General features: G+C 35.8%; 8 protein-coding genes, 2 long non-coding RNA genes and 1 other non-coding gene across 28 annotated transcripts; 7 read left to right on the plus strand and 4 right to left on the minus strand.

Annotated features, from left to right (window-relative positions):
- Positions 1–1,754: 1,754 nt before the first annotated feature.
- On the minus strand, positions 1,755–97,401 carry numb (NUMB endocytic adaptor protein). Of its 5 annotated transcripts, XM_046614843.1 has the most exons (11): positions 96,867–97,401; positions 96,612–96,805; positions 81,180–81,225; positions 15,968–16,132; positions 15,260–15,331; positions 13,597–13,815; positions 12,628–12,814; positions 12,063–12,320; positions 10,255–10,437; positions 8,708–9,147; positions 1,755–8,341 (listed from the first exon to the last, which is right to left on the minus strand). In XM_046614843.1, the coding sequence occupies exons 4-11, from the start codon at positions 16,103–16,105 to the stop codon at positions 8,051–8,053; spliced, it is 1,788 nt and encodes a 595-aa protein (XP_046470799.1). In that variant the 5' UTR covers positions 16,106–16,132; positions 81,180–81,225; positions 96,612–96,805; positions 96,867–97,401; the 3' UTR covers positions 1,755–8,050. The 5 variants fall into 5 exon arrangements, with proteins under 5 accessions (XP_046470799.1, XP_068989547.1, XP_068989546.1 ...); XM_069133446.1 differs by lacking the exon at positions 96,612–96,805 and having other exon boundaries at positions 97,116–97,401; XM_069133445.1 differs by lacking the exon at positions 96,612–96,805 and having other exon boundaries at positions 97,000–97,401.
- Positions 52,846–55,381, plus strand: LOC124213460 (serine-rich adhesin for platelets-like). The gene is made up of 4 exons (XM_046614853.1): positions 52,846–53,004; positions 53,102–53,284; positions 53,718–53,987; positions 55,092–55,381. The coding sequence occupies exons 1-4, from the start codon at positions 52,960–52,962 to the stop codon at positions 55,284–55,286; spliced, it is 693 nt and encodes a 230-aa protein (XP_046470809.1). The 5' UTR covers positions 52,846–52,959; the 3' UTR covers positions 55,287–55,381.
- On the plus strand, positions 60,594–62,974 carry LOC124213462 (uncharacterized). Its single transcript, XM_046614856.2, has 4 exons — positions 60,594–60,740; positions 61,621–61,680; positions 61,818–62,090; positions 62,671–62,974. The coding sequence occupies exons 1-4, from the start codon at positions 60,696–60,698 to the stop codon at positions 62,869–62,871; spliced, it is 579 nt and encodes a 192-aa protein (XP_046470812.1). The 5' UTR covers positions 60,594–60,695; the 3' UTR covers positions 62,872–62,974.
- On the plus strand, positions 65,174–67,335 carry LOC124213461 (uncharacterized). 2 transcript variants are annotated; one of them, XM_046614854.2, is made up of 5 exons: positions 65,264–65,329; positions 65,666–65,695; positions 66,178–66,237; positions 66,391–66,663; positions 67,045–67,335. In XM_046614854.2, exons 1-5 carry the CDS (start codon positions 65,285–65,287, stop codon positions 67,243–67,245), a joined length of 609 nt encoding a protein of 202 aa, XP_046470810.1. In that variant the 5' UTR covers positions 65,264–65,284; the 3' UTR covers positions 67,246–67,335. The 2 variants fall into 2 exon arrangements, with proteins under 2 accessions (XP_046470811.1, XP_046470810.1); XM_046614855.2 differs by lacking the exon at positions 65,666–65,695 and having other exon boundaries at positions 65,174–65,329.
- Positions 69,391–72,335, plus strand: LOC124213459 (uncharacterized). The gene is made up of 4 exons (XM_046614852.1): positions 69,391–69,512; positions 69,639–69,842; positions 70,842–71,144; positions 72,035–72,335. The coding sequence occupies exons 1-4, from the start codon at positions 69,471–69,473 to the stop codon at positions 72,218–72,220; spliced, it is 735 nt and encodes a 244-aa protein (XP_046470808.1). The 5' UTR covers positions 69,391–69,470; the 3' UTR covers positions 72,221–72,335.
- On the plus strand, positions 72,863–78,420 carry LOC124213458 (uncharacterized). 5 transcript variants are annotated; one of them, XM_046614846.2, is made up of 6 exons: positions 72,864–73,131; positions 73,741–73,965; positions 74,127–74,423; positions 74,475–74,711; positions 75,180–75,227; positions 75,291–75,433. In XM_046614846.2, the coding sequence occupies exons 1-4, from the start codon at positions 73,087–73,089 to the stop codon at positions 74,709–74,711; spliced, it is 804 nt and encodes a 267-aa protein (XP_046470802.1). In that variant the 5' UTR covers positions 72,864–73,086; the 3' UTR covers positions 75,180–75,227; positions 75,291–75,433. The 5 variants fall into 5 exon arrangements, with proteins under 5 accessions (XP_046470806.1, XP_046470804.1, XP_046470802.1 ...); XM_046614851.2 differs by having other exon boundaries at positions 72,869–73,131; positions 74,493–74,711; XM_046614850.2 differs by lacking the exons at positions 75,180–75,227; positions 75,291–75,433 and adding an exon at positions 78,051–78,420 and having other exon boundaries at positions 72,863–73,131.
- LOC124213487 (U1 spliceosomal RNA) lies at positions 82,671–82,834 on the minus strand. Its single transcript, XR_006881893.1, has one exon. It is a non-coding gene; the product is annotated as a U1 spliceosomal RNA (small nuclear RNA).
- A 2,956-nt stretch (positions 97,402–100,357) lies between the features above and the next one.
- LOC124212740 (cytoplasmic dynein 2 light intermediate chain 1) lies at positions 100,358–114,912 on the minus strand. 6 transcript variants are annotated; one of them, XM_046613113.2, is made up of 8 exons: positions 114,312–114,912; positions 113,154–113,271; positions 111,985–112,086; positions 105,057–105,392; positions 104,780–104,937; positions 104,429–104,690; positions 102,155–102,286; positions 100,358–101,843 (listed from the first exon to the last, which is right to left on the minus strand). In XM_046613113.2, exons 1-7 carry the CDS (start codon positions 114,320–114,322, stop codon positions 102,215–102,217), a joined length of 1,059 nt encoding a protein of 352 aa, XP_046469069.1. In that variant the 5' UTR covers positions 114,323–114,912; the 3' UTR covers positions 100,358–101,843; positions 102,155–102,214. The 6 variants fall into 6 exon arrangements, with proteins under 6 accessions (XP_046469069.1, XP_046469074.1, XP_046469070.1 ...); XM_046613118.2 differs by lacking the exons at positions 113,154–113,271; positions 114,312–114,912 and adding an exon at positions 113,321–113,720; XM_046613114.2 differs by lacking the exon at positions 114,312–114,912 and having other exon boundaries at positions 104,441–104,690; positions 113,154–113,720.
- LOC138190428 (uncharacterized) lies at positions 110,228–112,783 on the plus strand. 3 transcript variants are annotated; one of them, XR_011176367.1, is made up of 3 exons: positions 110,228–110,533; positions 110,696–111,335; positions 111,999–112,783. It is a non-coding gene; the product is annotated as an uncharacterized lncRNA (long non-coding RNA). The 3 variants fall into 3 exon arrangements; XR_011176366.1 differs by lacking the exon at positions 111,999–112,783 and having other exon boundaries at positions 110,696–110,857; positions 111,219–111,804; XR_011176365.1 differs by lacking the exon at positions 111,999–112,783 and having other exon boundaries at positions 110,696–111,804.
- LOC124212744 (uncharacterized) lies at positions 113,859–119,801 on the plus strand. Its single transcript, XR_011176369.1, has 4 exons — positions 113,859–115,652; positions 118,095–118,217; positions 119,248–119,423; positions 119,566–119,801. It is a non-coding gene; the product is annotated as an uncharacterized lncRNA (long non-coding RNA).
- scat (VPS54 subunit of GARP complex scat) lies at positions 115,859–131,202 on the minus strand. 2 transcript variants are annotated; one of them, XM_046613060.2, is made up of 13 exons: positions 130,887–131,202; positions 128,914–129,304; positions 128,703–128,805; positions 128,456–128,619; positions 126,707–126,906; positions 126,389–126,574; positions 125,065–125,191; positions 124,729–124,971; positions 123,968–124,390; positions 123,586–123,884; positions 122,001–122,218; positions 121,698–121,914; positions 115,859–120,502 (listed from the first exon to the last, which is right to left on the minus strand). In XM_046613060.2, the coding sequence occupies exons 1-13, from the start codon at positions 130,982–130,984 to the stop codon at positions 120,241–120,243; spliced, it is 2,931 nt and encodes a 976-aa protein (XP_046469016.1). In that variant the 5' UTR covers positions 130,985–131,202; the 3' UTR covers positions 115,859–120,240. The 2 variants fall into 2 exon arrangements, with proteins under 2 accessions (XP_046469016.1, XP_046469015.1); XM_046613059.2 differs by having other exon boundaries at positions 128,435–128,619.
- Positions 131,203–144,179: the final 12,977 nt, after the last annotated feature.

Raw genomic sequence — 144,179 nt, forward strand, 5'->3', positions numbered from 1 at the left:
TGGTAAGTTACTATGCTCATTGGAGAAAATGCCCTGAATCCTTGTCTACTAAAACTCTAAAAAGGATTCTGAAAGACCTTATGCAGCAAAGACTATGCAAGATGGATGAGACAATCAGAAGTTTCCGCAAATTTTTACCGAAACTTGAAATAATATTTCATTACATAATAAATGAGGATTTAACATTCCTCAGGAATAATATTAGATCACTTGTTTGTAATACCAATCTTTTTCTAAATGTCGGAGCATTTCAAAGCATTTTTTACATCCGCAATATTCAATTATTTTATCAACAAGTTATCAGAGAATTTTTATGCACTGTTCTCACAGAGTATGCAATGTTGCACAAATATTACTACAATTTTTTTCTATTGCAGTTGATATGGAGTAGTTGCAGGCATGTTCCAACAATATCGCTGCAATATATCGATACAGCAATTGTAACTGCAAGGCTAAAAAAATATCGAAACAATATTGCCATGATACTTCAAATACGTTGCAGGAATATTGCAGTAATGTTGCTGTAGTAATTCTAGCTTGTAACAATACTGCTAGAGTATTTCTATATTACAGCAGATTCTTGTGCCATTTCTGTATCACAGGAACATACTGTTATATTTTTGTAGTTCAATTGCAGCTACTAAGTTGATAGAGAATTGCCGGATTATTGCTATAATATTTCTACTTTGCAACGGTATCGCTATAATAATCCTATATCTCAGCAATATTGGTCCAATATTTCTGCATCGTGATTTTTCCTGCAACATTGTAGGAATGTAACAATAATATTTCTATATCGTTGCAATATCACAACAACATTTCTTCATACTAATAAAAATATCTAATCTTTCAGGCCGAATTTACCTGTTACACGTGTAGGTGAGCTGATACTTGACTTTTGACTCCCCTGAGCACGGAGTTCCAGACGGTGGACAACGCGGACAGATTAGAGCACTCCGCGGCAATTTTTGCCGACAACGTGACGGCACGCTCGGAGGATACTTATTGAATATTTCCAGTAGCTCAGACATAATATCTTTCTTATTATTAATCAACTGCTTCAATATTAATCAAGAACGGAAAATATTTTACATACTTTTCCTTTTACTCTCTAATAATTTTGTTAAATATCGTATTTCAAAATTTGTGTTGGCCATTAATTTTTTAAGGTTAGTTTTTGGGTTATTCAAATCGAAAATACGTGAATGTCAATTGTGCGATCATAACCGTTTCATAAGTTAATAGTTGAAACTCATTCAAATTCATTATTCTATGCACTAGGTGTTTCAAAACAGTAATATCAAAGTTTACGAAGTTGTAGGGGATGCCAAAACAAAACAAAATTAACGCCCGCAGGCAACTTCCCGTGCACGCCTGCGTGTCGTGTTGTCTACACTTTTGGCTGATATGCCTATGGCTTATACCCCGAATGACCGTCACGTGAGTTGATCGGCGAAAGCAGCAGCATGAGAAGCAGGTATGCGCGAAGAGTTGCCTATCTGCAGGCGTCAATTCGCAACTATTCGGCCTGAATTGACTAAATTGAACCGACAAAGGGCGCTTGCGAAAAATGTCTTGACGCAATGTCCTCTCCAACCTTCTAAGGCTTGATACGACTATTCTGAACTATCCTGTACTGCGGCATTTTTGCGGATACTCCAGTGAATAAAAAAATAAATAAATAGAAGCTTTTGCATTATTTATAATATATTACTTTAATGGATCAGGTAAGGAACACACTGACTCTCATATACTTATATGTAATCACAACAGATATTATTATCGACCGCAGGTATTTTTATACAGAGGCAACTAATACATTGCGATACAAGGTATTTTGAAAAATATTATACACGTTCATTAAATCATACGTCGCTGATTTTAGTAAATCATCTTACTCTCTGTTTTCTTTTTCACTCCTAAAGTCTCTCTCTTTTTCCCTATTTCTTTCTGTCTCGTATTCGTTTCTCCCACGATCTGCCGTATTATTTACACGCACCAGCTATAAAAGCGGGTACAAAATGAATCCAAGATTCAAATTGCCTGCCTAAACAATCGAATCAGATGAAACGACTTCGAGTTAACTATTCATGCGGCATGCGCAAAGCATGCGATATTTTTCCATCGAGTTTTATTAACTTTTCAACACTGCATTATACTTATAAGAGAACAAGTAACACAATTCTGTTTATATCTTTATCTTTTGATTTGTATGTATTGGTCTTTTCGTAGAATATAGCAATTATTAGCATAGTTTGTTGTTTTTTTTTTTCCTGTTTCTGTTCTTAATTCATATTACACCAACTTAATATAAAATCGTCTATAACGAATTCAATTTTAACGATTTCTATAAATCAGAATTTATATTGAAGTAATTATTCGCTCCGTCAAAGTAGACAAATCGAATATCGACCGAACTCTGAATATTATAGTTGCCTATATCGTTTTCCAATCATTATACATAATACATAAGATACAATTCCTAGTTTATATACCATTATATCATACATAATCGAAGAAATAAATTGCATATTTTATATATTATGTATAATAATATTTAAGACATTAACAAATAGCAATCGTAATATATTATATTATCAGTGTTATATCAGGTATATATGTGTATGCAAATACACTTTCTCAGTTACCGTACATCGCACAAGATTTATATATTTATTTATTTATAACCCTAACGTTGATTTGGAAAAAGAAAGACTCATTTCTCCAATGGACGTTTTTCGCTAAATAAGCTATCCTGTATAATATATTATTTAAGTACATATTCTTTCATTTTCGATTAACGTTCGATATGTAGGTAACTTAAGTACCTCAAATAAGTACCACCAACTTCATTTGTGCTAACGACTCTATAAATATTATCGATTGTATTCGTACATCTCCTCAATCGAATATGAATACAGTTATTTGAATTCGATTTAGAAACGAAAATATTGTTGAAATGTTCGAAAAATTGCTTTTTCTTCCATTCGATCAATGTGCAATTATGACTTCATCCCAACACCCATTAGAATTACAGTAGATAGATATTTTTATGTCATCAATAATCATAATAATATTAAGAATAATTATGATAATAATAGTTGAGGCAGATTTTTGCGATGAATAAAAAAGAGTAGTATGTGCAATGATGAAATGAAAACTAGCATCTATTTACAACGATTATCAATTTACAATCAGCTTCCGTTCATTTTACCAAAAATATGGTACTGAGGCAGATTTTTTATTACGTAAAACTTAACGATTAAAATAAAAAATAAATAAAGAAATCGTCGAAATATCGCAATAATGTTAATGATCATGTGTTAGGAATTTGCGCAAAAATGTACCTCGTGAGAATACTATTAGGAATGTAATACTATTATATATATTTTCGTGAGCAGTGGAAAAACTGCTATAAATTAACAATTGCTCTATTTTCAAATCTATTTTTCTGTTAGTTTGTTTCTTTGTGTTTTTGTAACACGAGCAATAATATTGATAATCAGCATCATTATATGTATGTATATTAATTATAAGTTAAATTTGTTCACTTATTTGTTAGTTGCTAATAACATGTATAATACATTAATGTGTTAATTAATTTTAATATTAACTATGTTTGCAATATATTATAAACAAGTATTCTATTTACAATGCATACATCGCTGATATATGTATAATATAATAATGTATAATGTAGATATATATAGTGTATATAATATATATATTTGACTGCCTCAAAAAAAAAACTTTTTTTATTTTCGACCTCCAGCTTCACGAAATCATAGTTCATAACATAATATTGAACGTCGTGAAAGAAAATCGCGGTGTGATTTTTTTAAGAGGTGCCGCATCGAGATTTTGTAATTCCCATTTGATTAACACGTAAGAAATCCAATTCTGACGGTCGGAGAGAGATAATAATTTTTCGAAAAGGCGAAAAACCACGTTTTACGCAATGTTGAATCACTCGAAGATCGTGCGATTAAAAAATTTCTCCGACACGGCGATTCGAAGAAAACATATAAACTGTCAAGCGCTACTATATAGAGTTCCGTTCGTTACATAGAAAAATTATTATCTCCCTCCAACCGTCAGAATTGGATTTCTTACGTGTTAATCAAATGGGAATTACAAAATCTCGATGCGACACCTCGTAAAAAAATCGCACGGCGATTTCCTTTCACGAGGTTCAATATTATGTTACAAACTATGATTTCATGAAGCTGGAGATCGAAAAAAAAAATGGTTTTCTTTTGAAGCAGTCTAATATATGTACCCTAATTCATAAAAAAAAAATCTGATATTCGTAATAATCAATTTAAATTCTTGCCCATTTTCCCTTCAAATGATTTAAGTAATTCGTTTTCCTCTCAACTTAAAAATAAGTTTTAATCATTATTGCGTTCCAACTATTAGTCGGTCACTCAATTGTTATAAATGATATCAAAAATTTTCAATACTATTCACGCCTTTTTCGAAATTGCAGTTAGACAGAGAGAGCAGATTATAACCAACATTTTTACTGTTGTAGTTAATACGGTAATATTGATACGGTGCGGCTATATTGTGCGATCATCATTAATCATCTAGATTCTAACAGGTGTTACATTTATCTTGAGTTAAACATATTTCATACAACTATTTATTACTGAATTTCGAATAACTGCAAGTTTGCAGTAATTATTTTTTATCATAATATGTTATAGCCACAAATTTAGAACTATTACAAACTTTTTTTTATTAGAATTTGAAACAATGCTGAGTGATCACACTACCGATATTCTATATGTCATATTAAGTATATTTTGCTCAAGTTTGAAAAACAATATAACACGGTGATTCACAGAATTCCGAATAAAAATAATCCAACATTTCAATTTTTCGTTTATAAGTACTGGCCTGTTATCATTTTAACTCGTCATAGTTATTACGGCGAATTAATCGACACTCTTTATACTCGACAGAATGTCAAAATGTCTCAGCAGAAAATAGCGTTATTGATTTTTTACTAAGGCACTATAAAAAATATAACGGTACACTACAAATTGTGTATGTTGACTTTACACGTCGGACAAGAAGAAGGTTCCCCTTTTTGTATAACGCATTATTGAGTTTTGAAATCTACAAGAAGCAGATACTTTTTTCAACAACGATAAATTCAAACCACAGCATGGAGACAGTCTGTCAAATCAGTATCTCAATGACCGCTGTATCGATTTCAAGTTTTCCGGTATTATAAAAACAGTGTCTGTTTTGAATTTAGAGAAAATAGATTATTTCACCTTTTGATTGATCTGTAAAAACTTCAGAAGATCAGTTGCGCAGCATTGTATATATATTATTCTTACGACATTTAATTTCGTGCGACATTTATAATATTCTTTACTTGTTCATATCTGGTGATATTATTATGAATGTTTCTATATCGATGCATCGTAGCGATATAATTATTCTTCAATTCGTGATCTAACTGTTATATAAGAATGATCTCTATATAACTAATTGCTATACGGTGCACTTTCTTTAAGTAGGGTACCTAAATTTGACAATTTTCTCGAGCTTTTTTATGATAACAATTATTCAAAGAAAAATACTGCCGTAAAAATTTCATCTTCTGCAATTATTCAAATCCTACATCACCAACAACGATTTTTTAACAACTTTTCACTAAAATTAAACACGTGTTACATATTTACTATATTGCAGTTTTATTCCCTCAATTCTACAACCGCGTCTGCTGCTCTTTACGGTATTATCTTTACGCTTGGATCGGCTATTAAAGCTTCTATCACAGAAATTATATCGGTAACGAGCGTTGCAAGATAAAACCGATATATTCTGAACAATATTCTCTCTTTCTTGGATCTGCAATGTGTGGCATTAGGGATGAATGAGCCGCGCTGTCATAATCAAAAATTAAAAATAGAAAAAACCGTTTAAAAGATTTGCAACCTTATTTGTGCCAAGGATAGTGAACACGAATAAAAAACATATCTTTACTATATAACAGAAACAATTCCACGAAATTTCGATTAACACAGGTTGATGTATCCACATTATGAAAAATGGTTTTTTAGTTAGAACGTTTAAAATGATTAAACCGGTTCTTTTTTCCATTCTAATGTTTCGGGTTTATTGTCTTCCCCACAGGAATCTTTCAAAGATCTCTTGAAACAAATTTTATGAAAAATTGTGTCCATAATGGATAAAAATATATTTGCATAAGCATGGTAAGACAGATTTTCGTTAACAATTACATTGTGCGTTATAACTGTACTATAAGGAACGATTCCTTGAATTTTTCTCGGATAATTTTTGGGGATCTGGTCAGTGATCAAAATGAGCCTGAAAGCGTTAATATCGGATAACAAACTGCAGAATTTAATTATTTTGAACATTCCAACTATAAAAGTATTTCTCAAGTCTTTAATATCTCTGCTTTTTTTATAGGAATCCGCTCAGAACTGTTTCTATTTCATAGCAAGAACACATCACTGGAGACTTATAAAACGATTGTTTCTCATTTATTAAATTCTGAACCAGACGATACGAATCATTCGTCCTGAATAATTGTCACGCTGCTTTTCATTACATCGATATGATAATTAAGACTGGAGAAGCAACTCCCATTGATAATACTAAAACATATCGCAAGCGACGGACGTAAATATCCGCGATGAACTCGAATCAGCCCGCGGAATTACCACCTTGATATACGTTACTAATGATTAATTTTGCTTTGATCCTGCAATGATATAAACATCAACCCTGCAAACCGTGAGATCGATACCTCACATCACGACATTATACCAAAATGAACGAATGGTAATATGTATAAACGAGGTTGAAAATATATAAAATTTAGGCACGTAAAGATTGCGAATGGAAAGTTCGCCATACAAATGGATACAAATGGGTATAAATGAGCTTTAGAAACTCCCAACATCGCATAAACTAAACGGTTCATAGAGAATTTGACACAGACTGGATTGCATCAACCGATTTTCAATAACGAAAAATCTGCAGACTTTTATAACTTGTGGCTCCTACTCTGTTTCCTCGTCTGTTTTCATGATGCACACCTTTTACTTGTGCGTAAACATTTATAAACTTCCCGAAGTTACATGTTACGTTGACATACGTGCATACAGGGAATTCCAGACAATTTTTATCTGACCACGACCCTCATCATTGTCAATTTCATTAAACCCGTTAGTATGTCGTAGGGCGCCATAAAAAACACGATTTGTGAAGCTTTAGATTCTTAAGGAAATCGGCTCTCCAATAATTGCATGTTCAGAAAAATCACTGTGAGCCATAATTCAATCAATGTACTTTACACGGTGAATTCTCCATGGAGAAATAAGATTTTTGTATCTAGAGCAAAAATGGGTGAACACTTAGTTTAGGAAACATGAGCAAATCAATTTCAAATAATAGGTTCGAATAATATTGAAATACTAATAAAAAAGGTGAACGGGAAGAAATAGTTCTGCCAGATTTGAAAAGGAATTGCAAAATCCCAAAACTTCAAATTTTTGTTCAAAATCCTAACGATTTTTTCTGTGCCTCCCGCATTTTGAACTGAACTGACATTTTTAATTGATTTGCTTGTATCTTCAGAACTAAATGCTTGCTCACCTTTACTCTTGACTGAAAATTTTAGTTTATTCACACTGAATGTACCCACGGGAAAAATTTCAAAATCGATCGTGGATAAGATGGATTCGAAAACTGAGTTTTAAAAAATCTAACAGCCTGCAAATTGTGGTTTTTTTGTAACGCTCTGCAACATACCAAGAGCAAAATGAAATTTAAAATAGAGAGAGCCTGTAGGACAACACAAAATTTATGTATGAATTTGAAATTCACAGTTATTCGCAAACTGTGTAGCAACAGCGGCAGAAATCCACTGGTATAAGTACAAGCGATTAATTTACGTGTAATACTTTCTATCGCGCAGCCATTCAGAGTGCGAACGCACAAGAAGCCGTCACTACGTGTTAGTCTGATAGTATTTAGCGACGCTATCAGAGAATTCTCGGCGCTACAATTGGACTTGGAAAGCTTGCGTTGCATTCGACATTATGAACGGATTTGTTGTCGACTGTTGAAGATTCCGCGCTGCGATTTCGGCCCATTCAGCGTCAAACGGATCCGCGGGACCTCCGCGAGACGCGAAGGTCTGACTTCCAGCAGCGGAGCCCAGCGAATGCGCCCTTAAATGAAGTGCTGGTGCTCGTCTAGGACTTGTCGGTACAGGAGATACAGCACCAGTCACACTTCCCAACCACTGTTCAGGCTTGGGAAGATTCGCCGCTGTGGTGACTGGCTGTAACTGCAAAGAAGAAGGATCGTATTTTCAAAGATTCAAAAATCATTTCAATAAGCAATTGAATACACCTCGAGAAGTTGAATTGTTGAATCGAGACAGAGTGCGATTAATGCAAACACATACACAAGTTAGCCTGGGCGGAAATTATTTTTAGAAACTTTCTCACATTCTAATTACTTGTTTTTGCCTGTAGCTTCTAAACCAAAAGCTTGTCCACATCAATCTTGGTCTCAAAATGTTTGATTTTCAACAAAACATTCTTGAAAAAATTTAATACCAATAGATTAGAGCTATTAATTTCTAAATTTGGTTTTTGTATTCTTGGTTGCAGTAAAAATAGAACCTGTCGTCGAATTTGAGTGGATTTACCTGTGAAACTGATTGCATGGTGTTGGTGGCGGCAATCGGAATGCCAGATGTGGGAATTGGGGAAGTAGACGGTAGCCCGGAATTTGGTGACCGATTCAACGGCGTGACCGAGTTTACAGGTACTGGAGATCGGTTCAACGAAGGAGTGGTTGTGTTTCCACCAAGCGACGATGTCGAGGCGGAACTGAACGCAGGGCTGGCGTTGGGTGGAGTGCCGAAGACACCCACAGTAGGCGTCGGTCCCGGAGTGCTCATCATCGCTGGTGTGACGGAAGTCCTTGGAAGAACAGGACTCAGGTTGCAGCTTCTATTGAGAATCGGCGTGAGTCTAGAATTGGCGAGAGTCGGTTCATCCTGCCAACTGGGACCAACATGGTTGATGTTGTTGTTATTTATGTTGTTGTTCAACTTCGTATCTTCGAATGAATTGCTGTTGCTCACTGCACAGAAGAAAGCAGTACAAGGGTAAGAACGATGCGGTATAGAAACAAGATGTGCATAACTCAAAAGGAATGTCGGAATACTGATTAATAATGAGTAGGAAAATCATATTTTGCAATTTTTTTCCTTCCTTCACCATAGAATCGTTCCAAACTGGGGATTGAGTGTTTGCAATTGTGCACGTGTGTTCACTGAAAAGAGTTTTGAAAGTTGTTAGCAATACTCTGAATTTACTGATTGAGGTTATGATACGCTAATACAGCTGTGTCTAATTCGTTTTGTATCTTATCGTCAATTTTCCGAAATTCACTCAGTGACTACACAAACGCAATCTGCATAACCCTCTCATTTCCCAAGGTTTGTGAAGATTTCACCACTTCGGCGAAGAAAAAAGTGTGAGTCGTGATACGATTTACAGAATTTATCGATAAAGCATAAAGGTCGGACATCCTCTCCAATCAAACAGATTCTTTTTCTGATTTTCATAATTGAATCATTGTTTGCAGTCTTATTCGAGAGAATGCTGTATTTGTGTTTAATTGCCTGAATGTAGTGAATTGAGATTTCGGATTATGCCCGAATGGAATGGAATTTTCGTCTAGCATTTGACAATTTACAAACACATGAAATACACTTGCTATAGAAATCGACCAAATTTTGAACAAAAGTTGCTTGCTCTGACGGTAAGGTGGAAAGAAACGAATTATTTCATTCTGTTCTGTTTTCCAAAATTTTGGCAACTGAAAGTACATTATACCGATTATCGTTTGTCTCACGTTCCACGATTAGTCATAAAGTGGGAAATCCACCAATCGTGAACAATGAGACAAGTGACGATCAGTAAAATGTACTCTCAGTTGCCGAAATTCAAGAGGACATCAGCGTACAAACGTGCAGTGAATTACATAAATCCAGGCGGATTTACCGTTTTATATCACCCGTGTAACATTATCCGGAGTAATCCGGATCTCAACAGGCTCCATTTCACAATGTCTAACTTATGAAACTTAAGATAAAGTATATTTCATTGCTCCGCATAAAAGTAATTAACCGAAACCTGCATTTATGGTCATTTACTGGAATATGGCATCGCTTCGACTACCAACCTGGAGGCGTCATTGTACTGAAGAGCTGCTTTGAGACGGAATTTGAACTGATTCGGGACGATATGTGCGTTGACCCGTTGTAATCGTCGTTACTCGAAAGAAGGGAAAGCCCTCGAGAGAGCTGCTGACACATTGCTGAGACGCTATCTTGACCTCCGGGCGATATTTCCGGAATTGGACTCACTGCGAACAAAGATTGTATATTGCGTACAAAAAGTTGACGCAGGTTCAACTGGTCACTAAATATGCAAAGTAGTGGATATTATATCGTACTTAAACTCACTATGTGGTAATTGACATTCTACTGTACAATACTTATCGACTGATCGGAAACATGGGAATGCCTACAAAGTTACAATACAAATCATTACGAAGTACAGAAATTGAAAGAAACTGATAAACTGGAATGAATTGGTGAAGCATTTGAAATTTCAATTACTGGACGTACATGTTTCTGTTCAACCTTTTAAACCAGTTTCTATCAGTTTTCTTCATGGTGGGATAAAATAAACTGATCGATTATACCACTTGAAGGTCATGTTTTTACGGTTACAGGGTTTTTTTCTCGACTACAATTGGTGTGTCGACACGGTCATAATAATTGTATTATGTCTGAACGTTCCAAGAACATGAATTTACAACATTGAATAAACAAGCAATATGCAATAGCTACAACACATGTGTATTAACCTTCATCATATCCCTCGAACTCTGCAGTGGCATAAAATTAAAATAATATTTTATAATATTATTGAAACCAAACAGTTCATATCACCATATAACATGCAAAGTTATGTCTATAACGTAGTTATCTCCAAAAAATTATACATCTTCTGATTATAGACCTCTAGTTTGCTCTTCGGGCTTCAGAAGATGAGCAATTGATTATACGAATTGAATAATATATACGATAAAGCGTCAATTTGTTAATTGAATCGCATGATAATTTATCTGATACGTTATTAGCGATCAATTAAAAGACTCACAATTAAGAGTTTAATGAAATGTTGTCTTCAACGGAATACTTTTGTTACTCTGTATTGATATATACATAAATTATTTCACTGATATAAAAATGATCGATAAATAATTCTATTTTCATGTATTACCAGCTACTTGTTCTCTCAAGGTAGCTGAAGATATTGTATTGATAAAAATTGGGACCGACGATGAATCATCTATCTTCCCTTTATTGACACTTGACGATGATAATCGAAAGATTTGAACAACACTATTTTCGATAGATGTCAAGGAAACGTTCACGTTCCAGCTTTCTCTTGAATCCGTTCGAATCTCGTTCTTCGATGTCGAATTACTTTTCGTTTATTCGGGTTTTTCAACATCTGCTTGGAAAGATCGATTTTCGAAGCCTAAGGAGCGTCCGTCAAGTGCCCTACATTTCCGAACAGTGCAGTAAAACGACGTTGGCGCATGCGCACAACTGAAGTGCTCGATTTCACACACTAGGGTTTTCGTCAGTGTGTGAAATCTGCGCACTTCCGAATAACTCAATTTTACGCACTATTTCATTGTGGATAAGTTACCTAACGTAAACTTTATGCGTCGTCATTGATACATTTGTTGCTTCTCAGAACAAACTTTCCATCGCAAGTGGTGTAAAAAATAAGTAAGTTGTAACACAATATACCCTATACTGGTTTGAACCCCCAACTGCTTTCCAATCGCGTGTATCCCGCCCTTTGGTCTTTGGAGGTAAATTTATGTTATTTGCCGTTTGGACGGCGAAGGCTGACGTAAGAGTACATGATAATAACTGCGATAGAATTTTGAAAACGATTGATATTCACCTGGAGGTTTTTGCGGTATGTTGTGAGGAAGGGTGGGTGGCATTCGAGCGAGATCCGTGGGTTCGAGGCTGTGGCTTCGGGTACGTTCTAGATTGCTGGGAAGATCGTTAACTCGAAGACTGAGCTGCCGCTTGAACGGCGAAGCCTGGTTGAGCTGGGTGAAACCCCTGAACGAACCTTGGCGCTCAAGCATCGAGGGTGTGGCGTGAGGTCGTTCGATCGCAAATGGGTTGAAGACCTGCTTCACCGGAGGAACATCTGCAAAAAAAAAAAAAAATATCTCATATCGGTGTAAAACTCGTCTGGTGCGAGAAATCCAGGCACTGTGATTATTTCAACAACACTCTTCACCCACAGAGAAAGGATTTACCCTGTTCACTAAATAGTGTGAAACAAAATGTGATTCGATTCAACAAAGAAGTTATCAGAACGATATTTTGAGTTGTTGTGATAAACCACGTTTAATCGAATCAACGAAATATTTAATTCGGCATGTTAGATAGATTGGACAATCTTTTATTTTTTTATTCATTTTTTTATCTTGTACACAAGATTATATACTGACCAACTGCTCGTTCATGCGAGTCCTGCAACCGTTCGGTCAAGCTCGATTGTCTGAAACTTCCACTCCTCGTGAACGTCGAATTTTTCGGATCAAACGTCATCGTCACTCCACATTCTTTGTCCCTACGTTGTTTCCGTTCCAAGCAAGCAGCGAAGGCACAACCCACAGCGTGACTCAAACGTTCACCCTGAAATTTAGTTTGAAGCATACAGGAATATTCGATGATTCACAAAGGCTTTAAACTTTTTGTAACGTTTTTCGAAGCAAATCGAGTCAAACAATGGTTTGATGACGAAAAGAAGTGGAATCGTTTCCTGAAACCAGTAAGATTACTGATATAAATATATTTTAATCACGTTTTTTGGAAAACTTGTAGCTTATAATTTGTCAAATTCTGTTACAATACATTTTGTATTTTGTAATGAAACAGCTATGCAAATACGTTTTTTCTAACGGCTGGTGATTCTTGACGAAATATTTGAACAATTCAATTTCGTTACTATCAGGTTGTTGCTGATATATTCCAAAATAAAATTAAGTGACGTTTGAGAGTTTTGCAAATTCGTTTGTCAAAGTAGAATACAGAAATAACCTCGTTGGTCAGAAGTCTTTTAAATTCGGTATCTGTATTCTATAACAAGGAATAATTCTTTAATTTCGGTGCAAACCAACACTGTTCGAAGCATTGAATGTTTAAATACCATTATAATTCACAAGATTCTTGTAATAAAAAAATTATTTCTTCCACGTGAAAAACGTTGAAATATATTTCGTCGACATCGCAATTAGTTACTTGTTTAGGAAACTCATTTAAAAACTATTATAGAACATGAATAACAAATTCCGGTAAATTTTACTTTGTAGTATTGCGTATTGTGACGTATAAAAAACTTAGTCGTTAAAATATTTCATTGCGACGCACTATTCGTTATAAAAAATCATTCTTCTATGGTGAGACAGAAATCTTACCGATTCCTTGAGCGCTAAGAATCCGTGGCACATCCACCGCCTCGTCGTACCATCTCGACAGATGTAACTGAAGCCTTTATCGTGGTTACGATCCGGGGCACAGAAAGACACCTTTTCAATTGTCTGATCAACGATCAATCCCTTCGTTTCATCCTCAACGACGCGCAGTCCATCCCCAGAAACGTGAAGCACTGCTCGAACCGGCCTTCGCCTAGAATTCTGCAAATATTTACGATATGTTATACAGAGTTTGAAAAGCAGCCCTGCTCAAGATCGTTGAATGATTACAAAGTATCAAAAAATCGACTTTAAGGTTATCAAGCAATCGGCAGATGACTGATTAGAGATCAGTACAAGATTTTACAAAATTTAAGATTACGAACAATATAAGTTGACAGGATTACAAGAGTTACAAAGATTACAGAGTGGTTCAATATTGGAGAGATTATGAACAAACTACAAAGATACAAGTCGATTATACAGATTATAAAGATTAAAAAGTTTAGAGGAAGATGATAGCAAGATTGCATAAGGATTACAATCAAGTTATAATGAGATTAGAACTATTACAAGTGGATTAGGCAGGAATAACTACCATCAAAAGTTCAACGGTACAAAAATTATTGGTATAAATTACTAATATATGGATAAGAAGGATGGCAGATTAGACCGATAACAAAAAAATCGCATGATTGCAAGGATTATAATTAGATTGTACAGATTGTTGGAATAAGATAACAAAAATTACAAGCGTACGAAACAAATTACAAAGATTACATAGGGATTGTGCAAATATTACACGTATTGCTACTTCACACGGATTGCTAAGGAATTGCAAAGATTCGGATTATAAAAAAAAAGGTTAGACTGCCAGGCATAGAATAGGATTAAACAGGTTACTACAACAAGAGTACAGGTATTCCTTGATTATAAGAATTACAGGATTACAGGATTGGACGAGGATTGAAACTTGCAAAAGGATTGTAAGATTTTTGCATTGATTGTTTAATGATTGCAAAGATTATTCTACAAATGTAAAATAATATCTAACTTTGTCACTAAAAATTCAACAGCCAATTCCAGAAACGATTCGAACTGAAACAGCAGCTGGAGACTTTTTTATTCCTGCGCCCCCGATTGAAACGAGCAAGTGACGCTTTCCAAAAATAGAATCGCGAACCAGGCTACAGAGTCGATAAAGGTATAAAGTACAATTTTTCCATGGAGCTGAATTCCCTTTAGATTTCTCCTGCGGAGTTCTCGTTCTGAATTATGTAGACATATTAAGCCCGCGAAACTTCCTACCTTATATAATATATATATATATATATATATATATATATATATATATATATATATATATATATATATATATATATATATATAATAGTACCCAGAGACGTAGTTCGATTAAACAACCGTGTCGAATTGTCGGGACGTTTCACCTACTCCGAACACGCTGTTAGCCATTCCCAAAACAATTTCTATCTCTTTGTTAGGTTAAGGTGTTTTCGAAAAATTCATCGTTGTCTTCAGCATGTGATTATTTAACAATAATATTTAGCTACTAATTACATACTTGAACTAAAATTAATTTTTTTAATCATATTTATCGCATCCCACATTTGTTAATCATGTTACACGTTATATTGAAATTACTCACCCTGAGCACTTTGAGAGCCTCTTCGCAGACTTGCATTCCTCTGGATTCAAAAACTTCGACGCATCCGAGATACTGTGAGGACAGAAAACAGAGTTTTACTTTTTATTTCGTCCTGTGTACATGTAAATTGAAGAATACATATAAAATATATTGTAAGCCTTCAATTCAGGTCATACATCGGATTCTAGGTGCAATTTATGAAGAAGCAGAAATGACGCCTCCGATCAACTCGCCAAGATGTGGTTACAACGACAAGATGGCGGTGCATCGGGTAATCAGCTGATCGTCTTTGGTCAATTTTTCGAATATCAAGGTAAAGAGGACACTGCTCAAGCTGTGAGACACTAATTTCGTGTCATTGAGTAAACGCAGAGTAAATACAGAGTAAAATATCGGATAAAAAACTTTTCATTGCGTTTAATTGGCGCATTAAATACGTACGAATCGCTCATATGTGTCAAAACTCTAGAGCACAAAATTCCCCGTGAAACGTGACAGCGACTGACAATTATCAACCGTTACCGTTTGTCGCGGGTGATGTGAAAAAGATGAAAGCTTTTTTAAGGACTGTGTAAAGCGCGAAGCCACTTGTGTAGGGGTGGATAGGAAGAAAAATGGCGTCGTGATGCACGTGGCAGGAAGTGCGTCGAGATGGCGTGCAGCATTTCACCGATCGGTGCTGGGGTTGACAATTTCACAGAAACTAACCTTAACGTGAAATACGCAGGTGGCTGAACGCACTGCGCTTTCATCTGCCTGCCACTGATGCGGTTTGCTCGACTCAGGGACATGAGGGTCCTTTCGCCGCCGGAAGCTGTCCCGGAAACTTCGACGCAGCCGGTCCATTCTCTTCCCTGGCGATCTCTCCCGTTTCTGAAAAACACCGATAACGATTCGTCAGTTAAGGGACAACACCACTGTGACGGTTTCAAAAAATCGATTTTTTGAAAACAATTTTAAAAAAAATCTAAAATACTTTCAAGATTAAGATGCCGTTGGACCCAGGTCGAAAAAATAATTATTTTCGTAGATATTGAATATTTTGTGGAGCGGTGCAGCGCTCCGCGCTGCGTCGGTCTCAACGCAAAAGTTGAAACAATTTGGGCCGATGATTATCCCCAACGTCTCTAGAAGTTTCATGAGGCTTCTCAGGCCATCATTGAACATTAATACCGCGATATCAGTTGCAATATCAACGATTTTTTTGCCTCCGGAGTGGGACAAATTAACAAACCTAAAACGTTGAACGCGTTTTTCTCGAAACCACTTTTTTGAGTGCGGCACGCAGCAAAACTCGAGCAACTTTTATCCGATCGACTTAAAATTTTTACTGTATCAATGAAAATAGATTATCTAATGTACTGCATAGGATTTTTTCGATATCTAAATAATAATAAAAGTTATAGCCTATTTTCGACGAGAATATTTGCTCAAAAATCATTCTTTAATTTCAAAAGCGTGCCTATTTTTTAAAAATCAATTTTTTTCCAAATCTCTACGTACTACACTTCAAAATATCATATTATTAACGAAAACACTGCGTATTTTTTTTTAAGTCGACGTTGAAGCGAGTTTTTCTGCGTGCCGCGAACCACTGCGGAGACAACAGCATCCGACGCGGGAGCTTCCCCAGCGCCACCATGCGGCGTGAAAAATGTGAAAAAAATGTTTTTTGAAGAATTAATAAACAAGGTAAAAAACGAAACAATTTTTTTTCGAATATCTCTTATTTTTCGCACGAAAAAAAATTCTTAAAAAATGTAAACAAAACAGAGGGTCACAGTGGTGTTGTCCCTTAAAAACCATTAATTTTGAGACGCAAGTGGAAGATGAAGGTGAAAAATAAGAGGTTTAACAACAGTGTCGAATTTTCAGAGATAACCCATCACGTCGCAGGACGAAATCGGTGGCCTCGGATAAAATTCACCAACTCTGGCGTGACGATTATAATTCGAGTAACTTTACGGATTCTGATGATAAAACAGTCGACTCCTGTGTATAAGCATAGAAGATAATTGTTTTATCATCGTGGTCCGTAAAAGCGCTAAAATTCTAGAGCAAGAGCAATTGTTTTATCAGGTTGACCAACCGGCATTGGTACAGATGACAGATCATCGCGATGTGTGTAACCTCAAAAATGTTGATCGCCCTGATAAAACAAATGCTTTAGATCTAGAACTTTAAGCACATGCGCGTTAGATCCTTCGACCGTTGTCATATACTCATTCTGTGTATACATTTTTGTCTTTTTACATTTTTACGTTCTGTATTCTCGATCTTTTATATTTTGTGAGTCGAACATAAAATCGTCAAAATTAATATAATATAAGAAATTGAGTAACACGTTGAAATGCTGATTATCCTGCTTTTCAGCTTTCTATATTTTCACCTTTCCACATTTGGCCCTTCTGATAATTCGATGTTTCGGATTTTAAAATTCTATGTAACAAAATATCGCTTTTTTGAATATATTCGCTATTTGATCCCTTCTTTTAGCCGGTCTATTTTCTAACCCCACCATCCCAATTATGTGTATTACATAGTATCAGACAAAATATGCAATCATCATTCTGAGACGAAATGTTATCTCTTGTAGTTTGACAGGAGATTAATGAGATGGATATTCTTACTTTTTGTCAAATTTATTACTAAATAATCTAACCCTAGGAATTGATCAAATTATTATTTTTCTAAAAATAAAAGGAAAACAATTACTACCAAAGTTTACCGATTTTTTTATTCAAATTGTTTTCAAATAATAAACAGTTTAACACATTCGTTAAATTTCAATCCACGATAAGTTATTTCGTTGAGAAAACTGTTGCGATTATTTCATTGATACAGGTATTTTTTTTTCTCAGCAGACAATTTAACTTTGCTATTTATGGATCGAAATCAATATCAGTGAAATCTTGCAAAATTTGATATTCGGCGATATCGTCACGATGAAAAAAAAGTCTTGACAAACACGTTCTATGTCTTCTGAACATCAAAGAAATCAAATCACGAAATGAAATAAAACGAATGAACCAAGTTGTTCAGCATTTAAAAACAAATTAAAGTAAAAAATCGATGTCCGAGATCAAGTTTACAATATTTGAATATCGTTTATTCATTTCATTTATTTATTTATTTTTATTGCATGTAAGACTCACCAATCTGCCTAGAATTGAAATAAGACCCACGAATTAACAACGAGCATTACTCGACAGAATAGATTACATTTTTGTAATGTAACAGTATAGTTTTTTGATCTTCTTTCATATCCCTCCCAAATGACTCGAACATATCTGTCTGTAATCACTCTATCTGTTCACTACATCATCCGCACTAGTTAAAATTCTAGCGCGTTGATGAAACTAATTGTCGTCTCATAGACTGCAGCAAACAATTTGGCACAGCGCCGATACAAATGCTAATTTTGTACCGCAGGATAAAGCAACTGCCGTTACAAGAAGCCGTTGCACCTGATCCCGATATACACGGCGTTGGGTAGTGATTATTGAATATTTAATTACAAACGTTATTGCCAGAATTTTTTGTGCGATAAAAATACTAAGATGTTTCAGAAATTATTATTTAGATTTTTGAGTAAATTAATTGCAAATTTGTCTGTTACAAAACGGTGATTTGCACCAGTTGTATACACGCGAAAAATTGATTGTTTGATTAAAGAAATTATCATAGATTGAAATTATACACGTTGTAATGATAGAAAAACTTTCAATTTTCTGTCCAAAAACATACGCTGAAAATCTGTGAAAATGGATAGAAGATTTTACAGTTTTGATCAAAAAATGGCAAAACAAACTCTAACATTATTTTGATACCAGAAGAATTTTCATTAAAAATCTATAACGAGTAATGACTTTTAAGTTTAAATATTTTCCACGGATTTTATTTACATTTTAGTTTACTCACCGTTTGCGGCCAGAGTAAACTTTTTTTCAACAGAAAGTATGAAATTCGCCCAAATTCTCCCCGTCTCCTTAAAGAGCAGATTAATACCACTGGAAAAGGGGATGAGAGTGTAAAAGCAGCCCTTCGGTTCTCTCCCTTCGCATATATCAAGTGGACGAAATTTTCCAAGCGAGTGTAATTTATATAGGGTAGATATAACGCGTCCTAGCTTTTCCCGATCGTTTTCACACGAGATAACCGCGTGTCGGTGAAGGCACACTCGTGAAACGGACATTAGCATATGGAAAGAGAGACACGCGAGAGCCAATTGTCCAGTTTTAAAGGGTTTCGACAGCTCGGCGTCACGTGGCTTTGATCAGCTCGGCAAACACTCGAAGCCAGATTTCGTTGGGATTTTAAATTTACCGCCATTACAGTTCAAGTGCCGAAAGATTATCGCCTAATTTACCGGAGAAAAACAGATTGTGAAAATCTGCTCGCATTGCCCAAGTAAGTACGAAGAGGAAAAAATTAACCTTACGAATACGGAAACTTTTCACTAAAAATTTTACTGAATTTCTCGATTCACAAGATGTTTCAGATTACTTTTTTTTATTATTATTATTTCGAGTAAAATTCGATGTTACGCCAATGTAATTTTATTTTTCTCAACGAATCACGATTTTCACTGACGATTGTTGCAGTTTTCAATTAACGCCTTACGAATAATGCTAGATTTTTTTTCAAACTGTATCTTCATAATTTACAGTTTTTCAATTTCTCCTGAATCACTGTATACCTATATGTATGAAATTTTACACTGAAATCCTAAGCAACCAATCGGAAAAGTGTCAATGCATAGATTTAAATCGAGAAATTAGTGATTAGTGAAATGAGTGAAAAATGATTACATTCCTTTCGAATTGAGATGAATAATTTTTTTTTCAAATTCTTTTCAACCAAAAAAATTTCCGGTACCCAGATTGCAATTACAAAAATTTGACGGCTAAAACTTGCACTCAATGAAGTAGATATTTTGACACTGCTGAAAACCTGTACAAGATTTTGAAAGAAAATTTTCTCTCTGTAAAAAAAAAAAAAAAAAAGATCCACAGACAATGTGTGTAAAGAAAATTCCGTTCACATAGGTTCAGGTGCAGCAGGCAGCCTGTGATGAGATCTTAAAATCGGTTCCCAAGCTTTCTTTTATATCAGTAACCCTCGTACGCTTGCTCTGCTTCCCCTTCGAATGCAATATGCGATCGTGAATCGAGCCCCAAGTGCCAACCCCAGGATCTCAACCTGGCACAAAGAAACGAGAGCTACTAGCTGCACTCCAAATTGCTCCAAAGACGCTTGGAGCGCGATGATTAGGCTTTATTATACTCCTGACTAAACTGAGAGAAATTTTTAGTTCCGGTTACCGCTCAGTCCTTAACTATTTTCATTTTTTACCACAATCGAAAAATATAGTTCCAGGTAGAAAATGAAAATTAGTCTTCTAGCTGTTACCGGAAAGTCTGGTATCCGTTACTATTCTTTCTCATTACGATCGCTCTTGCTATACTTTCTTGTAACTGTTGCGAAAATTTAACGCTCGTGCAACGATAAATTGATGTTAAAGCCTTGTTTAACTAAAAAAGTAGAGTAAACCGAACAATCTGATTTTGCGTTGCAATTGCCAAAAAAGGATCGACGATAGCGCAAAATGATTAGGCGTACCTCGTTTTTCGTAATTCCAACAATATTCAAGCAGTTTTTTTCAACGATACTTGTTTTACTAAATTTTTCTAGTTACTATGGCGAATGTAATTTTTCTCAGTGTAACGTATTTCAGCACAATTTATAAACATATCCGAGTATCGACGTCGATTTCGATTGAAGAAAAAATATTTTCCGACTATCGAACCGTAACTCGGTTTGTGAACGTCTGAAAAAATACATATCTTCGTTGCATCGCATATTTGAAATCTTCTGTCGATTTAAATGTAAGAAGCGTTTTGAAACTGTTTACTTTTAGCGCCATTGCCGTGACGTCACTGTTAGGTGTACCTAACCTAACTTTGCGCGAAATATTCTAATCTACGAAACCGGATTTTGATACCTTGTCGTGACTAGAATACTGAACAATCACGTCACGATGAGGAAATGGCATAAAACTAACGATATGCATGCGTATTTGCGAGCTGAGTATTGCGAGAATTTAACATTGCCTAAACCGTTAACGATATTCATTTATTCGACTCCAGGGATAGTCGCTAAAAGGCTGGAAAACCACATCAGGACATTGTTTGATTACGTTTATACAGAAAAACATGTTTCAGACTCTGAATCTTCGGTTCCATAATACAATTCACATCAAATTAGACTTAAAGAAACTGTTTGTCGGTGATTTCGGTTGGGAAAAATAATTTCCAAAAATTAGGAAACATCTGTTTATTTTTTATAACATTCAGTTTGTTTTATTTACAAATATTCAATAAATTAAAGTGTAATAAATTGATAAAACGGATCTCTGAACTGCTCTCTAAAATTTGAAGAGATAATTTTTTTTTCACGCATTGGAAGTAGCGAAGAATTTGTTTAGACCGTCATTCATGTTATTATGACAAATGAATATTAATCGTTCTACCGAATTACGTAACCGACTTGTGATAAAATAATGATCTAAAAATTATTATCTTCGTTATTATTTTTTATTCGTACAAGAATATGAAAATGAGAACGACGGTTTTATACGCGATACACAGAAGCGTGGAGTCCGTAATAAGGATGAGGGTCAAGGCAGGACTGATTCCAAAAATAGCCTCGAGAAGAATGTGGATGCTGAGAACCAGTATGAGATACCTTTGAATGCGGTGGTGAATGTTTTTAACGGCGTGAAGAAAGTTCGGAAACTGTGCCAACGAATGATTTACAACCGCGTCTGTGTATAAAAATGTTACATGTATAATAGCATCTACGCGTATAAAAACGACGCTGACGTAATTTAAGTGTGAAAATTTTACCCAAAATGAATGAATTTCGTTCAAACAACACGCTGCGATTTGAAAACAATTAAATGTATTTTTTTCCTTTAAGCGATGATTTGAATAGAAATAAATTCCGATGTTGAAACGATAATTTGAATCTGGGTAATTGAAAAAAAAAATATTTTATTACCGTGTTAAAAAAATTCTTAGATATTCATATATTCAGCGTACAAAAACGTGTGTTATCCAAAATGTCATTTGGCTCGTGAAAAATTATATATACTTTTCTTTATTCAAGTCGACCAGATTTTAGTAAATTCTATTATATTATTTTATCAGCGTCGTTAATAAGCTGCACCAAACAAAAACCTCCAGCATTTGATTCAAAAACTTCGTGAAAATCGATTTATGTTTTGAATCACTGGTGACAAGCAATACGTCAAAATCGATTTTCCTAGTGTCACAGACATGTCGCTTAAAAATTAAATATTCTGTATCTAGGGATGAAATAGCGTTCAAATAGCAGAGAAATTGAGATCAGCGTCGAGAATATTGTGAAAAGGTGATTTCCCATGATAAGAACAAGTCCTGGTATTTTTGTTTTTTTTGTTTTTTTTTTTTTATTCGTTTTTGATTTCAAAAAAACTGAGTAGGAGAGCCACAGCTATATGAGAAAATGAACACCTATAATATACGAGGGATAAGGAGTACAGCAGGGCTGACCCGCTGCATTGTGACGTTGAAGGGACCTAGAAAATAGCCTGGAGTGAAATCTTGAATTCGGTTCCCAAGGTTTCCTTTATACAAAACCCTCGCCTCAGCGCTTTTGCCCTTTTGTCAAACCCGTGAATCGAGTCCCTGGCGAGAGTTTTTGTCCCCCTGAATAACCGATCCCAAGTCACAAGATCGAAAAGGTTGCTCTCAAGTCGGAATCAAGAAATAATCTAACTACATTTTTTTTTGTTTCTATATTCGAAATTATTTCCATACACTGTAATTTCACTCTCCAATAGTTATAGTAGGTTGTAATATTTATTAAACTGTTGTAATATTTATGTATTTTCAAGTCACAAGTGTAACGTTTTGCGTATCTGGCCTTAAATTTAAGAAACACGCTGTTTACGATAAATGTTAGAAAATATTCTCAGCACATCCAAAATTTATCTTAACTACACACATTGAATAACGAATGATGAATAATTTTATTTTGGAAAAAGTAACCCTTCACAAATTCAGTAGAATTTCTTTTCTCCAGGTTTCAGTTTGTTGAGGACAAAAAATGTTTCGCGAAGAAATGAAATTGCTGATTACACAATTATTAATCATTTGAATTTACACTCCGTTGAAATTGTTTCACCAATACTTGTCAACGGGAATTGACCCTCGCCATTTTTAATTTTGTTTGAAAATTTTTGTACAATTGTCCCAACTCTGAAACAGTCTCCTGAATTTTTTCAGATTTTTTGTGCAACTGATTAATTATTCGTAAATATTAAGAGTGATTTTGAAAAGGTCCTTTTGTAAAATGCTCGAAAAATTCTAAAAAGTTGTAACTTATTCTTCCAACCACTTCAAGACAGGATTCATGACGGACCGATCTTTTTTTCTATTATTTGAGCAGTTTCAATTTTTTGATCGATTAAAACATTGTTTAAACATTCGGAAAATTCCCAAAAAATTCCCAAAACGTCTATTATTCACTCAGAACATTTCTAGATCTGTTTCGTTATAAAGTTGATGAAAAAAAGTTGGATGTACCCGAAAAATAAACAAAAATCGCTTCTTTATAAAAAAAAGATGGTCCATCATGGATCCGGTCGTGAAATATTGGGAATGGAAAATACAGTTTCAGAGAGTTTTTTAGAAATTGAGAAAAGATCCTTTTCAAGATCACTTTAAATATTTATAAATAATTGAACAGCTGAATAAGAAATCTGAAAAAAATTCAAGGCACTGTTTCAAAGTTGGAACAAATGCTGAAATTTGTTAAACAAAATCAGAAATGATTCGGGTCAGACGTTGGTCGGGTTCGCATGGAATTCCTCGTAAACATTCCGCTATACGGTAGTAATTATTACAACTGTTGTGATTCTTCACGCAGAGAGGTTAAGCGGTTTTCCATGAGAATAAGCAGACAAAAAAAGAACAACGCTGTACAACGAAATTGCTCAACAAATTAATATGGCAAAGGCAGCGCAGGACGCACGTGGTTAACAAAACTATTGTCTAGTTCCGTAATTCCAAACCGGCACATATTACAACACCGGAAATAGCAACTACAATGCAGTTGCAATTAGAGCTACGATAAAATTGAGCGATAGCGGCATATAAGCCACGGATTTTTTCAACCCAGGTCAAATCGAAATTCGACATAGGGAAAAAAAATTCAATCAAAACGATAATAACACAATTTCAAAACGATGCACGTAAGAAATAATAAATTCATTAAATAATCATATGTTTAATTACATGGCATGTATGTTAAAAATAACGAAAATTATTGTTCAGTGTTCCCTGTCATGTATAAATATTTTATTTATTTTTTTTTTGTTAAAGAATCGCTCTTGGGTAAAATTTTTAGATTCTCAAAAATTCCTTAAACCACCAAATTGCGGTTTCAGGCATCCTTAGAAAGTAACTTTGAACTTGGAAATTTGTTATTTTATTGGAGTATTTATTCCAATGTTTCGCGATGTTGAACTTATGAACATCAATTTTGCGAAAAACTAAAAACGAATTTTTATCTTCGGGTTAATTTGTAAAAGTATCTAATAAGTAAAAAAAAAAAAAAATAAATAAAATAAAAATATAAATCATTTACTAGCTGACAATAATTTATGATTTCTGCGATTTAAAGTGTATTGAAATGAATTTCTGTTTACCAACGATGATGTTTTTGAACAATCTTTACACGACAACTTCGAAACAGTTTGTAAAATTTTTATAAAATTTGGTATGCATTCTTCTCCGATACGTAATGTTCACAGAAACTAGAATAATTAAGGACCAAGTTAGACTATATGTGAGTTATAAATTGAAAACTTATTTATTCAAATAGTCATATTCACTATTCGATACAATTTCGAAAATCGTACTGAATTTATCGAATTTTGACAAGACTTTAATTTATAACTTCTGTGGCGAAAATTACGTTTCCGATTAAAATGGGTATCGAATTTCATAAAAACCGTACCAACCAGTCCAGATTTCGTGTTGAAAACGTAAACATTAAGGGACAATACCACTGTGAAAACAAAAGAAAAGCAATTTTTGACCTTTTTTTTCGGACGGAAGAAAAGTTAATAAGATAATAATATTTAACGAAGTTGTTAGGAATATACTTAAGTATAATACTAAATATTATTATTAACAATAATTCAAAAATAGCGACATGTTGAATTCTGCGGTAAGCAGGTGCAAATTTTAACCTGGAAAGAATGACTTGAACTACATATTAACAGCTACAGAAACACGTAGGGGGCTTTAAAAATATTGATTTATTTGTAATCGGCGAGATTTTGAAGGAAAATTGTCAATTTTCGACCTACGGAAGGACATTTATTTGCTAATAAATAATGTTTAAATTGTCTTATCGAAAATCCCCTACGCATTTCTGTAGCTATTAGTATGTTACATATCGTGTGATTTTTTTTTCTAGATTCAAATTTGCACCAATTACACCGCGTGTCGCCATTTTTAAATATTCGTTGATAATAATTTTTTGTATTACGCTCAAGTATATTCCTAATAATTTTACTTAATCATTATTTTCGCATTACCTTTTCATCCATCCAATAGATAATCGTCAAATTTTTAGGTTTTTACAGCGGCGTTACCCCTTAACGAAAATTAAACCATTACAAGCCGTTTTTCGCGTGTCAAGGCTCAAAAAAAAAAAAAAAATGAAACTAGTAATCTTTACCGTATAATCGTTGTATCAATAGCGAACATGCAAAATTGGTGTAAAAATTTGGAGCGCAAAAGGGTGACCACCCCCCTTAAAAACCACCCTCAAGTATCTTATCGCGACCGCGTTGCAGCCGCTACGAATAATACGAGCACTAATGCACGCATGTCGCCCCGCGAGTTAGATTCACCCCCTCGCGTGTGAATATGACATGGGAAAGAATTTCAGACGAAGCTAACAGGGGATGGCAGATTTTTTATTTCGAATCATCTCGCAGCTGTGATTCTCGACGAATAAAAATTTTACGCCGTTGAAAAAGAAGAAAACAGAATAGGCGATGATGAAAATATAGAATGTCTAATTTATTCTGAAGATCAAGTTTAACTTATGCAAAGTCGAAGAGCAGAGAAGGCAAAAAGATAGAGAGCCAAATTGTCATTTTTACATACATTTTGGATTGGCAGCGATATTTATTTATTTTATTTTCTTGATAAGTTATAACGCTTTAAAAGCATTCATCCCTTAATTGTAGAAGTATTTTTGCTGGTAACTTTTTTATTACAAAAGTTGCAACAAAAAGTTGCCGACAAAAGTTGTAGACAATATTATTACCTACAAAATATCTCTTCGCAAAATTTTTGTCAAAGTTATAGTTTTCAAGACAGATATAAAAAAAAGAAAAAAAATCGGTTACATCCTTATTTCAAACGAGATTGAAGTTAGTAACGTTATCGTAACGAAACATTGGGGAAAAAATTACTACCTTCTTAATTTTATAATGATTTTTAAGGAAGTGAGATTTCGATACAAGACTGTGTTTTGTTTTATCACGGTTTACCGAATTTCGTATAATTCCAAAACGTCGGAGTAATAGTTTTTCCTCAGCATGAATCGTTAAAAATTTCATTTGTCATAGTGACTAGAAAAATTCAGTAAAACAGGTATCGTTGAAAGAAAGAATAGTAACGTATACCAGACTTTTTGGTAACAGCTAGAAAACTAATTTTCATTTTGTACCTAGAACTACATTTTTCGATTGTGGTAAAAAATGAAAATAGTTAAGAACTGAGCGATAACCAGAACTAAAAATTTTTCTCAGTGTACACCCCTTTTAATCAATAAAAAATAAAATCGCTGCTTACCCAAAATACATGGATTCTCCTTTTTTTATCACCGGATTTACTGGATTAAAACTATACACAGAACGAATCAGAATAAATATAGAAATACAAAAAACCGTCGAAAATATATTTTGGCTTTCGAATATTTTTATCACCATGCATTTGAACTCTTCTGTAAGTACTTCGAGTTCCTACATTTCGAAAATCTATAAATTGAATTTTCGCACGGTGTTGAACGTTCAATGTTGCGAGCCCTCTATTCCATGACCGTTCTAGTTTTTTACCCCCAGCCAATCGGATCACGGGATCACAGAGTGTTTTCTTTAATTTTTTTTCTTTTTTTTCTTTTGTGAGAGAAATCGACGAACCTGAGTAAGTGCCAAAATTAATACGGGGTGTAAATAAATACGGGAAATTATCTTTTCATGGAGCCTAAGATAACAATAATGCACCCGTTAAAAAAAGCACGTTCTGAGGATTTTTTTCGCCCGAATAAACAGAGCCTATAGAATCTTAATCACAACAATAATATGGCCGTTAATGGCCGAAACGTGGCGGACACTCGATGCGATCGGATTAGTCTATTTACAGAGCATTTAACACAGTCACTCAATCGCACACGTGCAGTGTGTGGAGTATAAAAAAGCACCCGATGCCACGTGATGCGCGTATTCCAATTAAAAATCCCAATATCGCGATCCAGCTACTCGCTGGAAATTTAAATTTATCATCCGCGTTCTCATGACCAGAGAAAAGAGTTGCCGAATCATTTCTGACAATTCGAATATGATCTGGCATTAATTTTCACACTCAGTAAAAAATAATACAAATTTCACCAGCAATTACTGATTTTCAAAGTTGAACGATGATACATTGTTGTCATAGAAAAAAGAAAATACCGTCAGATTATTTTAAACAACAAACTCATTTCGATGCATTTTTTTTCTCAATAATTTAGGGAGGTTGAAAATAAAAGAATGATTATCAATTTTTACATGCTCTTGGATGAGGACAATATAAATTGTTTCAGAATAATTATCAGCTCCTTTACAGACTGCCGATGAAAAATATCGACAGCCTCAATTGTGAATTATGCAAAATTATTGAACACTCGGTGAATAACATCGCGGAATCGAAATGAACTAATGAAATACACGTAAGATTTTGTTATCGATCATCGAACTATCGATGATTGTCATTCTAAATTAACCAAACAAATTTCCACTCTGTGATAATGCTGATGAATTTCACGACTATAATACGCAATAAAGAAAAGAGGTACTTCGAAAATATGAGTAATCCAGAGTTCGGTGATTCACTGACTTGTCAACCGTCTCATGTAGAGATGAACAATGAGCCAAAGTCCGAATTTCTCTTCCCGTTGACTCCGTCAGCTCGATTTGATTGTCTCACAGATTTTTTTTCACAGTTTTCTCCGTTATCGACGAAGATAAAAAAAAAAAAAAAAAACCGTCAAGGCGATTCCACTGACTTGTCAACCGACTCATGCAGAGATAAACAATGACTCAAAGTCCGAATTTCTCTTCCCGTCGAATCCGTCAACTCAATTTCATTGGCTCACAGCTTTCCTTTTCGTAGTTTTCTCCGTTACCGACGAAGATGAAAAGAAAAAAAAAAAGGTTACGGTGATTCTTCACTGACTTGTCGACCGACTCATACAGAGATAAACAATGACTCAAAGTCCGAATTTCTCTTCTCGTCGAATCCGTCAGCTCGATTTCATTGTCTCACGGATTTTCTATTCACAGTTTTCTCCGTTACCGACGTAGATGAATAAAAATAAAAAAAAAAAAAACGTGAACCTTTCACGTAAAGCTTGCATTACGCTATTTACTTCAAGTATTTCCGCTGCAGCTGCTGATTCTCTTACGCTGCTCTTCACAGAGGAGGTGAGTTATTTTTAACGGTAATCGGTCCGGCGAACTTAGAAACGGGTAAACGAGAAAGTATCAGAGACACTGCTGACGAGCTCCCAGAACGAAACACGTCAGCTTCTCTAGAAAATACCATCTCTGAGAAGTTGAAAAACACATCAGCTACGTGTTGTCACCTGAATGCAAAGTAGTTAGGCTAAGGTCCGATGAACAAGGTAGACACATATGCGTGTGAAACGTCCACTCTAAATAAAAAACCTTCTATGGCCGATTCCAACCGGCGTCAATTCGTGTTGAGACGCTCAATGTAAAGAAATGTAAGATTCTCCCATTCATTAATAAACATTATTTGTTATAATGTGAACTTCTGTGGGACTTTTTTTCCGCCTGACGATTAAAAAATCAGATCAAATCCACATGATATTTACTGTTGTTATCACCGCGTGACATTCAAGATGGTCATTTCGGTTTCACAGACATGAAGTTGGCCGGGAAAAGGAGATGCAGAAGTGCAAAACGCGTGGTCAACTTCGCATGATAAATTTTAAATGCCATTTGTTGTAATTTTCTATTTTTCATAAGAAATCAAGCTCTCTTCCAGAATGTTTTGACGAGTTTTCATCTCAAATTGATGATGAGTTAGGAAAATGGAAACAGCCTTCACATTTTTTGAATAATTTGCCGGGGGGTCGGCGAAGAAAATGATCACAAAAGCATTAGAAGCGGATGATAAAACATCAAGTTTCGTCATTTCGAACATTCTCTCAAATTGTTGATATCTTAGCTTTATATGTTATTCGGTTATTCTTAGATTTATTTCCATTACACAGTAGTAAATATTGTCGTTTAGTTCATGTTCAGTATTATAAAATAGTATTTCCTTTTCCTAAATTTGATTCAGATGGTTCGGCTCAACAATCGTTAATATAATCACTTTTTGCCATAGCAAAACTCTTTCATCGTTACGTTTGAATTGGCTAAAAAGACGTTATTTGCACAGTATTTTCAATATTGAATAAGCCCAGCTGAATATACTTTACGCATAAGCTAATGGAATTGGGTTGAATGAGCGCAATTCGAATTTAGCGAAAACATGTTTTTCCTCTCAAGTGCAAAAAGTATTAAAGAAGTTCAGTTCTGGTCTGATGTTTGGTTTCGATGTTGATATCGCATCGCTATAAATCATATCGATAGAAAAACTTAGCGGCTAAAAATTCTCACGAGTTGTTGAAGCGATAGCCATTTAACCCTTTCATTCACACATTTTTCAGTTCAATATTTTGGACTGAATTTTGTTACTCGGGGGTTTTTGGGATCGCCGATCACGAATCCGAAGTCGGAATTTGATAATTCGTAAATCCAAGATTGCGGATCCAATATGGCGGATGTAAAATCGAAAAAACTGTAAAAATACGATGTTTCTGACCGAAACTTGTTACTTGGTGGTTTTTTGGGTTATACAAAGTTACAAAGATCACTTGAAGTTTTAAATAAACTGTGATAAGGGCTAGTTCATGGAAATTTTTGAGGTGGAACGCTGAGTATCTCACTGTGACTGCAAGGGTTAATGTTTTGCGGAGCTCGACCGACGCAGCGTTTGCTAAACAAAAAAACCCGTCTTTCCATGTGGTCGAAACCGGTTATGACGGATTTAAAAAATTTTGCATACTTCACTGGGTTCTTGGCACTCGACTCGAGATCTCTCCTTTTCAGAAGTGAGCATCCCAGATAGGCCGAAGTGCGGCGTTGAATAACGTACTCGCTGTGCGAAATTGTTACGAGGTTGGCATCATTATCCGTAACGCAGGCACTGTTGTCATTGCGCATAACGTGCCTGCATTTTTTCGCTCATTGTCAGTATGTACGTGCAAATGCCAATCTGCATTCTTCCGACTCCGCCTTTCACGCGGCGACAAGGTTAAGCCTGTAGCGTCATCGCAACGCCACCCGAGACACTCGCAAGCTAAACTTTACAGGTTTGTAAGATCTGGGTGAAAAGATTCGACGGATTTTTGTTTTTTTTTTTTTTTATCTTAGGATAATGCGATCACGACAGGGTGAAATAAACTGCTGAAACTGTCGATTTTTTTGGCTCTCTGTTTATTTTCACAAATTTTCAATCGGTCACTCAATTTGGGTTCGACATTTCGACTTTCCAAATTTTCATTTCGGATTCGAAATCGAAATTTTCTCGGCGGTTTCGATATTGGTGATATCGAATGTGAGATCAAAATTAAAAAATTGTTCCCATTGGTGAACTCTGAGTGGAACATTGGCTGTATAGAAGACGGTTTCAATTCTTCGGAATCCTTGATTTCAAATAAGAATTAGGAATTTTAGAAAACAAAATTGCGGATCCGAAATGGCAGGTCGACATTGTCAAAATCAGTACGAATGAAAATCGTGGAGTTTGTAGCGATTTTTACAGTCAACCAATATTTCGATTTCAGATCTAAATTCAGCACTCCCAATTCCGTCCAGATACCGTTTTTCAGTAAATTCAAATCGACTTTCATTATGAGACTTCAGAAATTCGGATAATTATGTCAGTTGCGTTAAAATATCTTCGGGTTATTGCCCTTTGGATGCGCGTGAAATAGAGAAAACCAAAACAATTATGACATTTTCAGGGACTGATTAACTATTTTCATTTCTTATCACAATCGAAAAATATAGTTCTAGGTACAAAATGAAAATTAGTTTTCTAGCTGTTGCCAGAAAGTCTAGTATCCGTTACTATTCTTTCTCATAACGATCACTGTTACTATATTTTCTTGTAACTATTGCGAAAATTTAATGCTTGTGCAACAATAAATTGACGTTAAAGCCTTATTTAACTAAAAATGTACAGTAAACCTCACAAACTGATTTTACGTTGCAATTGCCAAAAAAGGATCGACGATAGCGCAAAATGGTTACGCGTACCTCGATTTTCGTAATTCGAACAATATTCAAACGGTTTTTTTAACGATATCCGTTTTTACTGAATTTTTTTAGTTACTATAACAAATGAAATTTTTCTCAGTGCAGAAACAAAAAAAAAATCCTTGTCAGATATTTTCTCTTACTTTACAATCTTGCAAAGTTTCGTAATTAAAAATCGAGGGTGTCACCTCGCTTCGATAAAAGATGAACAACCGTTTCTTCCAGATGTAATCATGGGTCACGTTACCCGAACTCGACCTCGTGCCGCTCAAGGTAAATACACCGAAGCAAGGCGGTTGGATTAGGATTCCTTCGAGGTAATGATTAACGTTAACGACCTACGACACAAAGCGAAACGATTTCAGGAAAGTCGAGTCCGATTGTCAAGTAACGTAACGGAATCGGCAAGCGAAATATTATAAAATTGTGCAGACCAATGGCTACGTACACAGAAGCCATCAAGCCTGCAGGATAAAAACGACGACACTTATCTCTTAGCCGGTCTGAAGCTCGTCAAAGACGCGACTTCCGGTTGTCGTAACAGCGGCGGAAAGCGTTATTACGCATACTGATCCGGCGCGATATATCAGACCGCAGCTTATTCTTACAAGCCATGTTCTACGAACAACCGCAAGTCCTTGAAAGAAAGTGATTTGAATTCGTTATTAGCCGCGGAGCATTTTCTTCCCGCACGAAGATCGTCTTTCTAAAATAGCATCGCTGGTCACAGTGAAACGATGATGCCAGGGTGAACAACTGTCCTACAGCTGAATGTTTTTGGTTGTGGTAATATATTTTTATCACACCTGCATGGAAATTAGCGCTTTGCGCAGCAGTTTACCGGGGCGAAAGTAGCCAATTTCATCTCAGTGTTACAATGACAGGTTCGCGCATGCGCAGTTCACAATCGCTTCACTTTCCTCCCTAGGGAGATCAATTTTCTCCCTAGGGAGAAAAGTATTGCAGCCCTCGCTTCGCTCAAGCGCAAACGTCACACCCGTCCAATCGCCAACTTTCGTTCTTTTTCACACAATATACTACTAAGTCCATTTTCCGCGTTGCCTAAGCTCGATCATACCGCAATACAATAAAACGTGACATGAAATGATTGATCCAGTCTATGCATGGACTGAAAAAAATCGTCCGATTTCTAGGATTATAATTGAACGTTCATTGGATAGAAAGTTCCCGGAGGTAACCACGTAATATTTTACAGAAGTAATCGAAAACAGCTCTTTCATGTTTGCAAAATTGTTTCCATTCTCTGAGAATAATTATCAACGAGTTTTTATCGCTGAAACAGTTGAAAATCAATGGCAAAATTGTGTTGGCCTTTAGTATGAAATCCAAAAACATTGAGCTCTTGAATCACTAATGTCTACAGAGAAACGACAACGCCGATAATTAAAAACTAATGTTTTCGGTTAGGTGGTAGAGGTGACATAATCTCATCGTTGGGTTCTAGGCGTTTCAAAAAACAAAAATTCAATAACCATTACTTTTAGATTATGAAGATAGTTTTTCGAACGGTTCTTTCATGTTTACAAAGTTATTTCCATCCTGTGAAAGTAATTGACATCATGTTTTAATCGTTGAAACAGTTGAACATCAATTTCAAGGTTATGTTGGCCTTTACTATCTAATCCAAAAACATTGAGCTCTGTCACGTGTATCACTGATGTTTACACTGAAACGGCATCGCGGATGATGAGAAACTAATGTTTTTCGGTTAGATAGTAATGGTGATATAACCTCATAATTAGTTTCTAGTTGTTTCAAAAAAAAAAAAAAAAAAATCGATAACCATTGTTTTTAAAGTATGAAGATAATTTCTCAATCACGGACGGACTTGACGATTTACACTTACGAAATATTCCACAGTTTCCACCGTGAATTTTTTCATCCTACGAGTGTTTTTCAACGTCAGATTGGAGCAATCATTTTTTCCTATAATCCGTATATCGCATGTTAAAATTTTTGCTCGTTTTACTCTTCCACGATCGATGTGTCAAGGCACGCGAAAATGGACGTAAAAATATTACGCAACCCAAACATACCGCGATCCATCACTTGTATCACGATTTCAATGAAACAAGTGATGAAATTTGCGCACAAGGCTTCCGTTGGTCGAATCTGCTTTCAACCACGAGGACAGAAAACTGATAATAATAGGTGAAACGAAGATATGACGAAGAAAAGTGCAGTGACCTGTGCTTCGAAAATATCAAAGAACCTAAGTGCAGGCTTTAATGATTCACCGACGTTAAGTCAAGCAAAGCGTCTGCATAATCTCAGTAACATGACGCAGACCCCGTTTTATACACAGAATTAGAGAGAAGGTGGTCTGGTTTCTTTAAGAGGAAGAGCAGTAGCAGCTTCGATCATCCGTATCAGGAGCGATAACTTTGCAGATAACGAGCGATTCAAATTATGGCCTCTTGACGTCCGAACAACAGCTAAGTACACTCAGGAAAATTTGGTAGCGAATCTTGAGTTTGTACCAAGCGTATAAAACGACTGATTTTACGTGAAACGATACGAGTCTAAAGAGTTTGAAACGTGAAAAAAATTTTCTCGCAGGCCCTTACTGGGATTATCATTATTTACCATAACCGAGGAACTGGAGTTCGAGGTAAAAAATGAAAATGAACATCATACCGTAGTTACGTCGATGAATTGAGATGAATTTTCTTTACAATTTCAGTATTTTCAATTTCTGTATCTCTCGACAGATTTTCGTCGCTCGCGAATAACGTATGCGAAATGTTTGAGTTCTCGTTCCAGCTTGATAGATCAAAATTCAGGAGTTTCACATGGTTTCCAATGTGTCGTACACCGGCGCCAGGTGGAGACTTACAGACAAAAATGGCTACCGTCTACTTTGGCTTTGGTGTAAACTACGGTCTGCCCATTGCATTCACCCTCGGGCCCCTCCTCTAGTCGTCGCACATAAAAGAGACCCGTAGAGTTCCTCCCGCGGGTCAAACGACGAACCAGGTGGGGTTCGACGACCGCCACCGAAACCAAGGATACATACTATAATTCATGCTTACGTACGCCGTGCGTCACTGTGTACGTCGTGTGCGCGTATGATACGTGAATAAATGCATAAACGAAACCCGTGCGAAGTCAGCAAAAACTACGAATATCTTCGCATCGCCGTATTCGAACCGAATTTCGATCGTGAATAACGAACGAAAACTCGTCCGCGATTTTCATTCTTTGGAGCTTTTTAATCAAGACTTGTCGTCGCACTTCGAGATCCTTGGTTACACGATGTTTCGGTGTAACGTTAAAAATATCAAATACTCGTACACGAAAATCGTGACCACGTGACCACGCATTCAAATTTCGAACAAGTCTCGTTGTCGTTTTTTTTTTTTTCTTCTTTTTTTTTCCGTTTTATCCTCGTTGTTCGACATATTCGAGCCTGATGAACTCGATGAGAACTTTACAAGGTTTCATGTTTCACCCACACTTTTTCCCCCAAGTTCGAAGACGAGAAATTTGTCGATGGTTTTAGATTTCCAATTCAACATTGTACCGATGATATGCGGAATATCGGAACAAAGTGAGCAATGTTCCTTGCTTCTCGCTTGAATCATCTTTTGCAAAGTAAGTGAGTTATGGTAAATAGTAACCGCTTGTGCCTAGTGAGAACTACATTATGTATTATAACGCGAAAGGTGAGCCTTCTAATCCTTTCACTGCACCGTTGCGACCGAGCGTGACGATGCTTGCAGTATGGTTAGTAATGTTTTCGGTTAAGATATGGTGCGTTCGGCCCATAATCTATACGGCATTGTCTCACGGTTCAGGTTTACGGGCGGATTTCATTCCGCTTACGGATGATCTCATTCTGTTGTACGGAACGATTTTGGACTGTAAGTTTCACCTTACGAAAGAATCGGTGTGCTTGAATTTGTAAAGATTTAACTCGGTATAATACAAATATTTTAAGTGCGTGCGAAAGTTTTCTTCAAAGTTATAACCAAAGTTGCCTGAAAAGAAATCTCGCGCGGTATCGATTGCTCGAATTTTCATTCGAACAAACTTCGAATACATTACGAAAACAACGTGCTGTAATATTTCTGTACTTCAGTTGTAGCTGAAACATTTCAGTTTCATGCGACCACTCACAATCAGTATGCGTCATAAATATTACAAACTCTGCAAAGTTTCGTTTCCGCGGTGTTTCGGCAATATTTCAAATTTGGAAAAGTAACGGTTCTGAAATTTTTCTATAACACTGCGAAACGAAGCTGATGTGTTCGAAACCTCGCAGAGTTACGCTGCTGCAGTGTAAGTACGTATTCAAAATATTTACATCAAACCGCGGTTGCAAATAATGCATTACTTTTTTAATTGCAATAGTGTTTTCATTAAAACGTTAAATTTAATATTTCAATGTAAATTATTTCCATTGAATCATTAAATTTAATGTTTTGATGGAAATTATTTCCACTACATCATTATATTTAATGGAAAATATTTCTATTAAATTATTAACATAGAAATAGAACGATGAAAAAAGAAGGGAAATGTTGAGGGAAACTGCGAGGGCATTTTACCAAGATGTTGTTGTTTTTTTTTTTTTTTTGTTGCCATGTAAGAGCTATTTATTTTGATAAAGCTTTTCCAGCAGTGCCAAGTTGAATCCGAATCGGCTCTTTTCAGGGTTGCAAATAATGCATTACTTCTTTAACTGCATTAGTGTTTTCATTAAAACATTAAATTTAATGTTTCAATGGAAATTATTTCCACTACATCGTTAAATTTCATGTTTTAATGGAAATTATTTCAATTATGAATTGAAAAAGTAATGGTTAATGCATTACTTTTTCGTTAAAAAATTTTCAACCCCGCATCAAACGTTGTACGGAAAAATGGTTTCCTACAGCGTATACATAAAAATGTTTCCAACGTCGCAAAGTAACGTTTCTGCGATGCTTCGCCAATATCGCGCGACGTAGCTGAAAAAATATCATTTTCAAAGCTTAACCTTTCAAGAATGTGTCCTTAAAAGGACAAGTCAAAATTTCAATTATTTTCAGAGATATAGCTATTTTAGTGACACGTCTTCAATACTGGCTCGACTGGAACGAATTTTACTCGAAACTTGAAACGCATTTTTCTCAAAACTACATTTTTCAAAACGGTTGACATGATTTCTCAAGTTCTATTGAACCGATTTACTTGAAATTTGGTGAGAATCTTCTCAATACATGTCTCTATCGCACGAACTATTATTATAACGAAATAATAAATTTTACTATTTTTAAAAAATTCAGAAACGTCCAAAAAAGTCAAAAAAAACGTATTATTTTTTCGGACAGCCGTAATTTGGCAAGAAAAATTTTTTTTCGACTTTTTTTTAGTTAGTACGATAGCTGCATTTATGTAGATTAATAATCTTTTTTTTTTTTTTTCTGATTTTGAAAATGCTTGCAATCGTGACAACATTGGCGCGCCATTTTTTTTGTACCCCCCACTTCAACAACTCATAGCACTTTCAATTTTGTATTTTTTGACTTGTTTTTTTTTTTTTTTTGTAATCGTGAAATAATAATAAACGCCTGATAAAAAAATGGATGGTAAAAATATTTTTTGTTTTTTGTTTATAGCACTTCAAAAAACACCTCAAATTCATGCCTCTACACTAGAATACCCCCTTAAACTCGTACATTTGCGTTGCTGCAATGTGAACTAAAATTTTTCAAACGTTGCAACGTTGAATATCTGCAATGTTTCAGCAATGTTAGACGCCGTGTGGATGAGTATAAAAAGCACGAGCATTCTTCAACGGCCTAACCAACCGGTTACTCTACCGACTCGCTTTGGCATTCGCGTATGTATATGTACGAAAGTATACACCGCGTGTATACAGCAAGGTAGGAATTATTATACCTATCCGACGTACAGGTTGCGCAGGATTATCCTTGAGTTCGATATGCCTGTACTGAAACTAAGCCGAACCTAATTCTTCGTTGACAGTTCTCTACACTGGACTATAATACCTACTTTAAACGAGTATCGCACGGAACGTAAGCTAAACGAACATAGAATCGATGAAAATATCGAACAAACTTGGTTCGCTCAAAGCGACGATCAGCCTTCATATCCGAGAACCTGATCTTCAAATATCCGACAACATGAGGGGGAGAGGGACTTTTTTCTCGCGATGATAACGCTATCCAGTTTGGCTGCGGGTTTATTTTACATACGGGGTGTCCGATTTTAATTGGTACAGGCAAGCGGGTAGAAAAAATATTTCGAACGACGTTTTTAGAGGTTTGAACGAGACAACGAATCGTCGTGACTTGAGATACATACTTCTAAAAATCTTGTCTTTTCCGAAATACTTGAGAAACTCACTTAAAAACGGACACCCTGTACATGTGTTTGTCTTACGGCTTCGGTCGGCTACATGGAAACCAGTAGCCACCAGGACTGCAAGAAGGTCGAGTCGTTCGAACCGAATCAACGAGTATGGTAAAGACTGCGGAGAACTCGTAGAGATTTCTCACAAGAAAACCCGTCCCTCTCCTTTTCAACTTATGGGGTTAAGTCGACCGTCATTCGTTCGCTCGCCAAATGTCACCTGGAATTTATTAATCAATTTCGAGATCGATGTTCGGTTTCCGAAAAGATTTCTCGGTGCGAAGAAATTTTTCCCAACATTTTCAACCGTTCCTTTTCTCTTTTCTGCTTCATTTTCAATCGATAATGAAATTATCGTGAGTAACCACTCGCCGCCGGCTTCCACCATGCAAATTGTCGTCTTTTCAGCCGTGCAGTTTCGGAATAATCGAATAAAGCTTATTTCCATGGGGTGAATAATACGCAAGCGGCCGTTTTCTACGGGATTAAGAAGCATGGCTGAGAAGCGATCGAGGGTGAATTTTAACTAAGGTCGTTGTTTAGTCGTTTTTGGACCAAGTGAATCCGAAGTTAAGAAAATAAGGAGAGTCTAAAAACAGCAACATGTTATTTGGACCTACAGTGATGACCAAAAACGAAACGGATCGCTGAGATATGTGACAGAAATGAATGCGAGCCGATTCGAGTGCCACAAGCTAAGTTACCAACAATTTGAGGAAAAGTTTTAGACTGGGATCAGAACGTTCGAAATACTTGAAATGTGGTTTTCTGAACCGATTCGATCGTCTTGGGACTCATTTTGCGTTTAAAACAATCGAGAAATTTTGTATTACAGTGCAGTCATACCGCGCAAATTCATATTCAGGCATATTTTGATTATCGGAGCTTCGGTTTACACTCGGAGAAAAATTGTAGCTTAAAATGAAAAAGAAAAAAAAAAAAAAAAAAATCTATTTGTCGAAGCTTTGTGTGGAAAATTTTCTCGCAGGAACCCAATATTTTGTTTCAAATGTCAAAATGAACGAAACAAATGTTTCGAAATCGCAAAAAGTTTAACTGAATAAAATATAGTTTTAAATACGAAATCTCGATTTTGATTCAGTCGATTTAACGAAGTAGTACTTTTTTCATGGTATTATAAAAATATTGAATACCCTCTGATAAATTCGTTCACTAAATCTATTCGGTGGATAAAGATTAGTAAAATTTACGAAATCATGAGAGCTACTGACTGATTACCGCTATCAAATAATATGTTGTGTCGTAAATGTAAAAAAAAATTTTGTCGAAGTGACAAAATACATTCTATGGCGCTTTAAAAATCCTTTCTCGCAAGAGAAATAAGATGAGTAGTTGTTAGGATGGGTTCCAGGCATCTGTGTAGTATATAATCAGCGGAACTAAATAATTTTTCGTGATCTAATATCATTGAATAGGCCAATCAATTCACAACGGCATATTTTTTTGGTGTTGTTTGATGCGGTACTTGATTCTCGTAGCACAAGTCAAAATCGACCGACAATTTTTTTTCGGTTACAACGTTAAACAGTCATTTTTCAATCTTGAAAAAAAACATTTCGCTGTGTAGATCTGATTTCTTAACCGGAACAGAATCTACGCTGAGAAAAATTTCATTTTCTACAGCAGGTAGAAAAATTCAGTAAAACAGGTATCGTTATAAAAACTGTTTGAATGTTGTTGGAATTACGAAAATCGAGGTAAACGTAACCATTTTTCGCTATCGTCGATCCTTTTTATGGTAATTGCAACGCTAAATCAGTTTCTGAGGTTTACTCTACTGTTTTAGATAAATAAGGCTTCAGCGTCAATTTATTATTGCACGAGCATTAAATTTTCGCAACAGTTACAAGAAAATATAGTAACAGTGATCGTGATGGGAAAGAATAGTAACGGATACCAGACTTTTTGGTAACAGCTGGAAAACTAATTTTCATTTTGTACCTAGAACTATATTTTTCGATTATGGTAAAAAATGAAAATAGTTAAAAAATTTCTCTCAGTGATATGGGATTGTGGTGCCAAACATTATGTTTTCGGCTCGCTGTAAAATTGACTAATCATTTTGGTCAAGTAAAAATAATGTTTAGTCGGATGTATTATTTTGGTCGTTACAACTCGAATTTTTTTTCTGAATTTATCGTTTACTTTCTAGCTTCTCTGCTGCGTCAAATCTCCTGTGTAATTAGCGCCGAACATTCGTCCTTCTCTGCTGAGGCTTCATCATCGAAACTCTAATTGCTCTCAGAGAGCGTCAAATTCAAAGCAGAGAGCACGTCGTCTCGTTATACTCTCCATCATCGTGATTACGTCACACGTTCACCGTGCATTGTTCAATGTGCCAATTAAACGCGAAATATGCCTGAGACACGAACCGCGGAATAATGATTGAACCGAAATTGGAGCTTTTCGGAAGCTTGACAGAGCAATTCGTTACGTGTTTATACTTGTCCGGAAACGTGTAATTACGTTATTTTTTCCACTCCAGAGGCAATATTACGGGGGTCAGATTTAAATAGACGTACCGGCGAGATTTGCCATCAAAAGTGAATAAAAAAAAAAAAAAAAAACTTTCCGTATTACTTTGTAACTTCCTTTTGTGTGTAAAAAATTTGAAAGTATTACATAAATTTTACTGCGAAAAAAAATATTTGAGATCGGGTCTTTTGGATGAGGTTCGAGTTAATAATATTAAGGTAAGGAAACATTTTTAGAAACGTCACTATTTCGCAACTTTGGAATTATTTTTCGTCGCGTCGGCAAAGGAAATTGTTACTAATGCTCGTCTGAAAAATTCGTTTTATTTTTTTATTGAGGTAGCTCGGTCACCTCGTCGGCCACGAAATCAATCAAGTTAGAAAAAATTCATACTTCAATAGATTCAAGTTAAAAAGTACATTTTCACGTGTGCCAAATTTCACTGTCGGAAATGTATTCCTTGACGCACAATCTTGCCAAAGAACTGATATCGAAAAGCTCCGTTTGCAAAATAAATATATTTTTGAGTGATAAAATTTTTCGAAAGGCGATTGTAATGATTCAAAATATTCCAAAAAATCATCAGGCAATTGATTTGGATTGAAAGCAATTATTTGTGAAAAAAAGTTAGGATCAGCAGAATCGAAAAGCCGCCAAATTCCAAAAGATGAGGAAATATCTCATTTAGGTTCTTATTTAAGTAAACGAATCAGTTCACCAAATGTCATTTCCCAATTCGAACATTACCGACAAACAGAGACATATTTTAAATAACCTTTTCGGCGCAGAAAAATAATACGATCCTTCGTAATTGGGCAAATAACATCGAAGCTTTCGTACACTGGCCTAGAAGGTAATTTAAAACTTGGTCAACTATAAAAAAATCACTGCGAACGGTTAATTTAAGCTGGTTAAATATTCGGCCGATGCTGATTGATAGAACGAAATTTTAGATGCTTGATTCCATCTGATGATTTCTTAGCTTTAACTTTAACTTAGATTGAATATTTTATTGCAGTATGTTCGTTTGTTACTCGAACAAGTGAGAATAGGTGAAATCTCAAAGGTTCTTAATCAAGCTTGACCGATAGAAATTTGAGACACACAACTTGAACTGCACTCGTGTGCGACTGGCCGAGTCGGTTGTTCGATTTGAAAATGGATCGCGTTGTGTTTATTAGTTCCGCCTTATTCCCGCGGGGACACGATTCACATATAACAGCTATGACAACATACCAACAGAGTTAAAGTTCATCCCCCTCCTTATACATCGATTGTGAGTTCAGTGCAGGACGTGAATCACGGTTTACAAAATATGTGGTCAGTGCGGCGATCGAGGCCAAGCCCAAAGTAAATAAAATAAAAAAAGTTACTGAAAGTAGATAATTATACGCGGTTCCAGCAACTCTCGAGTCATGATGAGTGCGTAATTAATGCAGATGATTTAATAATTCACGGAAGGATACAGATTCGCGATTAATTCGCACCCTAATCTGGAATTCGTACTGTTTTGCAAATTCATTAATTCTTCAAAGTTATTCCAAGCTTGCAGGAGAGTGGTTTTCACCAATATTTCGTTGTGTCAACATTGCAACAATTTCTCTTCCATATATGAGGGTGAAGTTAGTAACGTTGTTGCGACGATTAACGTTTCGAAAAAACCGTTATGTCCCAGTTGCAGTAATGTTTAAAATTCAGTGAGTCGTAACAAGACAAGAACTTGACTACTTCAAACTCACTGTAAACTTGAAATATAGTAATTTTTCGTTGCGTCAAAGTTACTAACTTCAGCCTTGTTTCCATATCTCGAATCCATCCAGCTTCACGTTTTTTTTAGAACTTCAATGTATACACGAAGCCATTTTTAACCGCAGCTGCGGATCCTGGCTGATCCCATAGGAAGAACCCCATGGGCAGATTTCTCCGTTCCAGTAACGTGCACAGCTGGCGCATCTTGGGTCGAATAATAAACGGTTTAAAATCATTTACGCTCAGACACTTTTGATACCGTTTTGCAACGCAGTCTTTGAAACCTAACCGCAACGATGCCCTGACGAAGAAATTTGCGTGAATAACGTTTTCGCTAACTGCGAGATAAGAGAAACTTCCCAAGCTTACGTTCTGTGGAGAAGATGGAAGAACCCATCTGCTCAGTTTTTTTTTTTTTTTTATAACGTTCACACGTGTACATATGGAACATTCCAAAACATTTCGACTTGCTCGCGATCCACACCATCTTCAATTTCATTCTCCAGTGTACGTTGCTTGCGAATCGCAAAAATGCAATTTCCACAGTTTCAGTTTATTTAGAAAATGGGCTTTCCATCAACAACCGTACGGTCCTCGAAATTCAACAGTTAACCGCATAATTGATTTCAATGAAATTAATATAATGAATTCTTTGCCGAAAGATAAAAACTTTCACTCCGGAATGAAAATTGGTGTGGATTTAATTTGAAAGAAACGAGCAATCTGATATAAAAATAGGGGATTTGATCACAAACCGCAAAATCCTCACGCTGGAGATGTTTCAATAACAATTCATTTGGTTAAATTTATCAAACCAGATATCCACTAATTTTCGCTTTAGTGTTAGACTGAAAAGTTTCGTTTTTTCGCAAAAACTCACTGACATAAATTTCATTGATTAAAATGAACCACGTTGTCAATTGATTTCGCGAATCGATCAATCGCAAGAAAACCGATTTCTCTAAAAATGACCAATTTTGCAAACCCTCTTTATCCGCATCGTCGAATAGGAGAACAGAATTGAAAACAGTGAGGATCATGAGCGGGGTCGAAATGGCCTGGAACTCCCCATATATGTACACAAATAAACGGCTCCTCGGGTCGCTTTCTACCGTCTCTCAGAGAATTAAGCCAGGACCAGTTTTAAAACCTAACATCGAATTCGTTTCCTCCGATCGATCGGAAGACGTTGGAGTCGTCAAGAGCTTAACGATGTCGGTTGACCGAGGATCGTACAATACCGTAATCGCGTTTATCTCATAGGGGGTGAATAAATATTTTCCGAATGATTCGTCACCGCTCAATCCAGCTCTTAGTTTTTCGTCTCGAGTTGCTGGACGGCTACATACCGATATTCGGAGAGTGTTTCCAGCGTGGGTTGTGGCTCTTTCGAGCGGATGGTGGGCGGACGGATGGTTCCCCATGGTATCGATGCCTTTGGCTCAGGTAGTAAGTCGGGGGAAATATCCGAGAACAGGTAGTCGGTCAGTCGCGTTTACGTTCGCGTGTCGATCCGTGTTGGAATATATATATTTTCCAGCCTTCTCAGGGACGCGAAGCTGCACAGGTGCGGCCGGTTGCGTTAATCGAACGCCAAACGCGCTCAGTTGTCAATTCGCGAAAACTGCAACCGCCGTTTCACGCCTTCATCATCGGAGTGCCCGATAGCCAATTTTGTCACTCCGATTCCCGTTTCACCGACAACACAAGCCTCGGGGATTCGAAACTCACTCTCGATCACCGTCCCTCGATACTTGACCTCGTCGACCTTTTCCGGCCTCTTTCTTTTTAAACTTCACGAAAAACGTCACAACTTCGAAGCCATTCCCGGCTGCCGCCCACCGCCTGGGCTTCTTCTATCCGTACTGACAAACGGGAAACGGTCAAACTTGGCTCACCCAACCTGCCTTTCTTACGATGACGTCACTCAAGAGTCACTGCTAGACCGCCGGCTTCTTCTCACTTACGACGCGATTCCGTCGTTCGAAATTTCGAATTCGAATACCACCCGCCGTTAGAAATTTCAAAACCGAATCGCGCCCGACGTTCGAAATTTTGAAACTGGACTTGCTCCCGCTGTTCGAAATCTAGGTCAATACTGTTGAAAACTTGACTCAACTTTGCCGTACGAGATGTCAAACCTTGAGATAATACCGACGTTCGAAATTTGAAAACCTTGCTTGCTCCCGCCCTTCGAAATTTGATAACTCGGCTCGCTACCACGTAACGGTTTTATTCGAACGCCCGAAGCGACGTTCCGTTGTCATCGAGACAGTTCAAATATTCGTCTGTGGTAAACAAACGATTTTTAACGATCAATTTTGAATGTGAAATTCAGGTGATCGGCATTCACATTCGAGTGGCCGTTCTTATATTCGGTTTGCGCGAGTTTCACTCGCCATTTTGAAGACCGAACCTCTTTCGGTAAGCACCTGTATCGAGTTTATTAATCGTGCAACAGCTGTCACGAAACCTCTGCTCTGAAAGTGTTCCCACGTTTTTCCGTTGGCGCAACGTTCCGCTCAGTTTATAATACACTTCCGGCGACCCCACCGGAACTCGGAACTTCGTATGATCTCTCGCTGGACTAATTATTCAAACAATCGAACGCAAATCGAACAATTGATATCAGTATTCCCAAATGGTAAAGAATCCTCCTTTCACATCTGCAGAGATCTTCTCCTCCTGACTTACAAACTTGGTAATCAACCTATTATTACTTTCGTTTAAATCGAGAATTATTGCGAACGAAACCGACAACTGTAAACATTGAAATTCACAATTTCATTAACTACACTTGACGTTTATATTCCAACCGCATCCGGGAGCGTCGTTTGTTTTCCGCTTCATAGTCTCTTGTTGTTTTTCTTTTATATCGTTTCTTTACAATGTAGTAGGAAAAATAGCAATATATCAGACTCGGAGTATGAGAAATTCACTTGATCGAACGATTAGATAGAACAATCTATGAACGATTACCGCTTTCACGTCTCGATGAATTCCGAATTTCGGATTCGAACACGACAAGAACGACACTTTTCTACACGAATATCACACAAAACACGACACCATGGAAATTGGACGATATCGAACCGTTGAGGCCGTTTTCGATGACGATTAACGGCTGAACCACAGCGGCCGCCGCTGCGTTTTTCCCCCCAAACCGAATGCGGTACGCGTACCCAGAATACTACGCGGCTCGTTCGACTCGATTCAAACTTGTACTCCACGAGGCGTTCTTTCTGCCTGCTGCCCGGTTCTCGTTGTAAGAACTCTCGATAGTGGGGGGAAATGCTGGCGAGGAGTGGGATCGCCAGGAGGGGGGGGGGGGATCGGCTTGGAACGAGAGGTCTGATCCCATAGCCTCTCTTGTTCCCTCCACACAGGGCTATTTATAATATCGTATAACTCGCATTTCAGTTACGGTTGCATACATATATAATATATATGTATAGGTATAGTTACATTCTCTCGGCACGCATCGTGTACGTTGTACCTATCGGTAAATATTATACCCATCTTACGGTAAGGTAACGAAGAAGACTTGCGGAATGAAACGCAGAAAGTGAAAGTATAGATATGAAAATTTTTTCAACAACCGACAAATTTCGACAATGTCTTTTATAGATTGTAAGATACATCGGTTTTCGAAGTTCGTTTTTGTCTCGAGTATCAATTTTTTTCTAATATTGTAAACGAGTATTTTATAGATAATAAAAATAATCAACAACAATTTCTCTGGCGGAAAAAGATACGCGCTGAGGAAAATTTTTATTTCAGGCACACACTTTGGACGAAATATAATTTAACGGGTTTCGAAAATGAATTGGAAATTTTTTGAAGTGAATTATTTTTTTCAATCTCAGGTGGTATTTACAAGAACAATAATAAATTAGAAGATTACGAGTATTCTTGACGATTGTCAATAAGTATCTTATGAACGGTGAAAAATAAATCTATCTTCAGGTATGTTTCAAAAATTTTAATTTCTCGGTAAAATTTTGTACGTAAATAAAAATTCAATAAACTTTACATGCAGTTTAAATAGTTTTCGTTTTATTTCATGTGAAATTTATAACTGTAGTATTTCATAAAATAACAATATTATGCGGCCAGAATTTTGCTAACATTCCTGAGAACAAGAAAAACTTTGAAACATTATTTCGAAAAACTTCAAATTTCATAGTACATTTACCATATAAATTGAAGTGTTACCGCAGATTTCAAAGACGAAACAGTGAAAAAAATTAATAAAATTCTCAATCAGTGTTTCATAAAATAATAATAACAATAGTAACAACAACAACAACAACAACAACAACAACAACAACAACAATAATAATAATAATAACAATAACAATGAACAAGAAATGTGTGAATATTCGTCAAAATTATCATTTTGAAAAATATCGATGTGGGCAGAAAAAGCTTCTGACACACTCAGACTTTCGGTGCGTATATTCAGAAATTTCTCCAGTTTTTAAACATTTTTCTGGTTACGATTCTGTGAAGTTTAAGGAAACTCTCATTCGCAATCACCTTCCAAAACTTACTAAATTCTTTCAGTACAGCAAAGGTCTTCGAATATGTCGGAGAGGTTCTACCAAACATGTTATCCCAATATGGTAATTAATTTTTCGGTTCTGCTTTGACCTTAACAAACATTCAAAGATCAAGAAGCAGAAAGGAAGAAAAAAACAGTAAACAAGTACAAAAGAATCCTCTTCGTTGTTTCATATTTGTTCATTATTTTTTTTTCTTCTCTTGTCTTTTCGTTTTGTCCATTTAAAATTTTTTGTTTTTTCCTTTTTTTTCCCATCTTTCCTTATACAGAGAACGTGAATCGGGGGTTTTTGCAGAGACTCCTAGTGAAGGTTTCACCGTCGGTAAAGGACGAGGTGAGCCTGCCTCCGTTTAATGATGGGGAGAGAGAAAGAGCGAGAGAAAGAGAGAGTGAGAGTTGCGCAGCTGCCACGGCAAATGGTCGTACATCTGCTGAAGAACAGAAGAACTGCATCCAGCAAAGTCTAGCTAGGCGAGTGACGTTAATACCCGGCTTACAGACGTGCCTTCCTACCTAGAACTTCTTACCACGCATTTACTTACCAACAGAAATATAGTGTAACTGTTCAGGGGTAAGAACCCGCGTTGAGGGACGGAAATCGAGGCCAAAAAATGTGGAACCAGAAAGGGAAAATTGTAAGTGCGAGGAGTGAGGAAACAATGCAAGGGGGATTAAGAGAAAGGGAAGAAAACTGCAACTGTTATACTCAAAAACCGATTTGTACAATTATTTCGCACGGCAATTACTGACACGCAAATTTGTCAAATTTTGAACAAAGTGATAACGTTATATTGTATATTATAAATTGGTAAAAAATTTCTTTGTCTAAACACCAGCGAAAAATTCAAGTAATTCGATTTAAAGGACAAATTTCTGTTACTTTAATTCAGATAACTGTTGTCAGAAATGGTAATTGAAGAATCGAATATTTGAATGGAATAATTGAAATATTGATAGAGATTTTCTTTACATTTTTGAAGAACAAAAAACTGCTGCGTAAATCCCACGCAAGTACGCAAACTCGATAATTTTAATACAAAATCCGAAAAATGTCGAATTCATGATATTAAAATATGTATATATTCTAAAAAATAAATTATGATTGCGTTTTATACTATATTTATGAGTTCAACATAAAATTTTGGTGTGCGTTATTTTATTGATTGAAAGTTTAAAGATCATCAAAATTGTAATTGGTGTCGCTTCTATTTTTGAAAAACTGTGTGCACGAGCAACAAAAAGCTGTTCTTCGATCGAATAGACGAAAATTGTTCCCTCTTCGCCTGTAATATCTTCATTACGCAACCAAGAATGCACAAATGTAAACCTGATTGCCTACCTGAGGCGCAAAGTGGCCGATTCTCCGTCGCCAAATTTCAGTATTCCTACAGCCATCGAGTTTATCAGCTGTCATGTTTTCCGCTTTACCGCACGACTTTCACCGATAAAAAATACTCGATTGATTTCTGTCTTGCAGATGGAACAACGGATGAATAAACTAAGTACAAGTGCCACGCAGCGTGGATTTGCATTTCTGGCAAAAGCGCGATCGCGATTGACATCAAGCGTTTTAGTTACCCGTTGCTCTGCTGCGATTGCGTAATATTTCTCTAAAATAACCAGTAAGCATCGGATGAGAACCGGATTTAATGAGCCAACTGGAAAAATCAAGTTATGTTCTAACAATGAAGACGATTGTCTTTTAAAGCAAGGCGGAGTCGAGTGCCAGACTAATTGAAAGGCGCAGATCGCTGGTTTAATTATTATTATGCTCGTGCAGTAGGCATACATTTCAATAATTAGAATCTTTCTATGAAAGAAAGAATGAGAGACAATTGTTATTCCTGAAAAGGTCTTATTGTTTGTTGATATTCTTTATTTTTTTTTTTTTTTTTTTCACATCACAAAAACGCGAGTCTTTAAGAGTAATTTTCATCAGTATAGAATGGCTGTAGTTTTTGTGTTGGATTTTTTTATCGATCGATTTTCAATTCGTAAATTTTGAAGTAAACTTACAAAACTTTGATAACTGCAACAAGTAACCGAAAAAAAAACATTGAATTCATAGGCTACGGTCAGCTGTCATTCAAATCTATTTATTTCACATAATTCGAAAAATAGAGGCAATCAAACGATGAGCAATTCGTTTTTCAAAAAAAAAAAAAAAATTCAACCTTTAATTGCATTGCGGCAGAATCGTCAAAACTCTAAGATGTTAAATCTAGAAACTTAAAAAAATCCATCCTTCTGTTTTTTTTTTTGCTCATTAGTGTAGCTACATCTTCTTCTACATCTGCGCGTTTATTTCGAAACAACATTTTTCAACCTGTTTGACATAAAATTTCGAGTTCTCTTGACGTCAAATTTGGTATTGGCCTTCAGTATATATCCGTCTATATCCCGAACCTCAGGTATTACGAAATTATTATTATTACCATTTTTAAAAACTCACAAGCTCGGAAAAAATGGAGCGAAAAATTAACTTTTTCTTCAGACAGTGATATTTTTTTAACTGTCGACTTTTTTTTTTTTTTTTACTTTCGGCCGTAATAACGTTCTTATTGATCATGAAAATTGGTTTATTATAATTCTGTTTCGGATGAATAGCAGCATTGAAATCACGTCAAACGCCTCAACCCGTATTTTTTTCACGGCAATATTCAGAGGCCCATAACTTTTTCAATTTTTGCTTTTTTGCAATCAAAAAATATTCTTATAAGTTCTTGAAACATCAATAAAAAGACCTCAAACAATCCTACGAAATAAAAAGGTTCTAAAAATATTTTTTTTCATTTTTCTATCAAGCTCAAAAAAACGCCCGAAATTTAGGCCTCTAGACTGGAAAACCTCCTCAATACGTTAAAAATTAAAGTAGAACTGGTTTTTTCTAAGCGTCCAAACACGCATTAGTTTCTACAATGTACACGGCCGGATTTCGCAAGATCGTACGATTTCAAAAGGTTTTGCATAACTTCAGAGAATCAACATTATTTTATAATGTGTTATAGGATTTCGAAAGATTTTGTACGATTCCACGCGATTTCAAAGATTTCAGACGACTGTAAAGTCATCTAAATGGGGATTTCAAAGGATTCCAAAGGGTTTCAGAGACTTCGATTGATTACATAAGATTTCACGAGTGGTGCATACCAGATTTAAAAAACCGTCCACCCCTCGGATTTCCCACTTTATTTCACTGTTTATGATTCTTATTTATAACTTATAATGTCTCTGAAAGCTTCTTACTTAAACGCGCTGTGCGATATAGCGGGATATTGAATCTAATAATAGCCTCGGCAGGTTCTTCCTTAATAGTTAGTCAAAGTCTGATGGGAAATTAAATCAATGAGTTCGTAGAAGCTACGTTGAAATTGCACAACAAAGCGTTCGTGCCGTAGGCTGCAGAGAGTTACAACGGCAAAGTTCGCGAAACCATTAATATTAAACGCGGAAGTGATCTACATGCCAAATTTCACCTTACGTATAGGATTTCTCAACTTTTAGGCTTGTCACGGATTGTTCAATCACTCAATTAATGTAACAAAAGTAGAATCAATATACAAAATTTCTATCCGAATTTCATCCAATTTTTCCATGTAGGTACTAATCGGAATTCTTTTACTTCTACTCATTTCATCATCCGTTCGATTACCAATTTGAAATTAGAATCGCGTTTATAAAGCTTCACCCCATGGAAACCCCATCGCATATGGTGCACTGTATCAAATTACCACATGGTGGTGAATTCCCATAAGTTTCGTCCGACAGGTAAACCGACATGTGTTCCTCGATATCGAAGCCACCCCATGTTATCACCACTTTACCAGTGTCCCATAAAAGCAGTGCAACCTTTATGCATTTTCATCAATTTCAAATCGTAAAGAAATTTTGTTAAAAACCGAGCATTTCAAACAAAATTTAGCATTGAAAGTTTATTCAATTTATTCTCAATAGTTTAAATCGGCAGAAGATTTTTACGTCCGTCATTCCGTGACGCATGACGTCCGTCTTCCCCATATTCTTGGACCACCTCTTGCTAACTCTTTCGCATTCTTCACAGTAACGTTATCGTCTCCATCCGGTCCTCCTATTTCTATCCAGCCTCACGCCATTTGCCTTGCTTCGCTAATTCTATTTCCCACTATTCTGTAAATTTCGTAGACTCGTAATCTTTGCCCCAAGACACTTCTATTCCATCGTCCATCAAGTATGCTTCCAATCCACCTTTCATCAAGTACACTTATATTCCAACGTTCGTATAATCGACTTCAACTCCAACTTCCAACCAATAGAGGTGGTTCGAGAAGCGCTCTTCAGACCAACCCTCCTCTATCCGGTAGCGTCTTACTGCCGTCGCGAGAAGTGATTGGTGGAACTTTTCTCGATAGGTAAATCCAAAATTTGTCAACATCCGTGATATCTGTCGTGCCACTTGCATCGGAAATTATCTGCAAACAATTACCATACGCACACCAGCGTCATAAGAATTCTACTACGTCAGTCTTCTCAGAGTCTATATTCAATCATCTCGAAGTTCAAGTGCAAGTGCAAGTAATCGGGTGCCACATCTCCGATATCATCGTGGTCTCAAAAATTCCGGCTATTCGATTCAAGAAACTGCTATTTCAAGCCACAGCGCCGCTACGCAATTTCATGTGTAATTAAACACCACACGTCCAATCCCACTGCATAAACAAATATCGCAACCAGTTCAACCAATCCCGTTGTTATGAACCTGGCGATAAACAGCATGTACGAGATTCATTGAAGCGTTTGTCTTTCCCTGGACCTCCAAAGGATCAGGCAAAGGCTTGGCTCAGTGTGACCAACACCGACACACCGACATCCGAGATAACGTCCCTTGGCCCCCAATTTCTACAAGCTTCCACCACTACGCATTCTTTCATGAACACGTTTTTCATCTATCTGTAAGTTTTCTTATAATTAACCTAAGGCTGATTAATATTATTCAATAACACACTGAGAGAAATTTTTAGTTCCGGTTACCGCTCAGTCCTTAACTATTTTCATTTTTTACCACAGTCGAAAAATATTTTGTCATCGAAAAATAATTCTGGAATGAAAACATCACGCAACAGACTTCGGAACTTCTGTTTCAATTTTATTATTTGATTACTGCATAATATCAGACATCGCTTGTATCTCTCCCCCTCTAAAATCCCAACATTACACAAGTGTGATATTCCAACAATTTCCTCGCACGTACAGAGATATTTGTTCATTCCCGAGAGCAAAGAGATCGCATACCGTATCATCGAGTCGTCGAGTTAATTATTGGCAATAATTATTTGTAACAAAAAGGGTAAACGCAACATCTACACACTAGAGTCTCCTTATACATCGTGCATGCAGAGAAGAAACTTCTTATTCATTATTTGTAACGTTATTAAATTCCATTCTCACTATCCGCGATAAATTAAGAATTAAATAAATAGAGGTAAACAATTGTTAGATCTCGGGAATTGATAATATTACACGTTTTCTTACGATTTATTTATTATTTCGGCAGTAAAATTATACAAGCTCAATTAGTTTAGAATGGAAAATAACACGATTTAGGAACAAATACTTGCTTTGACGTCAAACAGTCGCATGAATGATTTTCAGGCTGGTTTTTCCTTGCGAAAATTTGCACAAGTGTGGATTTTGTCGATTCTTCGTGTATATAAGCGGTAAACTTGAAGCTTACGAGTTACAGTCTAATTCGAGAGTCAAAGTTCTGAGTCTCACCGAATTTTCGTCGACAACTGCAAGCGGCAGCAAATCGCTATGGCAAAGTTCATAACTTTTCTGGGGTTGCTTTTCGCCGTCTACGTGAGTTGAACAAGATAAACTTTAACGAAACTTGAATTTTCTGTAAGCAGGCAATGGAAAACATTGAAAATCGAACTTTGATTGATACGATTTCCAGGGCGTTCAAGGTACAAGTTACCAGGAACTGTACGAATTCGCCAACGAGAAAGTGGCAGAGTATTTCGAAAATGAAATCGATCCATCTCTGGCGGAGCTGGAAGGTGTTGTCGTAAAAGCGTATTACATCGCTGAACTTGTCCAAGCAAAGCTGAACTCGAGCTGGTCGGAAATGGTTGAAGAGGTAAGTGCTGAAAATGTAGACAGATGTAAAAATCGTATAGCCACAATATGGAATTTTTAAAAGAGCGAAAACTTGATATCGTATAGAATTTGAAAGTGATGAAAGTCAAAGTATGAAGAAGTAAAATATTAGAAAGGTCAGAACGTAGAATATCAAACTGTAGAACAGTCAGAATTCCTCTCGATAAAATAGAATCTCGATTTTTCTGTTTCACGTTTTGACACACTATATTTATCTTTCTATATTTTTACCTACTGTATTTTCAATTTTCCGCACTTACGAATAAAATGTTCGCATCCATGAAAATTCGATATTCTGGTCCTACCATGAATCAGTAATTCTAGTTTATTACACCTACTCGAGGAAAAGACACAATCTGAATGTCGAAAAGTTTGACGAAAGTTTTGACCAAAAAATTTTGCACGTTTGACAGTTTGACGCGAAAGTCGATGCGCTGACAAATGAAACCTCGGCTGACGTTAGCTCGTGCGTGTCCGCTTACTCGAGTGAAAAAGCGGAAGCGAGTAAAATTTTGGCAAATACAACCTCCTGTGTGAATGTAAAAAAAAATACGATTACCGAGGTGTACAGTACGATCAAAGCTGACATAACATCATTCGTAAGCGATCTGGAGGAGGAAACGACATCAGCTTGGTCTTGCAGCAGTGCCAATATATGGACAATGTGGAAATGCGTGAAGAGCGTGAGTAGATTCAAATTTCGTTCGCTACATAACACAGTAGACATCTACATTAAATTAAGCAATATTTGAGTAACGTTGCTGTATTACTCTTTGATATTTCATTTGCAGCTGTAACATTGCTGGAATACTTACCAGCAGTATTGCGACAACATTTTCATAACCCATAAATCTGGCTGCAATATTTCGACAAATTTGATTTTCAGCTGCGATTTATTAGAAATATTGAAGCAATGTTGCAACAACATTTGTGCATTGCATAATCCTATATATTGCAGAAATGTTGCTGTATTTTTATACCGCAGCAATGTTTCAATAATATTTTAATCCTGAAATTGCAGCGACAATGTTGCAGGAATAATGAAGCAATATTCCAGTTTGGGGTTAGGTTCGGAATGTTACATAGACATATTGCATTGATCATATTACAAGGCTGTGTTATAATACTTCGTGTTAAACTAATTCGACGGCCCCTAATAAAATTCACTCAATTTTATAGAGGCTGATTATAAAAGATCCAACTTTGGCGTGATGATTTATAATCCAAGTAACTCTACGGACTCCGATGATAAAACAGTTATGTTCTATGCTTATACACACAAGTTTACTGTTTTATCATCGGGGTCAACTTGTGTGTATAAGCATAGAACATAACTGTTTTATCATCGGGGTCCGTAAAGTTACTTGGATTACAATCGTCACACCGTAATTGGGTCTTTTTACCAAAAACGGCTGGTTCTTTTTTCTTGCAGTGCGATTATTGCATAAAATTCAATTCAAATAGGCTGGAATTGCGCCATTGATGCGTCGGCTTGCAGAATAATCAAAACAAATGACACGTGCACACAAAAAAGTCATTTTTTCTAAATTTTCATGATTTTCATGATTTCGTCGCATTCTATTACTCATAAACAATAAAACGCCAAATGAACAATCTGTTACACAGCATCGCTTCTGAGACATATTAATTTTCATGTCAAAATCGACCGAAGCATCCTGTTAACCACCTTTTCTCAATCTTACCTCAAACTAAACGCTATACTACCAATGAAGTCTTATCAACATAACCATAAATCTGAATCTGGTTTATTTTCGTTGTACTTACAGTACATCAGCTCCCTTGAAACCGAAGTTCAATCCACCTACAGCACTGTGACGAGTCAGGTAACGAGTTTTGAGGATACGTACAGCGATTTTGGAAGCTCACTGGAAGATTGTGGCGTCACTAGCGTAGAAGCAACTGTTTCTACCAGACTGACTGAGGCTTACAACACGCTGGAGAATTGCATTGCAGACTTGTAAAATTACAGTTCAGCTTCAAATAACAAAACTTTCGGAATGAATACGCAGCATTGAAAGTTTTATAACTGTATTGAATAAATATATGAGTAACTGTACGTATATAATGTTCATTAATATCTTCACGACGGATTTGCCTGTACAAATGAGACATAATAACAGAATTAACTTCAGATTGGCATTGGATTAGTTCACAGATGTATACAGGTTTGAAATAAAACTGGTGTCTTTTTCTTTTTGTCTTTTTTACACCAGTTGTGGTGTTTTAGGTTATTTATGTTTTATTTTTCAATCTAACTTTACATGCATCTAGTAGAAACTAGATAACGATATTTATTGTCCTTGTCCGTGTTGCCAAGAAAACTTATCCTTTCCTCATTCGCAAAGTACTCAAGTATCGTATCAGCTGAATTTCTTTTTAGAGCAACATTCGTATTAATATCCAGGTTGATACGTATGTTTGTTATTATTATTATTGGAAATTAAGGACTAATGAAACGGCATTGAATGATTCGTTCAAGAATAAAAAATTGCATTTTTCTTTTTACCTATACAGTTTACGTCATTATTAAGCTGTAATATGAGTGAGGAGTGGATTTGGTTCAAGACTAGTTGAATTTTCGAATCATCCACTCTAATCATTTATTGAGTCTAATTGTAAAACATTCCCTAAGTCAATCCTCTTCCTGTGAAGCGCATGTTACCAAAATATTTTTAACTTATAAAAGTCAATTTTTTAAGCAAATTCTTTTATCAAAAACTGGTAATTTCATCAATCTTTTGATTTTTGGTAATCTGTTCAAGGACATACTGCTTGATTTTTTCAAACCGATTAAGAGTTTTTTGCTCTGTGTACTCGCAGATAGTTCGCGTATCGGATATTCCGGGCAATTCTAACCTTTCTGATGCTTCCGTAGTCAATGCTCTACATTTTTTTCACAAGATCATTGAACCAAAACTCACGAACCCCAATTTATTTGGAGGATGGTAGCAATTTAATCGTCTGACCGTTTTCATTCCCAAAATTTTTATTGGAATATCAAGGAATATCAAAATTAATTTGATGCCCGTATCTTTTTGCAAAACCCCGAATATTTTTGCGGCACGTGCACTCGAAGATAAGTTTATTCGAAAACAAATTTCTCAAAATCCGATACATTTTTGTATTCCTATTACGTAGTTGAACAGTTTCGCATTTAGTTAACAAATGATAACACCTTTATCTTACTTTACTTGACATAAATGAATCTGTTTCTTTTTTCAGCAATACCTACGTTTGGTTAACTATTTACGGCGCAAAAAATTATTTAAAAGCATATTTATATTTTGTTTCGGCTAAGAAAACCAATAACTTGAATTTGACAAATCGTTTTTATAAATTAACTAAATTCTTTAAAAATATTATTTTTCAAAAGCTAGAACCTTTTTTATGCAATTAAACGTAATTAATTTGATGAGTTTGCGTAAGCTTGCAAGTCAGATTGAATGAGAGGATTTGAAAAGAATATTTTTTTCACAAGAAATAACTTTTCTTTCTATCCACGCTTGCGACCGAGGCATAGAAAATCAAATCATAGCATAAGAAATAGATAATAAATATATCCACTCAATTTATTCAACTCCTTATTTGATCGGAATTCAAGGGCGAAAAAATTGCCTTTTTTCCGTCGGATTTCAGTTATGTTATTTAAACAGAATTTGATAAATCGTGAACAAAAAATAAAACCTATCTGACACTTTTTTATTGAGAACAGAAATTATAGACGCTGAAAATAGCGAAACGAATATTCATTAATCAATCACTCATTCTCAGCGAGTTACGTTCAATAACAATATCAGTATGTCAAAACGTCTGTGTTTGATCAAGTCAAAGAACGTGAGAGACGTGCTTAATTGAGCATAAAAAATCGTCGTACTTATCACGCGATAAATTCGTGTCCCAGTTAATTGTGCCCGCGTGGCAAAATAACGCCTAGCAGTTTTCTACGATTCAAAAAAATAGTGTACAATACACCGTTGAGCAAAAAATGCTAAATTGTGAGAAATTGTGCAAAACTACGGTACGCAGAAATTTACCTACACCATAATAAAGTGAAGCACGAAAAAATTCCACCACAAACTTTTATTGCATGCATATGGATGCATTCAAAGATTTTTAATTGGGGGGGGGGGGGGGGGGGGGGAGGGGGGGGGGTGGCACCAACCGTCTGTTACGTAACTTTATTGAACGCCAGAAAAATTGAAATTTTGATTTTTTTTTTTTTTTCAATCAACGCTTGAATACCCGACCTTAGCTACAAAGTAAACTTTCTTTTTCTTGAATAGGCGTTCGCAGTATCGTCTTTCTCTTTCTCCCGCCTAAATTTAGAAAAAAACAATTAATCATCGTATCAAAGATTTTCATGTTTCATGTTACGCAATTATACGTATACGTACCAATTGGTGCTAAGAGGGGGTAAAGGGTGGGGAGGGGGTGGGTGGGTCTTAACTCAATTGTTACGGTCTGTGGCATGGGAAGGGCCCCCCTCCATCAAACAGACCGGAACAAACGTCACGCCATATTTTAACAGTGCGTGTATGAAAAACGAGCAAAAAGTATTTTTTCGCATATCGGTATTTGTAATAAGAGTATAGAAATATAAGCGAGAATTCCGTTCCTCGTTTTAACTATTTTTTGAAATAAAAATGTTTGTCAATCCCGGTATTATTTCGATTGAATAATAGTTCAATGATTATCATTTGAAAGAGAATCGATTTTTGTAACTTAGAAATTAACTTACCAACTTTTTTCCGTATTAGAACGTTTTTATTTATTTATTTTTTTTAACATACATTTGCCTTTCCCATTCCCATTCCGAATCACACGGATTTCTGGTGACGTAAGATTATCGCAAAATTTTCATACATTTGTTTATAAACTTTTCAGAATCATGTCTATTTATCGTACGTTTTCGGCCATTTCATAGAAGAACTTTGTATCGTTTTTGGGAAAATTTTAATTACGTTGATTATGTCTGAGGAATTTCAAGAAGTTTGACAGAGTTTCTGCAAAAAAGAAAAGCCTCCGCATATTCATTGGAATTTGTTTTTTTTATCAAAAATCTCCGCAAACTACGAGTTTTCATCCTTCCGACGAAAAACTGAAAAATTTTAGGTAATTCATCTTCTGAGTAAATTCAGGTTAGCGACATCTAAGATATCGTTATTTTCATTCTTGAAAACGGATAAATTATCAAGGTAACTCGTCTCATTCGGAAAATATACACAACCGTTTTCAATTTTTTCTTTCCTAGTTCGAACATTTGTCACGATGATCGTTGAAGAATTTCCATTGTTCCAATAATTGCTGGTTGCAAAAATTTTCTAGACACTGTTTTTATGGGATCAAATCAATTTGTATCAAAATATGAACATTACATTTTTAGCTAATAAATATTACCAACGTTCTTTTATTGACAATCTGTGCGATCTGAGCAAAGATGATAGAAGCGTTTTACTACTGCTACGGTTATTTGACAGTCGAAATGTTAAACATTTGGAAATTCGAGAAAAAGTTTACCAAAAAGATACCCATTATTGGACCCAGTCTTAACTGTTCGTTTTGACGCTCGGAATTTTCAGATATTTTTTCAAACAAATCAAAAGCGTCATACTTTTCGCAAAATTATTTTTATAATTTTGACGCACGCTTTTTCAGTTGTAACCTTCTTGTACATTTTTTTAGTTTGATTTTTCCAATATTGTATTTAACGACACAGAATTTGAGTATGTAACATATTTTTCATACGTTTGAGATTGAACATATTTTTACAGTTGGAAAGTCGATATCTGGCTCAGTTATGTTTACTTATAGCGCGACCATCTTGTTTGACTTATTTCTCATATTCCAACTGCAAATTGAATCACGCAACCATTGGAAAAAAAAAGTGATCACGTAGCACGAACTTTAGCTTCGAAGCGATGATATCATTCGTTGCACAGATGGTAGAAAAATTTTTCGTCAAGTTTCGCACACGTGTTCAAATAGCGTACCACGTCGCCAAATTTCTCGAAAATAGATGAAGGCCTGTAGAATTTCAAGAAACTCACACGTCGTCCGAAAACCATCTTCTGAACAGTTTTCAAGAAAAGCTGGTGAAAATGGAAAATTTCAAAACTGCCTTGTGCCTTCGGCTCATCGCCTATCTATACAAATTTGACCGATAACTATACAAAATTCATCAACAATATAGTTTTAAAACTTTGCAAAGTCAACTAGTGACCGGCTTCTAAAAAAAAATAAAATCTAATAAAAAAAATATATATGTATAAAAAATTGAGTCCTAAAGACGAGAATACGAAACTTCTTTGAAAGTTGTGAATCTCGAGTATATTGAGATGTCTTGACAACTTTTTACATTTCCCCTATAAAAATCGATGGCAAATCTTTGAAGCACGGAGTTTTACAAGATCTTTTAACTAAACCCTGAAAAATGCTCGTATTGGGTAATAAAATGTACTATTTGTTGTACTGTACATGAGCTTTACTGAACTAACATCCGTTTGAATAGGTGCTTTCGAGATTTTCGGAGGTACCAAATTGCTCGAGTCTTTTTCAGATTTTTAAAAGCACCCAGAGAAGAAAGAAATTATTTCTGTTCTAATTTTGCATAAATAACCTTTGCTTTTCTACACGGAGAGTCTTTTGGTATGAAGTGTTTGCTTTATTGTTTATCCATAATGACAATAGATTGTAAGAATTTAAGGATAATTGAGGTACTGTAACAGTCATTTCCGCAACAATAGGAGATCATAGTAATTCTACATTAGTTATTACAATCTTGACTAGCAAGTCTTAGTACTGAAAAACAATTTGCAAACGGATTCGTGGTACCGATTCAAAAAACTGCAAAGATTGCCTCGGTTATAAAGGAATAATAGAATAAATGAAAATTAATTTATTACATTTCATGCACCTTCATTTAAACAGTATTACTAAATCACCGTATCAAATTGGCGTATGAGGCCTGAACACTCAGATATTTTTGTATTTTATTTAACCAAGGGCGGCAGAATTGCAGCGTATTAAATTGACTGGTGCCAATTCACGCCTTAACAACCAATTTAATACCCGCTGTACATTTTCGCAACATTTGTATAAACATGAAATAAATATTTCTGAGTGTTCACGTTTGATTAAATCCAAATTCGTATCAGCGGTTCGTCGAACACGGTCTTACAACAGGTCTGCCAAAGGCGGGGGTGAAGATAAGTAACCAAGGTTTTTGCGTTTCAGGAATGGGCCCCACCACTGCGATAATTCTGTTTTTTATACGACCGTGTTGTCGGGTATATAAAAGACGCCGAAATATCGATACGTTAACTCTGTCCTGGGATCAGTTTCTGAAACATTCCTGATAATATCTGCAGAAAATGGCCAAGCTTCAAATTGCCCTCTGCTTCCTGCTCGTCGCCTACGTGAGTTCGATCAAATAATACCTAAGAATAATCGCGAAATTTTCAAACTTCCGAGTTTGAAATCTGTGAAACGTGATGCGATGATTATTGGAGTTTATTTACACGAAGTTGAATATTTTTTCTTCAGCTTATACTCGTTCTCTCTCGTATCTGCAGAAATAAGTTTATAATTGTTCACAAATGTTGCAGTTATACGAAAAAAGATACACTTTGAATCTGTGATATGAGGATACATATTATCCAAAAGTTGAAGTTTTCATATTGATGAAATGATGTTCGTAATTGTTAACAATATTTATAGGATTTATAAAAATTCTGTTGCAAATCGTTCGAGCATAGAATCTTACACTTTCTCTCACCATTTCAGAAACAATTGGATGCCAAAATTTCCTCATTTATAGACTTGGGTATTCCCAAAATTTCACCGTTTATAAATTGCAGATTTTTAGACTGATGGTCGCCCGATTTTTTCGCATTGGTGAATTCCTAAATTCTTGAAGATATCCTTAATGAGATAAATTTTGTATCAATTTCTTCTATTAGCAGCTGAAATAATGAAACTTACGTCGCGCATAAATGTAAATTCTGCAATTCAAGATACCGAGCCTTAATACACTTTAATTTGCATTCATTTGAAAATGTTCGTAGCTTAGGATTTGTAACGCAAACAAGAGTGAAGCTTTCAGATATTTCGATATTTCCGTAACTGTAACGACGATGTCTTTCATAAATTCGATAAATCAGTTGCAAATCATGAACAAGAAATTACACTGGAATAAAGGTACGATTAGGAAATACGCGAATTAAAAGAATCTGGTTTATTTTTGACAAAATCTTTCTTCATTTCAAACCCCTGATGTTCGAACATATGATTTTCCAGATCGTTCGAGGCGACGGAATATTTGGTATCAGCTCTGAGTGGTGGGAGTCCTTGTCGAAAGTAAGTATATTCAAAATTCCAAACTTTCGTATTGCATATTTTTCACGGTGCCATGTATAACTGTCCCTCATATATTCCAACTGCACCAAAATGGTTTTGCATGAGTTTTTCATGAAAATTTAACGCCGCTGTAACAGGAATGGGAAGATCTTCTGGATCTTGTTAAAAACACGGCTATCACCAATCAAACGTGCGTAGAAGAGTCTTGGGACATAGAAGAGCTGTCTTCCTCGATTCAACTGAACAGCAGCGTGTCATGCCTCACAGAATTGAAAACTGCGATCGAATCCGAAAGCTCAAGCGATACCGCGTTATTGGAGATCATTGACGAACTGATAGAAATTTTCGAAGAAGGCTCGACGTGCGCCAGCACTGAAGATATCTGGGCCTACGTCGAGTGCTACATAAATGTGAGCATATTTGGATTCCATAGATTATATACTTATAAATCACTTCGAGATCTCTCAAAATACATCAAGTTTCTGCCCGAGATCGAAATCAAGAAGACTAAAGACCTGGAGACTAAACTCGGGTCGTGGGGAGAAGCTTGCATATGGTAGCCGCCTGGCGGCGCTACTAAGCCTACCGTACTTGCGCAATGGTTACTGCGTAATCAAATAAGTCAAAATAATTCGAGCCCCTCCCCCTGACGTGAAACAGACGAATGTGGAGATGCGCGGTATCGGATTACGCAAGTATTCTACGCTTAGCAGCGCCACCAAGCAGCTGCCATATATTAGTTCGCCTCAAACTGCGGACTTGAACGGGAGTTCGGGCTCCTGGTCTTTAGTCTTCTTGGTCAAAATATTACCAGAGATATCATGGTGATAAAGTCAAGTCATGTCACTGCAATATTTCTGGAATATTGCATAATATTCGTGAAATATTTCAAACTTTACAAAGCTACGTTGCTCCTATATGTCTACAATATTACTTGCTGTATGAGATTGTATTCGATTCGAGGTGAAATTGTATAAACCATGTTCGCAGACCATCGTGAACGCTATCAAATACGTCCTGACCAATTTTACCACCGAAGTAGTCGCAGCTTGGGAACTCCTGTACAGCAGTGATGACATTAAATCCATAGCAGGAAACTGCACCGAAACCATCATCGAGACAATAGCGGTGGCGAACTTCAAAAGTGCTGTCCAAGAAACAGTTGAATGTATAGAAAAATGGACGAGCTGAAATGGCGTATCTGACCGCATCTCATCTGTACTCCGACCTCGTTCAAGCTAGATACTACATCTGTGTGAAAGATATTCAATAAAATTTTACCCCCAGCATTAAATTAATCTTCGTACAATCACATTTCACTCTTGATTGAATTGCGTTTTTGCATTATCTTTAACGCGTGTATCACCGACAGCCTTCGTTTTTTCCCATAATCCAGATTCAACCTGTAAGAATGATTGCAAATTAGCTCCATTCTGATGGAAAAACTTTATTGTCAGATTAGAGGAAGTACACCTAATTACAGTAAGTAACAATTACTCCGAAAATTCGTCTTTATTTTGCTCTTTCGCCAAATTATTTATTCTGCTTAACCCAATCAAAGAAATCTGTTGCAAAGGTTTTCCACAAAAACCTTCTTCCGTGGATCAAGAATCTGAAAATAATTTGTCAATATTCCTGTAACGTATAATTGTTTCAATCTCCAAGTTTGTACCAACTTGTAACATTTCCTATTATATGAATATCGTGCAATAGAATTTCAAACGCGATCTGTTCAAATTTGATCTCGAATTTTCACTCATACTTTCACGGAAGAAGGATTTACTTTTTCACACGCTTATAGCTGTTTATCTTCTCACATATTTCTGCTGTCGGACACTTCACTCCCTGATTAGCCTAATGAAAAAAATTCTACAAGGTTAACGATTTGTTTATTGCATCATTTTGTATTAAAAATTATTGGAAGAGTTACGGACGAAAAAGAACTCTAATATTAAAAAGTTGAATTTTTGATTTTTCTTCTGATACCTACGTTAAAAAAAATGCGACAAATAGTTTTGATAAATTTCCCATTTCCGTCAACATTGTTATCACACAGGACTTATTAATTGCACTTCCAACGCCCAAATCATTTAATCGCATGCTTTGATTAAGACTTCTATTAATTTGCAACTTTACAATTTTATAACTGCAGCAGAAGTTGAATATAATTAAAAGTAAAAATAAAAAAATTTCCGTTTTCCTAAGGAATTTTCAGTCACATCTAGCCTATCGATCCGGTTGTAATGAGATATAGCCTAAAACTTGGTCAGATGTTGTAGCTATCCACAGGGAAAAGAAGAATCAAAATCGGTTCAGTAGTTCTGGAATTATGAGCGAACGTATGGACAGGCAGAGACAGAGACGTTGAGTTTTAACAGGCATACCTACGTAGACATGACAATAAGTTTAGAGACGCCTGCAGTCAGTCAACCACGCAAACTTTAAAGTCGTGCGGATGCGCAATGTTTAGGCGTTTTACAGGTAAATATTCCCATCTGTATCAGACGATTTTGATAATGTTTCGGATTTCTGTTGCAGAGTCATTTAAGATTTCAAAATTTATATCTTTCGTTCGCTACGGCTCGGAAACAAAATTTTGAAACAAAACTGCCCTCGTCAAAATATCAAAATGACAGGTTTATCTGTCTAAAGTAATTCCCTGAAGTATGACCTGCCTATTTGGTAATATAATGCCTTGGTGTTTTCTGTCATTGGAATCTTACCCGAATTCCACGATATCGAGGCTGGACCATACAAATCATATCGGATCTGTTTTCATGGGATGAGTTTTGTCAACAGTTCCAATACCTATCTGAAAAAAATTTATTGGTGGTTGTTCCTTCATTTACGTATATTTTCGAGTCGAAATAATGCAGCTAAAGTAAAAAGCGTGTAATTTTTTTTCTCATATCTAAGTTTATAGATTATGTAAAAATAATTCTTTACTCGGTGAAAAATACTCATGTTACCAGAATAATTTCAAATGTCATAAACAAAGGTATATATGCAAGTTAAGCACCCGATAATGCAAAGTTGTAAACTTGAAAACTATTACGTTTCCACTGTAATGGGCATGCGTATAACTTTTGATATAGGTTTGGCGAAATTATAAAAAAAACCAAATATCTTATTGTTAGTTGAAAAATATAGAATCGAAACACGTTGAAAAAAAAATTTTTTTTGCCCGCCGAGAGACTTACTTCACTCGTGAAAAGGTTAATTGTGATTTTCTGCGACAAACATCTTTTATGGTAGTTCTAAAGTCATGATATTTTGCAGTGGATAGATAATTTCGTCACGTGTAATCGTGCAGTACGTGAACAATATACAAACTTATAACTGAGATTAGAAAATTTTACTGTAGTGCTAATCTAGTCGTCGACTTTATTTACGGTTATGTCAGTCTCCGCTATTTACCATAAAATGAACTGCAGCTGTCACATGTAAGTGCAACATTTTAATTTTGGTTTATTGTTAGTGGATACGTGACTACGTAATTCCAGTTAACAGACTTAAGTCACTTCATATTTTGCTATATTTTTGTTGTGTGAAGGTATAAAAGCGTTCGGAGTTCAAGAAATAATTAGTTCGTTCGAAGATCAAAATGGTCAAGTCCGTAGCTACGTTATTCTTATTGCTTGTCGCCTACGTGAGTTTTATCAAATAATATACAAGAGTAATCATGAATTATGACAACCCCCGAATTTAAAAATATTAACGAATGATTTCACGATTGCTTTATGTGTTGAAATAATTGTTATATCTTCCAACTGCATAAATAAGCTCAATGCCTGGACAGTCTTGTGCAATAAAGACCCGAGATCGAAAAAACGAAAATATCAAATTTTCCTGAAAATTATAGCTCCGAGATTCATGCATAGATCTCACAAGCTTTTTAATCGATCACACACATTTTTCCAAAATCTCCTACGACTCTGTAGAAATTTTTTATTGCAATTCACTGTTTTTTTAACTTGATATCTAGATTACTGAATATTTCCAGTCGCTGCATTCGGTAATTATCAAATACAATTATATTCCAGATGAATTTTGTATTATTATTTTTACTAGAAGTAGAAATGACGAAACTCTTATCGCGTATAAATCTAAGTTCTGCACGTCAATTTAATAAACATTACAATATACTTTAAGTTTAAATCACGAGGAACTCTCGAAAGCGTTGCTGCCCGAATTAACGGTTAAAAATAACTGATTCGATCTTTTCAATTTTCGGGCGATTCCTGCAGTGGTTTACAAGACTTGAAAACCTTGGAATTCTTACAAGACAGACACGTCTAGAGAAAGAAATTGTTCCCAAGGATTATTTCCACGAATTTTACCTATAAATTGCAAATTACGCGTAAACAATGACAGTTAAATAAGGATACAATTAGGAATCACGTGGATCGCACGAATCTGATTTAATAATCCCGCTTTCCATACGAAATGAATATTTCGGATACTTGAGGACCCGGTATTCATGCATATAATTTCCAGGGCGTTCAAGGCACAAAAATATTTGGGATCGAGCGTTCTTCGTTGACGTCGTGGTCGGATGTAAGTATAATCGAGATATCGAAGTTTCGGATTACGTATATTACATTATGCCATTGTAGCCGAAGTATCAAACTTATTGTCCCTGATACATTCCGGCTGAATCAATTTGATTTAGTAAAACTTTTCCATGAACATGTGACGCCTCTGTAACAGGAATGGGAAGATCTTCTGGATCTTGTTAAAAACACGGCTATCACCAATCAAACGTGCGTAGAAGAGTCTTGGGACATAGAAGAGCTGTCTTCCTCGATTCAACTGAACAGCAGCGTGTCATGCCTCACAGAATTGAAAACTGCGATCGAATCCGAAAGCTCAAGCGATACCGCGTTATTGGAGATCATTGACGAACTGATAGAAATTTTCGACAAAGGCTCCACGTGTGCCAGCACGGAAAATGCGTGGGCCTATGTCGAGTGCTATGTAACTGTGAGCATATTTGGATTTCATAGATTACAAGCCTATAGATCACTTCGGGGTCTCTCAAAATGTCGATTCCTGGTGATCGAATTCCGGAAATACGATTCTAACGGTACAATTTACAGGCACATTGAAATTTGTAATAACACTTTAGTTATACGCTTGCACCGAAAGCAGTGCATCAAGTTTCTGCCGGAAGTCGAAATGTTACAAGAGATATCGCGGTGATGCAGCAAAGTTACGTCAGTGCAATGTTTCTGAAATATTGCACAATATGTGTGAAATATTTCAAACTTTGCAAAGCTACGCTGCTGCTATATGTCTACAATATTGCTCGCTATGTGAGATTGTGTTCGGTTCTAAATGAAATTTTATAAACTATGTTCGCAGATCTTCGTAAGCGCTGGTAAATGCGTCTTGACCACCTGGACCACCGAAGTAGCCGCAGATTGGGAACTCTTGACCGCCAGTAGTACTATTAAATCCTTGGCAGAGTCATGCGCCACAACCATTTTCGATACATCTGTGACCGCGAACTTAAAAAGTGCTCTCCAAGAAACAGTTGAGTGTGTCAAAAAATGGACCACATAAAATAGCGCACGTTGTGCTCTGAGGATATTCAGGCTAGGTACCATAGACATTTATCAAAGCCTTGCAATAAAATGTTGTTAACCAACCAAACTTGACTGTATAACTTAAGTACCATAATTATTGTACTTTGAAACTCATTCTTTGAGAAGACACGCAGAATTTGAAAGGGTATTGAAGTGTTTTTCTATCAAGTGAAATGAAGTTCGAATTATTTTCGTCTTTCGACTTACAGTTGGCTTGAAACGCTCTCTTAGGAAAGAATTCAAGATTCATTCGTATCTCGCGAATTTAATTCCTCGGTATCGTACTTATGGAATTCTATTATAAAATTGTCGAATCTCGTTTTTACTAACCTAACACGACTGGACTTGAAACACTTAAAGTGGGTACAAAATCTTTCTCAAAGTGTTTTTAATATCCTGACTGAGGATCTATAAATCTACGTTACCGACACTTTTCAGTAACTTAACGAGTGAAAAAATTTAAGATTCGTATATCACGAACTTGATTCTTCAGTTTTATTTTTATGGAATTCTGTTATAAAATTATTGAATCTTGTTTTCACTACTCTAACATGAGATCTTATGATTTGAATTGAAACACTTAAAATGGATGCAAAGTCTTTTTCAGAGTGTTGATAACATCCTGACCGAGGATCTATAAATCTACGTTACCGACACTTTTCAGTAACTTAACGAGTGAAAAAATTTAAGATTCGTATATCACGAACTTGATTCTTCAGTTTTATTCTTATGGAATTCTTTTATAAAATTATTGAATCTTGTTTTCACTAATCTAACATGAGATCTTATGATTTGAATTGAAACACTTAAAATGGATGCAAAGTCTTTCTCAGAGTGTTGATAACATCCTGACCGAGGATCTATAAATCTACGTTACCGACACTTTTGAATAACTTAACGATTGAAAAAATTTAAGTCAAGTCTCTCACGAACTTGATTCTTCAATTTTATTTTTATGGAATTCTGTTATAAAATTATTGAATCTTGTTTTCACTAATCTAACATGAGATCTTATGATTTGAATTGAAACACTTAAAATGGATGCAAAGTCTTTCTCAGAGTGTTGATAACATCCTGACCGAGGATCTATAAATCTACGTTACCGACACTTTTGAATAACTTAACGATTGAAAGTCATTCCTATGTTATACTGTATAGAAAATATCGTAACTTGTACATTTTCTCAGATGAGATAAATTAGCTATTCGTTTTGCACGAATGGTCAATAAATGAGCCCTTTTAGTCCTAGCTTTGCATAGATTTTTGACAAACTGAACGTTTTGATAGGCAATGTTGGCATCAAGTGCTTTTTGTTTACAATACTTGTAAATTTCGAAATCGACAAACATCACATTGCCATCCTTTTGCGACACATATGCGAATCAATTCCATGTACCCGGCCAGAGATTGTGTTAATTAAATTGCTTTATCAACTTCATCGTTCGTCAATTACTACAAAGATAAGATTACGGAGTCTTACTTCTGAAAGACGTTATTTTACGTAGCCCCAAATTTAATGTTGAAAAATTAAATTATAAAACCATTGATTATTATACGTATTGTGCCTATATTTTTATCTGAGCCTGATATTCCCTTACTTTTCACATGTTTATTTGTGTTCGTAATAGTAATCGAAAATAATTGTTTTAAACAATTTCATCGTCTAAACGAAATACTAATTTTCTACTGTATAACAATTCATGAGCAACTTGGAATTTGTATAATTTATTTAAATATTAAAAGATAAAATCATGTTTCGAAATGTTTCAATTATTCGTTTGGAAGATATTGTTTCCTGATAATACAAGAATCTAGAAAGTAGCTAAATTCAATCTCAAAGTTTTTCCATTCAATAAACATCAGAATTCCGAAAAATTGACAGAATTGTAGAATTGAAAATAATTGGGACAATTGATTTTATAGTTTCTGTATTTAAGAAAATTTTCTACAACCGTTTTGACAATATCTTCCAAAGAACTGATAATACTGTGATATCTCCGATGAAGAATTAGTTAATCGGATTGATTAAACAGCAAAATACGTGATTATTTGCCCTGACACATCGATTTCGATTCATCAAAGCGATTGGGTAAAATTAGATAAAGTGCCCCTATAAAATATCCGCGCAATCCGAATACGTTGGTAAAATCAAATCAAATGCTATTCGTGTAGGAAAAAACCATCGGTCCCAATTAATCAAAAATGGCATCGTTCGTGGGATTTTGTTTCATATTAGTGGCCTGTGTGAGTAGAAAGTTAAATCGAGCATTTCTTGCGTGTGTTTTGTTCAAAATGGGACGGATATTTCGCTGTCAGCTTCAATAACTCCTGTCGAATATTGATTAAACCGTTTTCTTTTTCCTCCAAAAGGGCCCTAGTGTGATTTCGGCGCAGGCTATTATCGCTGGCCAAGCCGACAGGCTTCTCAGTCAAGTTAATACCATGGTTGAAACAGTCAATCACGACGCCGCGACGTACAAAACTGAGCTGCAAGGACTTTTCGACGAGTTGAGCGAAACTACCGCGTCAAATTTGGAAACGATTGACGGCGCCGTGAAGGAATTCAATGATAACGTGAGTCGGTTTCTTGCTGTTTGCGCGAAGATGAGTCAAGTTCGAATTATCCATAGGTGACAAAAATATTAAATACCATTTTTCGAAATAATTTTAGAAGGATCATGAAATTTTTCATGATATAATAATACAAAAGCTTTCAGAGATTTTGTACGACTTTATCAGATATAGAAGAATACTAAATTATCGTAAACTCTTTTCAACATATATCATCGTGTTTCTCTATCAAAACGCTGAAACGATTTTGTCGTTTATCCACATTGTCAATAGATGTTATACAAATTTTCGAACAGAATTTTTATTTAAATTTTAATTTTAATTTCTTTATCAAATTAACCTTTTATTTCGATTCCCGTGTGCTCTAAGAATACCGAATAAGTGTTTGCATAAAAACGTCATTATCAAATACCTAACAGAGTTCGAATTAAGTGACAGTAGATATCAATATGTTAAATTTTATTTATTGAACTTTATTAAAAACTTCATTTGAAATTTGTAAATTATATATTTTCAAAAATAGTCAGTCATGTTTTTCATTAATGCAAGTTTCGGCAAGAAACAATATTAAAGTTATGTTAGTTGAACTATTGAATTTTTAAACAGGTACATGATTGAGTTGTATAAGAATTGAATTTGTTTTCAACCGAAATTTGCAAGATTTTTACAGAAACGAATATCTGCAACATTCAAACGCATACAAAATTGATAATATTCAAAAACACAAAAAATTTAAATCAATTACATAAGTGTAGAATATTCGTATCAAATTTGAAGACTTCGTTTCTCTAAAAGTTAGTTTTTGCCCAACGAGAATCATTTTAACGTCTTTCGGTAACAATAAAGAGAAAAAAAAAAATCCCACGAATTCCAAATTCGGTAAATTTCAGTTTGAAATATCATTATTTTGGTGCAAAAAAAAAAAAAAAATAAGACAATATTTTTACTATTGAATACCGACAAAATTCGGAAACTGACGAGACTCGAAATTCAAATTTCCAGTTCGAGGCGGCGCTAGCATCGCTTGTGCATACCGTACATCCTTCCGAAGACGTGAATTCGTGCACCAGTCTGGCCGATCCACTGAGGTTAAGATCGGACGTAATTCTGGAGGAATCGGATTCTTGCATGAAAAGAGAAGTGACGCAGGCTTCGGCAGAGAAGGCGATCACCGAGGTCTACGTGAACTCGCAGCTGAGCACTCTCGACTACATGCAGTCAATGGCTCAAAACTGCATGACGTCATACGAGAATAGCGAGCAAACAACTTCCGACGCGTCTCAAGCCTTCGCTTGCGTTCAGATTGTGAGTAAAAACTGTCTCGATCTGTTTCTTCGCAGGCTATGAAAGCATAGGTTGTTTTGACTGGCTGAATCAGGAGTAAACATCGCGCGATATACACCGACTTTTAAAGATTTACAATACTTGAGACACGTTTTGCAATATTACAGACACGTTGTAGCAAAGTAATTCTGCCGCTTTTGAAGTATTTTATTTATATTGCGCAATATTTGAGGAAACATTCGAGTGTACGTCAATTTTTTGAGGTTTTAAATATTGAAGACCTTGATGGCAAGTAGAAGGAAAAATGATGTTGAATTCCGATAAAACAATATTTGCGCTGTGTGACAGACATGAATTGAAACAGATACGAAGAAAGCAAGCCAAGTGTCGACAATTGCGGAAATGTCAGAAGGTTTTTTAATTGTAACGTTGAAAATGTTCAAACTGCTTAAACTCTGGTGTTCATTGTCCGATTCTGACGTTTTAAGGCTCATTTTGCTTGCTGAGCAAATTTCAAAGAATCGATTGAAAAGCTTTGAAAAAAAATTTCACCTTACGTTACAGTCATGACGCACAAATTTTATTGTGCCCGGGAAGACTTGATGTACCGTACTTATACAAATCCATTTTTAACCATTTGAATAATTATTTCCAGACAATCTGGAAATATCTCACCGGTAAACCAAAAATATTGGAATCGGCCAAACAAAAAAAAAAAAAAAACAAATTTGTTCCTTTTGAACATTCTAATTATAAAAACACTTATCGAATTGTTGATATCTTAAAGCTTGTGTTGTTTGAATTTTATTGGCACAAACGGTATTGATGAATATTTTTCAAACAGTTTATTCTCTTTTCTCGATTTTTCACCAACGTTTTCCGATTCGATTTCGATTTCCCACTTTTTCCAGATTCACATGTCGGTCAGCAGCCTGGTCGTCAGGTTCGAATTGGTCATCGACATCGCAGTTTCCAGATCCCTGTACGACGGCTACCAAAGCCGAGTGGCGGCTTGCGCAAATACGGCCAGCAGCGGAATTACAGCTTTGATTGCCGATTCGAAAATCGTTTATGAGAATATTAATGCTTGCCTCTGAGCCTGAGCTTTTTTCATTCAGGATAAGAAAGTGCGGTTATTATTTTGTGTTCGCCTTATCAATACAAGCGTGAAAAACAGAACTTGAAAAATAAAACAAAAATCGTACCACAAAAGTTTATATTGTTAATCCCATCCACTAGTTCATATAATAATTCCACATCGGAAATTAGGAGACTCGTGCTTCTCTATTTTCCTGTTATCTGTAATCTTCACCTAATCGGTTCAATTTTGTTGAAGATTCAAGTTTTACGATAATTTATTCTTCTAAATTCAGTCGTTCGTAACTCGATAAATTTGAGACATGAGTTGGGTCGCGATGGGAACGAACAGTGAAAAATTCACTGACGAAACATAAGAAAATAAAATAAAAATAAAATACTCGAATCTTTTTTGAAATCGTTGACTAAGCATTTCCATGAATTCTTTTTTTCTTCGTGTAAATTTAATGGTTAAATTTTCACTCGCTTCAGTAACTTATTACTTCGAAGCAGCGTGTAAAGCAATCGGTAAAGTTTTATTTTAAAATGCGCGTCAAGGTGTTAAAAATGTCCGATTTCGTATCGCTCGAATGGATGAATCGGCACGAAATAGCAATTAACGTCGGCCATAAGAAGTAACGTCGCGAACCATATTGTGCAGTTACGTTTATCTTTCGAGCATATGAAAAGACGTGAGACACTTCTAAGTTTCGTACCAGCAAATTTCTTTGATCGTTTTTGTTATTATTTTCCACTGCTGACACATGTTTTTTCCGCCGATCGTAAGTTTGCGCAGAACCAGAACGCGGTTGACAACTGTGTACACGCACAATCAATTCTGTACAGAAATATTTAGTGTTCGTTCAGGAACCCTGCAGGCTTCGTCATGGAAATGCTTCGAATCATTTTCAACTCAATTTTTTTCGCCCACGTAAGTAATAACGAGCCTCATTTACTGCCAGTTTTATCAAAATTTGGACATAGTGCAAAATATTCCCCCGTTCGTTTGTTAATAATTATGAAATAACGAAGTAGGTGAAGTTTAGCTAACTGAATTATTCACGTAAATATTGAACTAAACACGAATTTTTTCTTTTTTTTTTTTGGCATGTTACGCCTTCGTCAATTTTTTATATTTTTGGCGCCTAAACATCTTTATCATAGAAAAATTGCTTTTGATATTCCATGCCTCTTTAATAAAATTGATTACCGAATATAATGTGCTGTAATATTTTCAACCATCATAAATTACAGAATATATTACTCGTCTTATGATAAATTCTGAAATACCTTTATTTACCGACAGAGAACCTCTAATTACACGGTTTGTTTCTTTCTTTCTTAGTAGCTCGATGACCTGGTCCAAATTTTTTACACCTGATAAAATACTCTCCAACTTAGCTGTTCTAGACGACCACTTTTTTCTACAATACAATCAATTTTGTGCTCAAAATAATTCAACGTTAAAATAATTTGTTAGCATCGTTAACGAATGGATTTACTGATTATTTTTATTAACGGTAAACTTTGCGATTACCAGCTGACGCCTGTAATAATTTGCGTTACATCACCATCCCTTCCTTCGACCGATTCAAACGAAGTACTGGAAGAAGCCCTGAGGAATTTCAAGATGGAAGTGAAATCCGCGATCGTTGAAGCTCAGACAGCGATTACAGAATTCGAGAATCTGTTTGGAAACTTGGAAATATCCGCCATGACGCTTCAGAAAAACAACAGTGATATCGTAAACGATACTCTGACATTGGTAACTATTATCAATCAAATTAATTTACCTATCGCTGCAAAACAATTTCTATCAAAAACTTACATCGGCTACAAATGATAGAAAGAACAGTTAAAGAATAAAATTCGTTCCAACTTATGACCACCGAACATTTTCAATTCGAATTCAAATCTAACTTTCAGTTTGGAAAACAAATGAACACTCTTTTAATGGCTGACAATGGAATCGATGTGAACGAATGCGCAGCGTTGGGCTTTAGTGTCGAATCGAGAGCGATAGAAATTCTCCTCGATACGAACACCTGTGTTCATAAGAAGCTTGAAAGAACTGAACGTTACACGGAAGCGACAATTTCGTCGTTAAGGTGCGAAATCGGCCGTCTAAATTCCCTCGTCAATATCGCTGAAGACATTTTTACGGATGCGATGGAGAGCAAGGAGGTTAAGGCAGTTCCCCAGGCCTTAGATTTTCTAAAATCCGTAAGTTTTCTGCACTACTTTTTAGCCCGAATCTACGAATACATTTTCTAGGCGCAACATTTTTTTCAGGCTTCATTTGAATCTCGCGCCTTCGCTGAACGAACATTTTCAACATTGTCGGACGCAGCTTCCATTTTTTTCCAAATCAACAGTCACATGATCGCGAACTGCGGATTCGCCGCGACCATTTTCTGCTTCATAGATGACGCGCAGATCGCCTTGTCTGAAATCGAGGCCTGCATTACCGACGTGAATTCAATCGATGGAAACTTCTCGGGAATTCAATAAGTATATAAACACTATATTATGCATTTTCAATTTTCCTTTCACCGTATATTGGATCTGTATACTGAATTATTCAAAACGTCGAATCTGCTAATTGTATTCCGCAACGAGTTTGAAAACCGGTATTTCTGCATGGAATATCCAAACGAGAATTTAATCTTAGGTTATAAACAGTTGAAACCAACTTCAAGGGGATGATACATCCGTCAATTCACGTATACGATGGAAAAGTCCGTTTTGAGCGACCGATAATCCAATTGCTTATTTTTTTTTTCGAGAAAAACTTGTATTTCAGGTGCTGAACAATTCGAACAAAGATTATGCGGGTAAGCGAAACAATATGTCGGACTGAAAATACGCCAGAAAACTTGTATTTAAGAAGATATGTGGTAAAAATAACTTTTTTGTTCTGAAAAAATGTTTCAGTAGTCAAAATTCATTGCGAAATATGACATTTTTTTTTTTTTTTAGGGGCGCTTTTGTGTAACATTTTTCGCAAACAAGGGCGTGGAATTTGCGGTAGGTCAATTCCTTCGAAATAAAACTGGTAGAAATTGTTTGAATATCTGAATTATTTTTCAGCGGTCTTCTGCGTTGCATTCGGCGTGAAAAGAAGTGGTCGATAAAAAAAAGTCATCGGCCCGATCGGACTTCTCCGTCACATACATGAACGTAATGAAAAAGGATATAAAGACTGTGCATTGTTTATAAAAAGATCCAAAATACGATGTTGACGAAGCCTTTCCCAACAATTTAACGTTCTTCTACGTCTTTATAATTTTTTCTGCACAAGATATCGCGGAAAATTGAATTATAATTGATCAGTATCGGTTATCTTAGATAGTTTTAGATATCCACAGGGAGATTATTTCGATCGAGATTCCAACGCAATATCAATACGAGATATAAATTATCGCAATGTTTTTTCACCGATTAAAGCTGTTCGTGAAAAATTGATATCATTACCTATATTGACGATTGGACTAAAGGTGTAGAAAACAAACGTGTTACGCGTAATTCAAAATATAAGCAATTTCATCACTCGATAATGATAAATTTGTGTAAAACGATTTTTTCTTTTTGTTTTTTTTTTTTCGTAATGGAATTTATAAAAATTAGATGTCAATTATTTTTCTCGTCAACTCAATTGTCAACGTTTCAACTTTCCACGGACAAATTCAAACAGCAAGACAAACATAACGACCTGTACGAAAACCGAAAAACATATTAACAATTGTTTATCAATGAAATATTCATTCCATGCGCAGGTTTTCGGACTATGACGGTTAATACGATCGGCTTGACAGAAAGAGATTCGGCTTAACAGAATCGCGAGCAAGCAATTCGCATGCCGGACAACAGATCTAATCAGTCTTAAGTGATTAATGGAAATTAGCACGCGTGCAATTTCATTCGCCAGACGTGAAAGGAATCCGTTCGTCTCGCTAAGCTGTTAAACATGTAACGTCAGTGAACGGAAGCGTAAGACTGAAGTAAAATTAAGTTAGCGCAAATAAGAAAAAAAAGAAAATAAAAAACAATCAGTTAATTTGCTCAAGTCAACCGCAAGATTGTGGGTAGCAATTAAATTAGAAACACAATACGACTCAGCGTCGGTAAAGTGACTTTTAAGTAAGTATCGCCAGAATTTTTTACCAAGCATTAGATTCGATTGTATTGCATATTTCATTCGTGAAACCTTGTTGTGAATATTATTAATGAAACTAAATGTGATGTAGATAATTATTAGCTGTCAACGGACTTGCCGCAATCTCAATTTCCACGATAAATCTTTCATTTTTTTTTATACATCTCAGCCGATTGCAATGTACGTAAATCACAGAACAATCAATATCGTCGTTGGGTTATTTAACATTAACTAACACGAATTAAAACAGATAATAAAAACATCCTAGAACTCATCGACTTCATTTATCGTGACTATTGGAATAAATTTAACAGCGTGTCATCATTTCTGGCATGTTATCATGTGTATAGTAAAATTCTCCTCATGATTTAATCGTGCGAACCGAAATGACCAGTTAAAACAATTCAAATAATTTATTATACTTCTTTCCTACTTTCGCCAAGTATTGTATTCAGTGGAACTACAATTAACCCGAACTTTGGCGCACGTAATTATGTTTTTAAATGACTAATTTTGTTTTCCAAATTAAACGAACTAAACTTTGTAATTGTAATCTGTAGTGTTCATTGGCCATAACTATACACCAGGTTCAATGTAATTGAAACAAACGAAAGGCAATTTTCACGGTACAACTCCTTGATCGTTAATTAAGATAGTAGTTCCGTATCGTTGAGACGCTGTGATATTATACACCAAGTTTTACCTGTATTACAAAAGTCTGTCAAAAATTTCCAACTTCGAAATGATACACGATACGCCAACTGGTGTGAATTTTTAAAAAAATGCACGTTAATTGTGTGCAAATTTGAGCCCAGAAGCGATCAAGGTCACGGTACGAAGGAAAGAAGATAATTCAATTTCGAGAACGGCAAGCGTGCATAATCATGAACAGGACGTGAATTATACGGCGAGTCGGTGACTCGAGCGTGACCTTTCGGGTGACCTTGAACCCGTGATATCGCAGTTCGTTGCTAGAGCCGCAAGGCTAATGAACCAATTGTTTATCCAGTTTATCGGGGATCCCGCAACGTTACAGAAATATTGTTGCAATATTTACAGACACGTTGCATGAATTTTGAAATTTTAGTTTGCTTCTTCGATTTTACGAAATATATTATATCTGAAACGTTTAGCGGTTACTTTCCTGCTATGTTTCCTCAATATTTTACAGTACGGATGAAAAGTTTCAAACATTGCAAAGATGCTTTGCTGTAATGTTCGCGCTTACAGAATACATCCCAAATATTTCAAACCTCACAATGCTACTGTGCCGAAATGTTTCTGCAATATTGTGCAAATATTTCAAACCTTACGAACTGTTACCGTTCTGCAATGTTTTTGAAATATTGTGCAATGTTGAAACAACGTTCAAAAAGCTGAAAAATCACGAAGCTCGTTATTCGACGTTGCCTTCAACGACTTCGGTTTTGCACAATGTTTGTATCGGAAATATTTTAAATCTCGAAAAATTACCGTGCCACAATGTTGCTGCGAATATTGCGAAATGATTCTCAAATATTGTAAATTTTGGAAATTTGGGTTATATCGAGCAATGTTTTGGGACTTTATTAATTCTTACAAAGTTACGACGCGGCAACGTTTCTGCAACAATGCGTTATCCAATAATGAGCTTATTCAGGTTGTAATCAGTTTGCCACTTTCGTAACGATTCATGTTTTCATGCCTTGAAACAGGGACAAGTTCAACAGAGTCTACGACCAAGCGAGGTTTCAAGTTGTACAGCTTCATCGAATATTGATAATGAGAAAAGTTAGAACAGAGCCGCTGAACGCATCGTTTTCCGTTACTCGAAACTACATTCTATAATACACCGAATTGAATTTCAAATTCTTTCATGACTTTCGCTATTAAATATACATTCTACAGGCAGTTCTATTTCAAAATAGTTATCAGATAAACTACTCAAACGAATCGCTTTATTAAGGAACGTTTTTGATAATGTTTGTATCAAGTTCTTGTGGAAACACAAAATGGCAATACGTGCTATCAGTTCAATTATAACTTGAACCATTTTTCATCGATCAACACAAAATTAATTGTTTTTAATAAATAAAAACCTGACGTTTCTTATTTTAAAGTAAATGATTTAATCCCAGCTGTTTTGATATCGTTAAAAATTCATGCATTTTTCTTCATCTTTTTTTGTTTTTGCAACTGTTGCGTTAAAATCTTCCGAAAATATTCTGCAAGGAATTCTTGCTTTCAAAAAATTGATAAAATATCTTTTCTGGTAGAAAATTCATGAAAAAACGGAACACGAAACGATTCGAACCGCCGATTCTCACATTTATATGGGAAAGTTGTGAGAAGCCTTTGGGACCGGATGGAGTTTGACCCTTTGCCTGCACTTTTACACGTACCGAATGTCTCCAATTTCCATTCTTCGTCTTTGGTGTTCGAATTTCTAACAATAATTAATACGGCTTCCCGCCAACTAGTCGAAAAAAACTGGAATCGTGAATTGGTCCCACCTCGATACCATTCTCGATCAATAAATAACGACAAAATTACCGCGATTGAAATAAAAATCTGACAGAAATAGATTGAATAGATATAGGGACAAGAATTCACGATTCTTTAAAAATTGGCCAAGACTGCGGTGAAAGATTTTTTTTCAGTTATACTTTTACGGGAGTCTCCGCGAATCTTTTTCAATTACCTCAAGTTTCGTCAAGCGAATTAGTAATCTGGATTATTTTCCAGCTTATGAGAAGTATTTGGACGCGATAACTCCGTTACAGAAAATAAGGAGAAAAGGAGAGAGGAAATAAGGATAGAGAGAAAATTCCGTTCGTGTAATTTGCAAAAGTGATTTGGCGACGCCGGTGCGTCGAATATTGGATTCCTCTCGTTTAGGCGTAGAACGTAGGAAGAAAGGGGACTCTGAAAATTGAGGAAATCGTTTCCAGTTCCATTAGACGTCCCGTTCTTTTTAAAAACAAAAATTTCAAAACTCCGAATCATTTCAGCACCGAATATTACAATAATTTTCAGCCTTATCAGCGTATGATTACAGAAAATAATAAATAATAATAATAACAATGATAAATCGTAAAAATCATAACCAAAATGTTCCCTTTGGCATTGTAATATACATATTATGAAGCATCGGGAGAACCTGATTGATACCTTACGTAAATACAAAGAACAATAGAAGTTAGATTTTGGATGTTTTCGTGAATAATCGACAAGCTTGTTGTATTCTATTTAATATTATTTTCTTTCCCAAACAACGATGTACGTTACCTGCTTTAATTTTCAGCCTTATTGATTTTTAACTCGTTTTGAGGTTATGGGATGCAACCGTGTAGCTGTCTCCAATAATTTTTTTCCTTTTCTTCATCTACGAAACCAGCACGATCGTAAAACTGCGCCATTTCGGAAGCTTTGAAGCGATTTTGTTAGACAGAAGCATAAAAAGCGTCAAAGAACATGATATTTGCCGAGTCTGTCGGTAAAACAGTAGAAGTTTCAAATTCAACATCCGTTACTTTTCTTCGTGTTCGTACAAGACGAGTCAAACTCTGCCAATTATATAACACGGAAAAGTATCGATTCTAATTTTAACCCTAATAAATTCATAATATTGCGGTTACCGTTGCGTTCGTTTTTTCTAATCCGTCGGTAAAACAGAGAGTTCCATCATATACATATAGGTATAGGGAGCGGCCGCCTGGCTGGGCGTGATTCGCAGCATCCCTTCAACGTTGGATCAATACTTGAAGACCAGTTGTTGAGAAAAATGCTGCCGTATTACGGGTATCTGATCCTAAATTGAGCCCCGACCCTCACGGGTAATTAATTAATGTGCCGTGCACACATACGCGCACTTTAAACAACTCTGTTTAGTCTCTTTAATAGGGTATTTAAGAGAGATAAGCACGGCCTGCTCGAACGAGCCTTTTGGGAGGAGATTTTTATTCTTTGCTTTTTGAAAAATTCTTCCCGAGCCTCGAGAGCTGGCTCGGTGAAATTAAGCTGCAATTTCACCTGCAAGTGATTAACTTCTAACTAAGGGAAAAAGAGGCAAGGAGGAGGGAATAAATTAGCTACGAGAAACGAGGCTGTGAAACCCCTGAGATAAAAAGCCGAAAGTACTTGAAGTTAGAATGCCGCTCTTTTTGAGAAATCGATACGTTCTTAAAAAAAAAAATTTTTTTCGTAGAAAACTGACCATGAGTTGGAATTTCCATTTTTAAATGAAATATAGGGTGAGTTTTTAATCTATTAAATAAATAACTAGAACAAGACTTGTCGTAATTTCTCAGACATTTCAAAAATATTTGACAGAATTTGGATAAATGTTATCTCAGTATTTATTATTATCGATAAAGTTTCTTGTCATTGATTTCGAGTATTCGAAATAATGACGTGAGATCATCATGTAATTCGAAGACCATTTTACTCGATTTTCCTAGCATTTTCTAGTGATTAGACGTATCATGTGGTGCTTTAAGTCGAGAACTCGGTACTTATTTTACATTACCAAAATACTAATAATAACTGTTAAAAACCGCTCGAGACATAAAATCTCACAATTGTTCACAGCGACAGCCGAAGTAGTTTTTTTTTTTATTTTCTTATTTTGCGCTGTTTTACTTCATCGAAGTAAATCAATAATCCGTCTTGTCAGCATCCGTTTTAGTTGTAAACTTTTTCACCCAATAGCGATCGTCTTTTACGCCGTGTATACACGACGTTGCAAATTTTCAACGATTTCCCTAATACAGTCGTACGATGAATAATTTATTTTATTGCAACGTAACGTCAATTATAATATAGCTAATGAAACGCATGCTCACCTTCAGAAGAATAATAAATTCGTCGACTGGGGTACTTTCATCAAATCTGAAACAAATGGTAAATGATTACACAAGAAGATTAAGAATCAAAGTTTATAACGTGATTCGCTAAATTAAAGGTCTGAATTTTATTAATCGCTGAAACGGAATAAGACTTTGTAATTTTAGCTAACACTAAGCCCCGAAATTCTATTTCATTCAGAGCTGAAATCCGAGATTTCAAGGCTCAGAGATCAAACGAGTCATAATTCTTACACTTGACTTTTCGTCGAGTAGACTCAGGGAAGTCGACTCGTAAGAATCGAATTTTAACATCGTGAAACCTGCTCTTCAAAGTCCCTAACAATCGAGTAACAAGACCTTCAACACGCGGGTCAAGCACAGTTTTTAGCTTGCAAATTGGATCGGCGTGACTAACGATAAGTAAAAAATTCATTACAGGTATAAAAGAAATGTACATAGAATTGGTAATTCGGCCAAACGACGATGAATATGCCTTCTTAATTTATACACCTGCAAAAACGTATAAGCATTATAATATACACGATATTCGGGCAAAGAATTTAATTCGTTCTACTACTTGTTGTTGATTTTTCTTCACGGTCTTTTACATCGTAATTAACAAACAAGGATTCAGACGAAGACAAAGAGAAGCGAAAAAAAAAATTCACATGATAAATACTTAAACATTTCATAATATTGAGTAACAAGACCCACGCAAAGACTTGTGCTTACTAATTATTTGAGGAGTTTGTTGGACAATCGACGGGTCGACAGAGGGTGAAAAATATAAAAAAAATAAATAAATGAATAAACTTAGAAAAACCAGATTGTTCATTTGGAAAAAGTAATAAAGAAGAAAAAATATAAGTTGTTGATTAAACATTGAGAATCGCTTCATTTCCGGTAGAACCGGAAGTCCTAATTAACCCGTTCACTTTAATTCAAAATAGAGACTCAAAATGGTTTTATTTGAGTAAAGAAACACTTTTTGGACACGTTTCAGAACTCGACAATGAGTTTTAACTTTTAAACTTCCATTTTTCTCACAGTGCGATAAAAATTTTACAAAATAAATAGCGTCAATCGATTTCTCGAAAAATTTTACCCCAATTTCATATACTTGACAATTATTTAACAAGCAGTATATCTCGAAAAAATCGTAAAAAACGAAAATCAAGATCGAAACTACAGTGTACAATAAACGAGACACGTCAATTTTTCCCGCATGTCATTTTTCTTTGTAATCCCGTGAGTTTGAAATTTTTTCATTCACCTATTTTCGAGTTTGTCGGACAGAGCGACATTTTTCTAAACCGGCTTTTTCCGGATTCCAGGATTGTTGGAACTAAAAAAAGTGATTTCCCAACCAAAATCAATACCTTCCTTGTATCGGTAAAAAAAAAAGTTACGCCCCTATTCCTCGTCGAAATTTGAAAGTCGGACTTTTGGGCTCTTTTTGCTTTTTGGCTTGTTCTTTGTTTCCGGTGATCCGGGACAGCGCGAACGCAGATCCCGACTATCAAAAATTTTGCGCTCGATATACCCACGTTAGGAGTATTCGCAAGGGTCAACCTAGCCGGGGTGCAATGGCTGGGCCTCACCTAGGAGGAACCGCCTTGGTGATCACGGTGTCCTCCGCGCCAAGTAAGTTATGAAGATTGGAAAATTTCCGCGCCCAGCTATCCGCGGATCGGGTTACTTTTATCGTGGGAAACAAAGAACAACTAATCGTCCGCCGATTCGCCCTGGCGGACGAAATTTGACCGATTTTAACAACGGGTGGCCCGCCAATTTTCATATGGAAAAACATTGCGACAACGAATCGACGGCGATTCGTTTTTCTCCGTGGTATTCGCTCGTTTCTGCAATGTGATGCGACTGACACGATTTATTTACGGACCGTCTGGGTCGTCTTGAACTAGTTGTTTGAATATTTTCAAAAGTACGATCAATTTCAAGGATGAATGAGAAGCTTTTCGGAAAAAAATTTCAAGGTCTTCGAAACGACGTTCGAGATAATTTTCGAGTAACAATTCCATCGGGAGTTATATTTTCACGAATTGAGAGCGATTTTTGGGTCAATGAAACGGAAATGATAACCGACTTTTACGACGCAACAAAACGACCAAGCTTCGTTTTTGTATCTACGAGTCGTTCGTTTCTCGAATGGAATATGATGAACGTGATGAATGTAAATCGTGTCTCGTTTTAAACAAGATATTGAAACATCATTCAAACTACGATTGGTTTTAAAGTAAATAAAAAAAACTTTAAAGGAGAAATTTTTGAGGTTTTCAAAGGGAGTTCGTCTTTGAATTAAACTGTTTTCGAAAAATTCGTACATACAGATGCATATCTATTCCTATGAAAATTGATTTCTTCTTCAATGAAACTTGCAGCTGTTATTCTCACGAAATTAGAAATTTTTACATTTTTTTGGCGGGGATAACCTTTATTTAAAAATCTAAAAAACATGAACATGTGTGTCAAATTTTCAAGCGCATTACAAATCCAAAGCCCAAAAATTCTAACATGTATAGTATTTTTTATAAAATCGCATAAATCATCCAACTCCCTCGACGGCAACGAAGCTAGTAAATACGGGTCAACGCATAAAAATATATATAATTATCAAAATGGAGTGAGCTTGTAAAAAAAAAAAAAAAAAAAACTAATTGTTTGTTTTAAATTCGCTGAATTTAAAGTTGAATAGTCACTTAAATTACACATAAATAAAAAACGGAAAAATATATATATTAACGGAACATACGGAAAGAAAACACATCGCAGTCGAATAAATTAACGGACGAAACTGGACAAACACGAGGATAAAATCAGACTTGGGTTGCTATCGATAAGTTTACCATGTACACATATTTATATTCCTTTCACTCATATTCTATACATTTTATAGAAGTAACGACAATTTTATTGTATACAGCATAGGAGGTAATAGTTCGAACGATTTAATCAACTGGTTGTGTATTCTAGTTTTATCTTTTTTTATTGTTCTCTACCACTCGAATTCTGGTCACAATGTTTACTCGTGCAACACGTACTCTCTGTGTTTGTAATATCAATTGTAATCGAGTAGCGACAGTAATTAGATACGAGAGACTTAAACATTTCATGCGCACGTTGGAAAAAGCAGAGATAACCGTCGCCTCTCTATTTGAAATTCAATCCACGCTGACGTTAATTTTATACTGAAGCAGCAGTTAGTTATTTCAATATTGTTACTCTGTCTCTCTCTCTCTCTCTCTCTCTCTCTCTCTCTCTCTTTCTCTTTCTCTGTTTTTTATTCGTCAGTCATGAATTTTATACATCTTTGAAAATATTTCTACAACTTTTCTTTACGATTTGAAAAATTAGCGAATAGTATTCTCCGGGATGAAAAGCATGTATAATGATAATTGCAAACACCTATATAATTATTCATGCGGTTTTGGAAAAGGTGTAAAAGAAACTGTTTCTGTGTAATAAAAGACAAAGTTAAATTAATCGGGAAATCAATAGACAGGAATTTGTGAACATACACGATCAGATCTTCATTTCATAAATCATTTCCGATGTCCATTAAATGTTAATAATCGAGTAGAAATAATTTATAATTAATTATGAACAGAATCGAAATAGTAGTAGAAAATGTTTAAATATCAGTTTTAATCATTCTGCGGAGAGATAATGCTGTGTGATCTCTCGCTTGAAAATTTATAAACAATTTTAAACTCCGATTGTCTCAAACTGTTCTGGAATTATTCTCAGCACTCCAAAACCTTATAAAACTTATTGCAGCCAGTTCGAATAATTTGAAAACATTTTTAAAGAATTTCAATCAAATTTCAGGATAACAATAGATTTTTTAAATGCTTACAAAACTTCTCCAAAAAAATCATGGATCACGTTCAGCGGTATAAAAATTGCGACCAAAGTTATTTAATTGTAACCGAATCTCTGTGGGCTAAAATAATTTTTACTGAAATAATTTTCAAAATTATTTTACAAAAAACGATGCATATTTTCTTTTTTTATCACATCTGAGATCTGGTGGGAAAATTGTGAGCGAAATTTCTTATAATAATATTATGCGAATTATGCGAATATTCACAAAGCAATCAGGAATTACGAGACTTTTGACACAGTTTTATAATCTTTATAAAATAATCAGACGTTCATGTCGTTTAGGGTGTGTGAAAGAAAAAAAATGAACAGTAATAAATTTCATCATCATAAAATGACTTGTGATTCTCGGGAATGAAAACGATGCGACTATTTAAACCCGTTCAGCTCAGCTTCTCACCTCAAAAATTTCCATTTCCTAACCTTATCACAGTTTATCTACAACTTTAAACGATCTTTGTTACTTCGTACGGCTATTAAAATATGTAAAAAACTAATTTCATGATTTTTTTCGATTTTGCATCCGCCATATTGGATCCGCCATCTTGGATTTAGAAATGATCAAATTCCGACTTCAGGTTCGTGATCAGCGACGACAAAATCCCGCGGGTAACAAAATTCGGGCCAAAATATTGAGATGAAAAATGTGTGTCTGAAAGGGTTAAATCCCGTTTAATGAGGGGAGTCATTGCGAGTGTACTAAAAACACGTGGTCACGGTTGTCTCCGATAACGACTCAACAACTTCCGGCTGTATATTCTCTGGGAGTGGCAGACGAAGTTAGAGAGGCGCAGCTGGAACAAACCAAAAACGGCTCTGAAACTCTCGTCGGGAGCAAATGACTCTACAGCTCACGGTTAGATAAACAATCGGCGCAATTATTATAATAATATTCATGGGGCGAGTCTGTCTAGCACTTAAGTTTCGCTCTATTTCCCAAACCCCGTAAGTATCTCCTTAGACGCTGAAAAGTGACTCAAGAACTTAGCATTCTATACTCCAAAATAATTTGACTGAAACTCTACTGTTTGTCACAATAACTCTCCGATTCACACGATTTTTCAAAATTACAAAAAAAAATAAATAAAATAAAATAAAATAATGGTTGTTCGTTATTTTATCCTTTCCCTATTTCAAATTTCGAATTTTGACTGTATCAAATTTCACTCAAATTCTCCACATCTCTTTGAAACTTTTGAACGAATAAAATTTTCACCGAGTTTATCGGTTAATTTTACCAACGAAAATGATCAGCTTATCTTTTCAGGTACGTTTCGTAATTAATTACGTATTGATCACAATTTACTTGCATAATTCGCAATTAGGGTTAAATAAATTTAAAATTGGGTAAAATTGTCATTTTGAAAATAACGTCATTTCTATTTTTTATTCAAAGCATACATATAAATTTGCATTATTTTTATTTCCTCTCGATTACAAGATGTAATGTGATTCGTATTGTGTTTTCTTCTGATTCCAAATTATCTCATGTACCTCCAATTATAAATTACAACTGTAATTTATATTTTCTTCGCACTTTAATTACGAGAGGCATCCGTTTACACTTTGAATATTTAATTTGTAATTAACTAATTACAATTTTCGCAAACACAGATTGTGCGTAAAATCGAAGTAAGACGTTCTATTCTTCGAAGAAGTAAATATGCGGGATAAAAAATGGAAAACAACAGTTCACGGTCATCCACAATTATTTTGTAGTCGTTTAGTTTGTTTTTTCCCGTTAGATGGCGTGTCGATGTAACAAATCCTATCCTAACCTAACCTAACAAATGGTTCGTATTCGCCGATCTTGTTCAATTTGCGGTCTAATTTCGCGACAGCCTTGAACGTTTTGAACCCCAAAACCTAAAATGATGTTCAATTCGAGCCTCGCTCCGAGGTTTGTCGTTCTTACAAGGCGCATATAAGAACCAACTCACATGATTCTGCAGCCCGCGCGGAGAGCCTAACCGGTTTTCAATTCTCGTGTCGAATAATTCTTGAAGCGTAAAGGAACGACTATTTCAGAAGACTCGAAGCTTCTTCGTTTTCCTCTTCTTCTTCTTCGCGGAAGGCTTCGGAAAAAAAATATTTGCTCTAAACAAGCGAGAAGGAACCGAGGATAATCAGTGAAATCCGGAACCGGCTCTAGCCGATCTCGAATCGCCAGGACCGATCCGTCGTCCACAAATTTGAGATCCGACGAAATTTTCAGACCCTTGATTATTTTGAAAATCATGAGAAATATAATATTGACAATTTTTCAAACACCTTATATAATCGTAAGCAAGTGATTTTATTATATTGTTTTTGAGTATTGATTTCATTCCAATCTCGAATTTTTTTTCTAATTTTTTTTTTTTTTGTATAAAAATTACAATTACAAGGCTATGTTTGGAATTGAGAAATCGTAAGAATTTATGAGGTAATGCGAAGCTTCATGTACAAAACTCTATGGAAGTTTAATATTGAAATTAATTTCGTGAAAGCTGCGCCAGGAATATTCCAATGGAAATCTCAATTAGAAGTTGACTTGCCAGAACAAACTGAATTTCGTATCAAGCCTTGGAAGAAATAACAATCTTCGTAATGCGAAATTTCTGCGAAAGGTTCTGGAATATCAAACAAGTCATATAAATAAATAAATTCAAATTACATTTCTGTTTCGTAATAAAATTCAAATTATATTAGTATTTTTTGATTAAACTTCGGTTGAATTTCTACATCGGATTGATCACACTTTACCCGATCCAATTACAATTTTACAATATCGTCAATTACAGTAATAACTCTCAAATTTCTTCATGATTCGCATTTTATATCGTCTAATATTACAAAATATATCTGTAATCCGTATTTTCTAACCGTCAAAATTTCAAATTATATTTCAAATTTGTAAAATGTATTTGACTAATTAGAATTTCGCCCTGCATTCGCAAATTTGAAACAATTAATCATCTCCCTAAACTGTTATTCATTTATTTGTTCATAAATTTTTCCGTTTCTGCAACTTTGTCGTATTACTTCGAACACCGTAACTTTTCTACTAATATAAAAAACGAACTGTCTGCACTATGTAAGAATTGGTTCTCGACCTCTATCGTAACATTTTTCGGCATTATAGATTAGAGACAGAGAAACAAAAATCTCGTTTTACGTTTCGGCCCTTTGAACTGTAAAAGTACATTTTATTTACATAAAATTTTAAATATAAACTGTACAACGATGCGAAAAAATACAAACCCTTCAAGAATACTTACTTCAAGCATACGTGAAACTTATTGTTAGTTCAGAAAAATCAGAAACCAGGTCAACAACAATGCTCATATAGTTAGATTAGGTTCATCATTCCTGTCAAACTGCCTCGAACAATTACAACAACGAATAAACATTGCAAAATCCTTACCGGAAAAATGAAGTCAAAAACACTTCTATTTGTCTGGATTTCCGGTAAGGATGTTTCAATGTTTATTCGTCGTTGTAATTATTCGACGCAGTTTGACAAAAAAATGATGAACCTTTGAAAATGATTGTTCCTTTTTTTCTCAACCACGTTTCACGTGTGCATAAAGTAAGTATTCTTGAAGGGTGTTCTATTTTTTCGCATCGTTGTACAGTTTATATTTAAAATTTTATTGTAAATAAAATTTACTTTCGCAGTTCAATGGGGCGAAACGTAAAAAGAGATTCTTGTTTCTCTATCTCTGATCTACGTCGCTATACCTGCGCTATCCTCGATCGGTAAAAGCAACTCCTTCAATTTTGTTCGGTTAAGGCTTACAATTAGACTCAGAGCGACCGAATTACAAACAAAACGTTTTCCTGCCTAAGGACAGAAACTACGTCAGAGGCGAGCGCGCAAAACAAGAGTTGTAAATAAAATTTACTTTCACAGTTCAAAGTGGCGAAACGTAAAAAGAGATTTTTGTTTCTCCATGTCTGATCTACGTTACTACGCCTGCACTACCCCCGATCGGTAAGAACAACTCCTTCAATTTTTTTCGGTTAAGGTTTACAATTAGACTCAGGACGACCAAATTACAAACAAAACGTTTTCCTGCCTGCGGACAGAAACTACGTCAGAGGCGAGCACGCAAAACAAGAGGGGCCGCTGAGCATCGGGATAACAAAAGGAGGAAACGTGCCTCTCGGGGTGTTGCGAGCCTTCTCGTTGCGAAGCGGACGTAATTATAAAGCGTAAATGATTCGATGGGCACGTGGCCGTGTGACCGTCGAGGACAATACATCGTCTCAATTCCCAGTTCCCACCCTCGTTTGTTGTTTAGCGAGTAAGAATAATCGCACTCTATCAACTCGCCCGATAATAATTAGCATTTAATTATCGCGCCGAAACTGCAGCGCCTGCAAAATAGTCCCGCGGAAGAAAATTGTCCACTTTACCAAACATGACGATGGACGATCAAACAATTAAGGCGGGAAAAACAAACGTTCTGCCAATAATTCAAATAAATCATCAACTCGTTTCACTCTTGTAGAATATTTTGTATACCTACGATTAAAGGAATCCACAAGATCTGCACATTGTCCTGAAAATTCGAGGATTTCACGATTCTCAATTCTGTTCATTGAGACCGATATAAAACGATAACACCGGTAAACAAGAATTTTGATTCTTTGTTCTAAATGTCTAGATAATTAATAAAAGAAAAAACAGTTTTGTTGGATAAAGTTTGCTTTTGTAGAAACCAGAACGATATTTCGGAGTTTAAAAAAAATTACATATCTTCTCAAACATTTATTGTAAATCACAATTAAATAAACTTCAGTCTCGCATTTAAGTCACTTTTATACAAGAATAATATTATTTCGGTTTTTTATTATCTGAATAATTGAAATCATAGAATTTCTTCCATTTTGAAATAGGACTCTCCTGTTTAATATCACTTAACATATAATAATCGAGGACACAATTACCTGGCACAGAATCTCTGTAGATTTCTGTTAGGAAAATTATTAAATCGTCATTATTTCTCCGAAGATCGCAAAAGCAAACTTTAACGGGGGTGTATGTATGTCGAGAATTCCATGTCAACTCAACAACATTTTCTACTCGTTTCACGATTTTTCATACGATTCTACGGTCTCAAAAAAGCACTTTCGAGTTATTTCAGATTTTTTTAATGTGATGTTTCGTTTGTTGAAAATGTTAAAAGTGCTTGAAAAAAATGTAAGAAAAAATCGTCCCACAATGAGACGGGTGTCGGAATGATCGAGATGAAAAATAAGATTCTTTAGAATGTAATGAGATTTTTAAACAAAGTAAATTTTTAGATGGGTTTGAATAATCATAGAAAATTAACGGTTGAAGGGAGAAATTTGAAAAAATTCAGGAGTGCTTTTTTGAGACCGTAGAATCGTGTGAAAAATCCTGAAGCGAATCTAAAATCGTGAGAGAAAATCATTGGTCGAATTGACACGGGATTTCCCATATATTTTTCCATTGTTTTAATGCATGACAGATAAAAAAATAATTAACTCAACTCAGGCACAAAAGTACAATTTTTCTATTACTGAGCGACGTAAATGCATGATTGATTTCAAATTACACGTTATTGGTCTCGTTATCATTATCATTAATATCGTTACTGTCTTCGTCGTCACTACCATCATTACTATTATCATCATTAGCATCATTAACATTATCACGATCATCATCATTATTATCATTGACGTCATCATCGTAATTATTATCATCATCGTGTACACTATATCATTCCAGTTACACGTAAAAAAAGGTTTCAGTTTCTAATTGTGCTTTTGTTTATTTTGTTATTTCGATATAAAAAAAAAAAAAAAAACATGCGTGGACTGCACAAACTAATATTCTCTTCTGATTTGTTTAAGACACACTGTGTAACATATTATTCTGCTTCTTCTTCTTTCTGCATCCAGTACGTATGCGTAAATTTCTTTCGCAATGCAACCGATCAGCGACGTTCTCCTTTCTCTCGTTTATAAACTGAGGATCGTAGGCATCGTTATCGTATCATTGTTATGTTAAACTACAGTGCGCATACCGAGTTTGTCGAACTATGCTATTGGAATATATTATTATTCAATGTATAAACATGCAATATCGAATATCCTACACAGTATAATAGAAGTGTAAAGAATAATGATACACATGTAGAATTATTGTGTCTGTGCGCCTAAAATATAATAATATACATATGAACATTCTCGCTCAAGTCGAAAAAGTGTTCTGAATTTTGAATCTCAGATTTGATGAAAAAATTCATTTCGATATACTTTTTTTAAACGTAAGCCTATAATTTCAAATCATATATATATTTTTTTTTTGCAATCACTGGTTTCGAGTAATCAATTATTGAAGGTTTCGAAGAATTACGAATTGGACCTCAGTGGACATCTTTTTTCGCCTTTTTTCCTAACTTTTATTCTAATTCAATGCACGTGATTACAATTTATTATAACCGTCACAAATGGATTTCACTATCATATTTGTCGCAACATTGTTTTCAATAATCCTTTTTATTTCAAAAGATTGTAATTAAGAAATGATGAATAACGCAAGAAAAATTCGTCCCATACTTAATCAGGGGTAAGGATTTTCTTTTTCTTGTCTAGTTGTTTTTTCTTTCAAAGAAAACACAATTAAAAATAACGTATCTTAGGAATCTTTAAATTTATGTTTATATTTGAGAATTTTTTGTCAGTGATTACAATGGTACGACAATGTTTTTTTTTTCACAAACTTTGAGTCTAAATGAACATTTTGTACTTTAGTTATTTTTTCTTAGATCGAATCACCTTTGAGAAATAAAATACCATAAGTATAGACAAGTTTAAGACGATTCATTGAACTGTTTGATTACCATTAGTCAATTAATCTACAAGTCCATAAAACCAAATATTTCGCATAGTTTTACGGTTAAAATTGGACCGAAAAAAAATGTCGAGTTCAGTTCAGAACGCTTTTGACTTGAGTGAAAATCACCTAAATACACGAGCTAACTGTGCCGAAGATTTGTTATTAATTATGAAAAAAAATAGGACGTTCTGAAAATAAAGATATTCCACTCACATTAATGCGTGGTTATTAAACAAACAATTAATAATACCTGAATGACCATGACTGGTTGAGTAAAGAATAAGTATTTGCACAAATAAGCCTTGGTGAAAAAAAAGAAAACATTATTACGGAGAGACAAATCGTTTCTGAATGGTCGCAGTAAATGTTATACGAGTTGAAATTTATTGGTAGTACAGATTACAGATAAGTATAAATTTATATCCTAACTCGTAAAATTATGATTTTATTTCAACGTGGTTAATTTCAAGCTCGTGATTTTTATCCGATTTTATGAATGTACGACCAAAGCACGAAAAATCGATCGATTGGCTAATACTGCACTCTTCTCGGAATTTATCGAGAATCACTTATATAATATAATATAAACTAGAAACAATACCGGGGTATTCATAATCCATTCGAACCGCATCACGACGATTCTTGCACGCATAAAAGTAGAGCCGAAATCACAGATTAAAATTGACTGACAAAAGCAAACTCCGATATGAGAAAACATACTTTTCCTCAATATTTAATTGCGTAATGATTTACATCATGATTGTTACTCATCAATACAGGAAATTTTATCGATTGGATGAGTTTTTCCGTAAAGTATTTCACGGTAAATCCAGTCAATTGAAGCTGTACTAATCACAAATTCTTTTCGCACAACCGAACACAAGGTCAACAAGTTTCGGAGTTCATATTTTTATTGACTTCCATTGATTTTACAATGCTGAAGTCAAATAAGGCGAGGAATTTTTTATTTTAAATTTAATGTAAATGTAATGTTCGCAAAACGCATTATTGACGTATAATTAATCATTTTTCCTTCCTTAATTAGTAAAATCGTAATATTTATACACTGAGAAAAATTTCATTCGTTATAGTAACTAGAAAAATTCAGTAAAACAGGTATCGTTAAAAAAACTGTTTGAATATTGTTGGGATTACGAAAAACGAGGTACGCCTAACCATTTTCCGCTGTTGTTGATCCTTTTTTGGTAATTGCAACGCAAAATCAGTTTGTTCGGTTTACTCTACTTTTTTAGTCAAACAAGGCTTTAACATCAATTTATTCTTGCACAAGCATTAAATTTTCGCAACAGTTACAAGAAAATATAGTAACAATGATCGTAATGAGAGAGAATAGTAACGGATACTAGACTTTCCGGTAACGGCTAGAAAACTAATTTTCATTTTCTACCTGGAACTATATTTTTCGATTGTGGTAAAAAATGAAAATAGTTAAGGACTGAACGGTAACCGGAACTAAAAATCTCTCTCAGTCTACCTATCTATTATAGATTAGCATGCACATCTCGATACACATGCTACCGCGTTGATCAGCCAGTTAAAATTTTGCAACCAGTACAGCCGCTACAGTACAACAGAATGACGACACATCATCAGTTGACCTCAAATGTTATAATCGTTATATTATACATGTACGTACGTTCGTATAATACAAGATATTTTTGGCGTAGGAGTTAAACTTTCAAGATGGACAGATACACGGAGGTATATGTATAAAGTCTCGCAGAGGTTAATTTGCGTAACACGATAAAATAAAGAGGTATTGCTTTTTAATGTTACGTATGCAGGTAGGTATAAAAAGTATCCACGTTGTTCTCGGTGCTCGTTCGAAACGCATTAAGGCATGCCAACGTCGCGAATATATAAATTTATCGGTATAATGACGAATACGAAAATAGTGTATAATCGAGCACAGGCAAAACAAACGACAAACGCAAGTTGAGACCTCAAAAGAAGACGTCTGTAATAATTAATTAGCTTGGAAAATCCGTTTTGAAGATGTCTAAGTATATTGCCCTATACTTATTTTGCTTCAATAAAAAGTTGTTCGTAACGCGTTTAACTGACTTGCAAAGAGGTTTTTAAGCTTCCTCGACTCTTTCTTGAGAAAATTTATCGAAGGCTCGGGTCTTTCTTGTTTTCACCGCTTCGCTCAGATTGAAATTGTCGTTTGGTTCCACGTATCCAATCGACTTGCACAAGCTTCTTCAAGACGTTTCGATCTCTAGTGTAATTAGGCGGAATCGCAACAGTCAATTCGCAGAATGCATGTCATTTCTTTATTTCCCTGTCAAATGAAAATGGATTGGACTGTTTTTGTTTAGGATCCTGTATCGAATGGGGCTGTTGAGCTCTTTTTTATGTCTGCGATACGTGGACATGGATATTTGAAGATATATACGTCAACGTCGGAATAGAGCAGGACATCCTCTTAAGGTGGTTTTCGACCAAAATCAAAAGTCAAAAAGATGTCACATCTTCGAATCATTTCAGATGTCTCTCAAAAATGAGCCAAATATGTCACAAATTACGATGATTCTGAATAATGTGAAAAGACATTCTGTTAACGGACATTTTGAAAGCATATTTGATTCTTAATGGGAAAGTTGAGGTTATGTTACGGAACTTTGTGATAATTATCAGGCTGAAGTTAGTAGCTTTAGCGTAACGAACCCTCGGTCTAAAAAATCATCATTATTGGACAATTTGAAAAGGACTATCAAGTAGTTGACATTTGAAAATTAAAGTATATGTTGTCTATAATGGTTTAATTTGCTAAATCTCGGATATTCCTAAAGATGCAAAGTAGCGATTTTTCCTAAACATGCATCGTTGAAGTAACCTCACTAACTTCACCCTCGTGCAACTTTTACAAACTTCAGACAAGCTGCATCATTCTATGCCGTCAAATGGTCTTCGTGCGAGTTCTCATAGACACGGATAATGAAATAGATAAGTAATACGTAGGTATCATTTTGATCGTATTGAAATATATCGCAAAAAGAGCACTGACGACGAGCTAAAGAACTACCGTAAAAAGTCTCCATACACATATTCCAGTATACGTCTACTTATTTAGCAAATCATCGGTTTCGTGTCTTTAATTATCTCGCAAAGACGTGCTTCTGCGATTCCGAGAGGGAATGCGTGAGTGAAAAAAAGAGCATCGTAGTCACCGTGAATCGGCGAATGAATGCCGCATGCCGGGGGCTCGAGGCCAGGAGGCGTCGATGTTTCGCAGTTCGACCCATCCACCCACCGGATTTCTAAATCCAGTCCTCTCAACAGCACGCGTTGCATGGACACGCGATCAACTGGATATACGTATATTGCTGCATAGCCGCGCGGTAACTGCGAGAGATCAATACCAGAGTAGACGCAAAATTGGCCAAGAATCGCGATATCAGATGTGCAAAATTGCGTTCGTATTACAGAATGTGGTGCTTTGCTTGGTAGTAACATTTATTTTTCGCTCCCACCTGAAAATAGTTTTTCCATTCGGATGACATGGGAGAATTGTCTTGATTTCAAATCGTTACCACTCACAATCATACAGGAAGCATTTTGTAAAGAACCAAGTTCTCCGACAAAGTATTATTTGAATTTCTGCTGTCAGGTCAATAGTTGCTCGAGGACGAATTTTTGCATGTAATTGATTTTCAAACCTCATAACTTGTGAACCGGTGAAGATATGGACTTTGTTTTCTGCCTAAAAATATGTTTCTCAAATTCGTACCGTGAAGTTAATACTTTAGCTACTTGAGACGGTTGAAGATCAATTTTTAGCTAAAATTGACTTTCGGGCTTTATAACTTTTGTATTGTTGGCAGAACTACGGATTTCGCTCACCAGATACTTTTGTAGAACATTTAATTCAGTATACAAACTGTATCGAAGATCAAGTCCGTACATCAAATACTACTGAGTCGTACCAATGAAAAAAAAACATATAACAATTTATCCATGACATATGTGTAAGAAATTTACGAACTCCATGAGTCCATGTCATTCGGTAAGAAGTTGTTTTCAAGGTTCTGTTGTGACCAAGCTTATTGGGTGGAGCGAAAAAAAAAATGCCTTTAAACAAAATATCTCATTTTTGTATACGCTCCGCTCGCACGACACAATCGAGACATCTTAAGTCTGGAAACAAGACGTAAAAAATCATCATGGTGTAATAAAAAATGGTCAAATCGAACGCGATTGAAGTTACCAACGTCAACGTAAGGAAGTATTGAAAACAAAACACAAATTTAAAACTTGACAATGACCTTGAAAATGTTGAGTTTTTAGGATATGAGATTTGTTTGATTTTATAACGGCTTATTGAATTTTAGACCCTCCTAATAACGTAGAGTAACGACAGTTTTCTGAAAAAAACATCCTTATATTATCGTGACCAACTTCAACCTCATCGAATCGAAGTGTTCGCAATTGAAAAAATTTGAAGAAAAAAGGTTGAGATCGATGAATCTAACAAATTTTAACCACGATTTCGAGTTTCAATGCACGAGCGACGGGATAATCGGCTGATGAACATGTTTTGCGGAAACAACAACGTCTCGAGAGGAGTATAAAACAGAAGAAAAGGACTGTATTAATTTTCGAAAGACACCGAATATTCCTAGAAATGACGAAAACGAATAGTAGGAAATTACCAATGCGATGAACAAGGTCACCCACACCGCGACACGGACGGCAGCGCAGCTCGCGGCTCGATTCAGCAGTTTCACCTGTGCCCACTTAATACGCGCTCACATACGTCCCTCTCGCCCCGCGAAAGGAACCGAGGCTTATCTCACTCTTTCTAGCTCCTCAGGCGCAACTCTCGGCAGCGGCTCGAAGTACGTACCTACATACATTGTATGTGCATACATTATGCCGCCTGCATTAATATTTCCGATGGAACTCACCTGGGAGGAGCCGAGCCGAACCCGAAGACTCTGATACCCGCGGTTTATCAAAGCCGGGAAAAATCTATTTCGCACTTTCAACTCTAATATATATTTATATGCTGTATATACGTGTATAATTACACTCACTTACGCACTGAGTCACTTTTTCTCTCCCTCTATCTCCCTCTCTCTTTTCCCAGTACGATTAATAATAATATTGTCAATTCTGTTATTACTATTATTATTGGTATCGGTATTATAACTCACAGGGTTGGAACAGTAACAATAAGTAAACCACAATTAGTCAGCACCGAAAAAACGCGATCAATCCGCTACCTCTCGCAACTCTGTGCGAAAGTCAACTGCACACTAACGCCACCGGCATTTTCACACTGTACGTACCCTACACTCTATTTTTCTCAACTGTACGGAGAGAGATTGACGAGAGAAAGAGAGATGGAGCGAGAAATGGGGAGGGGGAGGAGGGAACGTTTTTGTGCACACTACAGTATCGCCGTATCAGAGCCGACAAAGACGCATGCGTGCGAACCCGTCTGGCGCACGCGTCACTGGTGACTGCCGCCTTATCAACGCTGACTGCGGGAGAGAACCGAGGCGAGGAAGAGGGGGAGAAAGAGAGTGAGAGGAGAGAGAGAGAGAAGAAAAGAAAGAGAGAGAGATAGAGCGAGGCGGACCCCCGCGATTTCGCGTCGCGGCCACCTGGTGGCGACGTCGTCGCACTGCCCCCTCCTCCCCCCTTACGTTCCCCGTTGCGCGCGCGGAACGACAGCCAAAAGACGTCTAATGCAACATTAAATTAAGCGTCTAATTGCAATTAGAGGCAAGAGTACGATTTCCGTGTCGGCAAGATTTCATGGTCTATTTAGTCAAAAGAAACGAAAATTTTAAAAGTGATGGAAGTTGATATTTCAATTATTTTGCGAGGTATTTATTACTAAAGAAACGTTGTTATACGTAGGTCGAACTTGTTTTAATCTTTGGGCTAAGTCACCTTTTCGTACAGGATGGTACGAGTGATTTTGTTCATGTCCCTGTCATACGAACTCCGAACTCACGAGCAAAAGAAAATCGTTGAATTTTGGCAAATTTTTTATTCCTAAAAGTCTCATTATTGTGGTAAAAATATCAAGAATCAATGGTCAAAAATTGCCGCCATGGATATTGTACTATTTCCCAATTAGAGGCAGACATCGCGTATTTTGCAGGCTTGTCAGAGACGTGACGGTTCTAATTATTAGGATGATTCAGAACCTTAATTCTGATCTTCTTTTCACTGGTGAAAACCGCGGTGATAAATTATATCTCAACTAAAGACCGACCAAACTTTCGGTTTCGGCCAGTCGCGGCCAAAAATCTGGTTTCGGCGGCAGTTTCGGTTTCAGCCAAAATGGCCATTGCACGAAATTCTTTAATAGTCAGTTCGTACCTACATTTCATTCGAAAAATAAAGGGATATCCTAATACATTAAAGTCTTTGATTTAATCTAATCGAATAATCTGTTACAAAGCTAGGAAAACACTAGATTTCAGAGTGTAATGAATATTTAACTACATTTAACTCAACTACGTAAGTTTTGGTCTCGGTTACGGTTTCGAACGAAACTAGAAGAGCAATTCAAATTCGGTTATGGTTTTGATTTCGGCTAAAAATCATGTTACGGTCAGACACTGATCTTAACCAGTCAGAGAGCAGCTGTAACCAGAAAATATAGCACAGTGTTCTTGACCTCATGATCGGATAATGGTTCAAGTTTTCAGTATCGAAGGTCAATTGAAGATTTACAACTGTTTCGCTCACGTACCTCAAAGCTATTAATTTATTTACAAAAATAAAAAATTATTCTATGCAATAGAAAAAGGTTGGATTAGAATGTTAAGCCAAAAAGAGAGCAATAATATTCTCTTGCAGAAATGTGAAGTGAATACTTACGTTATTAATTCGTGGAAGAAAAAGGCGAAATAATGGTCAAGATCGAATCGTGTCCAATTCGAATGGTTGGAATGGTCAACGGTCGTCATCTACAACCGCAATTAGGTTAGAGATTATCCACCACTCTGCAATTTATTAACTTACATGTCGTATAGCTAAGATCTTGCCATAAAAGATAGAACGGTGGTTTTTACTCTTACGGTTTTTTAAGAACCATTATAGTGCAGAATTTGTTCAGTCTTAAGAAGAATTATAATGGAGATGTTGCACACATTCAGTGCCGATAGAAAGACGGCGGGAAAGAGGTAAGACCAACATAAATCGCAGAGAGCAACTCTACCAGAATTTATGGTAAACATATGTTAACCGGAAAATCTCCTAACGGTGAGTTAAAAGTCTTAATCCGGCCCCAGGTGGTGAACCGTTTCAAGGATCTAAACGAAAGAATTGCGAAACAGAGGCTCGTAATCAAAGACTGAATTGAATTCTGATTAGGGTTTTAATTAGAAAACCATTTGTTTGTTACAGCAAAAATTGTTATGCCGCGAGTTCTGATAGGTATAATTCAGTGATTAATAGGGCGTTTCATTGGAAGCAACAATTGCTTCTTCTTTTTACTCCCATTTGAGAAACTTACTGTACCTGGCGGAAAAGAAATCCTCACGGACGAATATATCTTGAATCGAATTTTAAGATGTCGCTGTCGGAAATCGGAGTCCTTCCATTCAAATAACGTAAGAACGAGGAAAGTTTTTTCAAAAATTATTACCACTCGTCTGCACCTGATTATATGGACTTGATCCCCGAAGCATTTCATACATAATCAAAATAATCAAATCATCTACAAGAGTCCATTGAGTAAAGTGCGCAACTCAACAGTTCAAAATGATAGGCATGAACTTCGATTTTCCCTAAATATTCATTTTTCAATGTCTGCATTAGCCACACTACTGACTTTATCACAAAAAATCGAGTAAAAAATTTTTATAGACAATTCCACTCTCGGTAAAAAAAAAAAAGTTCTACGCAGCAAAGTTCATAGGTTCAACGGTGCGCAAGTTATAAACTTCTAAAGTCAATTATCGCTGTTGAAATTCATTTCTCAACGTCAAATGACTAAACTATTTATTTTACGAGGAAAATTCTGATGATAAACTTTTAAGGGATTAAGTTCTCTGTAAAATACTTTCAAGTTCAAGTGCATACCATAAAATACGGCTGACAGGTAATAAGTTGAGAGAACACGACACGGTCCGCACTTTGTCAGAAGGGCGAAATTTTGAATTCAAAGAGCAACCTCTTAAAATTGATTTTGACAGGTATCCGTACATTTTCAGATACGAAATCCGTACACTTTTAAAAATTATTGCGAACTTGCTACACATTTACTGTACAAAAGAGTTGTCAATTTACGAAATCAGGTTGCAAATTTACAAATTCGGTGCAGTGACTCAAGCTACTATGTATTAGTTTTAAATTTACAGTGAAATTTTTGATTCTACTAAAAATAGGTGAAAAAAAAAGAGAAATGGGAATTTAATGAATTGTGTGGTAAATTTATTGTATTTGTAAATTGAATAAACGGTAAATGTACGGTGGATTCACTATTCCGTATCCGAATAAAACTTCCAATACAGTGAAGGAAATACAGAAATACAGAAATTTTCGACAGTGTATACCGTTAAATAAGGCATGTATATTCGACCAATTTCAATGATCATCAACTCATCAATAACATCATAATATATTACGAAATAACTTATATTACAACTATAGAATATAACTTAATTATATCCAGGCTGTATTAATTTCACAGTATTTTTAATTATTTATTTTTTACTTCTGACAAATGAAGAGCTGACTAATAATTAAAACTCAAGCTATTTGTTGGAAATTCAAGTACACTTAATAGTAAGACCATCAGCTATGACTAATTGAATGTTGACGTACGATACAGTTCTTTTCATTTCTGAAATTAGGTTATGTCGAAAGAGTTGTTAATAATTGACCGCTTTTGAATTGAATTCGTTTTTCTCATTCTTTCGTATTGGTTCTGTATGTTGAGGGAATACCGTTTTTATCTAATTCAACTCGATTTATCGCAACTGTACTTGTTAGGTCGTTATTTCGTCATTCTTTCGTCCGAATGATGGTTTTGCTGGACTGCACACCTGATTATACGTTCACAAAAATAGCCAGATAACAGAGAAATTGAGTTGTATTTTGAACATGCTCTAGCATTCGTTGCGTGTTTAAACTTGATACCTAAGATATCTTCGAAACGTTTCGAGAACACGTTACAGAAATCGACTCACATATTTATCTGTTAAGCCAAAAGATGAATTTGTTATAATTAAAATTCTTGAAATTCATACATTGTTGTACAAAAATAACTTACAAGAAAATGATAGATCATCAGAAGCAAATCATGAGAGTTACCGGATTTAAAGATCGCTCCTGATGAATTTGTCCTTGTCTTTGGTATATACCAACGTTTAGAAGGATCCGAAGAAAACTGTTAACGAAAATTTTCAAGGTTTTTTCGTCCTATCGTCAGACTTGACTTAAACCTGTTTTGAAAATCGAATAACGAAGTCACATAGCAAGAGTGGGGACAAAAAGATTCGCAGACTGCAGGAATAATTAACGAATAATTGGTGTGTTGCACTTTTATTCGTGATTTTGCAGCACCGTAAGAAAAAACACTTCACACATGCAAACTTGTGTGTTCGTGACGTATATATACAATGTAGATATCTCGATGCTGCTGTGTGTGATACAGCTTCTCAATTAAAATGCGCTACGTGCCCGGCTATAATTCAGAGGCACGAAGGCGTGAGGAGAATTAATTGGTTTTCTGAAAGACCGACCATCGTGCACTGACTCTCATCAATAATATCAGAACCACGATTAAATAACAATATGTCACAAGTTGACCCCTGCGACATCCATCGTCCATCATTATTCATTCGGTAGACTCGAAGCGGCTGCTTTATCCCGATGCAATCCAATCATTTCGCAACTTGGCGACAAAGGTGACACAACTGAAAAAACAGTCATTTTCAGTACGAGAAAAAGAAGAAAAATCAAACCTTCGAAATTTTAAGGGAGTCCATCCATCTACGGTCTCTAAAGGAAACTATTAATATCAAAAAAAATCATTGACACTCAATAGAATGATGAGAATCAAAGTTTAAGTTGGCCGTGAGAACTCTAATGTGACACTGTTCGTGACAAATGTGTTTCAAAAGCGGTGTGCTGCGATAGCGACACTTCTGCTCTCTGGTGGCAAGTTTCGCAACTACACAAGTATCACTTCACATGTTTGTGTCAATCAATTTTTAAATTGTATCACCTTTGTTACTGGAAGTTTACGGTGAGAGGAAAACAATCATCTCGGAAGATTCGGAGAATTCTACATTGGCTCGGGAATCGGAATCTTCAGGGCTCGGCCTTCCAGCATCTCTTGCAGCAGAATGCCGATTTCCTGCCGGACAAATCGACCATTTATCAATGTGATCTGTATATTTATCACTCATTCTGCGAGACTGTTTAATTTTCCCCCATAGCACGATATATTGTTACAATAGCTTTCTGTATTGAAGTTGCAACAACGCACGAGTAATTCCATATTGATATCGAAACAAACACTTTGCAGGTAAAATACCGATCGACAATTTTAATTGGCCTGACATTTTTTATTTATTCTGCTGTAGAAAAATAGAGATATGTATTCGACGCTAAAAGATTTACATCCATATTACTGATTTCAGAATATAATTGCAAATTTCTAATTCGGCACGCGCGCACTTGTTCCATAGTGGCTGTATCTTCAAAAGTAATGAAGGTAATTGAACAAAGAGGCATCGGCAAGTGCATGATATACTTTTCAAACTGATATAACATAATTTTCCTCTATAACCATGTTTCCGTAAGTTTTATTGGTTGAATTCTGTTACCTCTACACTTTTTTCCATTGACTGCTAATTTTTAAATTCTGAATCAATGACGTAAGAATGTTCAGAAAAAATCTACATTTCAGAAATAGGTAGAAATTAATGATATCATTGAGTACCAGAGACGGCCTCATCGATGGGAGAACGCTATCTATCGTTGAGAGCACGTTGTAGTTCTTTTTTATCGACTGAGCCAGCTGACTCTTGTATTCCATTAATAATGATGGAATTTGTTCGATTTACGGCAGGGCATTACTTTTTCATTGTAAAATTCGGAAAATTCATTGTCTGGAAAATTTCGAATAAAATTTCTGTTTTTGGGCCGTCGTTGTTATTTTTATTTATTACAGACTTTGGGAGCAATAATTTGTATAGGTGAGGTGCTTTTCATTATTATCGACGTAATCAGATCTAAAATAAGATATCACAGCACTAGTGTCATACAATATTGAGCCTAAAAAAAGGAAACTGTAATTCCGAATGATGTCCGACAAAAATATGCCATTGGATGCGATCGACTGAAAGTTTTTAGTTTTGCGAATGCCACGTCAACAAAACGAAATAGAGTTTGAAATATAACTTATAATATTGCAGAACGGTAATAGGAAAAAGAACCCTTTAGCTTGGATACGAACCATCATATGGCAAGAACATGGAATTGTTTCAAAAAAGTTTCATAGTAGATCTATTCCAAACTATCGGTGAAGTCAATACAAGAATTCCTTTTTGTGAGTTAATGTACAATCAGTAATCAAGTGGAAAGACAATTTTTTAGAATTTAAAAATTAGCAGTCGATGGTTAAAAATAAGGCCAAAAATTTAATGAATGAAATTCACGATCAGGTGGTGGAAGAAAAAAATCATAATACTTTAATTTGATGTTTCTCTGTTTGTTCAATTATCTTCATTAAATTTGAGGATATATCTGCAGAAACAAGAGCGCGTGTGCCAAATATGAAATTTGAACTTTTCTTCTAAAATCGAAAATATGGATACTAGAGTTTTGGTTTCAAATACGCATTTTTTCCCTTAGTACAATGAGTGAAGTAAATGTCATGCAAATTAAAAATGGTGATATTTTCAGCGTGTTCAGTTTGGCGTAGAATTATTCATGTTGCAAAAATTACGCAGCACTATACGTTATATATATGTATAATAAAGGACATGAGAATATTGCAAGAGGGTGTTCCAATATACCAAAAATATTGAACAATGTATCTGCGATATTTTATTATTTGCAGTAAATTACGTTTTTACACTATTTCTGAAACATCGTAAGCCTTGCGAAATTACTTGACCTTGTCAGGTTGCATTTTTGGATGCAATATTGAGAACTTTCCAAAGACAAGTTTCCGCAATATTTAAATTTTTGCAAAGTTACGATGCTGCAATGTTTCTGCGATTCGTGTAAAATCAGTACGTTTCTGCCATGTTGCTGAACTGTTCAAACTTTACTAAGCTACGTTTTTGCAGTTTCTGAAATATTTGAAACCTCGTCAAGTTTCGTATGTATCTGAATCGTTTGGAACCTTGCATAGTTACATTCATGCAACTCTTTATTCCAAGCAAAGTTGAATTTTTGTAATACTTCAACCCTTACTTAACGACGTTGCTACAAAATGTCTGAAATATTGTAAACTTTGAAAAAAAATTGCATTCTGTGTCGGTCTGACCTTTCTTTTTACCTCTTCACGTTGGGCCCTAAGCCTGTCGATTATCGGTTCCCTGAAGTTGGGGTCATTCGCGGGATCCTCGAGGTCTTGGGGGTTCTCGTTCTCCTTGGTCGTCTGGGGAATATGAGTGACGTACATCTGCTTTATGGATTCTAAAATATGTGCATTTCTTCCCTGTCCAAAATTGAGTCCAATTTGCGTGAACGAATCAAGCCCAACTGGTACCAACAGCGGTTTCTCATAATCGATACAAACGCCTTTTCTAAAAATTGTCACAAAGAAAAAAAAAACGCGATCAATAACTAATTCAACTTATTGATTTCATCCTTCAGACCAAAGCGTAAAACTCACGTCAACTGAGATCCGAAACCATAGTGCGACAGCATATCCTTTGCTCTTCTAACGAGGGACGTGTCTCTGCAGGAGTGATAGTGAAGTCCTGCTCCCAAACCGTGGGCCGCTGCCCGAAGGGCCCGACCGATTAGTTGTTTTCTATCCAAATTAAATTCCTGGAATTTAGAATTATTCAAAGTTGAAACGATCCGTTTTTCAGAAATGTGATTCAATTGAGAACGGAACGTTTCATCTCTTCAAGGTAAAAAAATTTGAATCCAATTTTGCAGCTCACTTTGAATTCATCGTATCTGCCGCCAACGATGCACAACTTAAGAGGAAATGGTTCGGTTTCACCTTCGTAAGTTTCGTTCTTAGGGTTATTTTCTCTTTTGCGGCAATCCCTGAGAGCTTTGATCGTGTTATCGTCGAAACTCATTCTCATTGCGCTTCGAGCAATGGTCAGACATTCTTCCAACGTCGCCCAAAGCTCCTCAGGCTTTGAGAGATCCAACATCATCAAAAGCGTGGTATGATGCGGGGAATGGGTCAATGCCGATCCGGTCATTGCGGCTGAGAGGAGCGATGACGTCAGGGGACCGACCTCCCAAACGTGGACCACGTCTTTAACCTGCCATAATTACCACTGGATACATAATGTTAAGGATGTAGGGAGCCTGGACCGTCCAAATCAAGTTGGGTGAAGAGAAAAAGGCGTTTGAAAAATTTCAAGCAATATTACTTGTGCCAATAGTCCTAAGCACGCGTAGAGTAACAAGGGTACACTACCCATACTTCCAAGACATAAACCTTTTTCTAGAACGTTTGAGGGCGAGGGATGTCCCCACTCCGACCGACTTCATCGATCACCGGATCGTTTAGTTACCCTACGTTATCGATTGTCCGATAATTCCGTGCTCTACCTGATGGGCGCTTTGCCCTGCTTTACCCTTTTTTAACGCTCAACAGGCAAAATTCCTCAGAATTGCGCTCTGCCTTACCACAGTTTCAACTTTGATCGAACAAAATCCCAGAACTGCATTAGTGACATGCGTACATCATTGTGCAAGGTAGAGGGATTTTGCCCGATGAGGTTTAAAACAAGAGTAAGGGAAGGTGAATCGCCAATAAAGTAGATCAACGAAGTTATCGGACGATCAATAACGGTGGACAACAAAACGATCCGATGATCGATAAAGTCCGTCAAAGTGGGGACATCCCCCACCCTGGAACGTTCTATAAAGATTTGTGTTTAGACTGGAGGGAGCGTCGGTGACGTAGGGATTCCTATCAGGATCTCTCCTTGCTACTTTACTCGAGTACTAACACGAATGAAACAATTTCCGTATAATGTGTAACAAAACTGAATAGGTATGAGTAGATTCGGTAAACACAAACTAAGATAGTAACAAGTGGGGAAAAGGTTATGTAATGGGAAGGTTTAAAATTATTAAACTCTGGCATTTTTCATCCGATTCCTGTTTTTGGGCTCATTTTCTTCAGTACAGAGATATCCAGAGATAACCTGATAAAAGTTTGGCTAATATTTAACTTCCGAGTGGATAAAAGATACAATATTATTGAATCTTGGTGAGCGGTCATAGAAATGTAAAACGTATTTTCGTTAACGTTTCGGCCCGGATATGGGCCCTCCTCAGAACGATTAATTTTTTTATTTAACTGTCAAGGACAAAAAATTTTTTTATAATATAAAAAATATACAATAAGACATTAATTACTATAGACGTAAAACTATTGAAGCTATTCTCTATTGTAGGATAGTGGGTACATATTAAATATCTGTTATGGTTATAAAGTGATGAAACTTAAAGAGTAATTTACCTTTTATAGGAAGGAGGATTAAGATACAGTCAGAATCGTAAAATACAATTTGGCGAGCGCAGGTTCTTCAAACAAATGACAATAATCGTTGTCAGCTTCTCCAATTGTTAAAAGTATAGTTGTTAAAAATATGGAAGTAATTAATTAAAAAAACTATGTATCTTCACTGTCTATAAGTCAATGTATTAAAAAGTTTTAGAGAAAGGGTTTATAGTAGTTGAAATAGTTTAAAGCAATGTCCAAACGGTGGTACTGGTACCATTATGATCCTGTCCTCCATGTCCGAACAATTTTTGTTAAACCGTTTGAGTCAACTGGTAAACACCGACTGATGGGAGAATCAAATATGACCAAGAGTGAAGGTGAACAAGTATAAACAATTATAAAAACATGTGGCATGGGGACAACAAATTTATGTACTTAGTTAAGGTTAAACAATGTGTGCTGTGTGGGAGGTAATCAGCGGTTTGTAAATATTGCTAAGATGTTCAACGTCTTGTTTAAGATTAACGGAATTTGGGTGTCCTGCAATATTGCACATTTCTAGTAGTAACCGTTTATAATAATTGGGTTCTTCACAAAGGATGTTTGCATTGTCATAGTTGAAAGAATGTTCTTTTTTGATCACATGTTTAGTTAGAGCAGTATGTCGATCCTCATTATCTTGTACATTGCGTTGATGTTCTTTGAGTCTAGTGTCTAGATGGCGGCCAGTTTGACCAATATAAACTTGATTGCAATCGTTGCAGGGTATTTTGTAAACAACGTTGGATCGTTTGCCCATAGGGATCCCATCTTTTCCCGAATCAAAGACAAGTTGTAGGTCTTTTGAATTTTTTCCCACAAACTTGACATTGTATTTGGTAAATAACCTATTCAATGACTCAAAGAGACCCGATACATATGGGATGGGAATAAATGTAGTGGCTGGTCTATTGTTTTCGCTGCGGAAGCAGAGTCAATATTATTGTCTAGTAGGTCCTTGATATGGAAGCGTCTCTTATTTATATGTTTGTGTAAAAGGCCATGTGGATAGTCGTTCCATCTTAAAATATTATATATGAGTGACAAATTTTTTTCATGGAATTCTATATTTCATAGTTTGATGGCTCGGTCAACAAGATTAAAGATGGTACCTATCTTGTATGACATCGGGTGGTGAGAATTAAAATTCAAATATCTTTGAGACCAAGTTTTCTTGTGGAACCAATCTGTTTTGATTTTAGAGTTGTTATGTATCAGTAGTAAATCCAGGAAATTGATGGCATTATTATCTTCTATTTCGATGGTGAATTGTAATCGTGGATGATATTGGTTGAAAATATTCAGTGTGTAGTCTATTTTTTCTTTAAGGACTGCAGTTGAGATATCGTCAACATATCGGAAATAGAAGGGTAAATCAAAATTTAGATTGCTGATGCATGACCTTTTTAGGTCTTCCATCACCAGATCAGACAGGATTGGAGAGAGAGGGGATCCCATGGGCAACCCGAATTGTTGTGCGTATGTGTCGTTGTTAAATTTAAAGATTGCCGAATCAAAACAAATGTTTAAGGCTTTAACCAGTTCAGTAAGTGGGATTGGAATCTTTTTATCTAGAGAGGCCCAACGGTTTTTTACTGCGAGCATAGCGAGATCTATAGGTACATTAGTAAATAGAGATACCACATCTAGTGATATTAGAATATAATTATCTGGAATAATCAGTTTATTTATTTTTTCAACCAATGTAAAGCTATCTTTGACTCTGGAGGTAGGGGGGGGTGATATTTGTGGTGAGCCATGAATTAATTAGGTTAGATAATGCGTAAGTCGGGCTATTAACAAAAGAAACTATAATTCGTAGTGGGCTTCCTTCATTATGGATTTTAGGGAGCCCATATGCACGTGGGGGAACACTGTTATAGGTAGCGATGCTTCTGTGTATGCTTTTGTTTATTAGTTTGGAATTGAACCATTTGAAGGTGAGTTTATTCACCCTAGTCTGTAGGGTATTGCAGAGGTCGTATCTAGCAATTCTATAGATGTTAGTGTCCGAAAGCTGTTGTCGCATTTTGTTATTGTAAGTGTTCTGTGCATGGCTACTGACGTATTGCCTTTATCTGCTTTTAAAAACATGATGTTCGGGTTGTTTTTAAAACAGTGTTCATGGCTCACCACAAATATCACCCCCCTACCTCCAGAGTCAAAGATAGCTTTACATTGGTTGAAAAAATAAATAAACTGATTATTCCAGATAATTATATTCTAATATCACTAGATGTGGTATCTCTATTTACTAATGTACCTATAGATCTCGCTATGCTCGCAGTAAAAAACCGTTGGGCCTCTCTAGATAAAAAGATTCCAATCCCACTTACTGAACTGGTTAAAGCCTTAAACATTTGTTTTGATTCGGCAATCTTTAAATTTAACAACGACACATACGCACAACAATTCGGGTTGCCCATGGGATCCCCTCTCTCTCCAATCCTGTCTGATCTGGTGATGGAAGACCTAAAAAGGTCATGCATCAGCAATCTAAATTTTGATTTACCCTTCTATTTCCGATATGTTGACGATATCTCAACTGCAGTCCTTAAAGAAAAAATAGACTACACACTGAATATTTTCAACCAATATCATCCACGATTACAATTCACCATCGAAATAGAAGATAATAATGCCATCAATTTCCTGGATTTACTACTGATACATAACAACTCTAAAATCAAAACAGATTGGTTCCACAAGAAAACTTGGTCTCAAAGATATTTGAATTTTAATTCTCACCACCCGATGTCATACAAGATAGGTACCATCTTTAATCTTGTTGACCGAGCCATCAAACTATGAAATATAGAATTCCATGAAAAAAATTTGTCACTCATATATAATATTTTAAGATGGAACGACTATCCACATGGCCTTTTACACAAACATATAAATAAGAGACGCTTCCATATCAAGGACCTACTAGACAATAATATTGACTCGGCTTCCGCAGCGAAAACAATAGACCAGCCACTACATTTATTCCCATCCCATATGTATCGGGTCTCTTTGAGTCATTGAATAGGTTATTTACCAAATACAATGTCAAGTTTGTGGGAAAAAATTCAAAAGACCTACAACTTGTCTTTGATTCGGGAAAAGATGGGATCCCTATGGGCAAACGATCCAACGTTGTTTACAAAATACCCTGCAACGATTGCCATCAAGTTTATATTGGTCAAACTGGCCGCCATCTAGACACTAGACTCAAAGAACATCAACGCAATGTACAAGATAATGAGGATCGACATACTGCTCTAACTAAACATGTGATCAAAAAAGAACATTCTTTCAACTATGACAATGCAAACATCCTTTGTGAAGAACCCAATTATTATAAACGGTTACTACTAGAAATGTGCAATATTGCAGGACACCCAAATTCCGTTAATCTTAAACAAGACGTTGAACATCTTAGCAATATTTACAAACCGCTGATTACCTCCCACACAGCACACATTGTTTAACCTTAACTAAGTACATAAATTTGTTGTCCCCATGCCACATGTTTTTATAATTGTTTATACTTGTTCACCTTCACTCTTGGTCATATTTGATTCTTCCATCAGTCGGTGTTTACCAGTTGACTCAAACGGTTTAACAAAAATTGTTCGGACATGGAGGACAGGATCATAATGGTACCAGTACCACCGTTTGGACATTGCTTTAAACTATTTCAACTACTATAAACCCTTTCTCTAAAACTTTTTAATACATTGACTTATAGACAGTGAAGATACATAGTTTTTTTAATTAATTACTTCCATATTTTTAACAACTATACTTTTAACAATTGGAGAAGCTGACAACGATTATTGTCATTTGTTTGAAGAACCTGCGCTCGCCAAATTGTATTTTACGATTCTGACTGTATCTTAATCCTCCTTCCTATAAAAGGTAAATTACTCTTTAAGTTTTATCACTTTATAACCATAACAGATATTTAATATGTACCCACTATCCTACAATAGAGAATAGCTTCAATAGTTTTACGTCTATAGTAATTAATGTCTTATTGTATATTTTTTATATTATAAAAAAATTTTTTGTCCTTGACAGTTAAATAAAAAAATTAATCGTTCTGAGGAGGGCCCATATCCGGGCCGAAACGTTAACGAAAATACGTTTTACATTTCTATGACCGCTCACCAAGATTCAATAATATATTATCTACGAGGTCGAGAATTCTTACCCTTCACGATAAAAGATACAGTTGTGTAAGTAAGTACGGTACAACAAATGTTCGTCAGTAATTACATTTACGCGCTATAACTATGCTATAATACAAGATTTATCAAAGTTTTTTAAAACAATTTATGGGGATTTAATAAGGGAAAAAAGTAAGCCCAAAAACGTTGAAATCGAATGAAAAAAAAACAGAGTTCAATCATTCTAAACGTTCTGATTATGAAACCTTTTCTTAGATTGTCAGCATCTTAGATTGTGTTATTCTAAGTTACTCACAATTATTTCTATTACATTTCCGAAATAATCTTTTATTCGTGTTCACTATCTCCAGGCCAAATAAAATTGCTGAGGATTTTTTACACGCTTATTTCTCTTTTTCGAATTGTTGATTTAGACGGTGCAGACCATGCAGTAAAACTCCAAACGTTTTCGGTTCGTGTAAGATTTTAACAATTCGTGAGATTTCATACAAATTTATTGCTATCCTGCATGTTTGGATTTATTGTACGCGGTAAGTTTCAATCGATATTTGTTCAATTAAAGTCGAAAACTGGCATTATTCGAAACAAACTTTGTGCCACACCTCTCATCAAACTTTCAAATCGTTTCACAGCTATAATTCTGGTAGCATAGAAATCAACAATTGCTACCCAATTTGGAGTTTAGTGATTAATTATCAAGTTGTGCCACTTGCTTGCAATTGTCAATATTCAGATACATTTGTAACTATTGTGCAATTCTTGAACACCCGATTTGATCTTTCTTTCGCAAAATTTGAACTTTTGTGATGGGAGATAATGTGATTTCAATTTAGGAACATAAAAAACTGGTAATGTTTACATAATTATAGATAATTCATGGCAAATTTCAATGAGTCGCGATCAACGAGGTGTGGTTCATTACACCTTATAACAACCACATTTCTAATCAAAATAAAAGATTATCATATTTTTCTCAATTTTACTTTGGAATACGAGTAACTTGCTGTGAAAAAATTCTGATACGATATGCCAGCCCTTGCGGAAAATCGTTGCTTGAGGCTATTAATTGATTATATTGAGTATGACTTGCATCTTATATTTGTTACAAAATGCATGCATATCATTATTTTGGACGCATTTTTATATTGCTGTGGTTATTGTCGTATCTATAATGCTTACTAAGCTTTTTCCAGCCTTTCGTCCGAACGAATAATCCATAGCAATGGTTGCCTTGGGCGATTCTTCTTTTTCCAAAAACCGGTAAACCATCGTAGTTTTTCCCTGAAATTACTATCGCATTATGGAATTTCGATTACACCGTCTTGACAACATCAATCAAAACATGGGCGTTTGGATCAGACTTAATAAGCAATTTCCTACTAAAAATATTCAAGTACACATCATATATATGTAAAAATAAAACTTGTAGGTAATTTTTTCTCTTTTCTCGAGCCACCCATATTTCTCCTTCTGTTAATCGTCTGTAAGAAAATTTCCGGCAAGAATTTAACATAACGTCGTGTAATTTAATTACACTCCGTACTTGCTCAATGAATGTGGAATAATCGATTTGAAACAATGAAGGTGTGCCTTTTCAAACGTTTTTAAAAGCACCCCATCATGCTTTCCCTTCCCCCTTAGAACCCATGGTATCCAGGGTTGTGGGCTCGACGTTGAAACCGATCGATAGACGAATATACGGAGCCGTATGAGTCGATCAGCTTTAAGGCCAGGCTACTGCTGCTTCGACTGTTAATTTTTTCATAAAAAACTTAATCGCCGCAGTGTGTAAATTAAACAAAAATTTCTCGAACTGAATTTTGTACCTGGTAGGGACAAACTTGTTTGTTAAAGGTAAACTGTAAAAAATTTTTAAAACAAAGAGAATAATAAAAACATAATGATCACAATGGTAGTTGATTTGAAATCGGTAGAAAGAAACGATATTGATTCAAGACAAGAAAGAATACGTTTATATTTTTTTTTTTTTTTTTTTGAGAGTTATGTTGATTTCACAAATTTAAACATGAATTAATGTTTGGAAAATTCATAACTCGTGAACCAGTTGAGGTACAATTTATTTTTTAATCTTGGATTCAAATTTCTACATAGTCAGAATTGGATCAACAAAAATCGAGCGAATCATACACTTCGACTCAAAATCTTATTCGCATTCATATTTTACGCCCCATGGGAATTCTTGCGGTAGTCGAGGCGATTACTGACTAATGCCACGGCGTCTGATCACTCACCCATAAAACTGTATCTCATATTATATATCAACTCGCCCGACTATTCATGCGCGAGAGTATTTGTCTAACCTTGAAGTTGCTGTTTCCACCACTTACCACTCCTTTGCTTCCTATAATGATAATAGATCGTTCGTGAGTAATCGAACGATCGGTCTTCCGCTTATTTTCATCTTCTAAAGATAGTCGGAGTGCCATTTCTCTCATGCTTTCCTCTCTAAACGAAACACAAGACATAAAACATGCGTAATAACGAGTGAACTTACATTAACGCTGCTGCAGTGTCATATTGGCATAATGGTCCTAGAATTCAGAATTACGCTATCTGGCGGCGGTAAATATGCAACACTAATTGCGTCATATTCAATGATGAAAGTGGTTTTTTCTCACATGTTTTACTCTACATTGACTTAACGTCAGTAAATGAAAGTCCAACAAACTGCACAATGCTTCCTGCGGTTTCATATCTCCTATGTTTGCTTAAAATGATCAGCTGATTGCAGTTTCCGACGCCATATTGTCCTAACCACGCCTACATCAGGGATCTTAATACATTCAATTGGAAACTGACGTAGAATAATTTAATCGCGAGGTTGAAGGTCGTTTATAAGAATTATATCGCTATTTTCCATCTCTTCGGAAAGGTTCGAAGTTCGTGTAAAAATCGTAAATGATGATGGTCCAAGAAAAAAAAAAAAAAAATTAACCCTGTGATAAAATGAATGTATAACTTCATAATTGCTTTTTGGAAAGTTCTAAGAAATAAATCATATTTTCGGACACTATAGCAAAATTCAGCATTATTTTAAATTCAGATCACAAGAAACATTTTCGAGTTTTCGATCAGAACTCATGTATTCTATCGGATTCTCATGTTTCGTTTTACTGAAGATCTGATAAAATTGGAATTCTGATATTTCTGTGTATTTTTAAAGGTTATTGCACCATGAAACATTGGAATCATTTTCTGAGAGAAAAAAGAAATTTTTAGGAAACAGATAAAACTGATTTTTCTCATTTTCAATAACACTAGAATTACGAAAACTTGTCAGAAATTATCTCGACTCGCAAAGGGTACAATTACCTTTATATTCAGGTAATCTGAACTTGCAAAGTATTGTAATTCACGTAATAACACGAACTTCAATCTCATAAGTAAAACAAGTTATACAGAACCCGCGTAATCTCATTTATTGGTAAATATACGGACTGCATTTAGGATAATAATCAATACGACGTAACAATTACAAGACTCACGTCGCGTCCATGATGATAAATGCTGATAAATTATTCCGTAACTGTTTATACTGATAAAAGTAGAAAGTAAATCATCCGACACGTCTATCCGTCGACGAGCTCGAAGGTTGAGCTTTTGTTTGCCCGAAAAGCGTTGCCATAGCATCGCAATGTCGGCGACATTTTGTATACGATAATGACTATATGCATGCCTATCGCATAAGCAATTTGAATGAAACATGGCATTGGGAATCCACGAGGAAAGAACCAACAAGCGAAAGGTGGTCGATGGAACAACCACTCATATTGTATCCAAGGACTTTAAAAGATTTCACAGAATTTCCGATGATTTCGATGAGATTCTAGAAAATTTCAATAGACCTAAGAATATTGAGACATTCTATGTGATTTCAATGATTTCATGGAATTTAGATGATTTCGCTAAATGTCACAGGATTTCGAAGGATTTTACGCGATTTCAAAGATATTAGGTAATTTCAAAAGACTTCCCGGATCTCGGAGATTTTATGTAATGCAGTTTTGAATATCTTAGGAATTTCGAGGAGTTCAAGAGGTTTCAGATAATTTCACAGGATTTCACAAGATTTCGAAGGATTTCAGATATTTCAAGTGTTTTCAAAGATTTCAAAGGATTACAAGACTTTAGAGATTTCAAATGATTTCTGGGATTCGAAGAACTTCGGATACTTTACAAATTTTAGGTGCTATCACAAGATTTTGCGTAATCGCAGATGATTTGACGGGATTTCAGAAGATTTCAGAGAACTGAAATGATTTCAGATGATCTCACGAGTGGCATAAACCAGGTTTCAAGGGTGGTTAACCTCTCACCGACAAAAATTTCAATGTTTGAGAAAGAAATAATTATTTATATTTTTATAATAACTGTAAGCTATATTTATTTTTATAGTGTATAATCAGATTGAAGAAGTTGCAGTAACAATACCAAGACACTGTAGTGAAACGGTGAATTGGCCTTGGAAATGCAGCCAAGTGCAGCTTTCGACAGGTTTTACATGTAATACGTTATTACATTCGAACTCTATACGGTCGCATTGCCATGAAAATGTAAATAGTTGGATGGCTGCAATCAATGCCCTGAATTATTGAGGGTAACACGACGAGTCAATGCTTCTCAATTGTTTATTGAATAATAAATAACGAAGAAAATTGTCTTCCGGTGAATGAACAGACTCCATATGGCTTGTCACAATGCGGCGACAGCAACGGCAACATGATTGCAATATTATTAAAAGCTTGTATCTTACAGAACATGTGTTTACTATATATTATGTATATTCTTAAAGTCATTTTTTAAGTGTCTACACCAACGTTACGTGTGTAAGTAAGTGTAACGCATAATTCTTCTAGTATTTTTATCATACTATCAATAACGATATCGCTTAATCGGTTATGTACAAGATGGACTAGACAAACACAACATTGGAATGCTCAGGCAGTATTTCCACTGTTCGTTAATAGCCGCTTAAAATTACTTAACAATTAGGGTGCTTTTTTTTGAAGCAACATGTTTTTCGCTCCTATCAGTCAAACTTGTTGATATATAGAAAGAAAATTTGCGAAGATAGACAGACATTACTTATGCAATTTTAGTTTTTCTTACATTGTCACCACTTAACCGCTTTTAACAATAAACACTTAATCCTACCTAGAAACATTTTGTAGAGAATTAAACTCTATGGAAAAACGTGTGTAGAATTTTTATTTTTAAATCGATAGTTCAGCCACTAAAGAATTTTAAACATGAATTCTTATATAAAATGAACTTTCGAGGTTTTAACGTTTAACGCTTTTGAAGAAAATTCTACCCTCTAAAAATGCTTCGAGGATAAAGTTCGTATAATGAAATGCGTCTGAATGGTAAATTTTTTTAAAACAATTAGTGAAATCTTTACAATGTTAATCAAATGGAAAAATTTGAAATTCCGAGCCACCTTTCAAAATTGAATTTGAAGGATAACCTTCTGCATTTTTATTTTTTATTTTTATTAAGTATTAGTTTTTCATTTGGGAGCGAAAAAAAATGTTGCTCCATAAAAAAACACCCTAATAACAATATGGAAGTAGGTATATACATTTTTTACATTAATATTTATACTGTTTGCATACGTGCACGTTTCTCAAGATGGAGGCTTTTTGCATAGACAATAAGTTTGATTTCACGGTCAACATGCATGTTAAGAATAATTCAAATATGTAAACTATAGTGTAACAAGTACGTTGACAAACTTAAACAAAATATTTTATAAATTGTTTAAATTTCAATATTTCGTATCGCGGAGCGATAACAATATGCAAAATTGTTCGAATATACAATTTTTATCGCATATTAAATAGACCCATCCACCTTGATGCTATTTTGAAATGTACCTACATTTTCCACAAAAAAAAAAAAAACACACTTCCATTTAAAGAATTGAATATTATTCCTAATTACACGAGAAAATACAAGTTGTACCATCTTTAAGTAGAAATTGTATAACGATAAAGCAGAATCAAAATTGTGATAATAATTAAATGGTGGGATAAACTAAAATAGTACCAAGTAATTATTGATGCCACTTAATGTGTAATTCATAAAGACTTGATAATGTGTATTCAAAAATTGCACTGAAAATTTTTAATTAGAAAACCGTACATTAGCAAAAAAAAAAAACAAATTACGAACAAATTCAAAGTCGATCGCAAAAAAAAAAAAAAAAAAATGGGTGCGACAGTAAATCAACTATTCAGACCACGCCGAACCAAAATTAAACATTTCAAATTCTTACATATATCTTCTGATCTCATGTAATTTAAATATATCTATGTAAGAAATTAAAAAAAAAAAAAACTATATATGATTTGTCAAACCAGTTTTGAGTAAAATAAATGGATAAACATTTCACAATTTTCATTCAAATATCATGAATTTTAGGTACTTTCGACTTAGATATCAAAATTGTCTACCGGTTTATTAAGCTATTGTATTAACCCTTACGCTGCACACCGGGGTCAAATTGACCCCGTTGCATCTTCACCGTATATTCTACGTGAAAAACATCAAAAATAATCTGATTTGATCCAAGATAAACAATGTAATATCGTAAAAGTCATTAGTTCATTCTTTTCCCAAGAATTCAATTTCACTCACTCAAATGGATACTTATTTTTCATCGTGCAAGTATCTTCATATTTTTTTTCTTGATTATCTCTGTCTAGAAAAGTACTCAGTAAATTTTCAGCTCAAAATACTGAAAATTCAGTAAGCTATGATTTTCTGAGTAGAATAATTAATTTTTTGGTATATTGTTGATTTGTGATTTTTTTTTTTTTTGCATATTCATAATTTCGTTTTGCTAAATTCATATAATCTTCCTTGAAACGTAATAGTCAAAGAGTATCCCCAAATTTTTTCAAGGCCTTTCAATCGATATCTCCGTTTCTAGGCAATGATTTTTGACATGGGGTCTCCAGCGACCCCAGTGAGACACCAGCGTAAGGATTAATATTCTAAATGCAAAATCCACGATATTACATTACATGAGATATTTTCTAACAGAAATTTATAAGTCAAAACAATCAGTGTTGTTAGAAAGTTATATTTCTAAAATTTCTACTAATTGAAAAAAAAAAAAAAAAAATGTTTTTCTATTTCTCCTACCCAAAGATACCAAATAATAATAATAAATCCACTAATCGTATCGCAGTGAAGTTTTCTGAAAAATTGTATACACTACACTATAAATTTTTAATTTTTGATCATATCCCTGACGTTTCCAGGTAAATTTCAATGCTGAAATAACACGAAGAAATGTGTAAAACTAGTATTAATTTCTTGTTGATATTTTGGTCCTTCGACTACAAACTTCGCGGTGTAATTGAGAAGCGAACAATAATTCACAGGTATGTATCACTAATTATCGGATCAGTCTGAGGCACCTTATACAAGATGAACTTTATTTACATTCATAATATGTCACGGAATGTGATTTGGATGCATTGTAGTACGTAAATTTTTTTACCTTTTCGCTACTTTAATATCAGAATATCGGACGCGATTTTTTTGTAACATGTTTAGCAACAGTGCCTGCAGTCATTTACAGATTTAAAGCCATGATATATCAAAGATTGCTCGCTCTATTTTTATGTACGTTTTTAATTTTCACCCTTAAAAGTAATTAGTTAAGGCTTTTTCTTAGTGCGTTAATTAAATTTAAACACCTGTGTTGTAGCAGGTGTAAAATAAGTGTAAGAAAAGTGTAAAAAAAAAGCCAAGTTTCTTTTTTCACGTCTTCGCTAATATAAATTGAAAAATGTTTAATGCAGGTACCTGATTTCTCATTCTGAAAACTTTCCCTCTGCAGCATTATAGATAAAGAACTGTTTTCTCTTTTTTGTTTTGCCTTCGTTTTTATTCTTTACATAGGATGAATCTCGATACAAATAGTCAACTAGGCTCATGCTTTGACTATTTCGTTTTAATTGGCACAAGCGAGTTTATAATATTAGAGTTCAAGACTAGTCTCGAAATGTATCAACGCAAGATGGCTGTCTCTTGGTAAGCCTGTGTATACCATCTTCAAAGATAATTTGTACTGCGATTTTAATAATTATTGCACGTTTTTTAAAATTTAACTATCCCATTGTTAAACAACCAAATTCAAGAATGGAAAGAAAAGCATTTTCTAATAGTTACCTTTCATCATAACAACAATAGTAATAATAACAACAATAATTTAAATAAAAGCACATTGATTCTGTTTTCCTATCTTATTCTTCTCCTTTTTTTTTAGTACATGAGCGAATACTTCGACTTGAAAAATTTGAAATAATCATTTCAATCACAGTAAAACGTCATTGCACACAACCAAATAAAATGTTTGCTAATAATAGAATATTAAAATTTTCGAATTTGCACTCTCTCTAATATTAGACGCGATTTGCGATCGCAACAGCAAGTCTTGAGTGAATTTCATCCATTACAACGTAATACTATGGAACACAAAATGGGAAATTCAACCAGTGGATTTCCATCGGTAGCTCTCAGCAGACAAACGGAAACACCTGATCTCATCTTCAAGAAGCATGAAGGTGGAACAAAGAAAAAAGGTGACAAACAATCTTTTCATACCTAATTTTGGTACTCGAAAAAAATTAGAGAATACTACTTGGTAGTGGAAGCCTGTTTTAACAGTCTGTTTCTACCATTATGACCAAATAGGATGCCAATTGAAATTTATCTTAATTTTAGATACGGTGTTCACGAAGAGAAAGAATAAATTAATATGCAAGTGACATTGCAAATTTTTGAAAATTTTGGCACTTAGAATCCGCTGTATGCCAGCAGAATATTCAAACCTGGAAGCTTTTTCAAATCGTCAATTTGTATCAAGACCAAATTCAGATCAATTCCTTTTCAGCAGTCGTTATATTTTCTTCCATCCCATAATCCGAAAACAAGCCTTTTCTTTTTTAAAGTGGAACCAGATTAACTAAAGGCTTGTATACAGATAAATGCCTGAAATAAAATTAATTGCAATACTTGACGAGAAATTTCTGTATTCACCGAAATTACCCTGAATAATAATGATAATGATTAATGGAAACGGATCTATGATGGAAAAGCAAAGATACCAGACAGAGTTTGCGGTAACGGTGGGTTATTTTGAGTTCACAGTCCCCCAGAAAATGAGTAATTACATCAATCTCTCCTTCGGTTTCCACGTTTGATATTAATCCACATGACGAAGCACCAAGATCAGAGTAAAATTGATTCATCGATACTTTTCGGAACGAATGCGCATTCTTCAACGTCACGTCACATCAAATTTGCGATGAATTGGATCAGAACTATGGATGCTCGTAGTCACCTCTGCTTATAAAACTGCATAGTTTCCAAAATGCAGTAAACAACACGCTCTGCATGTTATCTAGTCCATATAGCATTCATCCAATCGTCATTTAATTCTTCCATTGGTAAAACCTTCAAAGCTTTCAATGCCTCGAGGTAAAAAGTCAACTCTGAAGTAACAACGCCATGCTGCGGTCCGCCATTGTTGACGATATTCATTTTCACAAGTTGCTCCCTCAGCTTCTCTTTCAGTGTTGTATTTACACTGCGATAAAGGCTTTCCACTTGCGACGAAGGCAGTATGCTGGAAACAGCTTCGTGCAGTTTCACCACGTGTCTGAAAAAGCAATCGTTATTAACGCTTTGACGTAACAGTAATTTGAGAACAAAGTGACCAGTCAATTTGAATTTCAAAATTCACTGAATTTTCTTTGTCTTCTTTACCGCAACCACGCTCAACTTTTTCTCTGACTTCATGCATCGACATATCGCATTTTGCGACACTTTTTCTAGACTTTTCTAAACTTTGGGATACAATGATCCACTAGTAGTAAGCAGAAGATCGTAATTGCTAGTCGACTTATATATGGTATATGTGAGACAGCTCAAAAATGTGGCGAAAAAAAACATAACTATACAAAGATGAAGAAAAGGTGTAACTAAACCGCATTAAATCAATTTATAATTCAGGAGCAAACTCTCTTGTGTCCTAGAAAAAACAAAATGCAACACTGAATTTCAATTCATATCACGTTTTTGTTTTGACCAAAATGTATATTTTGTATATAATACATACATTACTTTCTGGATTCAAGTGAATAATAGCTTACTATATTCATAATTGAATACGCTATAGATCGTCTGAGACAGATTTTTTCTTATGTTAATCGGCTGGTAAAAGAAATCCAACACGTGTAATTGTTACAATCTATGGATGATAAGATTATGATGTAGTGGTAAATATATCAATGTTACCCAAAATCTCATTCTGACGATCTACGGAGAGTTCACACAGAAATATAACATAAGCTATTATAATTCGAATCGGACAATCAATGTGAATTTTTTGGTAACGAATGATAGGATAATGTTATTTTTCTGAATTTGTTAACATAATCAGGTCTTTTTACATTTAAAATTCAATTATTCAAAAATTTTTTTAAACGTGATTAAATTAGTTTAAATGAGACTCTCCAAGCGATTTTTTTTTATCATACTCGTACATTATCAAGCACTCACATTCACATTGTTAGTAATATCATCGTTATAATCTATATGTATGAACACTGATATTCAAGTGAGCTCAGTAAATGTGCAAATGTTTTCTTTAAACTTTTGAGTGAGCGATAAAAATTATAAGGATCCAACTTGAATTATCAGCAATAACCGAAAAATTGGAAAATCCCATTGAACACCTCATTTCGCCGAATTTCTACGACAAACTGCAAGTATTTGCCGAAATTTTTCGACGTTTTCCAAAATTCCCATACAATTTAGAGAGAAAAAATATTGGTAAATGGGAATTTTGCTACCTTGAAATATTCTTGAACGGTTGCGATGGAACCGGCGGCCTGGCAGTCCAGTGCGATAATTGCGCCCCAACGAGGCTTCCAACGATGGTCAAGACCTTTCCTTCGATTTCTCTGACGTGGGCTCGAATATCCCTTTCAACACTGTCCAGCAAAGCCACGCCTCCACTTACTGCTGCTGCACCTGCGACTCCTCGACTTGTTCCGTGATCGGCCAAAACTGTTGGGCAGGTTGCATAGAATAAACAGTATTCTGTATTTGTTGAATAAGGATTACGGCGATCTAGCTGGTTCTTTAAAGCAAACCTTGGAAGTGAGCCTTGACGAATGGCATAAACCACAAGAGCAACTGCAGACTGCGACTGGCCAGCACAAGAATCGTGCTAGTGATGGTCTTCAATCCTGCAACTTGCATCGCTCCAGCTCCAAGGACTAGTTGACAACAGCGAGAGTTGAAATGTCGCAACAACTCGGCCAAATGTCTTCCCAATGTTCCTGACAACGTTGTTAGTTCGTTGCTTGTGCTGAAACGAGGATCTCCGTCATTACAGTTTGGAACAAAATTTGGTTTTTTAGATTAATCTAGACTCAACTGCTTGAAACAACAGTCAGGAAGTGAGAGAGGAGCTGTTTAAAAAATCTCCGATAGTGTTATTTGTGACAATGATAGTGAGCAAGACTGAAACATCCCTATTGTGTAATAGTAATGAATCTCAACAAATTCAAATAACACAATGTCAAATTTCAACGTTTTATATTTAAAAGGTTCAAAACAATTCAAATTCAGTGTTTTTTTTAATCTGATTCTAGTGTTTTTGGATTTATTTTTCTCGTTGACCAGATCCCAAAAAATTGCGAGCAAGACATGCAAGACAACATTACGAATATCTCTTGTACCATACTTACAAAATAGTTATTTTCGTACCTAGGGTGTAAAGTTTTACGCCTATGGTGTCAACAATATTTTTCATCGCAGTAGATGGAAAATATGCAACCAAGGTAGGAGGGAAGAAGAAGGGAGCACTTGGTGGAAGATGAATTTGAACGAATAAAAGAACGAAAACCGCATAGTCGGGGCGCGGGAAGGGATGCAAGGGGCGAAGCTCTCATCAGGGTGTCTTAGAGACAAAAATACTCTGTGAAAATTGAAAAACAAAATACTAATTACAGAAGACAATATTATTGAATAAAGCCAAATAAAAATGTGTATTATTGAACGAAACTAAATTTTATTGGATATAATTCGCATTTTTATTGGCAGCCGCGAGTAATTTCGGAGGGGTAAAATCATCAGTCTACACTTTGATCTTCCGTAATGGCTATTAAAAATCGTCGAAATAACTAATTAAAAGCTTCTGCTTATGACACTATGACACAAACTGTAAAGACACACCAGTGGTCATTTTATCGTGCGACGCGTGTCAGGATAGTGTTATATTCATTTGAATTTGAAATCATTTGTTTGAATCATTTGTTTCACGTCAAATCACGCATTTTAACAACTTTGAATTTTACGCCCACGAATGGTGCATATTCGAGCATACGTTGCGCCCAACATGACGAAAATCTATTCTTTTACACTCTAGACGTTTTTTCTTCAGGCAATCTTCGGAATTTTCTACAGTGAACCAAATAAATTCAAAAACATTTTAAGTGAATAAAAAACAACAGAGTTTAATCACTTTAAACGTTTCAAATATGAAACCTTTTCTCAGATCGTTGATATCTTAGCTCGTGTTATTCAAAATTGATAAAATTCATCTCTTATCGTATGTTAGAGACGATGGTTTAGTCCTGTTAAGCATCATTGGCGCACATAAGACTGTTGTAGATTTTTGGAATAACTTTTTCTCTTGTTTTAACTTTTGATTTAATTAAACACACAACACACCTGCAATATTCGTGAATCATTTGTATAAGCATTAGGGTAGTTCCGACCACGGCATACTTCTCATCTCCGACAAAGATGAAGTTAGACACTGGTTCAGCCGCGTCTTTCTTTTTGCTCTTCTCAGTGTCCTCGCGCAATTTCGACTCTGTTGGGAAAGATTTATTTTCATACACGTGGCTCACTAGATTCTGAAATTCCGTTGGAACATCCGCTTGACGCCACCTTTCCGAGTCTAGAAGAAGACTCAATTTCGTTTTACGCTCAGCGTGAAATCGCTGGACAAATTTAGTTGCTTGTGCCTAATGGATGAAAAACAGTAGCAAATTACACATGGATTAAGATTTGCTGAATTGAAAGGCACTGGTCGTATAACAAAACTCACTTTAAACGCCGACCGCAAAGCTGTGCACTGTTTTCCGCAGAGTTTTTCGCACGTTACAGTGAAGCCTTCGACCATAGAAGCGAGTTGACAGACTTGTAGAGCGGTTGCTTTATCGCTAAGCCAGTGAACTTTCTCATTCCAATTCTGTATTTCTTTCTCTATTTGCTTACTAACAGCGGTATCGTTCATTGGCTTGTCTTTTTCGTTTTGTGATTTGTCCCTTTCGCTCGCAGCGGTAGAAAGCAAGTGGCCCAATCGTTCGTGACAATATTCACAAACCGAAGTTAGCATGTCCGATAGCTTGCTGGTAACACGAACGTGTTCATCGCGAGAAAGCAGACAATCCGTCAGAGAACTGTCCACTGAATTGTCGGTCTGACCAGCTGCCAGGTCTGAAGTATCGCGAATGACATCGTGTACTGCCTGAAATTAATAAATTACTTATATAGGAGGTATTCCCCATCAATTCAACCCCGTTCGTCGAACCGTCTCGGCTAACTTGGATTAGGCAAGACTGGTAAAAGAATTGATTGTACAAAAAAAAAAAAAAATGTTGATTTTCACTGAAATTTGTATAATGCGATAGAGCTTATATTTTTATTCTTATTGGAAAAGATGTTTTCAGCGGAAAAATCGAAAAAAATTGAGATGATATTCAAATATTACTAAAATGAGGCCAACTGTGAGTGAAATCGCATGAAATGTGTGGCAAGTTGGCAGAATTATTTGATCTTCATTTACGAGCATAAGATCGTGCGAACCTTAACTCTGTGGAGAAGGAAGGTGAAGGATTGAATGGTGCTGTGTAAAAGAGACAGTCTTTCGACAAGAGAGAGACTCCCAACTTCCAGATGGTCGCTGCACGAGTCGCTGGCAGCCAAAGCTTCTATCACACATTGTTTGGTAACAGCTCTCACAGTCATAATGGCTTCTTCTTTATACGTATCGACAAACTGAAAGTGTTTCTGCCGCAAAAGGCCCGATATGATCGACACCAGTTTGTCCTGTTGAAAAAATAAATTGAGTATAGTTATTTTACTGCAAGAATTTTGTGGTAACATGGACATTAATGTATTTTACATTATAATTTTGCTTACCCCGTCAAGAATTACGTTTTCTCCTCCCAAGGGCCTGTTTAAATCGGCTGTTGCGTAGCGCTCAAACTCAGTTGACAACATCTTGTCGATAAGTCTTTCCATTTCAGTGAGTTGCGAACTAAAATGCCTGAAATAATTTCGAGCATATAATGAAATAAGATCACACTTACCGAATACCTATGTTTCACTTTTTGTTAGTTTTAGGAAAATTACGTAATTAAAAGATTTTTCCTTAAGAATTCACGATCTGAATTAAAACTTGACCAGCAAAGGAAAAAACATTAGAACGTATTGAAACAGAATTGTTTTGACTACCAGCAAATCCAAATTTTACATGAAAATTGATCGCATGATGTCATAATTAACCCAGATTTCTCGTTTCACCGTTTTGAATACGTATCTAAGGATATGGATTCTTGCTATTTATTATGAATGAATTACGACGTCTTCTTTGGAATATTTTGTGTGAATTTGAATTTGTACAAAACAATTGAACGAAAATGGACAGAGACAAAATTGTGTATCAGAGATTGGATTGAATGGAAATTTGAAATTGCGTTACAATTTAAACATAAAAATTTAAATTAAAATAAATCAAACACATTTTCAAAACAATATAACGATTAATTCCGTTCAATTTTACATCGCGTTATCAGTTTCTTTGTGAAATTCAGATTGCCAGATATTTACACGAATCTAACTTACCGAGGTATAATATTTTTTCTTCCACTCGATCCATTCTAAGTGAATTTTTTGATTTTTACAAAAAAAATCAAATAAAAACGCATAGAATCGAAATTCGATGTGTAATACAAATTGGATCAAATTGCAATAGCCTTAAAATTCAAGCACAGCAAAATGGAAAGAAACCGAAATCATTGACACACATTCGAAACAGTAAAACGATTAATTCGAATTGATTTTCACATCATGTAATGCAGTTTATTGAGAATTTGTTTTACTCAAAAGTTTGATAAATCTCAAACAATCCAATCTGCATCCATTTCTTTCTATTTAAATGCTGCGAGGATTCGAATTAATGTGAAACCGTAAACGATATTTGTGCTTTCATTGTTTCCCATAGGTTTCTTCTTTAATTGAACTTAATCTGTGATGAGATTTCGAATATATTTAAATTGTAATTTTGGAACCGAAAAAAGGTATTCAGCAGAGGTCAAGTTTTCTATTGTTTTTAATCTTCCAGCGTTTAATGATCAAGACATCGATATTTTGGAAAGAGGTTTGATAATTAGAAATTTCAATTGAGATGCGAAGTACAGCCTTAACCTTCCTTAAATCAATATTCTACGAGTAACGTAATTACCTGAAACTGTGAACACCGTTCAATTCTTGCAGTAAGATTTCTTGCGTGGTGGAAATCAGATCAAGAGCTGCGACGTAATCGGGCGTGGAGAGAAGTAGTTGTATCATAGGCTGCGTCTGGTGGACAGTTGACATAAGTTTGAGCTTTTCCTGGACCATCAAGTGGTTGCACCTCGCTCGCTCCAGTCTAAAATGGTTTAAAACTTGGTTACAGAGACTGAACTATTACGAATTCCTTGATCATGTACCTTTCAAGCTAATCCTGCTATGTGTTTTTGAAAGAGCGTCTCGCATTTGTTTAAGCCAAATCTAGACCCACCGTAAAATTTCTAAGGAGTCCTTAACAAGGCTTTTGTCAATTTGATGAATATTTTCTCGCAAAGCTTTCAAAACTGTGATTGTTTGGGTCAGTTGTTCCATCAGAGCATCATGCGACGTCATCGCATGGAAGAATGCTTGAGATTTTGACGCCACCTGTTCTGCTATTCGAACCTCGACGATGTCCAGATAATGGCTGAGCTGTTACCAAGAAAAACAGTCAAGGCTCAATGACAGAAAACGGACTATTACTAAACAGAGAGTATTTTTAGACAATGGAGACAGTTTGAAATTGAGATTGATTAAGCGAGAGTTCTCCGATGCAACTTATCTTCATCTAAAAGTGAAGGTCACAATTTTTATCCAGTGATTAAAATGTGACAAGAAATATTTTGAACATGTAATTTGACTCTGAATCGATATAAATTATACAAGGTGTCTAGGCTTCAATGGCATATCAAATTTCCTGGCGCTTTTCGCTTTTTTGGACAAATATATTCATTTTTACAAGATGCGTTTTAACTACCTGTATCGACAAACTCACTTTTAACGCGAAAATTCATTGAATTATACATGTACGGAATCTTGAATTCAAGTTAAAAAAGTCAATCTTTCTTAAATTAATTCCAGCGGGTGAAATATTTCGGTAGATGGCTGAAAATGTCCGTGAATTTTGAGAATTTACACATATACGACCGATTAGTCAAGTTGATTGGGTTTTTTCTTTTTTTTTTAACTCAAAAGTGTAGAAGGAAAGCTTCATGTAAATATATTTTGTTATTAAAATTAATCGATAGGAAGCATTGTTATTGAATTTAATCATCTCATTCATTGATACCTTCTTTGCGGTGCCCACGATATCTCGAAATCGACTCAACTGATTCACTTCAAATTTGGAGACAGTACTCTAGCAATGTTCATGTTCTTTGCTACGAATCCACGTCTTTTTTATTTTCGTAATTCTTGTTGGTTGATTTGAATCTTAAAAAATCGAAAATTTTGACCAATAAAATCGAATTTCAAAAACAGATGGCCACCATTTTCAAATTTCAGGCAAATCGATTAAGCCGTTTCCCCGATAACGTGGAGAATGGAAAACCTGTCACCAAGCGAAATGGTTGACGTTATTGTCGACAATAATGCTTCCCTTCAATTGATTAGAATTAAAAAATATTCAGAGTAAATTCCACCGACACACTTTTGAATGAAACAAACTCCAATCAAATTAAATAATTGATTGTTGAAACATATATTGATAATATTCACCCACTTTTTTAGACATCCAATCAAGATATGAGCAAAAAATTCTTCATTCTTGTCTGAAGAAAATATCACAGTATAAGTATTTGTACAAGAGAAAATCATACCTAGCCATTTTTTCAATTCAGGAAAATGTACCGAACACTGTGAATTGGTTTCAATACTCGGTTATCGGCGAAGTTTTACATTTTTTTAATAACAATTTGATAAAAACTCAAGTTTAATTTATATGCATAGATGATTGTACGTATTTGCTATCTACAGATGTAGTACATATTGACTAGAATATTTGCCTTGGAGCGGTAATAACGGGATAAATTGCCCGATTCCCCCGAAATTTCCCTGAATTTTCCAGACTGCATCTAATTCCGTGAGATTTCTTGGTTTTCCGGAAATTCCCTGACGCTAAACACCCTGATGTACACATAGAAAACAGCACACAACATAAAAAGTACATAGAATGGCCTACGGAGTGTAGTCGTGTCCATACTTTCTCTTGCATGAGTTTAGCATGGCTGGCTGTGTTTCCATCTTCATCCAATAGTCCTTCCTTAGCGAACGGGAATACAGCGAGGAAATTTTCCTTCTGAGCAAGGTCCAAATGCGGCATCAGAAAGATCTTTGGTATGCTCGACAAGTCGAATTGAGAACGTTCTGCAAAACGAATAAAGAATCAATATTTTCATCGTAGCCATTGTTCAGGTTACAAGACTAGCGTATATTTCATGTTTGCTTACCCAGCGACTTGACTTTCCTGAGATTGGGAAAATTCTGCAACAACTCGTTTGGCGAGGTGGAATTGTTGGAATTTGTGTTCATGCGCGAATGCTTACGATATCTCTGTAACAGAAATGAAAAGTGAATATGCGGTACAGGAAAATAATCAGGGAGAAAGAACTTCTCGCAAAATACTTGACGATAATATTATCTCTAAAAGATTATACAAACCCGTGCAATCTTCTTCATATAATTGTCGAAGTGCTGCATAGAGACGTCAGGCAGATACGGACTTTTGGGTATATCAACTTTTTCAACAAATGCATCACCCCATGTCTTGGTGAGAAAATTACTTTGCTTTCCTTTGTTGGGGTCATTCAGTACCGCAGGCAAGTTTTGCGCAGCTGAATAAATGGTCCACGACGGAGACGATCCGGTTACTTGACCGTTGCTTTTCTTTTGTTGCTGTTGCTGCTGCTGCATCGTCGCGTGTTTTGTCGCATGGGCTATGTAATCCTTATCCGAAACACCTTCGACCGGAAGGCTGCTGCATACACTGTTATACCCATAACGGCAAACAAACGAACCACCTTCTCTTGCGCAATGTTGCTCTCTCAAGTGTCTAAGATAAAGCATACATCATCTTTATATAGTATCTTATATAACACATACGATACTAAGCAAATTTTAATGGCACAACCTAAGAGATATCGAGCAATTTGAGAAAAGATTTTAGAATCAGAATTTTCAAAATGATTAATAAACTCTGGTGTTTTTTATGCGATTCTTACATGTTTCGACTCATTTTCGTCACTGATCAGATCTTCACAAATTGTCTAGACAACATTCGAGATAGACTCTTATATGATAATATAATGATAACACACGAATGTCATTGTTAACGAACATCTATTTTACCGTACTAACATAAACCTAATTTTATCTAGTTTCTAAATCTGTACAAAGAACAAAATGAGACCAAGACATCATAATTGAATGATAAACACCACAGTTTACTCATTTTGAACGTTCTGACTACAAAAATTTTACTCAAATCATTGATATCTAAGCTTATGTTATAAAAATTTGCTCAGAATCATTTCTCTTTGAAATTACGGATGTTCTATCACACATCTTCACTATCATTTATGCAAATAACATTACCGGAGATTGTTTAAATGATCTTTGTAAGGATTTCTCCTCTTTGCCTAACTTTTGACTTTTGATACTGGCCAACCAAAATCGACCAATTTGCCTTCATCGCAACAATTAGCTGTGAGAATTCGTATTGTTTAAGTTGGTAAGGTTGATATAACAATGCAATTTTAAGAAAAATCGTTGGTCCGCCGTCTTAGGAGGATGTGAAGTTTAAGCAACTGAAATAGAACAACATGAAGTCTAACAATCTAAATACTCAATAATATCAAAATCATTGTGAAATAGCGTATTGGTGATATTTTTGCAATGTTTAATGTTCTTCAACCTTGTTACAACTGAACAACTGCCGAGTGCTTAAGCATTTGACATATAATTTCATGTGATAAATCAAGAGAAGAATTGAAATTGTGTGGAGCGACTGAAAAGATATCATATCGTGGATCTTTCGAAGTATTTTAATCTTTAGGAGTACAAAAAAAATAATTACTGCCAGGTAGTGCGATGAAAAGGAGTTACATAAGCATCTAATTACTACCACAAGAGTCTGGTTAGATCAATAGCTTATGTTAATTTGAGTAATAATAAGTCGTTGCTTTAGACGAGTCATCTTTAATGGATGGAATATTTAGAGGAAGTCATTGAAATAAAAAATTTTACAGATTCACTGCAATTTTAAAGCGAGTCGCTAATGCAAACAAAGTAGATTGTTGTGCTAAGATTGTTTGCATAATTTACAACAATATCAATGCTTGAAAGTTGGCTCAACTATGACAGATGATGAGAGAAGAAAAGTGACCGATGGAAACATATGACAGTTTATTTAAGCATCTCGCTGAATAGATGAAAGATGAATACTGAACATTGAGTAAGACCTTTGAAGTTTTAACCAACAATACAAGGCGGGCTCAGATTAACAGGGGAGAATTTATTCGGGCAATGACGGCGGCAAGGTCAGCTGATGATTGCGGAAGGTGGCAATGATAACGCGGTGGGACGCAACGTGGCCAGATAAGTCGAAAATACTAAGGTGTGGAGTCGGGACCTACCTTATGAAGTCCTCGATGTATCTGAAGGTGATATTGGGGCAATATTCGCAGGAAAACGACGCGGTGGAAACCTCCGGTGCCTTTATTATTTTCGCCATTTTATCACACCTGTCAGCTCAGCTCACCATCACTTCGACTGGTGTTGTCGTCCACCGTTTCACCGCTCAATTCGCGTAAACCACTGCAGTTGACGACATCAAACGCCAACGCAGGCCATCAGCATCCAGCTGCTAATGACAGCCGTTCCACGGATTCAACTGGGAGTCTGGGCCGTAATGTTAGAAAGAGACGGGACTCGGCGCCGTGATGTAAACCGATGTAAACTGCTAGCAATACGTCATCCTTTTATGCATAGACCACGGATTTATGACATAAAGTATGGTGGATTGCACTGTGACGTCACAACATCACTCCCCCGACAATTCCAGATGCTAGACACTAGATCTAGCGATCGATTCTGTAATTTCACTTGTCACATATCCCACCATCCGAGAATTTTGATTAGTCGACTAAACTTTGCAAGGCAATCAGAATGTTTGGATGGTGGGGACTGTGAAAAATGCTCTGAAAGTACAGGCCGATGCACCGTCGGTAGTTCTGGGTCAGCAGGTACCGACTAGGCATTGAAATGCAGTGGACAATGGATGCTCAATCGCGGTTTTCACACAAACGGGGAAAGGAATGATCGTCAGAATAATAAAGTAAAAACTTACCTTACCTTTCGAGGATGACTGGAACTTGATGAACAATAAGTCGATGAGGTGACAGGAGTTCAGAGAAATGACTGATTTTGTTTGTTAGGTATTTGATTTAATTTGACATTATTTTAAAATTCAAAATACAAGTAGGCATTTTTGACTTTATAATATAATAGAATACACGGAATAATTCATACCAGCCCTCTGACACACGCTGCTAAAAGTGGTTTGCAAAATGTCCCTCGATTCTGCCGCCAATCTCCACCACTAGTGGCGCTAGTAGTTGTCTGACAAGCTCGCGCGCGGTCAGCGAGGGCAGCGAGCGTGTCAGAAGTCTACTAGCGCCACGTAGAGGAACTAAAAAACGGGGATAAAACGCGTACAATTTTTTAGTATACGAGCAGTGGTGAGTGTCAGGGGGCTGATTCATACTAACCACGTCTAACTTCGGTACGAAAATTCTTTGATAAAACCAAAAGTTATCAGATAACGTCTAGTTACACGAATCTAACTATGTATGACTAAGGGCGTGTTCGGAAATTGACTGAAAGTACTGTCAGTACTGAAAATGGTATAGTCCAAGTCACGTATACTGTAGATTTTCAGTACTGACAGTACGGTCGGTCGTTTTCCGAACATGCCCTAAATTGCGAACCAGACTTACCTGAAAGTTACGAGATCTTTTAACGGAATCTCGTAATTACAACTTTGTCTGTTCAAGGGTATTATTCAGCAATAATTATAGTCAAGAGAAAAAGCCCTAGAAATAATTTTCAAAGAGAGCAAAGACCAACGCCGCATTACAGGCAATCCCAGCTATCGAAGTAGTTTGTCGGTAAGGATGCTAGAGATGTAATCGAAACCTCTACCGGAGAATATTGTACTTATTCTTGATTTTCGTATTATAACCTATCTGTCGTGGTTGCGTAAAATTGTTCCGATTAATTTGCGTTTATAATTTTTTGGAGTCTGACAAAGATCGTTCTAAACGACAATTATAGGTTACAAATGCCTTGGGCTTCCGATTAACTTGTTTTCAGTTCGAAACACAATGCGAGCTGGATTCTCTTTGAAATATATGACTGTGGCAATGTTCACACGGCGCTGTTATTCCGGTTCTACTGCGGCCGACGTAGTAATACTGGATTCAAAAATTGCGTATAAATCTAGTATTACTAAATCGGCTATAGTAAAACTTTAGAGCATATACCTAAGAGTAAAACCGGAATAGCAGCGTCGTGTATACGTACTCAATGATTAGCAATGCAGCCAACGTGCGAGATTCGGAGTCATTGGCACATAATTTGGTTAATAAACATTAGCGCCTAGAGCATGTACCTATGTACAGTACCAAGCATTAGCGTACTTGGTTCGAGAGAGAAAGTGGTCCAGTTTATCCTCTCTGTCTCAGCGGATCTCTCACTGCCTCAGTGCACGTTCCGGTAATATTATAGTTCAGTGAATACAATCAGCTTTCTTCTGCTTCAAAATATGCGTTGGTCTATTACTCTATGTTGGAAAGAGCCGGAGATATTATTATGCAGTTGCACCGTCCGCTCTCTTTTTCAAAGAAAACATCATTCTGTAATTTTCGAAATAACATTTTTTCGGATGAATGACGAAGTACCTGTCTTTTATTTTCATGTATACTTCACGTGCGAGAAGTTTAAAGTGAATAAATAGAGACGAGGCTAAAAAACCTTAACATCTGTCCTGTTGGACGTGAAATTACCCATACAGATAATATTTGTGTTCCTCATTGTTGAGTCGGAAAACCTTCAAACCCTCCAAGTCTTTCAGGCTTCCGTGATTTTTTTGAGAGAGCATGACGATTGAAGGACGGAATATGAGTCGAAATAAATTAATCTAAACACTTAGTTGAGCCGAAAAAATGTATGCAATATATTGACTCGTAGGAGAAAAGCCGCTAAGGCATAAAAGCTCCTTGAATATACAGAAATGAAGTCGTAGCAAGACCATGTGAGGTGAGAGGTTACAATTGAAAGATTGTCTCGCAGATAGAGAGCTGCTGCGAGATTCAGAGGCCTGTACGCGTAAACCTACGGAGGATCGATCTACTGGTGAGAACCTACGGTTTTTAAATTGGCGTGGATCGGCACAGAGACTCGTTAGGGAGGATGAGGGAATATTGTAGCTGAGAGAGAGAGAGCTCGCGGCGCATCTAATGCCATCGAAGACTTGAATCAAACTCACTATCCGAGCCTTAATTCCCTGTTTTTTCGTGCTATCGTTTCGACGGCCAGCGCCCTCTTTCATGATTAACTACGATCCATCTAATCACCCGTCCCCGTGAGCGCATCTAAACTTGCCGCGAGCTGCCGCGAGTTATCTGCAGTTATCTGTGATGGTAGAGATCGCGGGATAGCAGACGGGATAGGAGGCTTCGCGCAGGTATGCAGGAAGAAGAGGGCTCGGTTCGGCCAGAACACTTATGAAATGCTATTTTCAGAAAAAACCTTCGATCAAGGACCGAAAAATATATTCAAAAAGCTTGAGTAAAACTGTGAGACTGATTTGTTCAGCCGTTTCCGGAAAATCTTGACTTTGAAGACACAGTTTTGAGAAAAACGCGTTGAAAGTTTAAAAAGGACTTTCAAACGTTTCTGGGCGTCTTTTCAAATGTGCGCGTAACTTCGAGAATATTTGTCGGATCGACATGAAATTTTCTGTGCACATACTTGAATATGTATATGTATACATGTATATATATATATGTATTAGGGTGGGCCAAAAAAATTGACTGTTTTTTTTCACTTTGTACTCCGAAAACTTTGGTTGGTAGAGACCTCAAAAACATTCTCTCCAAGTATGAGCTCTTAATTTCAATAGGAAGGTCCTCCGCCTCGCAGTTTTCTATTTTTTTCTTATGGTGAGGAAGAAAAATACATATTTCGGTATCTACTATTTATAAAAAAAACATGTATCACATTTTCGTAGGAAATTGAATTCTCTACAAAAAAGGTCTCTTACAATTTTTTTTGTATACCTCACTGTTCAGAAGATATTCACCGTCGAACTTCAATGCACACTATATATATATATATATATATACTTGTATATATATATTACGAAAATGAAATTCAAGAAATCGATTTTTGAAAAATCCGTATCCAGTACAACCCCTTGCGGCGTTCTTGAATTGTGGTAAAACCAATAAAAAATGTTGTTTTGAGAATAATACGTGTGAATATGATTACTACACTTGAATTTAAGACACGTGATTGTCTTTAATGCTCAATGTTGTCATTAATTATAAATATTCTGTTATGAGTACCAAAACCTTCCTAGTTCTCTTGAGCTCAGTTTTGCAAAGTTTTCAGTTCTCTTTGCGTGAAAATATTCGTGAAAGACTAACAGAATAGGTCAATAACAAAAAATTGCTGTTTTTTTGTGATTCTAAGCCTTCCTAGTCCCTTCAATGTTACAAAATTCGACCTTACAATGTTCCGTACGTTGCACGATTGTTTCATGACAATTATTTTTCAAATGCATGATGACATGATTGAATTAAATGCAAATAAATTCACAATTTAAATACATTGCTGAACATCTCTATTATTATCTTCTCATAATGCTCTTGTATTACAAGTACAACCTTAGGACATGTGATACTTATAAAGTATTCATAAGCTCTTGACAAAAAATTATTAAATTAAAATTGTTCAGCTACATTTATAATTTCAATAGTTTTTTTGATCGGCTATTTTCTCTTCAGGAATCTGCCGAAATTGGTCCAAACTGAATCGTAGTGATGATCCTATATACTTTCTGCTGACTTTACAGCGTCAAAGAATTTAGCATGGCCACTTGCTATCTTGAAAATTTAGAGGATTGGTCTGAAATGTGCCATGGTTGTAGACATTCTCTCAATAAACTCTTGTCCTGAAATCAAAAAATAGGACGCCCACTCTCAAAAAAACTGTTCTTCACTCTGGCATGGCCATTTCGGTTTCAATAAAAATCGAATTATTTCGTAAAGTAGACCTTATATCATCGAAAAAGTAGTATTTCCCCTCCGTTTTTTCATAAGCTGTGATAAAATTCTTGTTATTGAGATTAATGATATTTCCTTCCCGTGCAAATTGAATGGTTATGAGGTGCCATAAATCACCAAACCAAGTAATTTTTATATTTCGGCATATGAGATTTATGGCACAATGTAACCCAAACATAAGCACAATTCAGCACACCCCTTTATATTGTATTTTTGAAGTTGAAGATGAAAATGTGGACTTTTCTAACATAAAATGAATGACCCATAATAAAATTGCTGTTTTGTGACAAGTGTCGATAAAACGGACGTTGACATCAACCAATAGAGAGACAGGAAAGCTAGGGTAAAATACGCACTACGCAGAAACTCTATAGTTCTTAACCAATCAAAATACAGCAACTTACGGGGACGTGAGCTTGGCGCGCAGATTCTAGTTCCGAACCAACAGAAAGAATAGGGAAGACGACAGCGTCTGGCCAATCTAACGGCGCGGTTAGATAATCGGAGGAAGTGATACGTTGCGTTACGACCAGCCCCCTGACACTCACCACTGCTTGTATACTAAAAAATTGTACGCGTCTTGTCCCCGTTTTTTAGTTCTTCTACGTGGCGCTAGTAGACTTCTGACACGCTCGCTTTCCTCGCTGACCGCGCGCAAGCTTGTCAGATAACTACTAGCGCCACGAGTGATGGAAATTGGCGGCAGAATCAAGGGACATTTTGCGAACCACTTTTAGGCCGTGTTCGAAAATTGACTGACAGTACTGTCAGCAATCTTTTATCTCTTTTGCGCTGCCGAGTTCATGGACAACTCTGTCTCTGTCCTAGGGAATTTTCAGTACTGGCACTGAATTTACGAACACGGCCTTGGCAGCGTGTGTTAGGGGGCTGGTCACGACCTTAGCTCCCGATACTGACAACAATCTTTCATCTCCTTCGCACTCTCGAGTTCGTAAGTCAGTGCCTCTGTCCTAGGGACTTTTTAGCCCTGCCAGCCAATTTCTGAGCGCACTCATAGGCGTAACGAGAAGTGAATCATACGACGCCTGGACAATTGACAAAAAAACATCCACCAAACATAGGCGCGTTGAAAAAAAATAAAGAAATATAGATACGGTCAGCGAAAGTGAAATTAAAGAGAGTAACCGTTGTCACTAGCGCTCTATTCGGCGGTACGGTGAGTGAGATGTCGTTCGTCCGACAGTCGCTGCTCTGACATGTTTACTTCCGTTCCAAGTTTAGGAAAATATTAGAGCTCGTCGTGCACTCGCTTTCGGGTTGGTTGCTGCAGGCACACCGATTAAAAGGGCTGATATCGTGAAGTGTGTTCAGTGTCGTTCTGTAATTAGTTAGTTGTTAGTGTCGTCGGTCGGTGAATCGTTGTGTCGCGTCGTCTCTGGTCGGTGTCTCGTGTCAGTGGGATAATTATTAGAACTGTTTACAACTGTTCGATCTCATTGTTGTGTTGTTTATTGTGCGTTTATGTGCTCCGTTTCTTCTACCGTCACTCCATTTGGATTATAAAAATCATACACACATAAAATCAATCAGAGATGGGGAATGTTCACACTTGCGGACCGAACGAGGCGCTCGTCGTATCAGGTAGAATTTTGCCCATTTATTTTTTCCTGTTCTATACACTTTATCATCGGTTATTACCGATGATGTAACGATTCCGTTTCGTCTCGATTCCTCTACTTACTCACTTGCATCTTATACGCGGAGGTAAAACAAGCCGAGTAATGAATCTTCGCTCAATTTTGAGGTTATAATACACCGGCTTTTTACCACCACGGCGTCAGCCAGACGCTTGAAAAGCTTGATTATACCGACCTAGTTCTTAATTACGTTAGACTAATACGCTGTAACAGGGAGAAATCAAAATCTCCGGGTTACCAGTGTTGTTTTTGTTTATTTCTTCTGTCTTACCAGATGTCATTCCTTTTTTTCTTCTATGCAAAGAAACAAACGACAAACGTCACGTCTTTCGTGTTCAAATTTATTTCCCATACACGCCCGTCAATCCGCCGTGTACATTTCACAGTCCGTGTAAGTATGTGATAATTTGCTATGAACACCGATGGCTTGTTACTCTTGAGTTCTCGCGACAATCCGGTGTTGCATTTCGTAGCAGCGTCGACGTCCTTCATACGTCGTTGTCATCTATTAATACAGTCAATGTTTGTTTGAGACTGAAGTTAGCAACGTTATTGTAATGACTTATGTTTACAAATAATCGTTATTTCACAATTGCAGAAATGTCTAAAATGTACTAAATCATAACAAGGCAAATTTGTATTCATATTTAAAAATTTCTACCCCCCCCCCCCCCCCCCCCTTCAGACGCAATATTTTGTTACGTTATCGTTACTAACTTCAGCCTCGTTATTTTGTCGCATGTGTTATTCTCTCTACTCCGATATACGTAACCATGTTGGCTGCGTTGCGTTCGGTAATTCCGACAATCCCCCCCTCCTTGGACTGTAAAATTGCGGTGACCTTTGCTTAAAGGTTGCATGGGCGGTACTGTCTAGATCAAAAGTTAGGAAACGAGAAGATAGCGTTTCAAAATCGCCAGTGTTACATGCGCGAGTGAAACAAAATCATTACTAAATCAACTAGTAGAAATAAATCGGCGCATATTCGAATGATAAGCTAATTTTTCGCCATATAGATCTTAAGGGGTTGCTTTGACAAATTTTAAAACAGTCATCTCCAGAGTCGATGAAAGTCGTGGATTTATGCAACATACGTTACAACGTATGTTCGTCAACGATTACATTTGCGCGTTATAACTTGACTGTAATGTTTAAAATTTTTTTAAGACGTTGCTCAATATAATTCTGGGTATTTTGTTAGGGATAAAATTGAGTCGAAATACATTACAATCGGATAATATATACCAGGATTTGATCATTTCTAACGTAATTATAATTAACAAACTATTTCTGAAATCGTTAATATCTTAGCTAGTGGGTGTTAATTGAATTCGCTGTGATTCATTTCTGTTACATAGTAGGAATGCTGTTTTATTCGTGTTCATTATCATTGGCGCAAATGACACGAATGGAATTTTTCTTTAAAAGTGTTTCGTTCTTTTCCAAAGTTTCGATTTTGACGTCGCCGCTCATTCAACGTTGATTCTTCACACACGAATGTCATTTCCTTCATATGAGTGCATACATACATTATCTTCAATTAATGTCATGCAATGAACGCTCAAGAGATGACGACACTCGAACGTTCATTCTTGATTAGAGCAATAAAAACGTTATCTCATTTAATCTATTTCTTGCGGTACGATGCGGAATGAATTTGTTCTTTTGGTATACTTGTTTTTACAATCATTCATCGAATGTATAAAACTACCGCACACGGAAAGCAGCTCGATCGAGACTTTGAAACGTTTTGAATATAACTTTCCTCGAGTTGATAGAGTTTATTCAGCGTTCGCAATAATAAGTTACTCATCCCGTTCGAACTTGGCTTACAAATATCGTTATATCTACAAAACTATTGATCTGGTTGTAACGAAATACAGCCTAAAATCTGCCAGACGTTGTAGCTACACACAGAAAGTAAAACTATCAAAATCGCTTCAGTAGTTCTCGACTTGTAAGCGAATGTTATTGAGGTTGAAGTTAGTGACGTTATCGTAACGAAACATTGGATAAAAAAATCACTATTTTCTCAATTTTACAATGATTTTTAACGATCTAAGATCTCCAAGTGTGAGTTCGTTTTTTGTTATTACGACTTACTGAATTTCAGACAATTCCAAAATCGCGAAATACTCGTTTTTCCTTGTTACGATAAAGTTACATAAGTTTACGTAAGTAATAAAGTTTTATATAACATGTAGAGAAGAGATAGGGAAGATGTATGTACTACTGATCTATTTAGCCTACAGACTTGACTACCTCGTTTAGAATAAATAATAATCAATATGTCGACGAGTAATATTTTCGTCCCAGCGTCATGGTTGCGGTATTTTTTGGTTATTTTGTTATCGTTCACTTTGGGTGGAGTGCAGCTAATTCGTTTCCTTTCAAATCGTATTGAAAAAGTTTGCAATTATTGCAGTATTAATATAAGCAAAAAGAGAAAGATTTTTTGCTCGCCAAATGGTTTTAATTGGGAAAAAGTCATTCGTGCGAAGACGTAAAATTTAAAAAAAATCACTACCTTAATTGAATAAAATTCATCACAATGTACGACTCACTTTCATAACTTCGTAAAATTTGTTCTAAAATTAACGGCAGAATACCGAGTGTTCGCTAATTTTAGACTCTCGAAATATTATCAGGCTGAAGTTTGTAACGTTAATATAATGATGCATCTTTGGAGAAAGTCGTTATTCTGCAACTTTAGGTTTTCTTAAAATTTAGCAAACTCAGATTTTGTAATTTCAACTTTTCCAGTTGTTCGAAAGGTGTAAAATATTAATTTTCGTTTCTATGTTTCGATACATTAACGGTACTAACTTCAGACTCGTGTAATATTCCCGAAATCTGTTCGTGGGTACTGATAAAATGTACATGAGAAAGTATATTATCATTTGTTTATTCAATACGAGAATTAATACGTACACAATCTATTATCTTTCGACTGTGTATTTATAATGTATGTATAAGGATAGGGTGGAAAAAAAAATACATTTGGCGTGTATAATTCGATTTCGAAAAATTCAAGTGTACAAGTGAGCAAAAATTTTTTCGAAACTTTACCAAACAACATCGTGATGATGAAAAAAATACGGCCCATTAAAGATATTTTACGAAGTATATTTTTGAATTTACGTTAACGCAGTTTTTTATCTAATAATAACAACAACAACAACAATATTAATAATAATACGAATGGCTGCTCCGACCAGATAATTATCGAATGAAAAAAAGAGAAAAAAAAGTAAGCATCTTATCGTCATTTTTTATTGCTATTTTTGACCAAATCGACAAATCCTTTATCTGTGCGTACAACGTGGATGGTAATTTACAGTGTGACGTGCGAATTGAAGCTGCGCACAACCTCGTAGCATAGCGGCAACACGCGATGTATAAATAATAAAAAGGAAACGCTGCTCGTGCCTCGACAACCTTTCCTGACATTGGAACAATTGATAATCGGCGGTTTTGACGATGCATCAGGTGTAAAGTTGTTATTTTTAGCTACACCGAGTTCTTGAAGTACAGAAAATTTCGGAAAATTAGTTTGAAGCTCGGAAAAAGGGAACGTTCATAAACTACGTGGCTCTAATTATTTTCAACATATTTTAACCCCCCTAAGTCCATTTTAAATTTATTACATCGTTAATTATATTTTGTATCCTCCTTAAAAGCTTTCCACATCCCATTTACGTTATTTCGCACTTTTTGTTTCGAAAACTTTTCAGAATACAGTTCGCGATAAGCGTCATATATCCTGTGATATAATGACATTGCGAATAATATTACACTGTGCCGTTAAGGTCGTATAGTACTTCTACCCTTACCGACCGAGCAAACTAACCCTTTTTCTTCTTACATTGAATAAACAAACGAGTGAAAAGATTTCAAATTTCGACGGTGCATCGCTCTTTTGTACCGGAATTCATGCGTTATTACTGATCAACGTTGTATTTCGGCGCGTTATTTGAAATTTAAAATTTCACATGACTAAGTATATTGCATTATTTAAAAGAGTCTTAACCCTTTGAGGGGCAGCGGTACACATATGTACCACCTTTTTTCCTGCAGTTTTTACATTATTGCCAATACCTTTATACTTCTAAGTCGTTTCTAGTATCTTGAAGGTTCAAGCTAAAAGATACTTAAGGAAAAAAGTGGATATTTGTTTATTTATAATTAATTATACATCATTCAAACGCAAAAGACTCGTTTTTTTTCAGAATAAATTCAGCTGTTCTCAAACGAAGTGTCGAAACGCTTTGAAATTTTTTTCATATATTTTTCAGGTCTATTAATAACTTATAAAATTGTTTTCATATTTTTCGGCAGGCTTAAAATTTTCAAAATAAAATTGGATGCTAATTGCCATATCGGATCCGCCATCTTGAATTTTCTAATTCTGACTTCAGAATCGTAATCAGCGACCCCAAAAAACCCTCAATACAAAATTTTGTGCCGATTGAACGAAAAATCACGAACTTAACCTAAAATAGTCGCCATTTTGGGTCCGCCATCTTGAATTTTCTAATTCTGACTTCAGAATCGTAATCGGCGACCCCGAAAACCTCCAACCACCTATGATTTTCTAAATTTGTTCAGTAGAAAAATGTTTCTCTCAAAAGGTTAAGGTAGTACTGTCGCAAAACGATTTACCGCATGGATATCGATGAAATTTAATATGCTCGTAGACATTGGCCCAAAGGTAATTGGATTCAATTTTTTGTAAAGATTAAAATCACGATAGAAAAGTTCATTTTCACGTGTTCAACACTTAGTCTTACGGAGAATCACGCCTTTCGCAATTTCAAACTCGGATTGTGTGATCACTGTCGTTCAGATTTCAATGAACTTGCACGGAACGATATTTCAATATCTGCCGTACATTTTGGATGCTCGAAAATAAAGTTTAGGAGCGTGCGACAAGAAAGATAGGCAGACGTTGAAAATTAGAAACTGCGAATAGCTGACAACTACGCGGCAACGCCGTAGATCGTAATTGAGGTTAGGATCTGCCGCGTACTTCTTCCGAACACTTTTTCAATCGCTCTCCGGCCGTTTCGAAATGAATAATTTTTGCGTATCGTCACCGTCTGAGGATGTTTTACCTTCGACATTTTGGTAAGCGAGCGATTGTCCGTGCTTTGCGTGCCGCTTGAATTTAGTGAAAATATCGCGCGACGTTGCCACATCTAAATACCGACCGAGTCAAATGAGCGTCAGAATGAACTTGACTTGCTTTTTGTTGACGGTACTACCCTTAAGGAATATAAATGCCACGTGGCCTCGTGTAGTCCTTAAGTAACTTCTTGCCACACCGAGTTAACCCCCCCCCCTCCCCCTCTCCCTCCCCCTCTCCCTCCCCCTCCCCTCCCCTCTCCTCTGCCACCACCACGTGGTTTCAGAACGTTCCTAAAGCCGCAGGACCGATTTTGATAAGACCATATTCCATGAAAATGTAAAAAAAAACGTCGTAGAGTACGAATTAATTTTATTTCAAGGGTCAGATTGTTGTCACTTTTTGACCGAAGGTGATAGTGCAATTAATTTGAAAAATTTTATCGTGCGCATCACGTCGAGATGGAAATAATTTTCTAGGAAAAATATTTACCGATTAGACGAAGTTGTTTCTTTGAAAGAAATTATCTTCTCACTTGTACTTGCACAATGGTGAAAGTTATTTTTGCAACGTGAACACGAGTGAAAATTGGTTTTTTAAACAATTGGCAGATCGGCGTATATTTATCGAGTCGTTATAGTGCATTGGAAATCCGAGTATAGAAAATACGGAAATATTAAACAAAAGTTGAGTAGTCGATGTTCGTTCAAACGATTGTTTGTTATAAATTCACGGAAACAATTTTCTTCTTTTATCATGTTGGGATCGTTTAACGTTATAATTAACAAAGTCAAAATCGCAGTATTGAATTGAATACCGAGAACGAAGTAAATCTATTTTGAGCGAATTTGTGAAAAATAGACGTCTCTTAAGCTGGAATAACCACTTTATCAAAATCGAAAATGACCTATATGGGTATTTAGTGCTCTTTAGTTGCTAATTTGTTCCCCAAATTTTGATTTTGTTGCTCCAGTGATTTCGCCGAAATTAAGGGCGATGTCAAGTTTAAAAAAAGTTGGCAAAGCCGGGCAAACGGATGACGGAATATTAACGAAAAAATTATGAGAATTGGTTGCTAATTAGTTGCTCAAACAATACACTCATTTCGAACTGAAAGAATCAACCCCTGCTCCGGAAACCACCCCCAAGTCGTCACGTACAAACAATACGCTTGAAATGTAATTGAATGTACTGTACATTTTGTTTTCAACTAATAAATCACTGAATCACGTGAATTTGTCGTATCACCGATTTTGTTGCTCAACCCCCAACACCCGAAATTCACCCCCATGCCGACGGCGCTACACAGAAATGATAGAACGCGTGGATATAAAAATTCGTTAAAAATTGATTTCATATCCGCGAATTAGTTGCTCTCGATGTACCGTATCACCGATTTTGTTGCTCAACCCCCAACACCCGAAACTCACCCCCATGCCAACTACGTACAGAAAAGTGATGGAACGCACGTTTTCCATTGATATGCTGTTATTAGGATTCTGCCGTTGCACCCTTTATTCATTAAAATCACCCCTTTGTCAACTTATCTTGATAAAAATTAGAGTTTCACGTGTCAAAGTTGCTCGGCTCTATATCTAATGTCCAAAGTTAACGCTGCTGATGAGATTGCCATGATCGGAGAATGAGCTCGCCCACGAGTCTTATCCACTTTACAACTCGGCTTTCCAATCCAACTATTCGTGCTGTAATAATGTGTCGAGTTAAATAGTTTTGAGTGCCTGTAGAACGCCCAATATTATTTTATTCTCCCAATGTAATTCCTCGTGGCTTGACAGG

Source organism: Neodiprion pinetum, chromosome 2, assembly GCF_021155775.2.
Source record: "Neodiprion pinetum isolate iyNeoPine1 chromosome 2, iyNeoPine1.2, whole genome shotgun sequence".
Classification (NCBI taxonomy): domain Eukaryota; kingdom Metazoa; phylum Arthropoda; class Insecta; order Hymenoptera; family Diprionidae; genus Neodiprion; species Neodiprion pinetum.

Excerpts from the sequence above, each read along its gene's own strand:
- LOC124212740 (XM_046613112.2), bottom strand. The coding sequence starts at position 113,291 with ATGTCTTGTGTTTCGTTTAGAGAGGAAAGCATGAGAGAAATGGCACTC. Across the intron at positions 104,691-104,779 it reads GGTTTCGGATCTCAGTTGAC|AAAAGGCGTTTGTATCGATT; the intron begins GTGAGTTTTACG and ends GACAATTTTTAG. Across the intron at positions 102,287-104,428 it reads GTGAAGAGGTAAAAAGAAAG|GAAATCGGCATTCTGCTGCA; the intron begins GTCAGACCGACA and ends TTTGTCCGGCAG.
- scat (XM_046613059.2), bottom strand. The coding sequence starts at position 130,984 with ATGGCGAAAATAATAAAGGCACCGGAGGTTTCCACCGCGTCGTTTTCC. Across the intron at positions 126,575-126,706 it reads GACTCCTTAGAAATTTTACG|ACTGGAGCGAGCGAGGTGCA; the intron begins GTGGGTCTAGAT and ends AAACCATTTTAG. Across the intron at positions 121,915-122,000 it reads CGTCAAGGCTCACTTCCAAG|TTTTGGCCGATCACGGAACA; the intron begins GTTTGCTTTAAA and ends CCTGCCCAACAG.
- LOC124213459 (XM_046614852.1), top strand. The coding sequence starts at position 69,471 with ATGGCATCGTTCGTGGGATTTTGTTTCATATTAGTGGCCTGT. Across the intron at positions 69,843-70,841 it reads TGAAGGAATTCAATGATAAC|TTCGAGGCGGCGCTAGCATC; the intron begins GTGAGTCGGTTT and ends TCAAATTTCCAG. Across the intron at positions 71,145-72,034 it reads CCTTCGCTTGCGTTCAGATT|ATTCACATGTCGGTCAGCAG; the intron begins GTGAGTAAAAAC and ends CACTTTTTCCAG.
- LOC124213461 (XM_046614854.2), top strand. The coding sequence starts at position 65,285 with ATGGTCAAGTCCGTAGCTACGTTATTCTTATTGCTTGTCGCCTAC. Across the intron at positions 65,330-65,665 it reads TCTTATTGCTTGTCGCCTAC|ATTACTGAATATTTCCAGTC; the intron begins GTGAGTTTTATC and ends CTTGATATCTAG. Across the intron at positions 66,238-66,390 it reads CGTTGACGTCGTGGTCGGAT|GAATGGGAAGATCTTCTGGA; the intron begins GTAAGTATAATC and ends CCTCTGTAACAG.
- LOC124213458 (XM_046614850.2), top strand. The coding sequence starts at position 73,087 with ATGGAAATGCTTCGAATCATTTTCAACTCAATTTTTTTCGCCCAC. Across the intron at positions 73,132-73,740 it reads ACTCAATTTTTTTCGCCCAC|CTGACGCCTGTAATAATTTG; the intron begins GTAAGTAATAAC and ends TGCGATTACCAG. Across the intron at positions 73,966-74,126 it reads TAAACGATACTCTGACATTG|TTTGGAAAACAAATGAACAC; the intron begins GTAACTATTATC and ends TCTAACTTTCAG.
- LOC124213460 (XM_046614853.1), top strand. The coding sequence starts at position 52,960 with ATGGCAAAGTTCATAACTTTTCTGGGGTTGCTTTTCGCCGTCTAC. Across the intron at positions 53,285-53,717 it reads GGTCGGAAATGGTTGAAGAG|TTTGACGCGAAAGTCGATGC; the intron begins GTAAGTGCTGAA and ends CACGTTTGACAG. Across the intron at positions 53,988-55,091 it reads TGTGGAAATGCGTGAAGAGC|TACATCAGCTCCCTTGAAAC; the intron begins GTGAGTAGATTC and ends TTGTACTTACAG.
- LOC124213462 (XM_046614856.2), top strand. The coding sequence starts at position 60,696 with ATGGCCAAGCTTCAAATTGCCCTCTGCTTCCTGCTCGTCGCCTAC. Across the intron at positions 61,681-61,817 it reads GGTGGGAGTCCTTGTCGAAA|GAATGGGAAGATCTTCTGGA; the intron begins GTAAGTATATTC and ends CCGCTGTAACAG. Across the intron at positions 62,091-62,670 it reads ACGTCGAGTGCTACATAAAT|ACCATCGTGAACGCTATCAA; the intron begins GTGAGCATATTT and ends CCATGTTCGCAG.
- numb (XM_046614842.1), bottom strand. The coding sequence starts at position 44,029 with ATGGGGAACCATCCGTCCGCCCACCATCCGCTCGAAAGAGCCACAACC. Across the intron at positions 16,133-43,954 it reads GAAACACTCTCCGAATATCG|AAACGGGAGAGATCGCCAGG; the intron begins GTATGTAGCCGT and ends GGTGTTTTTCAG. Across the intron at positions 8,342-8,707 it reads CCATGCAATCAGTTTCACAG|TTACAGCCAGTCACCACAGC; the intron begins GTAAATCCACTC and ends TCTTCTTTGCAG.